The 142,716-nt window shown below is 44.6% G+C and overlaps 5 protein-coding genes across 16 annotated transcripts in view; 2 read left to right on the forward strand and 3 right to left on the reverse strand.

Annotated features, from left to right (window-relative positions):
* Positions 1-3,871: 3,871 nt before the first annotated feature.
* Positions 3,872-27,568, reverse strand: IQCE (IQ motif containing E). Of its 5 annotated transcripts, none has more exons than XM_027889466.1 (22): positions 27,377-27,480; positions 25,612-25,659; positions 25,328-25,370; positions 24,319-24,459; positions 23,894-24,025; positions 22,860-22,930; positions 22,262-22,375; positions 21,634-21,684; positions 20,987-21,057; positions 20,682-20,754; positions 20,518-20,567; positions 18,535-18,692; positions 17,980-18,035; positions 17,426-17,634; positions 16,731-16,835; positions 15,874-15,976; positions 14,464-14,559; positions 14,196-14,219; positions 13,250-13,345; positions 12,082-12,212; positions 11,498-11,616; positions 3,872-7,159 (listed from the first exon to the last, which is right to left on the reverse strand). In XM_027889466.1, exons 1-22 carry the CDS (start codon positions 27,416-27,418, stop codon positions 7,032-7,034), a joined length of 2,061 nt encoding a protein of 686 aa, XP_027745267.1. In that variant the 5' UTR covers positions 27,419-27,480; the 3' UTR covers positions 3,872-7,031. The 5 variants fall into 5 exon arrangements, with proteins under 5 accessions (XP_027745267.1, XP_027745270.1, XP_027745269.1 ...); XM_027889469.1 differs by lacking the exon at positions 27,377-27,480 and adding an exon at positions 27,259-27,364 and having other exon boundaries at positions 7,091-7,263; XM_027889468.1 differs by lacking the exon at positions 27,377-27,480 and adding an exon at positions 27,564-27,568 and having other exon boundaries at positions 7,092-7,263.
* A 305-nt stretch (positions 27,569-27,873) lies between these two features.
* On the forward strand, positions 27,874-36,498 carry BRAT1 (BRCA1 associated ATM activator 1). The gene is made up of 14 exons (XM_027889504.1): positions 27,874-27,936; positions 27,974-28,162; positions 28,557-28,711; positions 29,249-29,396; positions 30,274-30,646; positions 30,740-30,859; positions 31,789-31,880; positions 32,138-32,256; positions 32,778-32,964; positions 33,085-33,158; positions 33,734-33,836; positions 34,113-34,211; positions 35,217-35,395; positions 35,602-36,498. Exons 2-14 carry the CDS (start codon positions 27,985-27,987, stop codon positions 36,331-36,333), a joined length of 2,559 nt encoding a protein of 852 aa, XP_027745305.1. The 5' UTR covers positions 27,874-27,936; positions 27,974-27,984; the 3' UTR covers positions 36,334-36,498.
* Positions 36,499-50,335: 13,837 nt separating this feature from the next.
* AMZ1 (archaelysin family metallopeptidase 1) lies at positions 50,336-66,022 on the forward strand. The gene is made up of 7 exons (XM_027889429.1): positions 50,336-50,391; positions 57,487-57,811; positions 58,451-58,618; positions 59,477-59,605; positions 59,944-60,107; positions 61,559-61,735; positions 65,306-66,022. Exons 2-7 carry the CDS (start codon positions 57,508-57,510, stop codon positions 65,873-65,875), a joined length of 1,512 nt encoding a protein of 503 aa, XP_027745230.1. The 5' UTR covers positions 50,336-50,391; positions 57,487-57,507; the 3' UTR covers positions 65,876-66,022.
* A 6,097-nt stretch (positions 66,023-72,119) lies between these two features.
* On the reverse strand, positions 72,120-112,521 carry GNA12 (G protein subunit alpha 12). Of its 4 annotated transcripts, none has more exons than XR_003571833.1 (5): positions 112,120-112,521; positions 100,260-100,475; positions 79,369-79,419; positions 77,559-78,352; positions 72,120-73,382 (listed from the first exon to the last, which is right to left on the reverse strand). XR_003571833.1 is itself a non-coding variant. In XM_027889431.1 (4 exons), the coding sequence occupies exons 1-4, from the start codon at positions 112,438-112,440 to the stop codon at positions 77,783-77,785; spliced, it is 1,158 nt and encodes a 385-aa protein (XP_027745232.1). In that variant the 5' UTR covers positions 112,441-112,521; the 3' UTR covers positions 72,498-77,782. The 4 variants fall into 4 exon arrangements, 1 of the variants encoding a protein (XP_027745232.1); XR_003571832.1 differs by having other exon boundaries at positions 72,498-76,545; XR_003571831.1 differs by having other exon boundaries at positions 72,498-73,382; positions 73,819-78,352.
* A 19,407-nt stretch (positions 112,522-131,928) lies between these two features.
* Positions 131,929-142,716, reverse strand: part of CARD11 (caspase recruitment domain family member 11) — a 44,568-nt gene continuing 33,780 nt past the window's right edge. For 3 of the 5 annotated variants that reach the window (XM_027889507.1, XM_027889509.1, XM_027889510.1), the window contains exons 13-24: positions 142,258-142,310; positions 141,542-141,674; positions 140,834-141,035; positions 140,270-140,396; positions 138,904-139,144; positions 138,394-138,490; positions 137,151-137,246; positions 136,056-136,188; positions 135,315-135,494; positions 134,035-134,159; positions 133,086-133,201; positions 131,929-132,544 (exon numbers count right to left, since the gene is read on the reverse strand). In XM_027889507.1, coding sequence (XP_027745308.1) covers positions 132,340-132,544; positions 133,086-133,201; positions 134,035-134,159; positions 135,315-135,494; positions 136,056-136,188; positions 137,151-137,246; positions 138,394-138,490; positions 138,904-139,144; positions 140,270-140,396; positions 140,834-141,035; positions 141,542-141,674; positions 142,258-142,310 — 1,708 coding nt within the window. In that variant the 3' untranslated portion in view covers positions 131,929-132,339. The remainder of the gene's footprint in view (positions 132,545-133,085; positions 133,202-134,034; positions 134,160-135,314; positions 135,495-136,055; positions 136,189-137,150; positions 137,247-138,393; positions 138,491-138,903; positions 139,145-140,269; positions 140,397-140,833; positions 141,036-141,541; positions 141,675-142,257; positions 142,311-142,716) is intronic. The other 2 variants (XM_027889511.1, XM_027889508.1) reach the window with 2 other exon arrangements.

Genomic DNA, 142,716 nt, shown 5'->3' on the forward strand with positions numbered 1-142,716 from the left:
CAAATGATGGACACGGAATAGAAGCAGATGCAGCAAACGCTCCACACAGAGATCCTGTTGGATGGAGTTGATGTAAATCTAACCGAGCAAAATGTTTTGGAACAAGCGAAGGGAAATGCTGGATGCTGTTACAGGGGGGTGTGACACCAGCATTGTCAGCCCCAGTTTGAGGCACCATAATGGGGACAGGGGTAAGTGGGAAAGGGAGAAGCTCAGCAGTGCTGGTGTTCATGCCCCTCCCTCAGCCTTTTGCTGCAGAGACAACTGGATTAAATTATCGTAGAATGAGGATTTGGGATTATGGAGAAACAGAGGCATCAACAGTTTTCATTTCTCCACCACAATTATTTATAATGATATGGGAAAAAGAAGAGTAAAATGGATTCAGCAAACTAGGAATGAGAGACAAACCACAGGATCCAGCACTAGCCATACTTTCCATGGCAAGGCACTTCAGCCTGTTGTACCACCTCCAGAAGCAATGTTTGCAATCCTGGGATGTCTAGCATCTCTCATCTGATTCTATTCAGGTGATTCTTAATTATATGACAACAAGAGAGTTATCAAGGCTTTTATGTTTAGATTATAGCAGCCCTTTTCCCTTCCCACACAAATAGGTTGACTCTGTTTTGCCAAAGCAAAATGAACAAAACAAGACACTGCTGTGACATCCCAGGAACAAAATCTAACAGTAAATCACCCTTGGTTCCATGAACAGCATGGAAAGCTGTTCTACAGTCAACCAAAGCAAACTGCAGATGTCAGCTTGTTCACTGGTAATCCTGCTGAAAAGTAACCCAAAGAGCTGCATTAGCATTCACTAACTTGCTCTGACAGTGGCTTTGCTAAAGAATCACTGGACAAAATGGGCGAACGTGAAATGCTCCAAATTGAAGAAAACGAAGATAAAACAGACTTGTTTAAACCTCCAAAATAAGGCAGCCAGCGCTGTTCTCCATCCTCGTGGGGCCATCAGGCAGTCTGCAGAAGCACTCCTAGAAATGTAGCATTTTTCACTCTTCACAAGCGTCTCTCTGCTGCAGACATCCCTACTGCTGATGTGATGTTGGCAACGGGAGCACTTTTTGAAACAGCAATCCCATATCCCTGGCTTTTGTTATTCACTCTGAAATTAAATAATTCAGCTTTTAATATACTGGAGTGAGGAGTCTTCCCAACTGTCAGACCCAATATGTGCTACAGAAGGTTTTAGCCAAAATACGGATTTAAAAAAACCCAAAAAAGGCAAATTTGAACTCTGAGTGCCAACAGATGGATGAGTTACTCTCTTGAGACAGGAACTAAATTATGGACAGTCAGAGGGAGGTCAGTGAGACAATCGTGCCTCTGCACTGTTAGGCAACACCTCTGACTCTGCCACTCTACAAACTCTGCCCTTACCTCAAGCTGTGCCTCCTTCCCGCTGAGCTGGACTGTGCCTCCATCAAAATTACCCTTCCTCTCCTCCCAGGGCTTCCTCTGTAATTTTCTGCTCAAAGTCAAAGGAAATAACAAAGCCAGGGCTGCTCTCCAGCCTCCCCCAGTTATTGCTGCCCCCTCCACAACAGCTCAGTCCCCAGTCTTCCCTCTTCCCAGCAAAGCCACGTTGCCAGGGATCTTCCCAGCTGACTTCTCCTCCCAGCTTGAAGGATTTCCCCCGACTGGAGGCATCTGCAGGCAGGAACATTTGGGTCTTCGTTACTTCCCTCTGCCATCCTCCCAGGGATTTTCAGGTTTACACAAAGAATAGCCACTTCCAGGGCCAGCATAAAACACTTTAAGCAAACTCAAAGACGTCACAAGAAAAGGTTAATTCTCTCATTTCCAGTCCTGAGGCAATATTCTCTCTCTCTTATGTTCTACCAGCCTTTTTAAACTCTGCGAGTTCCAGGGAAATGGGTGGAAGATGTGGAAATCCTATTGCAAAAGCACCTGCCCGCTCCTTTCCCCAGAGAGCCACACACAGAACATTCTATTATTTAGTTAATTGCAAAGAAACAATTACAAAGGAACTTGGCAAACTCTCTCTAATCACAGCAAGACCTACTTGCAGTCCAGTAAGTTCAGCAAATTAGCAAATAAGTGAATATAAAAAGGAAAGAATCACACAGCTCAAATTGCACTTTGTTCGTTTGTTTTGTCACTCATAGTTTCTGTTTAATTATTTAAGGTATTTCTTCATAACATTCTGGTACATTTTGTATAATAATGAAGGTTTACTAGCATGGAAATGCAATACGTGGCTATTAAATATGTGCCGAGAGAGAGGGAAGAAAACTGCCAATTCTGTGAGTAAATTATAGAGAGCCTGCTCAGGAAAAATTTCCAGGTTAGATAAATAGAAGGTTCTGCCAAAATTTGTGCAAGATCCAAATAAGGATTACTGCTAGATAATGGCAATGCTAAGCAATGTTTGTGCACAACGTTGTACTACAGGCATTCATGCTCAATCCCATTTATTAAGAGCTATTCTAATTTTCCATGCATATACCTGGGGGCCATTCAAACACAGCCTTTTTAAAAGCAGCACTGTAACCAAGTGACAGATTTTACAGTACTTCATCCCTGAAGTCACATTGCAGCACAAACCTTCAAGCTCTGTTACATGAGTGAAGCAGAGCTGATGGGCTGAGGAAGGCAGAACAGTGAGATCCAGGTGTGGGATTATCTGGCCGATAGAGAGGGAAGTAAGACAGCCCTTGACAATGGACATGATGTCCCTCCTGGTTCTTCCCGGACCATTTTGAGCATCAAGATTTTATGACACATCTGTTCACACTACCAACAAGAGAAGCCCTGAAGGGGCTGATGTGGTACCTGGCACAGAGTGTCTGTGAGGAGAGTTGGCAAAATCCTCCCGAACAGAAGGGGAGCTGTTACAGTCTCAGCAACACCTTGGGAGAGGAAGTTTGTTCATACACAGCTCTAGAGAAGGGAACAACACAAACGCTGTCCTGGAGACCAGTGGGAACTCACACACTCTCAGATTTGAAAAAGGTGGTTGGGAAACTGGGGAGGACCGGCTGTGGGAGGGGCAAAGGGGAGCAAGTTAATCAGTGGACTACAACAGAGTGTAATTAGTCAGAACATAGCAACACTCGCCCTTCAAGGCTATTCCTTTGTGCACAGCAAGCACAGAACAAGTGCTAAAAGCCACATATAAGCAAGAGCCACATGCCTAACTCACACCTGTAAACAGGGCAAACTTTTGGAAGGTGATATCAGTGCCGCCTCTACCAGCAGAGAAGCACTTCAGCAAACATTAGAAGGAAACATCACAGGAACTGATGCAGCACCTGACCAACAACCATGCCTGAAAACCCTCCTCTAATAACCTGGAGTTTAACATGGACATTTTGCTCTTTGCAGGTCTCAATTATGCTCATCAAATTAAACCTTTTTTTCCCCCCTTAAAAGTTCATATGGGAAAGCAATTCATCAGCTGACAAACCTTCCATAAGCAGATGCTGCAAAGCTTGCCAGAGTCAAGGGCATTCTGACTTCAGATGAAGACAAATTATGATTTAATACAACTGTGAACATTTAATTGCTTTCAACTGAATTCAAGACTAGTCTGCTCCAAGAAACTGTATCAAAACTTTTCTATTCACGCCTCATGGATTATCTCCAGTGTTTAGCATTTAAAATTTGTCCCAAGAAATCCAGAGAATATGTCAGTAGAGCAGAGAAGGAAGACTGAAACAGTGAAATTAGTTAAGATATTCATCAAACACAGATTACTTCATCTTGTGCTCTTATAGCTGTTTTAGTCCTGCAACAAGGACTCTGCTTGACAGGAAGGTGCAAAGTGAAAGCAGGAACTACCAGCAGAGGCCAGAGGGGCAATGCAAATACAGCAACCACAAACACATCACCTGTTTGTATATACAAACTTTATTTCAAAATTCAACCATTAGGGGTAAACACATTGCAATTGTTTTAGCTTTTCAAGGATCCCAAAATAAGTTACATAAAATACTTGCACAGTTCTAAATATTGAAAAGGTCATAAAAATTAACGGTGCTCTCATATGCCAAGATTATTCCTTTTCCATTTTGACTACATTGAAAGTTGCCTGTGCAGGGATTATTTTATAGCTATGCAAACAACCATAGTTTTCATGTCTTGATGCCTCAGTGGAGACTTACAGGCAAAGGCACTTAAGGGCAAAAAGAGATCAAGAGAGATAACGTCCCATTAAAGTCCAATCTTTATACTCACACACATCTCTAGCTAAACACTGCAAAAGTTTTTTAAGTTGGAAACATTATTCCATACCAACAGAATGGGAAGTGTGCTTTTAGGTTACATAGGTTACAGTGGATTTTAATTTTAATTCAAAACCTTGATGCCCCCACAAGGTTTCCAGGGCTTTCTACAGAAAACTTACTTTTCAGAAACAGCACGTTTGTATTGGGTTTATCTTGACAGCCACACTGATTTTCACTGTCCTCAGCTCCCTGTTGAGGAAAAATGCCATTTATTCAAATAACTTTTTCTTCCATCATTGTTCCACACTTCTTCCCACAGGTGCTGGCATTCAGATAACCACAGAACACAACCTGGTGCCCATCACTCTTCCCTTCAACACGTTCCATTGCAGTGTCCAACACAACCACGTTAAAGGCTACTGGTTCTGTGGAGCTTTCTCTTCCTACTGTACCACACCAAACTCCGTGTGCAGTGAGCAAGTTGTCCTCCAAACCAAAATATTAGTTTGAAACCCACCTCAAGTAAAGTATCGGATTTTTGATACCCAGGAGATAGCAAACTCAAATTTAGTAAGCTCTAGACGTATTTTCACTCCTTCCAGAAAACGTTTGCTCCTTTTCACCCAGATCCTGTGCCTTTGGGTCATCCCAAGATATGAGCTCCCCTTTATGCCAGAAGTTGTCTGTTGACAGCCCTGCTGCTGGTCACAGGCTCTTGTGAAACACAAATCTTCCTGCTCTGTATCAACTTCCTAATTCTTTCATATTGGTCATTACAGCCCAGTAAAGTAAAAGAATGTCATCTTTATTATATTTGCTGTCTCAGTATTTCCCTATAGGATTACAGCTAGCTAGGTATTTGATATCAGTCTTGGTCCTGACACACTACATACTCTTCCCTTAATGTGTCAGTCCTCAACTCCAGTTACTCTCTCTGGAGAGATCCCTGACAGAGTCACAGCTACAGACCTGAAATATTATACACAGGCAACTCAGTACAGCTCTGCCTCCATTTAGCACAATGACCCTTCTTCTTAACATGACTTCCAGAAACAGAGGGAGACAGGTCTCAGCTTCTACCAAGAGGATTCTACTCCTTTTATTTTATATATATTTTTTTATCCTTCCTGCAGCTGACAGTCATGTGACCAAAGCACAGCCAGGAAGAATTTACCCACCGGGAGTGCAAATGACATTCTTCGGGCTGCTTTGGGTATGGAGAGCTCCCAGAACTGCCTTTGGAAACAGCACAGGCAGCATTTCCACCGATGGGATTAAATGAAATCAGCTGCATTGTGCTGCAGCCATCCAGTTTCCTCTTTGGCTGCAAGTACTGGCACAAACTCTGATAAGCCTCAGATAGTGCTTCACTGAAATCACAGAACTGAGACAGCCCTGACTTATTGGTATTCTGCAAAACAGTGGTGACTGATTTTTAATTTAAAAAAGGTGATAAAAATCTTATATTTAAGAGTGTGCTTTCTGTTTACAGGAGACTTTATTACTCTTTGATGACAAAGAAACCATTAGGGTTTCCAGCAAACCTTCACTGTGTGCATGTAAAATTGAATTCTCCTTTCAATAAATACCACGATTAAAAAAACCCGCACACATTTTAATGCTTTGGAAGGGTGTTGGTGTGACAGTACGAATTCTGCAGTCAAAAGAACAGTCTGCACAGAAGATCTGGAAAGACTCCTCTGATTACACTCTCCACAGCCCCTTAGGTCTTTGGTCTCTCCATGGACAATGCTCTTGTCAGTGTTATTTCTGGATGGAGTCCTAATTTCTGTTATAATCCAACCTACCACTTCTGTTGCCAAACCAAACTGCCTGGATTGCTTATTATGCTCATCCTAATCCACAACCCACAGAACAAAGTGGGCAGTGCCCACGCTCTGCAGCACCAGCCTGGCAGCTTCACCTGAAGACAGAAGATGGGTGGATATGTGATCCCTCCCCCAGATTCTGACTGGACTTACCCTACAGGTGGCAAAGGCAGGACTGGGATGAGATGTCAACCACAGCAAAGCAACATCAGACTTAAAAACCTCAGTGCTCCTCCCCTCAGTGCATGAGCACTGCAGTCAGGTGAACATTTCAGACAGTCCTATCTCCTATCTCAGATGGTTTCACATCTTAGAGATGACCCTGTACAATGAACTCAAATCTGTGATCTGTAGGCAGAAAGCAGTCACAAGGTTACCCTTCAAAGAACACTCCTGCCATTACCCACCCGCCCTGACAAATCCAAAAATCTGATTATGTGATCAGACATTTCAAATACAAAACATTCTATACACATCATCACAAGCACACGTGGAAAAAGCAATAAATAAGAAAAGCCAGCTGATACAGCAGGCCTAGAATGGCCCTGTGACAGAGGAGTGGCTTACAAGGTCTGCACAGCCTGTAAATGTTCAGTATAAAAATACACAAAAAAAGATATAAAATATGACAAGTAAAATTTTTAAACAGGGAGGCCCAGGTAACAAATACCAGCTGTACCCTTGCACATACACAGGCTGAAAATTGGAGTCACGTCATTAACCACTTTCTGATTACACAAATTATATTTTAGATCATCTGAAACAAAACTTTGTTTGACATGAAATAGCTTAAGGCTTTATTGCTTTCACTTAAATTTGTCAACTGAATTTATAATCCTCATCGTGAAACAAAACATTAAAGTCTTTCGGTTGAGTTTTTAAATCCAAACTCTCTGTGTACCAGGGTAAGGTTAACAGTCAGTCAGGGGCTTTTAGCCATAAAGTCTGCAGAGGTGACATCAAAGGATGGCTGAAATAATGTCAACTGTCATTAAAAAGGGGCTGCTATTCCTCCTTTTTCCATCTTTGAGATGCCTGATCTCGGTACAAACAGTTCCGTTTGAGAATCAAATAATTCAAGGTCACCAAAACTTAAAAGTGGGTGTAGCTTCTCTTCATCTGCAACAAAGGAGACACAATGACAACATCATCGGAGTCATCTGAGTGAGCTTCATCCCCGGGCAGGGCAGGAGTGGGATGTGACGGCCCCTCGGAGGACCTGGCTGAAATGATCCCAGAGGAAACAAGGTCATCAATAAACAACACTGACAAAAAACAAGCCCTTGTGTGATATTCCCTGAGCCACTGAGTTGCCAGACCTGCCCACAGGAATGGATAAGCCTGATCTATCCGTTTCTGCACAGAGCTATTCCTGTTCTCCTCAGTGAACCAGCCGTGCGTGGCAAGTGTTGGGCTGACAGACTGACCACACCTCATTTGTCTTATTGCCTTTAAATCTCTGCAAGTGGCCACACACCACCGACTGAAGCAATTTGATACTGAAGCCATCGCAGGCCATGAAACCAAATATTTATTACACGCCCAGAAAAGGAAAAATTGACCCAAGCTTAAGCTATGCAGGAAGGTAACAATGAGAATTTGAGTCACACACGGATGGAGCAAAGGGAAATGGATAAAAAAAGAGATGGAAGCTCTCAGCCACTGTCTTTCATCCTTATATCCGTAAAATACCAAAAGTATTATTCACCAGCTGCACTACTGTAATGACAATAAAACAGTGACCACACCATGGGGTTTGTTTTTCTTTTTTTTTTTTTTTTTTCTAATTTTCCTTCGTTGTCATTTTTCTGGATGTGTGTTTCTATGTGTCTCATCCATTCCAACGTGTGAAGAAATGTTCAGGGCATGAACAGATAGATCCCTAATGATTCCAGCAAACACTGGAAAACCAGAAGGATAAAATGAACCCATACAAAGTCCCTAACCCCTGAAGAGCAGAACCAGCAGCTTGCCCTCTACAAGACACCTATGAACTAAATGATGACTGCTATTAATACCTTCCAGCACAATATCCTCCCCTCAGCTATTAATACCTCCTAGCAAAATATTCTCCCCTCAGCTCCACTTACTTTTCAGTTTCAAATATAAATTATCTGAAAAGGCTCTCCCAGAGAAGAGAACTAATCTGTGGTGGATTAGAGAGAACAACCTGTGGTAGAAGGGGGAACAGGCAAGACGCCACACACTGAGATTTTGACCTGAAATGGAGGGCACACAGAGAATATTACCTGGGGACAACAAACAAGCCACGGGTCTTGTAGTGAAATAAGAGGTTCCTGACACCAGAAAAAAATCTCCTGGTATGGAAGAACAAGCACACACAGAAACTGGAATGTGGAATAAAGAAAGGGGACCACAACTGGCCCAAAAATAGAGTGACAGACAGAAAGCCTGTGAATGGCAAGGAGGAATGCAGGGAGGCCACTACACTGACCTCAACCTACAGAAGCACAGAAACACATGACTTTCTACTGACTGAAATTCTTCTCTGCATCAGTCAACAAATAATGTCAGAGCTTTTCAGGAAGCTTTATGAGACAGTAGCTCACAGAGGAGCAAAGGGAACTTCCAGAAGCAGGCACAATAACTAGAAGAAGCAACTCCAACAATAAACATATTATACATGAAATAGCTTAATATTATCCAAACCACTCCTGATTATATCCTGCTCTTGATGTCTGAGATTCTCGTCCTCATCTTCAATTTAATACACTTCAGAGACAACTTTATCTTTGTGCTTGTGAAGGTTAAGCACTGATTAGAATTAAGGCTTGTATGTAAATTCATTATGATTTCAAGAAAAGCCTCAAATGAAGTTAACAGTTGTAGCCAGAGTGGCCAGTAATAAGCAGAGAAACGCTGCCCTTAATCGAGATTGCTGTGCATGTACAGAACATATTCTTCCTTCCTGACACTCCCCTGACAGAATGAAACAAAACATCACATTTTGCAGACTGAGTAGTTAATATCTGTTCCATTTCATGGGAAACAGCAGACATGGCTTTATAAAATCTTCAAGTACTGTTCACATTCTGAAGACAAGCAAAGCAGCACTGAATGCTACACTAGATTTTTTTAATTAATTTTTTTTTTAAAGGAAAATACAGAGACATCTAACCTGATGCAAACCATGAATTAAAAGTCTGCAATGCTAGACCAGGACTATATCCAGTCAGTCTAGCAGATATATAAGTTTTTTTAAAACACATTTTTATCTTCCCCATTCCTCTCAAAATAGTGCCAAAAGGGTAGTGAAGTGAAACGACGTATTGCAATATATACAATGACTGGAAGCTTAAGATCATTGTAAGACCTAGAGGTCACAAAATGCAAGTTTGGACTTGGGACAAATGAAGTAAGAGCTTGTTCAGCTGTGTGATTAAAAGCCAAAAGAAGTTGATTGCTTAAAATCACTCAGCTGCTCAACCATCTCCTTGTCTGAAATAGTTTCCAAGCTGCAGGATGACCATGGAAATCCCAATTCACCACCAAAACCCAGTCAGGAGCTCAGAATGGCAGAGGTGGACTTTTGGTTAACTTTATTTTAAGCCACATAAATTCACATGGCAAACGTCAAAACAGATCACCAAGGGCTCACACTTCTTCAGAAAGGGAGAATTTACACCAGAATGCTCTCTTTCCTAATTTGTCTTTTGGGAGAGTTTGGTTAAACACTCCAATGCACCAGGACCAAGAAATTCAGAGAGCTTAGTGCCAGACAGTCTTTGGGCAGTTGTGCAGCTGCACAAGCACATATCCAGCATGCCTCTCCACAAGCCACTTGGATACACATTCTATCCTCATCCCAGATTTTGAAAAGGTCTCCCATACTCCTAAAATCAGCAGCAAATTTACCCTGCTTTGCTCCCAGTCTCTCCTTTTTGACAGTCATCAGCAAAGGACTGCAAGGAAGAAAGTCTGAAAGTTTATGATTTCCTCCCTATCTCCTTTAATATAAACAATTCCAAAACTTCTTCACTCATCAGTTTGTCATCATAATCTGCAATAAAACTTAGCTTTGGAGACTTCATAGCCAGACAGTGACTGTGCTCTCTTGGGATTCACACGACCGCATTTCCCGGACGAGCTTCATCTTACACCCTTCTTTGGGTCTCACAAGCACTGAGCATAATTGATTGACTCTTCCTCTTTGGGTAGAATTTCACAATTTTACTCTAGGTTTACACAGAGCATGCCAATAATGACTACTGCAGTAGAGTTCAGGCAGAACAGGGTGCTGCAGCATTTATTTTTTTTTCCTGGATACTGTCACTAGACATAATTCAAATCACTCAAAACTCAAACATCTTCAGAGAAGCAAGTACTACCTACTCCCTCACAAAGTGGAATGTGCCTCTGAAAATGGAACACGATAAAGTTTCTTAAACACATTTTCTTTCACTGAAGTGTGACCTCTGTTTTTCACAACCCCTGCAAATCTGGTTTATTCCCCATCTCCTATCTTAGAGAAACAGCCTCAGCTGCTTAAAGCATTCTCTGCTTCTGAGCAAGTCTGCAGGGACTGTCAGCTTTTCACTGACAAAAAAACAAGTCAGTGTTTCTCAGGTCACACTCAAAGTTGCTCTTTCCCCCCCCACAGCTGGTCCATTAAAGCCTAAAATATCTCACTCTGCATAGAACCAACCTTTTTCAATTTGTTTTTAACTCCTTTGAAGCTGCATGTCTGAAGCTGCCTTATCTGCAGCTTTGTTTTGCCTTTCCCACTCAGGACTTTCTAACATCCTCCTAAAAGCCTCCTTGGCTTTAACTCCATCTTCTCACAAACAGCTACAAAGAATTCAGGAAGAAAACCAAATGGCATAAGAACCATAAAAAAAAGACAGATTTTCTCAGTTTGTATTACAGTAGTATTAGTTGGCAAGGTTATCCTGGACTTCATTTTCCCCCCCTCACTGCAGCAACTGAAGACTGCTGAAAAAAACGTGACTGAACACACATGGCTGCCTAGGATGGTTCTTTACACCAGATGTCTGTCTGTCTTCTGCAGAAACTAAGTCAGGGTGGTGAAAATGCTCTCAGCTTGTCTATGGCTAAGGGCCCAAAAACGTAGTGGAAAGTACCATCCTACAGCTACAGGGATGGGAGGGCTGAGAAGGAACTAGAGAGGCAATACAGGGGAACACCATGTTCCACAAATAATTACCACTTGCACCAGAGAGACTTTCCAAACCACAGTTGTGACAAAAACACAAAGCACTGTGAGGAAGCTGGTAGTGGTACTCTCAGAGCTTTTATTTTTTTTATGTAAGGAACTGCACGTGCCAGGATAACCAACATGTTAAATTAAGCCACACACACACACAGAGTACAACTATGCACTTGCACATGTGTGTGCATGTGCAGATGTTGTCCATAAAACTGTGTGTGCACCCACTCAAAACACACCCCCTTTTGAACACAGGGAAATGAGATTACCAGGAAGAGACGACGGGAGGACTGAAGGAGGTTTCTGGAGTGCTGCTGACACCGGTTTCTTCTCTGTGTTGTAAACTGCAGAATCTGCTTTCTCACTCGGTGCACTGGGCACAGAAGACCTGCAAAGAGACACACTCATAGTAAGCAAATCACTGCACTCTGCCTGAGCTAAGCCATTTAGTCATTCTAGCTTGCCCCTGGTCTGCCTCCACATAACTCTTAACTTGTACATGTCGGGGCTTCAGATTCTTATATTAAGCAAGTGTGCTAGCAATCTGTTTGATAGCAACAGTAACATGGTTTTTTCCAGAGAGTGATTATTTTACTTTACTTTTACTCATTGCTATGGAAGAGAACATGCAGCAGGATATGGGAAGACTCCTGCTGCCATAAAATTCCTTTTAGTTGCATGCCCTTTGAATTTTCTCAGGAGCAAGCTCTCCCATGTCTTTGTTGTAACAACGGCCTCGTTCACCTTCTCTGCCAAGGAACCCACACCAAAATTCTATCAAACAAGTTCTCCTCTCTTGCAGTAAAACCAATTTTGCTACTGCATGTTGCAGAAATATCTACTCCTCACTTACCTCTCCTCAAGCAGAGCTGTACGTGCTAAGTGAGCCCTGAAAATGGACTGAATGAACGTCACAACCTCATCTCTCTCCTCGCAATCAGAGGACGAGCTCAAGGAGTCTGACATGGAAGACAAGCAGGAGTTCTGCAAAGCAATCAGATTAAAGAAAACTGACCTTTTACAGATTGCACAGAAGCTTGACAGAACCTTTCACAATCTTACTCCTGATTGTGAAAGTGGCAGCAGAACAAACATTCCCATCTTTTGGTCTGCAGTCTTTAAGGTTCTGTAAGACTAAATCAGCAGGAAATGCAAATCTGATCATCATGCAAGCTTTGAAGCACGAGCATTCAATTAATGAAAGAGCAGACACCTGCAAGGAAAGTTCATTTATTTTCCAGGAAGGAAACCTTTTGAAGATGAAGGAGGTAAGGCAACCTTCATAATGGATTTATCTTCTGTGTGTATCAAGCAAAGTATTCAGTCCTACTACACGGGGTCAGTTTGCCAAAATAAAAGAGCATGTAAAGTGCAACCAGGTGGACAACCTGGATGGAGAATTACAAATTAACTTTGGCCTGATAAAGGTCCAAAGAATGTTTATATAAATTGGCAAATCATTTACAGAAACTGAATGTTTAATTGGGTAAGGAAATTTTTTCATATTCAGAACTAAGTAATCTGAAGCAAGCTGACCATGACAGAGGACACCAAGTATTTGGTTGAGCATGGCACACCAAGACTCCTTTATTTTTCAATCTAATCAAAGACACTTTTCAGATTCTTATTTCTGAACTTCCGTGACAAAAGTTTATCTGTTACTACAGTGATCCAGTGGTGAACACTTGACAGCAAGTAGGGTTTTCAATATCGCTCTGAATTAAGGAGTTAAAAGGTGCATTATTAGCTGATGGGAGAACCAGAAAGAAAAAGAGACCCAGTTACAGTCACAACACTGAGAATTCATAGCTTTACTTCAGAGGAAAAGTGAGAACTACAGAAGGTGAAAGGGAGCCCATGGAATGAGCTCAGCATCCTTCTGGAATTACAGTGGTGTTGCCAACCAACACATTAAAACAACATCCCCAAGAGACTCAGAGAGTTAAGCCTGGAAGTTCAGTCCTTCACACTGCAAACTAAACACAATGGGATGTTGGGATCCCCATATGCCCTATAATTACCTTGCTGGGAGATTTTGCTTCGTGGATCCCGTTATTCAGCAACAGTTTCTGTCGAGCTAAATGTCCCCTGAGAGCCGCCTGCAGCACCACAACTGCCTAGCAGGGAGAGAAGGAAGTAGATGTTAACTCCTTGGAAAGATAACCCACAGGCACACACCTCTGGGGTCACCTCCAGGGTTTAAATTCCATCTGGGAGGTGCTCACAATCGATCCTATCAAATGCAAGGAAGTTCCAAGTGCCAACTCCAACCAACACAGCAACCTGCTCCCATTTCCATATTAGACTCTGGCTGCCCACTGGGCTCTGGGATGCTCTGGTACCATCAAAAAACCAAGCCAAGGCTGGCAGACCATTGTGGTGATAACACTGAATGTAAGTCTTTCCCCTCCACTCAGAGTTTACTGGGTTGTGATCAAGAAGAAGCATTCAGATGTAAAGACTAATTTCTGAAAGTGGGATTTTAAATGTTCTGGAAGAAACAAATGTAAGATGCCACATTGGGCTATTGGAAAAAAACAGTTTAATCAAAACCTCTCTGCCAAACATTTTTCAAGAAGTGACTTTGTTTGACAAACTTGCCAATTTCTTCATAATACTCCCAGACGTTTCTCCTTAGCAAAAACTTCAAATCTTTCTGAAGACTCATCACAGTAAAAGTTAAAGCATTATTAGAATTATCTAGTTTGGAAAAAAAAATCCTGTCTGTTGGTATCAAAATTCTCAGAAGCACATTCATCTTGCAGTAGGTACTAAGTAAGGAAAATCTGAGACCAAAAGGGAAACACTGACAAGATGTATGAAACAAAACCAGGATGTCAGAAGGAAGATTATAAGCCAGCCTGAAGAACAAACATCACTGTGGTAAAACATCTTTGAAGTTATTTGTTTGCTCTTTGATACAAATTAAACCTGTTGTACTGTTTTGTTGGGTGTAAACAGACTCACCTCATCCAGAGCAACTTCTTCTTTCTGAAATGAAAGATGCCCATGTTAATGCCACAAATATGTATGACAAATATATATATATATATATAATATTCCCCAACAATTAAAACACACAGAAAATACCTGTTCCAACCCTCCCAAAAACCTCAAACAACAAACCTAAGGAAAAAAAACAACCCTTTTTATCTTTTAAGATATGTGGACAGATGCTAAAGAGTAAAGTTCAGGGGGGGGATGTCCTCGCTGCTCCCTGTTAGGACAATCTCACCTTGGTTTTGTACATCTTCCAGTGTCTCTGGATGATTTTGGCTGCTTGTTCTTCCCTGTGATCTTCTTTGCCTTTAACTGTGCAGACTGGTGAAGGCTGCAAAGGAGAACCTTAAAGTTAGTACAGTAAAGACACAAAGCTGTGAGGGAGACAGGTTAGTAATGACTCAGGAAAATCAGCACCAGAGTTCATCCTGCCTGCAGGGCAGAAGGAAGTTCAAGAGGAAACTCTTAGTTCTGAACCCTGCTCATGCTCAAACTCATCATCCAGATGACTGTTCCAGTGAAGCACATTCCTGCCCCCCTTTCAGCCCTTAGCAGAGCATGGGAATGGAAAAGTTCTCATTTCCACATACTCCTATTTTTCTGTGCATTGCTAAGGCACGGCTAACCCACTGCTTTGTTGATCAGAAATGGTTTGTGTGTTATGAACAGACTGAGAACAAATGTCAGGTTACCTAATTTTGCAGTTCTCCAGGAAAGACAAGTATTAATTAACGAGGGAATTCTCTAATGTCTCATCCTGGCAACTGTAGCCCCATAATTATCTGCTTAAACTTACTGATTAGTTGGCCTTGTCTGACACTGAGCAAACAGAGGGCTTTGTGTAAGCTGGCATAACTCTACTCTTCTATCCTGAAGAAATTAATTAGAGGACAAAGAAAGAAACCAAGAACAAACCAAGATTTTGTTCCAGTTATTTCTTCTGAGGTGTTGTCGTATATTCCACCTGTCACCATTTGATCCTTTTGATCCCTAATTATCCCACCCTAATTGTCAGACCTCACTTGCCAAACAAAACTTAGCTGCAAGTTTAAGAGACTACTTCAATTTAATGGTGTAAAATTTTAAACAGAGGAACAAGAGATTTTATAGACTCTAAAAAAACCTCTTAGTTCCCTGAAAAGGATTTATTTATAACCTAAAAACACTGAGTTACAGGCTTAAGTTCAGCAAATGGATCATGTCATATTAAAAATGACAACCTACTATTAAAATGAGAAATTGGTAGGAACTTAGTGATAATTACAAATAATGGGAACATTTCAATAAATGGATGGTTACTGGCCAAGAATATATATAGTCCACAGAGGAAAAAAGGAGCTGTTTGTTGGCTGTTTTTAAAGACTCAAGTTATTTGGTATTCAAAACATCCTCTTGCATCCATCAACCTATAACACACAAAAAAAGAATCTAAAGAATTGCACAGCATATCAAATAACAGAACCCTCTTAAGCAAGTGGACATTTTTATTCATGTTTTTTACTACGTGTATTTCAGGGTCTATTTATTTTTGAGTGCAATCAAAATCCCCAGTAATAATTTCCCAGTAGTATTTAGTGAAATGAGCTTAACATGACTACAGAAAAAACAAACCAAACCAAACCACAAAAAACCCGTGTGTCTGTACCTTATCAAGATTTTCCCTTGTATCTCCTGCCGTTTGTCTTTTCTCTTCCTCCAGTTTTGACTCCAGTTTCTCTACTTTCTGTGTCAGGTTCTGGATTTCCTCACTAGGGTTGGAAAAGCAAAGATATTTATAGCTAGAAGTTTTCTGGTTTTGCTGCTTTGAAAATACTAAACCTATTTCATAACACTTGATTGCTTTGGGCTTTTTTTTTTTTTTAAGGCCAAAATTGGAAATTTTTCAGGATAACAATACCTGTTCTCATAGTAACAGACATGTAACATCAATCCTCAAGATGTGACAGCACAGACTTATGTTAAAATTAAGAAGTCTCAAGGTTACAGTGTTACCCTTAATACTATTAATAATGCCTCTAAATCTGTTACAGTTTCATATTTGTCAGTCAAACTCCTTTCTTACAAAACAAGTATGAAGTCACCTTTTTTTGACACCCTCGCACAGGATTATTACTCACAGTTGTACAGAATACACGGAGCAATTGGAATGACACATTGCCAGTGGTCTGGGAGCACAGGCTGAGGTAAAGATACCACAACTTTTCTTTAGAGAAAACATCTCTGAGCGCTACACAGCAGCTTTTTCCATTTATCTTATTAATTTCTATTATAATATAATTCTTATTTTTACTCTACTACTTAGTCTTCCTCTTCCTCTAAAATCACTCTAAAGAATTCTTCCACTAGTAACTTACTCCATCCTTCCAAAACAGTTCTGCCTAAAAGAATTCCCAGCTTCTTGCAGTTCAGATGAACTCCTATGGATTTTGAGCCACTTCAAAAGAGAATTTACTGCAGCAGCCTTTTGGTTCTGAAAGGATCTACAAACACAAGGTGTGCTACCTTAAAGTCTGTTCTTCTGTACTCTTTTCTTCCATCTTACTCTGCCACTTCTGCAGCTCCAGCTCCACTTCAGCCTTAGCCTGCAGTAACTGCTTGATATCTAATCTTCAAAGGAATAAGGACATCTAAGTGATACTAAAGGCATTCATGCTTCCACAAAGTAGTTATTTTTGTTTAAACTTACAAATAAAATGGGTTTTCTTGGATTTGTAAAGTAACTTCATGCTCAGTTTTTCCTTTTAAACAAAACAAAACACAAGCACACATTGTTCAGAAGCAAAGGCCTCCTCACACGCTCTCCCTGTGCATCTTTGTTCAGAAGTGACACAGGACAAACCATGTTGAAAGAAACCCACAAAGTTTTACAGCACAATACTTATAAGAAGTGCTGCATAAACAGACACAGAACCCTTTAAAGGATTTTCACTGTGGTTGGCAGAAAAATAATCCTTGAAGAACGTGTGAGAAACAAGCAGAAATTCTCATTTTCCATCCTCTGACCTTTTTTTTCTGCAATATAATTTTACAAAGCCAGTAGGATTGGAAGAACCATTTGAAATAAAAGCTGAAGGGACCCTCAAAATTAATTTTCTTGCTGAAAATGCGAAGTACTTATTACATAACTTCATAGCACGATCAGAAATAATAATTCACACCTACAAAAGAACAACATCCCAGACAAGAGTCACACTTACTCCTTAGTGAGCAGGAGATTTTGAAGTGCCTTCCTGTCACTCTTCAGTTTCTTCACTTCCTTTTGGAGACGATGACATTCCTCAACATGGTCTATATGGTGGGAGGCTGGATGATCCAGGTCTACAGAAGGTGAAGATGACACAGCAGGTAACTGTGATGAATCACTATCTGCTGGTGACACCCTGGTGCTCTCCATGGCACACACTTTCTAAGCAGGATAAATTTACATGGAAAACACAAAAGGAAAAAAAAAAAGGGAGGGGGAAAATTCAAATTTACTATAAAAAGATTTTAGTTAGGCTGTGAGAAAAGATCAAATGAAAGTTAATTCTAAAATGTGCACCTACATATGACAAATATGATCACAGAAAACAGGAAGGGCACATGCTACAGACATAAGTTTACATGGATGAGGCAGAATGCACAGAGCTGATACACTGAAGGGTGACATGCCAAAGGGACAAGCCAGTGGTTCAAGCCAGTGGTTCTACATTTTCTGCTCCAAGACAGGTAAGGCCACATAATAATGGCCAATAATGCCGTGACCACTTACTTTTTCCAGTTCCGAAATGCGCCTCACCAGCCTCTGTCTGCTCCACTCACTGTAATCTAAATACAATAACAGAGCTTTAAACGTGTGGATACATCAGGGGGTCAACATTGTTCTCACTTTTTGAAACTTCTGTGCATACAGAAAGACCACCTGAAGACCTCTGAATGCCAACTTTAAATATGTACCAATGGAAAAAGGAGAATGGGCTTAAAATATGCGACTTCTAAACCAATTGGCTCAGAAGTCGATATAAACCATTCACATTCGTGTTTTCAACAATTAAAAAACAGTTTTTCAGTGAAACACAAAATTCTCTAATGATTCCAGTTCAGAATTCTCAGGGATAATAACAGAGGAAATGCAGGTCTGACTGGAGCAACACATCCAGAAGTCAGGGAGAGACTCCTGTGAGAAAGTTCTCATTCCAACCTCTGCCACTCCCAAATCTTCACCTCTGTAATAACTCGCTTATTTCTACCACTGCAGGGCCCCCAAACTTCTTTCAGCTGGATCTAAATCCCTTGTCCCCACCTTCATCAACTTTTCAGCACATACTTTTTGTTTTGCTGGGAGGAGGAGAAGTGCTCAGAACGTGATCCAGATCTTCCTTCAGCCTCCGATTCTCAGCCTGCAACTCTTTGATGTTCCTGGACAATCTCAGGACAGCTGCATTCAGTGCCTTGAGTCGCTTCTGGGTATCCCTGCCCTCTGTACTTGGAAAAGGGGTCAAAACCAGAGAGTTAACTTTAAAGCAGAGAGCAAAGAACCAGCATTAAAAAGAGTGGAGCAGCCTCGCTATCCAAGTCAGCTGGCTAAGTTGATTGTCTCAGCTCCCCCCAGCAGCGTTTCTCAACATCTTTTACTTTGGACCTAGTTTTGGACAAATGCCACTGCCAGTGACAATCACAGAACAGTTTGTGAAGGAATCTGCATCCCATTCACTGGAATAATTACAAGGTAAAGCAGGAGAAAGCCTAAGTTGGCATATCAGAGTGAGAAGCTGAACTGGATCTCCTTTTTAGAAATTAAAAGGAAATAAAGACATAAAACAAAAAGCAAGGCTGTGCAGATGTCATGGATGACTATTCACACAGCTGTCCCAGGCAGGGGGAAAAAAAGAGTGAAAACCAAAACACAACACACCACCAAAACCAGGCAGTGACAGAAATGATAGAAATCATAACCATACCACTGAGTGACATTATTTTAGGTTCATCAAAACCTAAATTAAAGAATTGCAGACCATTTTGAGGACTTGAAAGGCTGCCTAGTTTCCAGTTACAATTGGATTCTACAGCTTCACATATAAATAATCACACTTCAGCATTTACAATGAAAAACAGGAGCCAAATGCCATTCACTTCAGCCAGAAATAATGTAGACAAGCATCATGAAAGAAACACTCTCCTACAATACTTTTTATGTGCCAGAGCCCTGACCTTCAACATCATTTATTATTTCAGTGCTCAACCTCTCAAGCAGAGACTGACAGTCACCTAATGGAGAGAGACTGCCCTGACCATTGCTTTTTGAAGCTGTGAACAAATGAGGACAAGGAAGAGACCTGATGACTCATTTTCACCTGTAAATAAATTAGGTGTGATGGCTCACAGCCTCCAGAGGCTGGTCACTGCATGCCTGAGCCAAAAGAGAGAATTATTTTTTTAAAAAACAGTGACAGAACAAATTGCAGCTTTCAAGCCACAAGCAACAGTGAATTAGGGAAACACAAGCAGTAAAAATAATGACCCTAAAGAGTTCTCATATGTTTCTATCAATCTACATAATCACACCCAACATTAAGACAGTTGCCTGTACTTAACATGAGGAGGTCAAGCATATTTTGAAGTGGTGGGGTAATGATTTTTCCTATTCCCATCTGACACTCTTACCCTCTTCTGAGCTTGGACAACACACACTTGCATCGATGCTTTTAGATCTTCTCTCTTCCTGGGGCTTTGTCTTCCGCCTTTGTGCTTTGACTTTTATTGCTTCTATAGACTGCCCACCCTCACCACCACTGACACACCCACACACCAGTGACAAGCACAAGTTTCTCTGACAGGGACTTACTAATCTGTCTGTTTGTACTAAACAAAAATAATGTTTACTCCAAAAACCCTTTCTTTGCAGCACACACTCTCAGAGCAAGATGCAGAACTGACTCAAGAGTAAAATGCCAAACATCCAGTGAGGTTTTGTTTCAATCACCAGTGATGCCAGAATACGTGTGATTATGAGGGAAGATGAATTTTATTTAACAGAGATAAATTCTCAGAGCTTTCACGTACTTCTAAAATAGCTCTAGTATTTTTCCACATCCCCAAAATGATCTATCTACAAGAAAAAAAAAAAAAAAAACGTGACTGAGACATATGCCAAGGCTGTGAAGCCAAGCAAATTAGTATCCAAAAGCAAATCCAGCAATCTAAATGATAAACTGTTCCCCTGTAGTAGTTTTCCATCAGCTAAAGTAGAACATGAGTGATGTATCAAACACATACGTGCAAACATTTGCCTCAAAAGAATTAAACATACTTTTTCCTCATAGTCTCAGACTTTGCCAGGAGGAGCTGGAGGCGATGAACCTGTGAAATACAGATTCCATTAAGGAGCATTAGCAATGTCAGCTTCCACAGCACAGATTTATTCACTAGGTGAAAATCAGAACAAGTAGTAGGAGAGGGACCTGTCAGACCTACCTCTTCATAGTAGGTTTCCATAGCTAACCTCACTTCTTCCAAATTATTGGTCTTCGTGTCTGCCTGGAATTCACTGAAAACAGAATAATACAAAAAAATAATCCAGTCAGACCAGCAAAGACACTGCAATAGCTATTGGTTCACAATTTCTGGGTGGGTGGTTTATAATTGCTAATACATTCTTGGAGTTTATTAAAATGTCTTAAGGAATTTAAGAACACAAAGGCAAAATAACATGGATTTCCAATTCTCTTTATTAGCTCATCCAATTCAAGTCTCCACCCCCTGCCTCCACAAAGTCATACTTAATAGTGTTGTCTTTCTCCTTGCACTGCTGCTCAAGCTTGAGAATCTTCTGCTTTAATCCCCTGACCACCTACAGAAAGAATGAAACACTCATGAGTCCTCGAATAATCCATCTCTTCTCATAAATTCTATTCCTCTATAACCTTGCCCTGCCTTCATAAATTGTACCTAACAAAACATACTTATTCCTACACACTTGACCACTTGGAGATCTATATGTATATCATACATATCTGCTACCTTGTGAAAAAGACAATGAAATTATCTAATGAAAAGATCTGGTGAAATCAGACCCCTAATTTGTGTTTGTTGGTAACATCACCGGCTTAAGAATATTTATACACAATCGTAAAATAAAAACAACTTTGCCCATTACCTTGCTATATTCAAAGCAGCAAATAACAGGGAGAATATTCCCTAAACAGACTCAAGACAATGACAAAGAAAGCTCCCTAAAATTATGTTAATTCTAGATCTTTGTTACTGGTTGGCAAAGCACCAGTACTTCACCTGACTACAGAGATAAAGGCTTCACAATTCCCTAACTGCTTATTTTTTCTCCACTTTGTTTTATTTTTAGTAGTGTTTCAACTTGGCAAGAGGAAAGAGGAAAAATGAAAGCAGAAAGTAATGAAGAAACCATTACCCATCCATTATCACTCTTCTTTTCTGACAAAGCTCGTGCCAGCTCAGAGCCCTGAAAAACAAGACAGAGAAAGCAAGTGACCAACCCTGCTACTTTATTCCACTGCTGGCTCTTCCCACAGAATTTTCCAACCTACTCATCTTCACAGACCAAATTTTGAAGTCCCTATGCTCATTATTCAATATTAGCACATTTATTGTAGCTCTGCACACAGAAAGTGACAGCCACGAGAAATTCAGAGGGATTCAAGTTTAAGTTTAACCACAAACTCTTCTCAGCCTTGTGGGTCTGACAATAAGGCTGCTCTTTTGCTTCCTGGTCAGGTCCCAGGACTGCATGCACTGGTCAGCCTGCAAGAGGTTAACTCCCTTCTACTCTCTGGCAAAATAATCAGAAAGGGGGTCCCTAAAGAAACAGCATTTTCCTTTTACCTTCAGAAATTAGAGGTATTTTTGCTACATGAACTTATCTGCATAATCTTCCTTGGAGCTGAGCTGAGATACACAAAACAGAAATCCCTTCACCCCAACCAGCCACCTCTGATATTCAAACTCATCATTCCCAGGAGTCAACATGGAACAGACTTGCACTCTCGTGGCCCACTTCTATCCCCCCAAGAAACAATCACCCTGGAAGGATCCAACAGTTGTTCAATCTGTTTGTCCTTCCTACTGTTCTCCTGTTCCAGCCGACGGAGCTTCGTTTTCATTCGATCTCCCTCATTTTTCTGAGCTTGTATTGTCTAAGAGAAGGGAGAAAAATTGAAAGCACATTTCAGGAATAGGAACACACATTTTGATGTCAGTAACAATCCAATGACGATGGTGACAACAAAGCAAAAGAGAAAAAAACTCAACAAACCAACAACAAAAATACCATCACTGGGTAATGGACAGGAAGGTGAGGGGAAAAAAATAGGAGGTGGGGGCAAAGAAACGAAAGGCAATGAACCTTTTCAGCATCCAAATAGAGCCATGGCTGGGGCTCAGCACTGGGTACACTTCAAGGCTTCCACATCCAGCACTCAGGAGCATCTACCACACCATGAGAACAATGAAACTGCCTCAGTCTGACACAAGTGTTAGTTAAGCCTTACATTAGGAATGCAAAAAATATGGTGGATGTCCCAGTTGTGGAAACCAAAGTATTCTGGAGCAGTAGGGCCTGGGCACCTGCAGGTGGATGAAGCAAGACTGTGATTTTTTTCTGTATAAGAGAGACTGTACCTTCTTCAGTTCTATAATTTCATCATACATATCTTCTTTTTCTTTGTAGTCAGGAGTTCCAGGAATGTAGCCTACAGAAAGGGGTATGTAAAATAAGTAGATCCAAAAGAGGTATTTTTAACTCATCAGAAACCTTACAGTTAAATATCTAGAACAGCACCAAATTGGAAGCTAGGGTGTTGGTTTTTTTTCCCAAGAAGAAGAAAAATCAGTAAGGAAATTAATGTTAGAAATGGAGGTGAAATTGAAGTGTTACTGCATGAAACTTCTGCCAGATTTTACAGCCAATTTCTCCTAATTACTTCTCCCTGGTGCTATATTAAAATATCTATCTCAAGAAAGATACGAAGTCCACAGAAGACTGAAGTCTTCTCATCCCAACAAATTTATTATTTACAAAAGTCTTCTACGAGGTGTCCAGAATCCCCTTTTCTCTTTATGCTTAACATGTGAAAATCTATTAACTTTAAAAGTTGCCAGAATTTGTGTATTACCAGTAAAAGTATAGGTGTCATTTTAAATGGAAGTGGAATTTTTAAGTTCACAGTTCTCCTTTAAGAAAAGCAGCATTAAAGTTTGCTCTTCTCATAGAACTCATTTCATTTTAATGCCACAACCACATGATAAAACACTTTCTAGAGAAGAAGTAAAAGGAGTCAATTACATAGAATTTCAGGCAAGCAGATGGTTTCTATCAATGGTTCCTAAACTATGTTTTGCAAAGTCACAATAAATTGTCTACAGCTGTCCCATTGAACCATATTATACTTGCAACATTTTCAGCTGCAAATGCATGGCAATTTGCAAAAGTTCTGAAAGCTAACAGTGATTCATTGCTCAAAAAAAAATTGGAAACCCCTGCCTTAACCAATTTAGAAATCTCAAAAAGTATCCCACGGATCTTATTTTGACACATATATTTTAATTAACTGAAACGGCTCTTGCTTTCCTAAAGCGAAGATCTTAAGCAATGTGTGTTTTTACAGAGGAAAAATATCGTTAACTTTTATCTACCACACCACTGCAGAGTTTACCATTACTGGAAGAACGAGAATGTTTTGGCTTCTTCATTCCTAGAGCTTCCTTCAAATAATCCGGAGTGCTACTGGAAATGTTGGTTCGCATATGCCCCATGTCAACATCTGATTTCAGAGGATGGCTCGTTCCTGCCAACAAAAATGGAACAAAAATGCAAAAATCAGGGCTAATTGTGAATTAAATTTGTGGATTTATTCTGAGCAAACTCAACATAGAAAGCTCCAGATGCTGTTATCTATTCCCTCTATAAATTCCAACGCTCCAGATCAGATAATTTCAACCACCCAAATAAATAATAGTGAAACGACTTCCTATGCAACCTTTAATCAAATACAACTCTATTTTCTAAGAATTTACATGCTAAGCCGTCCACAACACACAATTTTATCCACATATGCAGATCTAATTTCCACACTATTACCTTGTTTCAGCGATCCCAGCCACAGCTGCCTTGGGTTTTTTACAGCTGCACTCTCCGAACACGCACTGCCCGTTCCCTGCAGAGATCTCCAAGCTGCAGCTTTTTTGGGATACAGTTGTGTGCTAGAGCTGTAGGGAGACTCTAGAGCAAAAGAAAACATCTCATTGTTGCCTTAAGGTCACCAAAATTCTTGCTGTCTTGTGCTTCAAAGTTCTCAGACACAGTCCTATTACTTATAAATTAGAATCTAACAGTGTACTTATAGAGGGTAACGGGACACTCACCTAAAAAAAACAGTAAAAACACTATATAGAAAAATAGAAATCTAAAAAATGAAAGAGGCATAGTGACAGTAGTATGATTGAACACATGTGGAAATTTTCACATGTACATTTTGGATAGGCATCCTTAAGACACCTGCACATCGAAATTAATGTTGTTAATAACAACACTTCAAGGTAAGATCTTCTTTGAAACATTCACTGGAAGCCTAAAAGAACAGTTAAATGGAAAAGTATAGCAAGAAACAAACTCTAGGAAAGAAAAGAACAAACCCCAAATTAAAACTGTAGATCTTATAATACCATTGTACTTCTAAGGTTATGCGAAAAAAGAAAACCACCAACAAACTCAACAAATGAAACAGAGAACTGCTAAATCCACACACACTGATAACTACTGGGTGATAGGAAGCTCCAGTAATTCTAGATTGAAAATATCAGCATTTCTCCAAAACTACAACAGGAAAAAGAAAATTCAGAATATTTGCCAATAGAATGAATAACATGATAAAAAAGTATCTTATGCTGGAGAATCAATAACTACAACTATTCCATGAACCTCAGTATTTAGCCTATACAAGTCAAACTTGACACGTTACAGAACAAATCTCAAATAGGTGTCCTCTTCACACAGCAGTGAATAATTCTGAAGAGAATAACAAGATGTTGTCTCAAGTAAATACTTCAGTTCCTGTGAAGAGCAGAAGACAAAATTTTGCAACACTTACTTGGTGACTTTGGAGGCTTGTGAAAAATCTTCTTCTTTAACTTCTGAAAGAGAAACACATTTTTACGATTGAAAATATTCAACTCTTCAGATTTCTGCATATAATCTCAAAATTGGCTCCTTTTTCTATGCATATCTTTTATTCTAATAAGACAAAATCTTGTCTAGAGAAAAGAAAAATAGTAGCATTGAGTATATGCAGATTTGGCCACATCAACAGTCACCATGAAGGTGGTGCCCACTGAAGTTTGATGCCACAGATAAACAATCGACATGAAAACTCACCATTTCTGTGTCAGACTCACAGGTTATCACAGACAGGCTGTCATCTCCCTGGGAAAGACACAGGAACTGTGACATCTGCTGCTAAACAACTGGTTATAATACACATCCAGAAAACTTTATATCATTTACTATCACAGCGAAGTGGGAGCGCAATAAATTCAAACAGTAAGTGTTGTCACCAGATCCTCTATTTCTCTTCCATTTCATTGCTCAAAAGCCAGATGGGTGAGATAGGAGTTTTCAATTCCTCCTGATAAAAAAAAGCCATTTGTCAAAAGCACTTAAGTTGCACAGAGATGGTTGTTGCAAAACCCAGCATCCCTTGCTGTAACACAAATGGTCTTGTGATGTTGTCACATCAGTCATGAGCCATCACAGAACGGTTTGGGTCGGAAGGGACCTTAAAGATCATCGAATTCCAGCTCCCCTGCCATGGGCAGGGACACCTTCCACCTGAGTCACAGAGACTTGTGCACTGCAGTGCACAGCTGAACCTTCAGCTGGTTCTGCTTGAATTTCTCCACCAGTTGAGCTGCAACTCATCCATCTGTTCCCTTCCCCTCGTGTTTGTCCTACCCTTGCCATGCTGTGGGATGGTTCAGTTCCCATATTCAGCTGGAGAAGGGATCAGGATGAGGGAAAAAATCCTCAGACCAAGGAAGATGACAAGTTTCTGCTTCTCAAATGTAACCATAGCAAGGGAAATTTCCACTTTGCTCCCAAGTTACCTGGATGCATTCTGCCCTCACAAAGACCATTTCCACTTGCTCCATAGCACTCACAGCACCATTCTTTGGGCAGATGCTGATCTGTGTCTGTCAGAGGCAGGGGAGGGGGACTGAAGTGTTTTTCAGAACCCTGGCTGGTAGAACAGGAACAAGGATTGACCACAGAGCAGGTAAAACAGATTTCTGTTCTCACTGAGGGGAGACAGGTCTGTATCTGACACACCACACCACAGAGTTTTTAATTTCCTGAGGTGATGCTCCTTCCAGCACACTCATTATTTTTGTTATTTTAAGGCCACTCACTCTGAAATATCTTTCTCCCCAGCTGCAGCTATCACACTTGGAATCAGAGAACGTGGAAGGCGCTCAGCCCTGATAAATGGTAAACAACAAAACGTTCACCAGGACACAAACGTGCAACAACAAACCCACCCCTGCCCTTGGAAACCTCCACAGCCCCTTTGCTCCTGCAAAACTGGCCCAACCAGAGCCACCCACGACAGGCAACAGGAGAACGTGGGGGCTCCCAAAGGGGCTAAAAATCTCCATCTGGCTGCTGAGGGGGTGCAACGAACGCCAACACAGAACCACGGAATCAGCTGGGTTGGAAAAGATCTCTGAGATCACCCAGCCCAACCTGTGACCAAACACCACTGTGTCAACCAGACCAGGGCACCCAGTGCCACGTCCAGTCTCTCCTTAAACACCTCCAAGGACGGTGACTCCACCACCTCCCTGGGCGGCCCATTCCAACGTCTGATCACCCTTTTCTGAGAAGGAATTCTTCCTAATGGGGAACCTAAACTTGTCCCAGCGCAGTTTGAGACGACGCCACCCCCGTGCCGTGCCAGGGAGACAGAGGCAGGACCCAAGAGTCCTGCGGGCAGGACATGGGCCAAGCCATCCTCCTCCCATTCACTGGGGGGATTCCACTGCTTTGTCCCGGCCCCGTGGGAGCGCTTCGCGGGTCGGGCTCGGGCCGAGGCAGGCCTAGACCCGGGCCCTCATCCTCCTCCTCCCCGCCGCTCACTCCTTACCAGCTCCCCCTCTGCAACCGCCTCGCCGGCCCCGCGGGCCATGTCGGGAGGGCGGCGGGGAGGCCTCACGGGGCGGCGGAGCCGCGGAGACCCCCCCGGGCCGTGCCGGGGCTGGGGGCGGCCATGGCCCCGCGGCGGCACTTCCGGGTCACGGTAACCATGGCAACCGCCGCGCGCCGGGGCGAACCAGCTCCCCCTTGCGGCCCGGGGTGGCGGCGCACGCGCTCTGAACCTCGGCGCTCCTGAGGACAAGGACGCGGATCGCGAGTGACACCAAGCGGCGCCGCGGGGCGGGAACGCCGGCGGGCGGCGGGGCAGCCCCCGCCAGGGCTCGGCTCCGCTCCGCCAGCGCGCCGGGAGCTCCTGCCCGGGAGCAGCGAGACAGCTACGGGCACAGCATTACCCGGGCTGGCAACCACCGCCCGCCCGCGGGGGCCACGCCCCCCACCGGGCCTCGACCACGCCCCCCCGACCACGCCTTAGCCACGCCCCCTTTGCGACACTCGCGGTGCGGCCGCGCCGGGGTCGGTCCCGGTACCGGTCCCTGTTCCTGTCCCGATCCCTATTCCTGTCCTGGCCCTGGTTCCTGTCCCAGACGCCCCCTGGCCATGTCCGGCCCCCAGTCCTGGTTCGTGGCCCGGGCCCGCCGCCGCTTCGCCATGACCCGCGAGTGCGCCGCGCTGCTGCCCGGTGTGTGCGCCGCCCTGGCCGACCCGCGGCAGCCCGGCCTGGACGACACGTGCCTGGAGAAGCTGCTGGACTGGTTCCGCAGCCTGACCTGGTTCGGTGAGCGCCGGGGGGACGGGGAGGGCGGCGGATCGGTACCGTGGGGGAAGGTCCATCATGGAATGGTTTGGGTCGGAAGGGACCTCTGGGGATCCTCCAGTCCAGCCCCCTGCCAAGGCAGGGCCACCCAGAGTAGGTGACGCGGGGAACGCGTCCGGATGGGATTTGAATGTCTCCAGAGAGGAAGATGCCACGACCCTCTGAGGTGCTGTCCCCTCGGAGACACCTGAAAACGGTGTTTAGTAGCTGAGGCTACACCGGGGCTTGGGCCCAAGTGAGGTGATCCCAAATTCCTCAGTTCTAAAAGTTGTGAGGGATTACCTCAGCTCAGGGAATCACCTGGATGGGAGAGGACAGTCCTGGCAGTGACCTGCTGTTCTCTGGGCACCCCTAGACCCGACTGTGGAGCTGGTGCAGGACAACCCGTGTCTGACAGAGCTCATCAGCTCCGTGCTGGCCCTGCCCGAGCCCAGCCCCAGCATCCTCTCCTTCACCCTGCAGCTGGCCGGGATACTCGCAGCCTCCGAAAACCGCTTCCAGCACCTGCAGGTGAGTCATCTACCTGGGACTGTGGGATAGCTCTACCTCTGAGCAGTCACTGCGCAGCACTGTATCCCTGGGCTGGTCCTGCAGATTTGAACTGCATTAACATGTTGTTTTTGCTCTATAGTAGGTTGACAGGAAGTTTCCGATTCCCTGCAGAAACGAGGGAGCTTTATACTCTGCTTTATATCCTACTTTCTACACCAAAATATGTTTATAGTGCAAAACCCAAAAGGGAAGAGATGTGTACAAGTGCATAGAGCAGTCTAAAGGGACTGATAAGTTCCATTCCATGCAAGTTCATGTAGACCAGCTCATGATATACAGAAGTTGTCTCCACTACCCGAAAAACAAGCAGCTTTGGTATTGAACAACTCTGTTGCTTAATCTCTGAGAGAGACCTACACTGAGTTCAGGCCTGGCATTCTGAAGTTTTTCTATTTTCGTGGTACTTCAAGCAGGAGAATATTGGACAGAGCAGGCTCTCCCCTCCCCTTTAGCCCCTCTGCTCACCGTTTCCTCTGTGTTCTGCTCTGGCCTCAGCAGGAGAAGCTGCTGGGGAGGCTGTTTGGCCGGGACGGGCCGCGGGGCCGCGCGCTGTGGGAGGACGCATCGGTGCGCAGCGCTTGGGTCAGGGGAGCTCACAGCATGGTGCACCACCAGCCTGCCCTGCACTTCCTCTGCAGCGAGGGTGAGTTCTGCCAGCACTGCTGACTCGCTCCCCAGATCCTCTGTGGCCCTTCCATTCCCGTCAGGTGTTTGCTCAGATGTCAAATTCCAGTTGCTCAGATGTCAAATGAGCAAAAAGAGTCTTCATTTATGTAAGAGTTAAAATAAGCCATTTGTCAAAAGCGCCAAAGTCACTGAAAGATGGTGGGGTTTTTACTGAAGTTAGTTATGCCTTTTTTTCCCCCCAAACACTGAAGATGGTGCCCTTTTCAGAGGGCTTTTCTTGTGAAATGAAAAGCCTTCTGCATTCTTATTTGTAACTCTTACAAAAAGGTACATTTCGGTATGATTTTAGTGCAGAAAAACTAAGTAGGGGCTCGTTTATCTCTTTGTGCTTGCACACCTTTGCAGCCCCGTTGTTGTCAGGCAGGTATGTGAATTCTGCTGTGAACAGCAGCTTTAGATCCCAGGTACAGAGGAGCCTAAAAGACTGGATCGGTGTTAACATGCAGCACGTGCTGCTGTCAGTGTGATGGAAAAGTTCATGTTTTTCCTACTGGTTATGCCCAGAGATGGTACAGGCTCTTTCCCTAAATACACAGTGAGTGTGCTGTCAACTATCCTAATCATCCTGATGTTAAATAAAGTCCCCTTCAGTTCCTTAATTATTAAAACCCCAGAGGATCTGAAAACAGTTCTCTTATTTTGTTTGCTTATTGTTAAGAACTGGCTGACTTTGAATCAAGACTACAAAATAAAGGATAAGAAACCCCTCACACACCATTTAAAGCTGTGTGGTACCTGAGTTAGTCCCACGTGGTTGGAATGCAACAAGGCTCCACCTCACCATAGGAACGCCGTTGTTTTTTCCTCCAGTGACTTGTTCTGTTTTCCCACAGGAGGCATGGACGTGATCTTCGCTCTGCAAGGGGATCCCAGCCTGTTCGTGGCTTCAGCTGCCAGCCAGCTCCTGGTGCACATGCTCACCTTCTCTGTAGAGTCTGAAACATCTAAAGCTCTCAGCACAAAGGACTGTGAGTGGCCAGCGTGTGCCCAGATGATTAAAAAGCACGTGGAGGATTCCCTTCAGTCTGGCTCTGCCTCTCAAGTTGAGCAGTCACTGAAGCTGTTGACCAGTTTGTTTGGCAGTTGTTACGCTGCATGGACTGAAGTGCTTTGGTCAGACATAGCAAAGCAAATAGAATCCTTTCTGGTGGAAGAGACTGTTCAAGCACAGCACATGCTGGCAAACCTTCTGCTTAACGTGGCACGGTAAAGATCTTCTGGCACCTTGGATCCCATGGTGAGATGTATCTGTTTTCCACTGTGTAATAGGATGTATGATTTACACTTCTTTCTTCTCAGGTCCCCTGTGTTTTGTGACAACGAAGGCAGTTTTTGGGCATTAGTAACTTCTGCTCTGGAACACTTAACCCCAGTACAAGCCTGTCCTTTGGCAGTGGGACTTCTGAAGCTCTGCAAATGGTAGGACTTACTGCAATGAAATTTTTGCACTCTGCTGATGTTTCTGGACTAAGATCTCTGGCGTCTTTCCGGGAATTGTTTTTGTCGTCACTGCATTTTCTGTTACATTCTTGAATACATGAGACTGGGTGGCAAGAGTCATCCCAGTAACTAACAAACTTCAGACACTGATAGTAAGGATAATATAGTTTCAATGAACACAATTTGGCAGCCTGTCAAATCCAGTAGTCTGTTCCATTTTCCCTTTCACAAAAACCCTGGCTACTGAAAGAGCTTTCATTCTGTCTAGCAGAAGTTGGCATTTGGAGACTCTGGAGACAGTTGTAGCACAACTGAAGTTAGAAAGAACCTGTAAAAGTGATCTAGTTTAACCTCTGGCTCAGTGCAGGGCTCACTTCAAAGACAGGTCAGGTTGCTCAGGGCCTGCACCATTCAAATTTCAAATATCCCCAGGGCTGAGGATTCCACAGCTTCTCTGGGCAACCTGTTCCAGTTTCATTTCACTATTAGAAGTATTTTCTGTGTACCCAGTTGGACTCTGCCTTGTTGCAATCTAAGATTCATGTCTCATGCACCTCTGAGAAGTCTGCGTGAGTTTACAGGCCAAGTAACACTTGTGTTTTAACATAGAAGGACACCATTCTGTTGACAAGAAACACTTCTCTCTCAGCCTTCTTCTTTCACAGGACCACACTTTCTATTTGCATAGCTTGATAAAGCTCCTTCTAAATTCTAGAGCCATTTCTCCTCTGCTTTCAGTTAGCAAGGGAAGCTTGGAAGGATTGTCATTCTGCTTCTGTTGCGCTGTCATTGCTGGCTTGTTTAAAAAGCCTGCATGAAAATCATCATCCTGTTTGGAATTTGGGGGCAGACATTTGGGAAGGAATTGAAGTGTTTGTGTTTTGGTAACTGCTGTTTCCTCCTTGAAGCCCACAAGATGTGAGGATTCAGGCACTGACTGTTCTACTTCAGCCAATGGACTGTATTTTGAGAGCAGCCTCCCAGCCTCTGGAATATGCAGGTACAGTTGTGATAGAAAAGTTAGAGGCCAGTCTGCTCGCCAGTGTTTTAAGGGTCTGGTGCAGACAAAACTGGAGGTGAAGGAGTAGAACAAGTCAAGGACAGTAGCAGTGTTTGTGATAAAGTGCAGCATCCTACTGACAGTTGCATTTGAAGGGATATTGGTGCTACATCACCTGAATATCTTGATTAATTTTGAAAATCACAGTCTTTCGTACTCATTAACAACTTGAGCTCTTCCCTTCTCTGGTCCCTTAGGTTTGCTGGATGAGTCTGTTAGTGATCCTGTCACTGTTGAAAGTCTTCTGTCCTCCAAGACATCTTGTGCTGGTCTCCTGTGCCAGACCTTGGCTCACCTGGAGAAGCTGCTGTCTTTGGTAACATTGAGAGAGGGGAAAAAAGCCTGGGGATCAAATTGGTCCTTGAAAGACAGTGTTAAGATTGGCTGCAGACTTTTGCAGTAGAGCTTAATAGAACATGGAGAGGAGTTGACAGTGAGGGCTTCCATATGTTAAAGAAATTAGCAAATATTAGCAAAAACCTTTCAAATATGAAAACAGAGCAATACTGAGGCTCATAAAGAAGGACTGCACTTAAGTTCTAAATCCATCTTCACAAGCTTTGTTACCATACCTTGTACTGCAATTACTGAGGCAGCGAAAAAACACAAATTGAACTGCTTTCCCAATCAGTGTGAAGGATCTCCTTCCACCTGTGCAATAGTTCTTGGAAGAGAGCAGTATAATTTGTTTGTACTTGTTAACATTGTGCTACCTTAAGAACCCTCTAGAAATTGCAAAATTTTGCTGCTTCCTGACCAAAAACTCTGTATGCACGCTTAAGATTTTCGCAGGAAACCCTTTTCTTTTTTTTTTTTTTAATCTTTCTCACCCATTAGAAACATTTAAGAGTGGATTTACCCTACACGTCCTTGCTGCGCTCTCTCATGACAATATTACAATTCTGCAATGGCCTCCTGAGTCCTGCCTCCCCTCTGGGAAGCACAATAAGCCGAAATTTGATCAATTGCTTCAGGGTGCAAAAATCAGCTCTTGATGTCCTTGCAGCACTCTCAGAGAAAAAAGGTGAGTTAATATTTGCTTTCTTACCCAATCCTGTGTCTTTCTGTATTTCAGCAGTTGAATTGGGATTGGGATGCTCCTCCTCTCACTGTTGGTCCTTTAGTTTTGTTTTCTTGGTTTCAGGCTGTGACACACTCGTAGGAAGTCTGTTTGATGTTCTTCTGGCATACCTGGAGAGTCCAAACACCAGCCCTACTGTGAGTGCAGAACCAAGGAGAGATCCATATCTAATAGCTTGCCTCAGTGGGATATAATCCTGAAAAACTGTCTGACCATGGTTGTTTCTTGGCACAGTTTGTATCAGAATATGTAGGATACTTGTCTTGAAGATGGCTTAGGAAATAGCTAAAATTGTAATGAGAGAGTAACTGAGCAATGCACTGAGTGTTCTTGAGAAGGCAGGAGTCATCTCATCTGAGAGTAGCACTGACAAACGTAACATTTCATGGCCTTGAAGTATTCAGTTCTTTTCATAGGGGGATTTGTTTTCTTGCTTTGTTTTGTTCAAATGACTCCAATGACAACTGCAAATCAAAAGCTGGAGGTACTTCAGAATAATAAGTTGAGAACAGGCATTTTCTAACAGGTGTTTGTTAGAAATTATACATAAGCACCACCTATTTGTGGCTTACTTTGTAAGGAGGCATATGAACTTGTTTACTCTCAGAATTGCTCTGTTAAGTTTGAGGCTAAGATGAATTTTACCTGTAACAGCATAAAGGCAACACTGCCTCCTCCTGTAGTAAAGTAAATCTGCTTTACCTTGTTTCAGGTTCTAAAGAAAGCCTTTCAAGCTACATCCAAGTGGTTGGTGCGCTTGCAGGAACTGTCCTGCTCCAACAGTCAGTGCCAACAAACTGAGAAGATTTTGGAAGGTAATTAAACTATTTGAGACAAACAGCAGCTAGTATAGCATGCATGAAATCTGCTCTTGCCTACCTTTCCTGCTCAAAGCACTTAGGATTGACTTGTTCACAATTATGTTGAATTTTAAGTTTAGCTGCCCAGCTTGAAGCACTCTGGTGGAAGCACACACAGCAGCAGCAAAAGGGATTGCATCAGATGAAGGGATGTGGGGGTTGTACAGTGATGGCTTCAGAAGGGCTTGTTACCTTCTATGTCCATTCAGGTTTGTCACTTGGCTTTTACAGACGTGTTTGTGGTGCTGCAGAAGCGTTTGTGCAGTCCTTGCTGGGAAGTAAGAGATTCTTCTCTGGAGTTCCTCACTGCCGTGATTAAATGCATGAGAGGTGGGTGCAAAGATTTAACAGTTCAGATTGAAAGAGTACTTCTTTTAATGTTATGAAAGTCAGTCGGGCTGGTGAAGCATCTTCTGACCTGTAACTGGAGGGCTAAGAAAAGAAAGAAGTGTCAAGATTTTTACTCTTAGATCATGATCAAAATCTGACAAAAGTATTAATAAACTTATCCTACTTTTCTGTTGAACTCAGATTGCTGTGCCTGCCTTAATGGCAGTTTTGGTGATTTAAACTGAAGGGTGTTGAGACATGTATGTCAAGGCAGGTGACAGCGCTTAATGGCAGATAATACTCTCCCTTTTTTCAGTTTGCTCTGCAGTGGAGCCTGGTTTCTATCAGCAGGCTGGGGGCTGGGCTTTAAAAGGCAAAAAGCCTGGACCTGCTTTGCATGCTCTGGATTATTTACTGGTTTTCCACTTTACTGGCAGCTCGGGCTCTGCAGCAGGTAGCACTGAGGCAATGTTAGTTTTCCTGTGGTAGCTCAGTGATGTTGGAAGTTGTCGACTGCTGCTGTCCCCAGGTCACAAAGGAAGCATCCAGCACACTCAGCTGCGTTAGCAGTTTACCCTGCAGACCCTCTCAGTGCTGCTGCTGCTTTTGTTTTCTCTGCCATATGCCTTGACAAAAAAGCAGGACTATTTTTTCCTCCTTTAAACAAAGGCACAAGTTTGATGAGGCTCAAACCACGTCCCCGCTTGCCCGCAGAAAGTCTTTTTTCTTGCTGCTAAAACAGCCGTAAATGCAATTTTCCGAGTTCCAGTGTCTAGCAGTGCTTGACTGAAAGTCACCAAGCTGCTGGGAAATGGGGAGCCTGACACAGAGCATCTGTGCTCTTGTGAGCAGCTGCCTGGTCTCTGCAGAGGCTCGTCCCGCTGGCAGCCGTCCCTGCAGGCAGTGGGCATCCTTGTATGACGCAAAGGGCTGTTTGCTTTGGAAACAGCTTCATGCTCAGAGAGAATAATGCCCCACTTCTTTGGCTTGCTGTCTTGTTTACAGACCAGGATGGGTTCAGGCAGTGTCTGCTGTCCTCAGAGGTGCCAAGGCTCACAGAAAATCTGCTGGAGGATCCAGAGAGCTACGTGCGGGCGAGTGCCGTGACTGCTGTGGGACACCTGGCCTTTGTTACTTACTTTGCTCCAGAATCACCTGTAGCAGGGAATCAGTACAACAAAGAGGTATGATAACTTCCTGTGCACAAGCAGAACTACACATCAATTTACTGCTGTATTGCTTATATCTTTTCTCAGAAGTCATCTGCAGGCTCATGCAGGCAGATTTAACAGCCAGTAATGACAAGACAAGATTTTGTATTTCTGCTGTTCTTGTTTCTTTGCGTGTTTCTCCCCTCACTGTGCTTTCTCTTTTGTCTTTTTGCTTCTAGAACATGGTAGCAAAGCTTCAAGAAATCTTGTCAACAGACTCTGAGGGCTTCCCCAGGAGGGCTGTGATCAGCATCTTCACCAAGTGGCTGAGAGAAGGCTGTGCAGGTCAGCTGGAAGACGCAGAGCAGTTTGTCTCTAGAGTCATCCAGACTGTGGAGCGTGACTTAGACTGGGAAGTCAGGCTTGGTGGTTTGGAACTGGTTGAAGTTTTCTGTAGCCAGACCATTTGCCAGCTTGGCCTTTCTGAGTGCCCCTATGCCCCTGTGCCCCCTGCAGTCCCCAGTTCCATCCCTCAGAACCAGCTGCTCCGGGTGTTCTGCCAGGCAAAACTGTTCGGCTTTTTGTTTCGATCGCTGTGTGACTGTGACAAACCGGTGGGGCAGAGGGCCTGTGACATCCTGATTGGCCTGAGAGGGAATTTCTATCCAATGAGCACTTTGGAGAATCCACGAGAGGTTGAAGATTCACCTGCAGGCCATGGCATTGCCTGGTTGCAGAGGACACTGAGACAGGGTTCTCTGGCCCAGAACTTCCCCACAGATGGTGGTAACGGGGTGGATTTTCAAGATCCAGAGAGCATGATGGTCGCTTTGGGTGCAATAGACTTGCTAGAGCTACATGATGAGCTAAATAAAAGTAGTGACCATGTGGAAGAAAGCCCTCAGTCCCTTTTACAGGACATCCTTGCTACTATGGGGACCGTAGAGGAGAATGAAGTTGACTGTTACTGAAGACACTTCTTGCTCTGAGGGAGCAGTGCTTAAGCAGTTTTCTTCTGGAGGAGAAGGGTGGTTTTCTTAGCTGTTAAATGGGTTAGAAAATCTTTGCTTTAATATGATGATTTTTTTTTTTGTTAAAAAGTGTAGTTTCCAATAAACTGTGGTTTCTTTTTCAAATTAAAACCATGAGAATTGCATTTGTTATTCTTTTTTTTTTAAAAAAGTTGTATGCCTTTTAAGAAAGCACCTGACCATGCCTCCATAAGGAATCATTTGAAAAAAATGAAACAGTGACTCAAAACAAGTTGTAGGCTCCTTTCAGAGCCAGAGTAGCTAAAACTGATGAAGACTGGTCTTAAGACTTGTTTTGAACTTGTCCTTATCTTCTTCAAAAAACAATTCTCAGCTTCCTTGTTGCATTTTGAGGTTTAGAGCAGAAGGTGGGATTTAAGGAGTAAAATGCTGATGCGCCCTTAGCCTGACAAATTGTCTCCTATAGATCATATAATTGTTTAACTCAGCAGGGACACTAACATGCTGACTTTGGTTTTAATTGAAGCCATAAGCAAGTCCATTTTGCTGATTTTTTTCACTGCTTCTCCATTCCTGAAGCGCTGGGATAGTTTCTTATCTTTCAAGAGAAACTGACACCTGCAGCTTTTTCATGATAAATTTGATCTATGCTTAGCTTTGGTAAACAATCAGAAAACAGCAGCTATGGTGTGAATGGCAACATTTTTCTGAGAAATAATTTCCAATTTCATAAAAACTCAGGAAAGACTAGTTTGCAGCTTACTTCAGTGTCTTGCCATGTGCTAAGAAGCTTTGTTCAACCTAGAAAAAAAGAAAAGCAGTACCTTTAGCAGTAGATCAAACCATGCTGTCTCCTTTTCCATTGCTGAGGTGTTACTGAGCATCCTTCCTCCTCCTGCTGCCTGTGCAGGGGCAGGCACACAACACTCATTTTAGGCTAATGGAGGCTGTAGCATCTCAAGCAGTGAAAGGACTTCTACAATCTCCTCTTGCAATATTTTCCCTGCAGCAATACAACGGGGGGAGATGTAGTTTGGATCTCTTGCAGCTGAGGCTGAAGATTTACTCTGTGTCTTTTGATGAAGTCAGCACAGCTTTATGTGTGACAGAGCCCTTGGGTGTTGTACCAGCAGCTGTTACTAGGAGAGAGTGGCTCAACTTCTGATACACAGTTCTACTTGAGCAGGGTCTACACCTGGCAAAAGACAGAAGAGATTAAAATTCTAGTCTTTTCCTGCCACTGTGTTCATCTCAGAAATTGAAAGGGTTAGTGAGAGGGAAGGGATGTGCTTCTAAAGAAGAGTGGATTGTTTTTGGAGTTCTAGTGAAGGGATCACAGTTCCAAAACCAGCATTCTGTGTTGACAGGAGGTCAGATATGCCCCAGGAAAGGAGACAGCAGGTTGCTGTGTAAACGGCTTCTTCCTGTTCAGCACTCGGACTCTTGTGATTTCTGGGTTGTGCAGTTTGGGACACTCCAAGGAATTGTTCAGATATCAGCAAATTGAAACAGTGACTTGTTACAGAAGGGAAACTCACTGCTTATTACCGAGGTCTCGCAGCTCCCAGACCTATTAATTTTTCACAGGAGTTTTTTTATTTTATTTTATTTTTAATCAGCTAGGGTGATGGTGACATTAAGTTTATAGCATTTACCTAATTGCAGTCCAAAGTCATGTTTATGCACAGAGTGCCTGTACACTAAAAACCAAAAGCACAAAAAACTGGGAGGGCTCCTTATCTTTAGGAGGGGTAATAATGACTCGTTTCATCTTTCATTAAAAACAGGTCTCCACCTCCAGCAATTATGTGACTCAGAGCTGATTCTGTGCTTCCCTCTCTCTCTGAGCTCCTTGCCTTGCCTGACTTTGTTTTCTCTGCTGCTCCAGTTACAGTGGAGTCCTGTTAACACAGGTGTCTGCACTGACATCCTGCACCTGATAACTGGGAGAGACAGGAAGGGTCATGAACATCTGAACAGTGTGCAGAACAAATGCCAGGGACTAGAGGGATTAAGGGAGAGGAAAGCAAACTGAAAACTAAGAATTCTTTCTACAGGAAATGATGGGATGGGATTTGTGAGCATGCACCAATGTGGATCATCCATCACGCTGGGATACCCTCTCCAGGACGCCCATCTTTGCCCATTTGAGGACTCATACAAGCCCTTCCCCACTTGCTCACACTGCCAACTCATTTTAAACCCACTTCTTACCTACCAAGGCTTGTTTTGCACCTCCATAAGATCCTTATCCCAGCCACGCAGCTTCCTGCTGGGTTCGGGGTTACACCCTGTGGCGTGTCCTGCCAAGGGGTTGTGGTCATCATGGTGCCCCCTGGGGAAGGATTAGCTCCCAAGGAGACCATCCTTGGCAGATTGGTTCCTCCCAGATGCATCCTGAGCATTCACTTCTGCAAGTGCCACTGCTATTTACCATTTCACAGCACGACGAGAGGCATCCCTCCATAACCTGCCCACCAGCTCGCTCCTGTCACACACCGAGAGCTCCAGGGACTTGCAGAGGAAGCCGGGCTGCCTGACCTGCTGTTCCAGGCACGGGAGAAAGTTCAAAGCTGCCTTTTTGGGATGGATTTCTGTGGAAACTGCTGCGATCACCCCGTCAGCGCTGTAGATGTGCTCGGTTCCTGCAGGAGGCACCACCGAGAGCTTTTCCAACACACACGGACACAACCCCAGCTGGTTTGGCAGCGGCTGTGGCCGGACATGAGCCTCGTTTAACGCAGGAGGCAGCGAGAATCGAGACTGCCCTTTCCTTTAGATTGTGCTGTGAAAAGCTGGCAGTAGCAATCCAGGTGGTATCAACGCAGAACATCACAGATCAGAAAGAGATTATATCTCTGGTGGCTGGTAACTGCGAAAGGAAAAGATTACAAAGCTCATTTCAGCTCTTTATCTGCACGGGGGCAACGTTAAGTTGTGTTGTCTGATCTGTACAGAGGTAGAGTTGCTTTCAACACATTCCAACAATGATCTGAAGGAAGGATTTATCCTTTAACTGCTCAGGCTCAGACAGACACAAGAGAGAATAAGCATCTTTGGCTCATCCCCACACAAGCAATGGCTTTATGAAAGCTGCCAAGAGAATGGCTGCTAATTTTCTGGTTTAATACACTAGACATCTACAGTACAAAGAATATTCTTTGCCTAATTATACTAATTGCACAACTTAGTCAAAAATGGGCCATAAACGACTAAGGCTGTTGCTTTAGCTTAGGTGTTTGTGATCTGTGATTACAGATCAATTCATGCACATCTCTGCAATTTTCTTCTGTACATCTCTAATAAAATTTGCTCTACCTTTCAATGCATATTCATCATGGCTTCTAAAAACCACCGTGCAGTAGAGAGGAAACTCATCAACCAACTTCACTGCAGAAGGTCTCGGCAATTTACAATGGAAAAACATACCGGTGGCAGCAGCTCTGTAGTCTGTGTCATTTCCCTTCTGAGCAGCGGTTTTTGTCCTCTGCTGAGAAATAAAGCACCACTTCAAGGCAGCCAGACCTCAGCCTGCGTCAGCTGTGCTGCTCCACGGACAGGACAGGTCTTGCCTTCAGCCTTCGAGCCAGCACAGGGAGAAAGGGGGTCCAAAGGAGCAGTGTGTCCGTCTGAACGAGGAGGAACAAAGCTGCAAGGAAGAGCACACATGGTGGGTACTCTCATACCTCACCCCCTGGTGGAAGGGGAAATGAGGAGTCCTCACCAAGAGTCCCTGCAGAACCACAGGTGCAATTACACAGGGGTTTGTTTACCTCAGAGCAAAATAAAGCTGAAGAAAACAGTGCTTCTGTCTGTGATATCAATACCGAGTCTCTGCAGCTGAGAGTGTTTATTTACATTATAATAAACATATAACAGGGCTGCAAAGATGCCTTTCATACTGCTGCCTCCAAAACAAACCCATCCAAACCGAGTTATTCCCCCTTTGCCTGGTTGTTAAACTCTTGTGCCAGGGCAGGAATTCACTGTCTGGGTCAGAGGGTGCACCCACTCCTTTGAGAGATGTTGCTCAGAACAGGTGTAAAGTAAAATCACAACCTTAAACAGCTCCTGTGGAGTGTTGGGGTTTGAATTGTCACAGGTATGACCCTTTTCCCACCTCGTCAGTGCAAGATAGATGGGAATTACCCTTAAGACTTACATAACCTTCAGATGTTCAGTTTTCCCAGTTCTTTATCTCTCAGTCCTCACATTTCCAGCCTCCACTGACCCCATATTCCCCCAGCTTTCAGGCTGGGTCAGAGGAGGGGAGCAGGGAGCTCATGCTGCTGTGCCAAGGGACATCCAGCTTTGTCCTGGCTGCTCCCTCACCACCGAGCTTTGGCCTCAAACCAGCTCCTGGGCTGGGCTGTGACCAGCAAGAAGGAGCTGCAGAGCCAGGTCTGGCAGATGGTGAACCCAGGCTGTACATCTTGAAACATGACTTTTGGCCCAGCCAAACCAGCTCCAAAATAAGCCCTTATTAAGCTGCATTAGCCATTGCACTTGAAGTTCTTCTGATTTAGCTCCTATAGGCTAGGGCACAGGTGAGCCCTGGAGCCCATCACTCCCAACAACAAACACCCCTGAGAGGATTGATCTCATGATTACAACTCTTATTATGTGCCAACAGAAAAAAAGCTGCAGTTAAAACACAAATGGCAATGGTTGCTAAGTGACAGCATCCATACAGGCTTGTCACAGCCCTGAGACAAACAGCTGTGGCTGCACAGCAATCCTGTCTTGTCTGTGTCATTGAGGATAAAAATGCCGTTTTCATTACTGTCTGGTAGCCTTAACTTTGACCTTTCAGAGTATTTTGTGCTTTAGGTTCTGAAAAAGACCCCCATGAAAACAAGGCTAAAGCCTTCACTGAAAGCAGCTGAAGTGATTCTGATTCAAAATACCTTTAATATTGCATTGCTCCTTCAACATATTTCCTTCCCAGTGAAGTAGTACATAAGACAACAAGTCTTTCTTAGCCAAATGGTCCATTTCTGACAAGCAGGGAGCTAGTGACAGCATGTTCAGAGAGAGTCACGTGAAACAACAACAACAACAAAATCAACAGAAAACCCCACCTGTCGGCTTCTAAAGTGAACCTGTGGGCTTTGTTCAACCACTGAAGCTTCCTGCAATGTTTGGTAAAAAATTATAACATTTTGGAGTTGCAAACAGCACATATCCTTATAAATAAGGAGTTTAAACTCTAAATTTAAAATTACATGAAGCTATGGTTGAGCTGTTCAGGAGCCTGAGATCCAGCAAGGCACAAAGGGCTCACTTGCTCCAGTGAGAGGAGTGGTGGGACCATCTTACCTGGGTGTGGTATTGCAAACCCCTAAATTAGAGAGACCCGGATTAGCACAACTGGTGGCTCAGTGCATCCAAGACAGATGATTTGTTTAAAAAGAGGAGAAGCAGTACTGCAGCAGGCTGTGCACAGTATCTTGCTCACCCTACATACTCCTACACGCTGCAGAAAAAACCTGTTCTGGCCGTGCTGGCAGCAGAGACAAAGGGACGGATCTGTCAGCGGCCTGTGAGCAGATCAGAAGTGACCAGGAAAAGCCACCACCCGGCGGACAAACGGAGCGAGAAATGCACAAACAGGCGAGCACAGCTCAGCACACACAGCTCAGCACACACACACACACACACACACACACCACAACACACCCCTGGGAGCCGTACAGCACATCCAGGCTGGGATCAAACACCGGGATCATCTTCGGCTGCCAAGGCAGAGCATCGTGGCGTGAAATGTCCTACCAGAGCGCATGTGGCCACAGTTACCCCAAGCAGCACTTCTCAGTGACTACTGAAGCTAACGATACCCTTTCCTAATGAATTTTCCTGTGCACCATCCACAGAGGCCTGTATTTCCAGTGCCAGGAGTAACAGCCCTGATCCTGCTGACAGCTCTAACAACACACGAGTTTTCGGTGCGGTCAAAGCTCAGCCGTGTGGATAAAGCCAACTGACTGTTGCCTGTGGTCACTTATCTCCATGTCAGCATGGTAAACGCTTCTATTTTGCGCATTGTGCCAGAGTAAAATGTGATTTTTTTTTTTGTCCCTCCATATTTTATCCACAAACAGAGCGCTTTCCCTAGCTGTTCTCATCCCTCAGATTCCTTCATCGCAATCAAGAAAACGAGCGTGTCTCGTACTGGTGCTAAAACCCCGTGTCACTGCTCTCCAAATCCCGCAGCACAGGGTGAATATTGCTGTGCAGACAGAGGTCTGACTTTTCAGCAGCAGGAGATGAGGCAGCTCAAAGGTGCAGCGTGCAGTCTGGCTGGCTGGATGAAAGGCACGTCCCCCACGTGCGCCGTGGTGCTGGCGGGCAGGCAGCTCAACCCCGCCACAGGAAAACAGAGAGAGAGAAACCTCCTGTCACCCTAATCCCTGCTGAGAACTTCTGCCCCGTAGGGATCAGCCTCGCCCTCCTCCCTAGTTTGGGAGCATCTTCTCCGCCCTCTATTTATTACGACGAGATCAAAGATTCATCTCCATGGAAACGTCTGAGCTCAAAGAGTTTCTGCACTACAGCTTTACATCCTGTACGTAGGGCTTGGCACCGGTTTTTGAAGCAGAAGCTTTGAGATGATCAGCACTCAGGTCCCTACAGCAATGGTTTGATTAGTAATAATCAATAATGTGTGCAGCGTGGGTGAGTGTGTAACACACACACTGCAGAGAGGAACTGCCATTCTGTTATGGAATCTGTGGCCCATGGACCCTTCAGCTTCCAAGCTGTTTCCCTCATGTCCAGAGCTGTGGGAGACTGACACGGGTGTTCTTCAGTAGTTGGCACCTCAGCACATCTGAAGTTTGGTAGGACTTCCAGCAGGTGTAGAGACCAGAGACATGTGGGCAGAGCTGCTGGAGCTGCTTGGATTTACCCAATGGAAACACCAAGTGACCCAACACCCAGCCTAGCAAAGACTGCTGCCTCTGGACCAGTAATGCCTGGGGCACTGGAGATGGGTCATTCCAGTCACTTCCCTGCCAGTAGCACTGAGCCTCCAATTCCTTCAGCACAGTCACTCCCACAGCTAGTTCCCAGGAGAGGTGAAAATAAAAAAAAAAATTAAGTAAACCAGACATGTTTAATGCTATTTTTGTTCCCCGTTCAGTTCGCCACATGGCCGCACAAACTGTTAAACTGTCGTACTGGGAGCAGGAGCAACCAGCCAGGAGGAAAACTATTCAAACAGCCACGGCAGCTGCTGCCGACAGAACGGGGCCGGGGAGCCTCAGCCTCGCAGGGAATCCCGGATTCTGCTTAACTCTCACACGAGGGAAAGGAGGACAAAAAGGAGAGAAGTAGAACCCATTTGAGGGACTCGCATTTTCACAGGCGTGTCCCAAGAAGGGTGAGCAGGGCGTGGGAAGCACGTGAGGCTGCGTTAGCACCGGAGCAGAGCTGGTGGCATCCACCTGGAGAGCATCACCCAGCGGCTGGGGCAGGAGGAAGCCCCGTGTCCCAGCGCTGCCAGGGGCAGATCCTGCTCCCGAGGGAGTCAGACCACATCTCGCTACTGCCCCCGGCAGTGCTGAGCTCCAAGTTGCCCATATGCATGCAGGATGTGATTTTTATAATCATATTTAAAATGTTCAGAATAGCAACTGTGCAGAGAGCAATCCAGCTGCCAGCATTTAGCCTTATCCTAGGGCACAGGCAGAATACGCCAGCCATGAATTAATACTGCATAAGCTGCACCATGCTGGGTTTCATAGCTTAATTATAAAAGAGAAAGCAATAATCAAGGGATCTGTAAGGCTAATAAATGTTCTGAGAACACCAAAAGTGACACAAAAGCCGCAGCCAGTGAGACAGGACATGAATGCATTTAAAAAGCACATTAATCACACACCGTGTGTTAATTCACAGTTGGTTCCCAATGGCAGCACTTGGCCTTTTGCCTCCTTCGTAGCATCACCAGGCACAAGTGGATCATCACCCAGCCCGGAGCAAACTGGGCTGTGGTCTACCCACCCACGAGCAAAAACTCAGTCCAACAAGACACAGAGATTAGCTCTGACTTAGAGCTCTGCAGCCCTCTCTGCCTTACACCTAAGCTGGGTTTAGTGCTCCCACCTGTCCCAGCATGGGGAGGTTTCTGGGTCAGCGACGTGTCCACCCGGCTGCACAGCGCCAGGTCACCTGGCCAAGGACAGCACAAGGACAAAATGCAGCCCCCTGGCAAATCCTCCAGTCATCTCTGCAGCAAAACACTTGAAAGGGTTTCTGTTCCTCGGTGCCTCCAACTATCTCTGCCCTCCATCTCGTATTTCATCTCACTGCAGGGTTTTAATTATGCAGACAGCTCGTTTCAAGGCCTCTCATTCACAGACTTCCCTTCGTCTGTAGGGAGTGATTCTGTGGGGAGGGCACGTTTCAGATTAGTGACCATGAGAAGCTTGATGTTTCTGCATCTCTGTCTTAGGGAAAGAAATCTTAAAACAGAGATGCCAGATTCCTGGAGACCAAGATGCCAGTGCAGGACGTGACCCAGCTCTGAACTGGTGACATCAGCAAGACACTCCTTGAGCTGAAATACTGCAGGACTTGGTGCCAGACAGGTCTGCATGTATAGAAACTTGAAATGCTCCCAAACATTCACTTCTGCCCAATAATTCATTGTATCAGAAGAAGTTTCCTATCTGTAAATGTCTCATTCTCTGCTAAGGGCAGCTCTTCACAGTGCTCTGCCCAAAGATCTATTATCAAAAAAATCTATTTCAAAAGAAATAGCTACCCTTCTTCGCTCACTATTAATCCCAAATTTAACTATGCCCTACTTAACACCTCCTCTGAAACCAGGAATCGAGATGCTATTTCTGCTGGCCTCAATAAATGGACCCTACTGAATTCCAGGGAACACACACACCAGACACCAGGCTGAGTTTAAGTCCTGGGATGGAATGTTCCGGCAGCAGCCTCCTCCTTCCTCAGTGTTCCTAAAGCCTAATCATGAGCCAAGAGGAAATAACCATGAAAAAAATAAAAAAAAAAAAAAGGAAAAGAAAAAAAAGATAAATAATCACTCTGTACATTTCCCAAATCTTCTAATCCAGGCCAAATTTGTACAATGAAGTTGCGTTCTCCTTGCTGTAAAAATATGTATCTGCCCCCTCCTCTGACTCTGCGACCATCTGGGTACCTGAAATCATGACTCCTCATGGGAATGAATCATGGAGCATCCACACTGACTTCCTACAGAGAGACTTCGAACACAAAATCAGTGGTAAAAAGTGAAGAAGACCCTTAAATTACCCTTAGATTGGCACAAGACAGACTTGGGCCATGTACTGCCTAGACCTGTGGGCTGACATCTCTTCTCAAGAGTCTCCAACTCCAGGAACAAGTCTTAACTCTGAATAAAACCATAGTATTAGAAGCTGCCCAGATGCACATGGAAGCCTGATCTAGCAACTTATTTGCAAATAAATGGCTCCCTTTCATCCCCCTGCAGATCTTCTGCCCAGTGTTTTCATCTTCACTCCAGAGCTGTTCTCTTTTTCTCTCTCTTATCTTTTCCTCCAGCATCAGCTGTGGCAGCAGATTGCACTAGCTAATCAAAGAGGGGCTGGGCTCTCTCTGTTTGTTCCTTAAAGTCTGTGGCACCACAGTAGCACCAGCCAAACACTTGTTTTCATTACAGCTCCTCCCAAGCCTGCCAACAGAGCCTGGACTGTGCCAGGACACAGCAGAGAGGGACAGTTTTGCTGGTCCAGTGTGTTTCCAGATGGAGCACGAGCACTGCCTTGGGGACACTGATGTCCCCACTCCATCACCCACCAGAAGGTGCCTGCTGCTCTCTTCTCCTCTCCTGCCACTTCACACTGAGGGAAGGAAACTGTTCTTCACTGCTGCTGATCCCAGCAGCCTCACTCGGATTTCTCAAGGGAATCAGGGAAAAATGGGAGTACCACACTCGCAATTGGCTATTCATCCATGAGGTTCAGCCCTGCAGGGAAGGGTGATGGATAGGACACAAGGCAGCATCACAGGGCATGTCCTGACACACAAATGGGACAGCTTGGGTAGTGCCCAAGGCAGCAGCTGGGCAAAGGAGGGGCCTTTTCACAGCACCAGCACAATGCACTGCATTTTTATGGTATCAGTGGAGGAGACAAGGAACATTTCATCTCCCTTCCACGTCCCCTGATGGATGGCAGGGAGCCAAACCAACTGATTTCAGTCAGGAAGCACAAAGCTCCCGTAGCCTTGTCAGCTGTAGTCCCTCAGACTCCCCTGTTCAAGGTGAAATCCTGCTTTACTAATTCCTCATCTCCTCCTTCAGACTCTCTGTCTGCCAGAACCACCAGCTCTTCAGCTTGCAAAGGGAACGAACCTGTCCCCAGACAGGTCCATGCTACATCCTCCCAATAATTCCCAGGATGGGAACTCTCAATCTCCTCTGCAAACCAGTCAGTCCTGTTACTCCTTCTTCCCATCACCATTAATATGTAGAAGATCTCACCCCCTGGCTTTTATGCCTATTCCTCCTAGCAAATTTTGCAGTTGCCTTATTTCCATAGAGGCAGCAACACGAGACTAGATTCTTACTTCTTCTCTGTGTGCATTCCCTAATTCTCCTTCTTGTGCTCAGCACAGTCCAAAGGTGAAACAGCTCCTTGCCCAGCTGTGGCTGCAATTGTTTTAGGACCAACATCAAAGTAGCTGCCAGTAATTCTATGGTGCTGCCCAAATGTAGGGCAGAGCTGACCAGCAGAGAGAGAACATGAGCTGAACCCACATTGCTCTCTCTAGATTGCTGCTAATGACCAAACTTTCAGAAAGTTTGCTTGGGTTCATTTATGCTTTGCAGGGGCAGCACAAACTGAAATGAAGAGGTGCCTTGGTCCCTTTGAAACTGCCTCAAGGTTACAAACGTGCAGAAATAACACTCTGACTTTTGAATAGCCAGAACTCCAACAACAGGAGAATATTTCACTCCTGCAGCCAGCAATTTGCTTTCTGAAAAACAATTGCACTGATATTGAGAGTGCAACCCACTGGGAAAGAGCCTCTACAGCAACTGGCTGGTGCTGCCTGGAGTCACCTCCCTTCAGCCAGGCTTCCAGCAGCCTCATGTCCACCAGGGGTGACAAATAGAGACCCAACACAAGCAAACACCACCAGTCTCACATGCACAAACACCCCACCTTGGCTGGCAGGACAGGGCAAAAAAAAACCCCATCAGACCAGCTGAGTCCAAGTAATTCCCTGGCTGCCCTTGCCCAGCTGCTGTTCAGAAGGGGACAACCCAGAGCAGCACCATCCAGGAAGGATGTAGAAATACACATCGAGAGTACAGTCTTTGAGTCATTTCCTAAAATCTAGGTGGGGCCACAAAGCCACCTCTTCACAGAGATCACTGCATTTCACCCCCTCCTTGCTCTGCTGAACCCGGGAACACAGGCTTGGCTGGAGCCCGTTTGAGGAAAGGCATCTTATCTTGAATAGAAAACACTATCATATGGGAAGACTTTTCCTTTCCCCAGTAATTTATTCCAGCAGCTAATCAGCTTTATTCTTTAAAAAATTAACGCCTATTTTCTCATTTCAATTGGTCTGGCTCAGCCTGCAGCTGTGGGTTTGGGCTGTGCCTCTTCTCTTCTCTCTGGCTTACACAGCTCGTGGGGTACCTGCCTTTTCTCCTCGTGGAGCTAGTTGTGTATCTATACAGTTTTCTTCAGCTAAACAGCTACAATTGCTTAAATTCCAATCTAAGGCATCAGCCTGGGGATTTTTCCATGCTGCTTTTCCCTCGGCACTTGCTGCTCCATGAAGTTTCCTGCACTCACCTGCCCAAGGCTTTTCTACCTTACATCCTTCTGCGCAGAGCCAAAGCATCGTGGGCTCTCCAGGAAACACAACTCGGCACTAACAACTGAGTTCAGAGCAGAATAATGACTGCTGCTGATCACTGCAGATAAAGGCCACTTGTGGTGACCATCACGCCTCTGCTGTGACCAGCTTTAATTGCAGCTGAGCTAATTCTGAGCATGGCTGTCCCGGTGTCCTTCCGCTCCCTCCACAGCCCCAGATCCCCACCCCTCCAATTCACGGTGTGTCTGCTCTCTAACTCCTGGTTAATCTTCTCATCCAATTTTTGACCACTTCCTGCTCCCTTTTCCCTTCCCCTTCTGCTGATCTTCTCTTAATAAAACCAATTGCCTCCTAAAAAGTCAGAGAGTAACTGTGTGGCTGTTTTCCTCATCATTCTGTCCATCCCTGCCTTCATCTCCTTCACTGCCAGCTCTCCTGGACAAGGACTACCCACCTCTTCCTGTGCCTTCCCAAGATAAATGCATCATTATGAGAATATTTAATAACAACACCAGTCCTGTTTACCTGTGCTGGTCAGTCAGTGGGCTGGCAGCTAAGACAACTATTAATTATTAAGTTTACACAGTGGGTTTCTTAACAACAAAAAAATTGCACTTTTGGAGCATGCTCTATCAGCGTGTCTGGTTTTTTAGCTCACAGTTTCCTCGGGTAGGAGCCGGCTCTTTGAGGCTGTGTGGTTCTAAACATGTTGATGGTGTACTTGGAGCATCTCGCAAACAGATAATTGAAGTTAATTAATACAAATAAACTCTAATTACAAGGAGCAACCAATTAAAACAGCACAGAGGGCAAGCCCAAGTGGAAGAGGATGCTATTCCAAGGCCTTAGGGCTCCCTCCCGCCCTCCCCACTCGCTGGATCTCAGGAAGGTTTCCCACAAGGAGGATTCACGAGCAGCCACTGCTGCCAGGAGAAGCTGCTGCTCCGCCTCGGCCTGATTATGAGAGCAGCAAATTAGGGCAGTTTTTCACCAGTGATGCTGTCAGTGCCTTGAGAGCAATGCAGGTCCTGGGAACACAGGCTGCAGCACTCAGGGATGGTCTTATCCTGGTGCTTGCTAACCCTGCAGCACGGCAAGTGGTCATCTGTGCACTTCCATGGCCACCTTGGCTGCAGTGGGATGCTCTGCTGGCCCTTGCAAAGCCTGTGGTTGTGCCAGCTGTGCCAATGGCATTTGGGCACTACAGCTCCTAAGGCTGTAAAACCTTTTTTTTTTTTTTTTTTTTTTTTAACCCTGATTTCAGTTTATGTCACTTAGAGACACACTTACCCAGGAATACCCAGGCAGGGTATTCCTTTTCCCTTCCATCTAAGGATGGCAGAAATGAGGGATCAAAGCACTGAAGGGATCAAAACATGAAAAGCAGGATAAATGAAGCCATGAAGAAATGGGAAGAGAGATCCACTCCTTTATTGTAATTAACCTTTCCAAGAACAGATAATATTCCCAAATTAAAGGCCATCGTGGGACACAGAAATGCATCCAGGTCATGTGGGAGCGATGCTGTGAACGAGGCATCAAGGCGAACGCAAACACGGCTCCCAGGGCGGGGATGGCACCAGCCGCCGGCAAAACCGGTCTCCAGACACCCGCTCCTCGCCCAGCTCTCATTAAAGCAGAGATTAAAGGGTTTCCACCCCCCCGGCACTGCCGCGCTGCTCAGCCCCGGGCTCATTCGGGAATGCCCTTCCCAAAACGAGGGCTGACTGCGCTCCCGTTCCTTCTCCCGGGCTGCAGCAGCCGGGCGGGACCCGCCGCTCCCGGGACCCGTCCCGCCCCTCGCCCCAAGAGTCCTGCCCTCTGCACCCCGTGTCCTCCCGGCACCCCGTGTCCTTCCTTTCCCCGTGTCGCTCCTTTCCCGGTTTCCCCTCGCTCCGTGCCCGGCCCGGGCCGCCCCCCCTCTCTCCGCCGCCCCCCGGTGGTTGCCCCGCGCACCCGCAGGAGGCGGCTCTGAGCGGCCGCTCGGCGAATCCCGCGGGCTCCCGGGGCCGAGCCCCCCTTTGCTCCCCCTTTTCTTCCTCCTCCTCCTCCTCCTCCTCCTCCTCCTCTCTCTCCTCCCGCCGCTCCTCCTGCCGCCGCCGGCGGGCTCCGCTCCGCCTCGCCAGCCCCGCGCCGGGTGCCCCGGCCCTGCCGCACCTCCCGGCCTCCGCAGCCCCGGCCCGGCGGGCGGTGAGTCCTGTCCTGGGCCCCTCGGGCAGATCGGGGGGGGTCGCCTTTATGGGGGGGAGGGCACGGGAGTCCAGGCGGTCCCCTGGATGCGGCGGGACCACCCTGGAGGGGGGAGCGCGGGCTGGGGCATCTCCCGTGTGATGGGCATCGCTACCGGGGTGAGGGTGGTCGGGATCGGGGCATTTCCCGTGTGACTGGCATCGCTCCGCGGGCGATGGTGGCCGTGCTCGGGGCATCCTCCCTCGGTGACGGCGGGTCACGCTTAGGGCATCTCCTGCCGGGGGCTGGTGGCCGCGCTCGGAGCATCTCCCGCCGGGAGCTGCGCTCCGGGCATCACCCCCACGGCCTCCGGGGGTCCTGCCTGGGTTCTCTCCTCTCACCCTCTCCTGTGGGGTGCGGGGGCTGCTCTTGGTGCACCCTCCTGGGGGTTTTGGGGTGCCAGGGGCTGAGCTCGGGGCATCCTGCACCGATGCGCTCGGCACATCGTCCCAGGGTGCCAGGGGACTTATTCCTTCCCTGCACACCCACCCGTGCGATTTCTGCACCGGGGATCAGCATCAACAGCCCCTTTTCCGCATCATGGGGGGGCTCAGATGTCCCAGGAGCAGCAGCTGCTTCTGCAGCGCTTCCAGAACATGCCTCGTGCCCAGCAAACCTCCGGCTGGTGGTCAGGGTACAGCCCCTGGCTGTGAAAGGCTCAGGTTTGGGGTCTGTCATTGTCACCCTGGAGCCCCCTCCTCCTCCTTGGCTGTGCAATGCACACAAACACCCCCTATTTGGCGGCACCGCTTAAAAAGCACTCGATGCTGGGAGGAGGCACAGCCTTCCAGTGCTGTTTGTACCGTGTGATGGACCACTTTTACAACGCCTGTGCTCCAGGGAACACCTACCCTCAGCTGTACCTGGAAAATGCAGCCTCTCTCCCGGCTAACACCGGGGTTGTCTCGCAGAGACCATTTAGTCTGTCTAGACAAATATGATGAAGAGCAAAGTACCCGGAGCTGTGAGTGATCAGAGCTCGGGTATCTCTGCAGTGCTGCGTTCGTTGTACAGCTCTGGTAGACGCTGCTCGGTGTTTTGGGGTCTTTGGTTGGCAAGTGCACAGCAAACAGCCGTGGACTGGGGAGGCTTGTTTAGTGTCAGAGCAAGGGAAGGAGAGTGCAGCCCGCCCTTCATCACACATGTGCATGGGAGAAGCATCACAGGCAGTGTAACCAGACTAAAACGAGCAGGGAAAGCTCTGAAAATGATGAATAAAGGGGTGGTGAAAGGGAAGAGGGGGAAAGGCACATATACTGCCAGCTTGCTTTCTCGAGGGTAGCACGGAGAAGTTCATGAATGCTTTTATGACACTTAGAGAGCCTCAAATAGCAGAGACTGGGGAAAAAAAAAAAAAAAAAGAGTAGCACTATGTACGAGCATAGAATAAATAAAACCCTTAGAAGAGAAGACTGGAACTAAGGATAATGCATGTCCTCAATACATATTAAAATGAAGAACAGCATATTGAGAGAGCAGGCTCTCACATAAAGCAAAATCAAGGGCAAAGTGGATGTGGACGTGTTCTTAAGTAGTTAAGAACACTTAAATAAGAATTTTTAAATAAGGATGGATGGAAGCATCTGTCTCCATCTTAGGTATTTACTGAGCTTTACAAATCTAGTCTTTCATCTTGCAAATATCTTTTTTGCATATTGTTGAGTTGTCCATCTGACTTGTCCAGCAGTCCAAGTTGATTTATAAGGCAGATTCATGGGAGGACAAACTTTCAGGACTGAGCCTTGTGGCAATAACATATCAATCACAGTTCCAGTAGGACAGGTAGATTCTCCTCCTCGTAAATGCATGTGTGAATCCCTGAAGGTTTCCACAGCACCAGGAATGACTCTATTTGAGAGAGACCACACATACCATCTGTTTCCAAGTCACAAACATATTCTAGAGATATTACAAGTACATATTGTTGTGATCTGTCAGTAGGTGAGGCCAGAAGGCTTTATCTGACTTTATGGTCTGGAACACACACAGATCTGACTCGGTGTTTTGTGGCTGTTTAGTGCGAAGTGAGCAGAGGATGCTGCAGCTCTGTGTGGGTACAAGCACAGGGTTGGTCAAAGTGTATTTTCTCTGGGAGCAGAGGGGATTGATTCTGAGAAATGCTGAGCATCTCGAAATTCCCTCCATTTGAGGTCTGAGCACGGCCAAACAGATTTGGTCTGACCCCAGCAGCTGAGCGAGCTCGGCAGGCAAAGCCCGGCTCGGTGGACTGTGTTGAGCTCCTCGAGGAAGGAGCTGGACCAGTCAGGATTTTACTTGGACCAGAGCTCCTCGGTCAAGAAAACCCTCTTTCTATGTGTGTCAACAAATAAACTGAGAGAATTGCTTTCAGGCTGTCATCAGTGTGATACTGGGAAGCACAGGCAAGGAGGGGCTGATCCTCGAGCAGCAGTTGCAGACACCGACTGCAAAGCTCAGGGAAAGAGCTATTAAGCAACCAGGGCATGTGTTGATAATTAGTTATCGCTTGTTATGTTTGCTCTGGGCTTTTCATTTCTGTTGACTGGCAATGAATTTTCTGCACTATCTCTGCTTGTTTACAGTACAGCACCTAACGAAGGCAATTAATCAGTTTTAAGAGACTCCACTAATGTCCTTCTGACACCCAAAGAGCCCAGTTAAGTCAATCTGCCTCCAAATACTTCAAAAGAGCTGAGAGGGGAAGGGAACAGAGGGAATCTCCTTCTGTGCATCTGCAGCCTGGGAGAGTCAGAGTTAGAAATTACTTACATGTTGACTTATAAAATAAACAACGTTAGAATGACCAGCTTAAAAACAAACAAAACAAACAGAGAAAAATACAAATACAATCTCTACAATGTTAGGGCCAAACTCCACAGAATACCAAATAAATCCATTATGCACTGAGTGCCCTTTTTGGACCTGTACAACATAGAATTTCTGCACACAAGACCCTTTCTGTCCTGTCAGAATATCCCAAATACTTGCACTGTATGTATTGCCTTGGCCTTGGAGAATTACCCTGTTATTGTCAGCCCCAGGCATATCTATCCAAGAAAGCAATGTCAATATATTAGAGAGTAAATGACATATCTGGGAATTACAAAAAGAATAATTCATAGGTAATTTTCAATTACAGAGAATAATTTATATGTGTCTGATTTGCAAAGAGAATAATTTATGAGTAACCTGAATTGCACATGAAGCACATTAACAGGTTACTGTGGGAAAGGGAGCGTGCTGACTGCTCAGCTGTCACGTGCTGAGCCTGGATTTTGGGGCATTCTGTGTGAAAACACTCACTGTGGAAAAAAAATATGTGTCAAATTCCGTAGCAAACAGATTTGTGCAATGTGCCCAGTCTGAGCTGGAACCTCTTGGGTGGTACTGATAGCCAGACACGCAGAATGTGTTGTCCTTGGGGCTCCTGCCTCACATCCCACCCCATGAGCAGAAAGGCCACAAGTGGGATCCTACAACATAATCATGGGAAAAGGCTGTTCCCAGCAGACAATCAGCCAAGTGCACAAACCTTTGTCTCCACTGCACTGCATGGATGTGATGATGAACAATATGAAACAGAAAAAAAAAAAAGAGGAGAGTCTCCATAAACTGGATAAGGATTCCCAGCTCAGGCTGGCTCCTTCCCTGCCCTGGTGGGAGCCTGTGGGTGCCAGAACACAAACATTTTCCATACTGAACAGAAGAACATTGCTTGTTTAGGTTGGAAAAGACCTCCAAGATCAACAATCCAACCTTCATGTGATCCAACCCGGGTGCTCCTTGTTTAGAAAAAATTACAGTGTTAGTAAAGGGCTGCAGGATGACAAAATGCAGATTGGGAAGAGGATGTTTTCCTAATGGTAAAAGCAGACAATGGCATGGGAGTGGAGGTGGTGTCTCCACTTGCAGCAGGTCTTTACATTATTATCTTGCTTAAAGCATTTTCCCAAGTGCAACTCCAAATTATAGGCCTTTTAAATAAAAAGAGTGACTTTCTCCTCCCCAAGACTGGTCAGTCAGGTCCTACATCTTGTCATTGAACAAGGAGCCAAATTAGCTGCTTTTTACTTTAAAGGCATGATGTCTCCTTCCTAAGTACCTGAAGGGCAGAAGGATGCACTGGCGCTTCCATTTCTTCAGCCCCACCTTGGCATCTAAACAACTGGGGAGAGAGGGGGAAATATCCAAGCTAAAGTGCCATTCCCTCCTGAAGCACTGCATCAGGGAGTTACCCCAGGCACTCTCGACACAACAGCTAAAAACTGCAAAGCCCTGTTGAACTATTCAGTTAATGAAACACCATATCCACATTATTAGATCAAGCACAAATAACATCTACTGCACTTAATGTTGTAAAACGGCTTCTTTTTTCAACTGCTGAAGTTGCCCATAAAAATTTTCTGAAGCATTAATTTTCTCCAGTGAAGTGTTTTAGAAAAGCTTGCTGGAGAGAAGTAATTGTGTTGGATTTGGAGAGTGTAGTGGGCTGCTGCTGTTCTTTGGGAAGAAAACCCAGCCACTCCAGGAGAAGGAGGCACAAGTCACTCCAGACTGAATTCCTGCAAGTGAATTCCTGTGCTTGAGCTTTCGAATCGCTAAAGCGTCACCACGGGCGTCCTTGGGCATGGGGAACGTCACAAAACACCCGTGGGCATAGCTGGGAATGTCTGGAGCTGGGTGAATATCCCCTTTTAGGGAGCCCTGGGAAACAATGTATATCCCAGAGCTTTGGGCTCACTCTGTATTCCATGAGAGAGCCTGGGGGGAACACATGCTACAGGACTGTGCCCTCATTGTGTTTGCTGTCACATACATCCACTCTGCTGCTTCCTATTTAGCAGAGAAAAACCTATTCATTTTCTAACCAGCTCCTCCTCCCCAGACCCACACTCCAGTTGCTGCCCCAAACACTCATGAAAGAGGCTCCAGAAACCCCCTTTGACAAGATCACTCTCAACCTGGACCAAGTGCAAAGTCTTTCCCTCATTTCCCTGGGAGCACCGAGCAGGCAGTAGCCCACAGGATCACATCCTCAGAGAGCTGAATATTGCTAATAGTTTCCCAGTGAAAGTTCTGCACATGACCAGGAAAATGATGCTTGTTTTTAAAGTCTGTGCAGAACAAGTGCGATCTTGTCCCTTAGGAAAATCTTCACCTTGCCCAAGGCAAAACTCCTGATGACCTGGTGGGGTCAGACTCTCACTTCTGTCTCCCAAATCTAAAAGCAAGTCAGAAGAGTGGAGGTTTGGGTGACAAAGCACAGAACAACCTCAGACAAACTCTTGCTGCTCCCTGTAAAAACCAGCAGGAGCAATTTGTACATTTTTCTGGGCAGTAAAAAGAGGCATCTGAGAAAGCATCTCAGGTTTGATTTCTAAACTTCCACTGGATTAGGGCACTTGTACCACTTCAGATCCCCCTGTGCCATCTGCTGTCAGCCTTTAATGTGAGCGAAATACAAAGCTTGCAAAAATGAAAGAAAACTGCTTTCCTGCTCCCTCTCTGGGCTACACACCCTTAGAGACAAAAAGATCACACAGAATGAGTCCTTTTAAGGACTGCTAATACACACACTTCTCTTCCCATGGGTTAGATGTGAAGGAATTCAGAGTTAATTTTAATGGGCTGCCACCTTCCTCTCACAGTGCAAACTGCCTCTGCATAGCTGAGGAAAGACTTCGGCTCCTGTTGGTACTATTTTTTTTTTAATATTGAATTTTCTTAATTATATTGCTGTCCTCGAGGGCCACTGAATGCCACTTACCTGGCAGAGCTAAGCTGCAGACCTGCTTGAATTATAGACTTAACTAGTTCCTCCTTGAAATACTTAATCCCTTTTTTCCAGTGATTGAATGCTGGTGTTTTAGCAGTAATGGTCAGCAGCTGATGCATTTGGTATCCACCTAGAAAGCTTGTCTGGCTCCTTTTAAGTTACTATTAACCTGCCTGGAAGAAGATAACACTTATCCCTAGAAACCCTGTGCTTTTTGTGCACATACACCTGTGTGTTTTTCATTCTGCTGTGTACAGGTGGAGCACTTACCTGTGGCAGACAAATTTGCCCAAAGTTCTGCTCCAAAATACCCAAGTTCCACTTGGAATGACCTCCTTACCAAAGAATTACCGCCTTTGGAAAAAGCCAGATGTAGGTTAGTCCTAGGGGTTGTGTTGCCTCTTTTTCTTCCCTTTCCCCGAGATGTCAACGGGAATTTCCACAAGTGCACAAAGTGCAGTGGAAAATTGGTGCTTGACTCGCCGCTTTGGAGAACACCAGCCTTAGAAGGGACCCTGGAGAGGATATTTCTGGGATGCTCTGAATTAATTTCTTTGTGCTGCAGGCTTTCATTTGCTCTTTATTTACTGCTCTACATCACCCCCAGCCCTGCTGATGCTAACACGGTGTGACAGGAAGCCATTCATGAAGTGACATGATGGCAGTGGGCCCGTATGTGTCTTGTTTGGGGAGGCAGCAGCAGCACACAGGAATCTCACACACCAAGTCCCAACTGCGGGTCAGGCTGGGCAAACTTTCCCAAATCCTGCAGCCTCACAACAGCACTGTGAGCCAGAAGGTCCAGAGGTCCATATCTAAGATTAAAACCTGTTAGAGGAGGTCGTCAGCAGCGAGGAGCTGCTTTCCCTGGTGCCAGGTAAGTCAGAAGTGCAGCCTTCTGATGGACAGATAAAGGCCAATTGACCTCCTAGTTCCTGACATGGACCTGTTCCAAGGGATGTGGTTTAGCCCAAGCCAAAAGGAGCACCACCTTCCCCCCACCCTACGAGGTCCAGTGCAACCAGCTGCACAACACCCAGAGGTATTTCCCATCCGCTTGGAGCCTCAGGATAGAGCACCAAAACCCCCAAATCCCAACCAACCAACCCCAAACACCAATCAAACCATCAGATTTACTCCAGATATCCAGCAGCGACCTGGGGCTGTGCATTCCTGAGCACCGTCTGCTGGCCCAGGGTCCACGAGCTGGTGTCTGCACACGCACAGAGAACCCTGCAACAGCTGCTCCAAGCTCGGGGCTCCAGCCCGGCCACAGCTGATGGCAGTGTCCCCTCCCTCAGGCAGCGCCAGGTCCCTCCGCGATGCTGCAGTGCAAGCACGCCCAGGAGTTCAGCTTCGGGCCCCGCGCTCTGAAGGACGCGCTGATCTCCACCGACCCCGCCCTGCAGGAGCTCTATGCCAAGGCCTTCTCCAGGGCGGAGAAGCTGTTCCTGTCCGAGGCCTACAACCCCCAGAGGACGCTGTTCTGCACGCTGCTCATCCGCACGGCCTTCGACTGGATCCTCAGCCACCCCGATGCCCCCGAGGACTTCGAGACGTTCTACCACGCCATGCTGAGGAGGAAGCAGAACTTCTGCAGGAAGCACATCTACCTGCAGCCCATAGGTAACGTGGGCATCGGCACTGAGCTGCCAGGAGGGAGGTGGGTGGTGCTGAGTGATGCTAACACCCTCTTCTAAGGACTAACCTGCAAAATGCCATGGACCCAGTGAAGATAAGTGCAGTAGCAAAGGCTCTGACAATCCCCCCAGTCCAGGGTCACAGGCCATGATGACAACCATGGGTAGACCTGCCATATAAATGGTACATGTGCCCCTGGGTGAGACTTGCTATGAATTTATGCATACATATATACATATATATATATATATATATCTAACTGTGAAACAGTGCTGGAAAAAACAGCATTTCTGGAGGTCTTACCCTGATGGCTCATTAAACACAGCCCCTCATTCCCACATAAATCCTTCTGCGCAACTTAAACAAGAGACAACCTTCTTAGACATCTGCTCTGCTAATGAGAGCATACTAATGCCTCAAGTCACCTCTCAGGAAGAGCTCCCTCTTCTCCTCCATATCCATAACCACCTAGAGGTATCTGCCACATCCCAGAATAAGCAATTAACTCCAGCATGACCCAGCCTGCCTCTTCCCCAGTGGCTGTGGCCAGTCCCACAGAATCCCTTCAGACCCTGTGGTTCAACCCTGCCTTTCGGGGGCTGATAACAGAACTTCTCTTCTCAGACTTAATCGAGGGGCCTGCTGGGCTCTCGCTGCTGGATTCCCTCCAGAGCTGTGTCGAGTCTTTCTTCCTGGGTCTCCGTGTGAAGTGCCTTCCCTCCATCCCCATCTCCTCCATTCACTGCTGCTTCCGCCACAGCCGGGACTCCGACAGGGTGCAGCTCCACGCAGGTGAGGACCTGGCAGCCCAGAGAGGCACCAGCTTGGCCCATGGGCATGAGCCCTCCCTTAGGAAATGCCTGAAACAGTCCTTCATTGCCAGAGCAGGGAGGGGATGAGGAAGGGAGTGAAAAGGGAGAAATCCTGTTCCCGTGGAAAGCCCAGAGCTTTGAGGCTGCAAACAGGAATGAAAAACAAAGTGACTTTCATCATATTTTCCTCTGCTGTTTGTATTTGTCGGTGCTATTATGCTTAGGTCCAGCTCTGCAGAGCGATCGGATCAGCTCCAAGGGAAGGCACTGTTGGTTTGGGGTAGTCCGAGTTCTCCCATCTCTTGCCCAGAGCCAAAGTAAATGAGTGGCCTGGGTGGTGCAGGTGGGGAACTCGCTGGCCTTTCATGTTAGGAAGCTTGGGTTCAAGTGTCACAGCACCCTGGGGAAGCAGGTTTTCCACCTGCCAAACCCTTGCTGCACAAACATCCCCCTGGAACGAGCTGTTTGCAGGTACCACGGGCAGCACATGCTCAGCACAGCCCAGCACTGCAGCCATGTGGCTGTCCCAGCTCTGCAGGGAAATTCTGCTCCTAGGTGCTCATTTCCATGGGTTAGTACTGAATTCACCTACCTCCCTGCCACTGCCTCTGCTTTGTTTTAACTCTGTGCTCAGCAGCACTTCCAAAGTCAGCTCTGCTCCCATTTCAGGGGACGGGCTACAGAGCTGTGGCTCTCCAGCTGAGATAATGAATGGAGCAGCTCTGTCTGCCTGTGGCTTGGATTGCATCCTCCTCCCCGTGAGCAGCAGAAATTCTGGCTCTTAGGTGCCTTCCAGGGATGCTTCATTTTAATGAACGCCTCTCCTGTGTTTTTCCAGATGGGATCCTGAATTTCCTGAAGAACAACAAGCCCATGGATGCCCTGTGTGTCCTTGGACTTACTCTGCTGGATCTTTATCCATGTGAGACCTGGAGCTTCACATTCAGCAAATTCCTGCCAGGACAAGGTGGGATTGATGTCCCATGATGATCTAGCACTGCATATGATTAAGGCAGCACTGTACCAAAAAGCCTGGGGAGCTGGAACAGCCAAATCTTAACATGTTATTCAATCCCTGATAAGAGGAACTAGCTTTTCCCAATTTAAAACTAAGGGATTTGGGGCTCCTGATCCAGACAAAGGTAACCAGGGCACTACAAACCTTTTGGACCTTTTGGGAAGGGGGTCTCATCACACCCTGTGTGCTCAACTGGGCTGTGCCACAACAGCTGTATTTTCATGCTGCCTAAGGTGAGACGGTAGTATGAAAGCAGATACCTAACTTGTACTCACCTCTCTTCACAGAAGTGGGAGTCTGTAGCTTTGCCAGGTTTTCTGGGGATTTCCCCCAGGCTGGTTGCAGCAGCTTGAACCCACCCAGGCAGAAGGAAGAGCTGTGTGAAGTCCTCAGGGAGAGCAGAGACCGGACACTGCAGTTCAGTGCCCAGGAGATGGTCCAGTGCTGTAAGGTAGGACCAGCCATCTCCTGCACCCCATGGTTCTTCCTGTGGAGGGTTAAATATTTCAGGCCTGGGCGTAACCTGTGTCTCAGCCCAGAAGAGCAGGAGTGAGACTCTGCTCCCAGAAGGCACAGGCAATCCCAGCTAAGGCCACACACTTAATTCAGACATAAAGAGCTTGCATTTTACTGCACTGTGTAGACAACAATATCATCATTTATAGTGAGGCTACAGGACTTACCTTAGCACAGAATCACAGAATGGTTTGGGTTAGAAGAGACCTTAAAGACCATCTAATTCCAACCCCCTGCCATGGGCAAGGACACCTTCCACTACACCAGGTTATGTCATGGAGCAGCACTGAGATAAAACCCTGCCCATCTCCCAGGCTCATGCCTGCATAATCCTGAGTACTTTGCTTGTCAGGCAGTGCAGGGCCAGCGGGATCTGTGAGCTGATTCAGAAATTGGAGTTAATCAGAATATCTGGTGGAGTTGTAACTAATGGGCAGCTGGGAAGGGGTGACTCTTCCTCAAACATGGGCATCCATAAGGGGAGAGGTCCATGTGCCAGACCTGTTACATGGATGGATGAGAAAAATACCTGAGGCAGGTTTGCACATATAAATATATGCAGATGCCCTCAAACCCCCTTCATCTCCAACACATCCTCTTCAGAGGGCCATCCTCCCTCATCCCAGTATCTCCCCTAGGCCAGCTCTGTCTCTGGTGCTCCTCCCAAAACTGGCCCACGTGGAGCAGCCACACCAGCACCTTTGCTGCCATTTCTCTTTGCCCCCCTGGCATTTACTCAGGATTTTCAAGTCAGAGGTCTTTCCCTGTAGTAATCTCCAATGAGATTAGGTGGCAAAGGGAGGAGGAGGGGAATCCTCCATCCTCAGCCTTTCCACAGTTGCCAATTCCCAAGGCAGTCATGCTTGGCCAGCTGACTCCAAGCTTAGTTTTTTTTTGCTTTGGCACAAATGTTAATAGAGTCTGTTTTGGAAGGGCCCAGATCTGTTATTGCCAATAGCTTCTCAGATTTCTCACACGGACTGTGCTGCTCTTTTCAGACCCCAGTGGGACTAGTTCTCCTCCTTAAAAACCCCGAAACAACAAAAAAACCCTCCAAAACCCACAGTACCCTTGGGGGAAAGCGACATCAGCACGGTCCCACAGCTCCAAACACACTGCCCACAGGGGCTTCCCACAGCTGCTTCTCCCACACCCACCCTTCCTTCTCCACAACACAAACATGGATGCTGGGGGAGCTGGGAGAAGGGAGCCACGTTCTCCATTCACCCCAGAAAAGCCTGTGCTGGAGGATTGCCAGAGCTGAGCAACAAGCTGGTTTAGACCGTCAGGGCGCAGGGAAAGTGGAACAACAGAGGAGGAAGAAGAGGAAGGGGCAGTGGAAGCAGGGATGACAACGCACTGCTGTGATTTTTGCTTTCCTGAAAGGTGACCTGCCACGAGATCTGCCACCTGATGGGGCTGGGGACGTGCCGCTGGCTGCAGTGCATCATGCAGGGAGCCCTGAGCCTGGACGAGGCGCTGCTGCGGCCCCTGGAGCCGTGTCCCATCTGCCTGCGGAAGCTGCAGCACGTCGTGGGCTTCAAACTCATCGAGCGCTACAGGGTGAGACCCCCCAGCCCTTCCTGGAGCCAGGGGCAGAGCGGGGAGCAGAGCAGCTCCCCCCAAACCCCCGGGTAAATGTGCATCAGCAGCAGCGTGGGGAGGGGAGCTGCTCCCAGGGCGAGGTGCCAAGGAAGCAGCTCACACCTGAACTGCGTTGTGACTGTGTTGGTCACAAATAAAGCACCTTGCACGAGTGCTTTGCAGGGCTTTTGGCTCTTCCCATGGGACAATGCCACAGTCCAACCAAGTTTTCTTACTCCCAAACACGAGGTAGGGAGGGCAGGCAGATTCCGAGCACCGATTCCGACAGCAACACCCTTTCCTGTGCCACCCTGGATTTCTGCCTCTCTGGGGTTGCTGGGAACAGGGAGGAAATATTAAATGTGTACTTTGCCGCAGTTCCTCCGTTTAAAGACATGCAAAAAGATCCCAAATTATTACCCCCTAATAAGTGGAGGGTCCCAGACTCAGCTTTTGTCCCTTCTCTCCCAGACATGCAACTGCTAAAACCACATTTGGACAAATCAGGAATAGTGCTTAGACACCCTCAGCTCTTGTAAAGGCTTTCCACCTCTGCTTTGTAAAAAGCAGGATTTAAAAAGCAGGATTCCGTAGCCAAATGGCTGGTGGAATAGAAATAATGTCACCATTCTCACTCAGCACCCATCTTCTCCCTGGCTGTAATTCCTGTCTGACACACATCATGTTCAGAGACAGGATTTTCCACGGCTGCCTATTTTAAAGTCTGTGGGTTGTATTTGTAATGAGATAGGAGCAGAACGAGAAAGGGGATGCCTGTAGTTTCATTCAGCTTGCAATCAGACACACAGAACCATGGCAAAGGATGTGGGGAAATGCACATTGGTTTGGGTTTTTTGCTGCTTTTCTGTGGTGCTGTCAGACCCTTCTCTGACTCTGTGGGTGTTTGGTCCCCACATCTGTCCAAGAGGAGTCTAAATTGCCCAGATTAACAGAGGAATAAATTCTGTTTTATTTAAACCCCCAGCCTGTCAGCATCCAATCAGTGCTTTCTAGAAGAGAACTGCTACCTGAATTAAGCTTTTCTAGACACACTTTTGCCTCTGCACTTCCAGCAAATACTGTAATTGGCTCAGCATCCTCCAGCAACAGGGAGCACAAACCTGAAGGAAGGGTACACTTGCCAAGTGCCACATCTGCTTCCTTGACAAGGCAAAGCTCAGCTGGATATAGTACAAGCTGGTATAAGAGAGTTGTGATAATCTCTGTAAGAGGCTTTGCCATAATGTCGAGAGGAAACATAAATGCCAGAGATGAATTAAATAGTTGAGGAACCTGACAGAAGAGAGCAGAAAGCATTTGGAGACAATATCAGATAGCAAAGTTAACTTGCCAAGAATGTTAAGTGGAATTCTGAAGTCACATTTCCTTTTGGAAAACTATCATGGATCCCCACCTGCCACAAAACAGCCCCAGACACTCCTAACAACTCCAGGAAATGCCAGACTCGAGCTGTGCCTCTCCAGCAGCAGGTGAGACACTGCTGACGTCTGGAACTGAGACACTGTTATGGGCAGAACAGCACATGGGGCAGGAAACCAGTCCTTGTGCAGCAGAAGGAGCCCCTCTATTTATTTATCTGAGCTGCACTCAGGAACACACTCCTTTTTTTTCATTACAGCTGCTTATTCCAGCGTGAGTCACCTTGAAAACCGAAAACAATTCTCCTGGTGTTTCCCCACCACAACCAACATTTCTACCTGCTGCCTCTGCAGCACCCCTGGCTGTTCTGGCTGTAGCTTCTTGATGAGGTTGCAGCATCCACACACAGAGACAACAGGTCTTAGTGACATCCTTGGTTGGGGGGTCATCCACTTCAAATGCTCTTGCCTGTGGATAAGCAAAATCCATGCAGAGGTTATCCCTTCCTAGTTAAACAGGAGAACACAGAAGGAGGCTGCAGCCTTAAAAACCCACCCGAATTTCAAATCAATAAACCACCCAAAGGATGAGAAACTGAATTTTCGGGTCCTGGTAGCGATCTTGAGTCAATCATCCCCTTCTTTTGCCTTGAATAATTCATATTATTACTGAGACTGAAGGTGGGACTTAGTGCCATGGTCTAGTAACCACGGTTGTAGTGGATCAAGGGTCGGACTTGATGATCTCAGATTCTATATCTAGTGTTTGAACAACCACATCTCCACAGCTTTTTTTTCTACTTGGGAATTGGGCTGAGTAGCAGTTGTGATTCCTTCCCAGATTCTCTATTCCTGGGAATTCTAAGATACACTATAAAATGACAGGCTGGTTGCAGCTTTCCAGTAGCTTTGCTGTCCCCCAGTCCAGCTCCCATTGCAGCTTTTGGCGCCGTCTTTGTTTTATAAACCCAGAGGGAGGAAAGGGCCATTGGAGGTGGGATGAGGCAGGAGAAAAGTTGTCCCTTTACAATTTTTCTTGCCCCAGAGGGAGGGGGCAGGGTGGATTAACTAAGCTGAAAGAGTCCATTTTATTCTCGTATGAAATTCTTCCCCGAGGCTTCACGCACAGACTGAAATGAGAACCGGGGCCGATTTCTCCCACCCACTCAATTTGAGCTCTTTATCCTTTCTGTCACTTGCCTGAAGAGAGAGCAATAGAGGAGGGGAGGGGGAGGAGAGAGAGCAGCAGGGCACTGCGGGAGAAAGGAGCTCTGCAGGGTTTGGAAGCTCCTGCCTGCCCCTCCAACACTGAGCTGAGCACGGACGGACCCAGCCTGGAACACCAGGGGTGACATCCCAGGCTAACACTGTCCCTGCTGCTCCTTAGAGCAACCAAGGGCTGTGCAAAGGTATCAGCTGAGAGCTACAGAAAGTAAAGATGAACAAATAGGCCACAGGGGTGTGAAAAAAAAAATATCGAAAAACACACAACACCCCCCTGCCCCCAAACACTGTCAACAGGGAGAGATCACCTTTTATCCAGGGATGACTGGAGTACTGCAATTTACTCCCCACAGCATAAGGAATAAATGTGCCAGGAGAAATCTGTTTTATGCCTCATTGTAGCATTTAATATTTTAAAAGGAAATTGTCTCAGACATTTTCCTTTCATTAATTCTTTCCTGGAGCCCGGCCTTCCCACTTGTGCAATTCAGCTCGAGAGGGGAAGAGCTATTCTTAGGAATAAAATGCACATTACCACAGGCATTAACAACATGATGAAATAAGATTCTTTACCACTATCTCAGGAGCTTTCATAATGACACAGCTTCCCCTGGAGAGGCACTGGTTTGGCTCTCCTGGAGATTGCATCCACACAGCAGGGAGTGATTTGGTGCAGTTTTCTCCTACCGTCTTCAATAATAGGGCAGATAAAGTCCACATCTGACTGGAGGCAGCTCTGCCAAAGACACTGGCTCCAAGAAAATGAGACAAGAGAGAGCCAGGGTAGGGTCACCACAAGCTATCTGAACTCATTCTCTGGCAGAGAGGACCGTGGCAGAGGAAGCTGGGCCACCCAAGCTGAGCAGGTTTACGTGGCAAACGCCGGGAAAGGTGTAACTGGCTTCTCTCTTTCTCTACAATCAAACCTTTTTTCCCCTCACCACAGAAGCTCTACGCTTGGACACAGACTGTCCTGTCCACGTGGCCAAGGAAAGAGTCATCAGACCTGTCTGCCTCGGAGGACATCCTTCCCTTCAGCTCCGACTCGGGGATGTGCTGCGAGAACGACTCCGAGGCCGTGACCTCCCTGTCGGAGCCGCTGACCCCGGACACGTGCAGCCAGGGCCTGTCCATCGGCCCGGAGCTGGAGCAGGATGAGCAGCCGTGCTCCCTGGCAGAGGCACAGAACCAGCCCCAGCTCGCCGGGCCCGCCAGGTCCACAGACACCATCAAGGACTACGAGCTGTGGCTGGAGATGTGCATCGCCGCCCTGGAGAGGAACGTCTCTGAGGAGGAACTGGCTCAGGTGGACAAGGCCGTGGACACCCTGGCTAAGTGGGAAATGTTTACAGGACAGCTGCCTGCTATGAGGAAGGACCTGCCCTTTGCCAGGGACAACACTGGGCTACGGAAAGTTCTCGGAGACAAATTTTCCTCCTTGCGGAGGAAACTGAGTTCCAGAAAACTGTCCAAAGGGGAATCGTCCCCTCATCGTTGGCGGTGGGAGGACAACTAGGCTGGGTCTGCCTTGGGTCGGGCCAGCTTTGCTCCCACAGCTTTGGGTACGTTACAGCCCTGCTTACAGCCTTCCTAACCCCAAGGTGTTGCTGTCAGAGAGGAACAGCAACTCCCCACAGGAATAAAAGGTGGTTTGTTTTCTGAGATCGCTACTGCGGTTTTGATGTGATCGGTTCTTCTCTAAGGTTTTTTTTCCTGTGCTGGTCTAAGTGGCATGACCCCAAACCCACATCAAGCCATATGCAGGTGCTTGTATTTTCTTGCTGTGTTTCATTTGGTCTGAAGTTGGCCAGGAAGGGGTCAGCCAGGTCCACACTAAGCACTGAACACACTCACACACAAGCCTGGGCCGTCTGAACAAACAGATGCAAGTTAAACCCAAGAGCTCTCCTCTGCTTAGCACTTCAGTCCCAGCACAGAGGATATTTCTCCCCCTCCTTTCTCCCCACACCAAATGCTCACCTCTGGTCTGGCCCCATCAGCTGGAGGTTGTGCTGGAGGAGCACAACCAAGGCTGATGGACTCCTGCTATGAGTCGGGGGGAGAGATGGAGGAGGATGGGCACAGAGTCAGTGAGAAAAGCAGAGAGATCCCTGGCACTGGGATCAGCTGCCACAAAGAGCAGTGTCAGTGTGACGACTGTCTTTTGGCCGACTCTCAAGGGGATCTCCAGAGCTGCTTCACTTCAAACAAAGCCAGGCTTGGAGCGTGAGCTGGAACTACTCACATCCTCCGTGGATTGGCAGAGAAGAAGAAACCTTTGGAAACATTCACACACTCATTGACTATTAACTTAAAAGGGGGAACTGCATGCGCATTCCTCTTTTTTTTTACCTTGAGAAGTTACCCTTTGGCCTTCTCTGCTCCATAAGTCACCCCTTGAGCAGGAATGGGTGCTCTGCTGGCAGTGGGAATGCAGAGCCTGCCTTCCCATTGCCAGGGCACGCTGTTCTCTGGGGCTATTTATAGCCAGAGCTCAAGAGGCCCATGGGTTTTTTGCTTTGTAACAGCAGAACACCAGGGGAAGGCTGACCCTCTCCATGCCTAGCTCTCCCAGCACTGATAACGCTCCCACAGCTCACGGCTACGCTTCAGATTTCTCCTGTCTAAAAATACCAGCAGGTAGGACCGGGTCCAGCACAGCTGGGAGGGAGGAGAGGATGTTTCTCTCCCAGGAGTGACGACTCTGGCTTTCCTGAGCACTTGCCCTGTGCACTTCAAGGGCCTCCAACCACGCACGAACCCCGCAGTGCAGTTTCGGAGCGGGAAGGGAAGAGGGTCGGTGGGAGACATCTGAGAAACACTCGAGATTTACACAAGCAGGTGAGTGGAAGAGACGATCCCGTAATAAATTCAGCTGGATTCCGGAAACACAAGCACTTCACATCCGCATGATTCATGCAGCGAGAGACAGGGAGTTTGGCTTCGGGGCCGATGACGGCAATTCCTGGAAGCATTTTTCCAGGCTGAGCCCGGACGGGCGCAGGCGCGGGGCCGCTGCTGCCGCCCTCTCCTGGCAGCTGCAAAGGTGATGGGCTTCCCATCCAAGACATTCTTCCCAGCAGCAGAAAGAAACTTTCCAAACAAACCCCGTCTGAATTACAAACCCATGCGCTGCCCCCGCACTTGCTCGGTTGTTGCCTTGACAGATTTACTATTTTAAGCACGAGATTGCTTTCTGTTCAGCCTCGCTTGCTCTTACTTGATTCTGTACTGAACTTCAGAAACTTTCCAGAAAGAGGCCGTAAACTCATGATGACAGCCCTGCCTAAGGGAAAGGGGCAGCTTTCTATCATAAAAGTCCAAAGACAAAGAGGACAGGGGTGGCACAGAAACAAATGACCCGCTGGCAGAAGTCACAGGTGGGAAACTGCCTTGGGACACTTCACTTACAGACTCACCCGAGTGCTGCTGTGAGAGCAGCAGTTTCTGCTCAAGAGCAGTGACAGATATTTTTGACACCATCACTGACAGAATCACCACTTACCCGCTCAGCTTGTCCAGAAGGGCTCCAGGTAAGAAGCAGATGAGAATGGCAACTCAGAGCTTCACCTGGGCAGCTCAGCAGGGTCCACAGGCCAGAGTCAGCTTTGCAGTGAAAGGCAGAAAAGCAGCTGAAAACCCTTCTAAGTCTCAGGCAGCTGGAGCAGAGAAGTTCCTGCAACATAACACTCCAGGGTTTGGTCATGCAAAGACATTCCCGTGGAGGCAGCTACTGTTCACACCAGCAATGGTTTCCAGAGGTGCTGCTGTAAATTACAGCACAGGGTCTGTAAGTAGCACTTTGCACCTGGACTACACTACACCAGTATGAGCAAGGACTGGAGGCAACCTGGGTCTCAGAACAATAAAAGGACTGGCCAAGGTTACACAGAAAATAAAGGTTATAACCAGAACTAAAGCTCAAAGGTACAATTCCTACTCTTCTCTGCACGTGCCAGAGTTGTAGGGGGGCAGACAACAGCTGACAGAGGAATAAGTAGTAAAACAACTTCAAGATAAGCCCCTAAATAAGATTTCCTGCATTTTAAGCAGCAGGTTCCTGGGGAGATACTTCTACTTGGAAAGCTGTGGGAACAGCAGCATAACTTGCAGTTAATAAGCTGCTGAGTAAGCTGTGGAACCGAAATACAGATGAGATAATTAGGAGTCACTTTAGAAGGTCAAGCCATGGATCAACCATCAGCAAGGAGGAGGGTACAGGGTACTCTATATATAAATGCACACCCAGAAGTCACTTGCAGCTCAGCAGCCAGGATTGCAGTTGGCTACAAAAGGCCCAGGAACAGTTTCCCTGCATGGCAGGCAGTGGGCAGGAGACCTGGGTGTTGTTCCCTGTGCAGCCACAGTCTGGTGAGCCTTTGGCAGAAGACAGACAGGGAAGGGGCTGGGCACTCAGGTGGGAAGGGCCAGCAGGTCCCTTGGTGCCTGGAGCTGCCCGAGCAGGGGCTCGGGGCTCTGCCAGCACTCGCGTTTCTCTGCCTCGGGACCTGTGGGTGCCTCGCTGTGACAGGCAGAGGATCCTGAAATGAATTCTGCACGTGACCCACCTTCAGGAGATCCCCCAGCAGAACCAGGGACCTCCTGCCTGAAGCTTTCATGTAACAATCTCCAAGGCAATGGCACAACAAGGACTCGTGTCGGGCTCCTCTGGCTCAGAACATCTCCCAGACCACACCATCCTGTGGCTACCTAGAGCATCCTCCACCATCAAAGCAGCTCAGTCACACCCCTTCTGCCCCAAGCTCAAGGAGACTTGTTTTGAAGCAACTTCTGAAGTCTGTAATCCCGAAGAGAGCAGAAAACACAGTCTTTTAATAGCTTTACGAGCTCATAAAGACAAATATCTTCTCCCAAGAATAAACAGGCAGAACATTCCACTCCTACTCTGAAAACAAGAACTTGCTGTAACTGAAGAGCAGGAATACAACACAACTGTCCACAGGAAAAAAACCTCAGCAAGCAACCCCACATTCTTTACTAGTTGGGGGTGAAATTGCCTACAACAGCTTGCAAAGGTGGGAGAGGAGAAACCAGTGTCTTCCATAAGGATTTCATTAGCAGCATCCAGCACTCTGCTTCAACAGTGGCTGTGACCACCTCCCTCCCCTAAAAACGGTCCTTTTCACTAAAGTCTGTTTCTGCTGTGCAGAGCTGAGGCTTTAAAGGAAAGCTATTTTTTCTAAAAATCCCTGAACACTCTTCCTCCCTTAACACCATGCATTTTCCCAAGATGCCAGCCAGTCTTGGGAAAAGTGGCAAGAAATCTGATATTAATAACTGAGCAAACTTCCTCCCAGGTTTGTACAGGATAATGAGATACCAGGCTGGAGCTAGAAACCACAGGGATTTAATTTCTTTCCTCAAAGAGTTCTAAAAAATACTTAAATATTACTATAACCTCCCCAAACCTTCCACCTTGTGCACTGGAGCAAAAAATCCAAGCTATACTTTGCATTTTAGAGAAGCCTCTCCCTGGGGAAACAGACATATTTTCCCTTTTATCTTCTGAGTGCTGGATTACTGAAATTACAGAAGAGATGCTCGATTAAGAGGTAGCTGTGCTGATCTGAGAAAGAGAATTCCAAGCTAATATATGGAGTTTAGGCTCTCCCTGGGGTACAAACGTTCACTGGCACTGTGAGCAAACCTACCTGCAGAACCAACTGCTTCAGCCTCTGCACTCACGGAGCAGCATCTGTGCAAGGAACACCTCACAAGAACATTTTGGCTCTGAAAAGGTCCAATTTGCTTTCACAGAGCTGACCGAGGAGATCATGTGGAGCTGCTGCTGTTGCTGAGAGCTTTCCAGATTCCCAAGTATGTGATCACACCTGGAAACCTCCTATTAGTGCACCCTGAGTTCGCAATTCATCTGCCCTCACTGTCAGAGGTGCTGAACACTGACAATACGCGTAACCTAAAAGTGCTCATCAACTCCAGGGACAAAGAGACAATCATTCCCAAACTACATTTCCAACCATCAGTAAAGAGGACAAACAACACTCCATGAAGGATCCTGAATTGTGCCCCTGCCAGTGGAACTGATCTGGCATTAACAGTTCACACAAGAAACAACTAAGGCTTGCCACAAAAGTCTGCCAGATGTGACCTCTTCAAGCACAGGCAAGGAAAGGTGAACAGCATTCCTGACAAGTGGAGTTCTGGCAGCATTAGCTGGCACAGGATGGCACTGCCATGTAACAGGGACACTGGTGACTCTCCAAAGGTCGATGGTTCTGCAGTGCTGCACAAGGCACCAGGGCACGCAAGTGAGTCCAAAAGAGGGGACTGGCACTGGGAAGGCAGCAAGTACAGTTCCCATGGCTATTTATTACCAGATGCTGCACAGCAGAGAGGAATCTCTAACAGGTGCTGCCAACTCCACAGGCTTAATTATCTGCTCTTGCTGAGCTTCAAATACATAAGCAAACTCCAGCTGTGCCTCTCCTCCCACTTCCCATCAGTGCTAATGCCCCAGAATCAGCTCCTGGAACACTACAGAGAATGAGTTACAAGTTTTATAGAGGTTAATGTCTCACCAGCCTTAGCTCCTGGACACAGGAAGAATGACTCAGCCCAGAAGTGGAGAGGTGGGAGATACCCAGAGGTTACACAGAGATTTCACTCCATGACAGCTGTAGTTCCACGCTGTAATTTATTCAAAAAGCATTTCTCTTGCAGAAAATTTTTGAATAAGGCAAAAAAATGTCACTTCAGACTCTGGTGAAAAGATAAAACCCATAAAGAACAGTATAACAAGTCAAGTTTTAATAGATTTATAAAATTCATATATACAAAACAGTAAACTAAGTCACCAAAGCTATAAAATACACTTTTTACACATCACAATATAATTTTATCTAGTACACAGTTTTCATAAGTTGCAACTATTACAGCAAGTAGCTGCTTCTATCACAGATGCTGTTTTGGTGCTAGAAAGACACTTACGTGAGCAGTCTGGAACTGTGCTTTTACTTCATGCATTTTTCACCTTCTTTTAGTTTGTCACTGTTTTTAAAGTACTTTCCTGTGAATTGTTAAGAAAATTAAGGCTAAACTCAGGCCTTTGTTGCCCAATGCAGTGAACTGGTTTAAAAAAAAGACTGATATTGCATAGTATGTGTGTTAATGCATAGGCACCAGAGAGCAAGCACATTGCAGAATAGAAGATAACAATTACTTGGCTTCCTAAGCTACGTGGTTGTGTCTCGAGATAACCTGGTGTTTTGTCAGTTTGCTTTTGTACATATTGGCTCCACAAACAAGACAACTCATCACTAGGGCAAGAAACACTAGCCATGTTCAGCACAGTCTCCAGAAATACTTTTGAATGTGTATCAACAACTCAAGCTCATTCCACGTTCCAGGGAACACAAGCTGTTCCCTGGAGGGGCGCTCGTTATCCTACGGAGAGTTAATGGCTTTCAATGCAAACGGGAGTTTGAACACACATTTCCAAACCTTAGTCCACCAACCACCTTTCCAAGTCTTGTGAGCTCCCAACAGAGCATTTCTCTTCCACATCCCCCTTCTCCCTTCTGTCTCCTCTCAGCTTTTGTGCCCAACCACCTGCACACGAGCTCAGCACAAGAGATTGACGGGAAGCATCAGCAGAGAATCCGTGCTACTCCAAACCTGTCACTTCCCTCAAACGATGCTCTCTACTTTTGCTCTCCATCACATGTAGTTTTTATTCAAATAACAGAAACAGCCTCCTACCCAGGTCTCTTACCTTATCGTGCTCTGGTATCTTGAAGAAAGTTTAAGTAGCTGTCAGGAAGGAGTAAGTTGCACTGTCTGGCCAGAGATCTGCATAGTGTATCTTAGTAAAAATTGAGTTTTAGCACCCAGTTATGAACAGATGAAGAGAGATTTGCAATGGCATGGCCAGCCTTACCAGCCTGCTGTTCTTAATTCACAGCCAATAGCTCTCTGGAGTCACTCAAAGCTTTCGGGTCAGTGCAGATGGCATTTCACTTCAGTACAGTCAGTCTTCAAGCACCATCAGCTTTTGGGATCTGTTTAGAAACTAGCTCCCCTCTCCTGCTCCCTTCCAACATACTTTGGCTTTTTTTACCAGAATGCCCACCTTGGAAGTCAGTGCTGCTCTTTATTTCCCCCCTCTGACTATTTTCACACCAGACAGAAGATACGACCATCAGACAAATGCCAAGAGCTGGGCTGTGATACAGTTCAAGCCAGGCACAGAACCACTAGCACTGACAATCTAGTACCTCCACACTCCCCACCCCGTAAGAAAACAAGCATAGACACACAGACAAACTTCAACACCGCTTTCCAAATGCCATTAGAAAGATAAAAACATCAAGAATCGAGCTGAACTGCCCAACCACCAAGATGAGCACAGGGCCAGCATCACCTGGTGGCACAGCAGCAGTTTCAGCTTCAAATGTCCTGGCTTTACTCATTTCCATCTATGTAAAAAAAGGTTAGTGTTAAAACAAAGAAGTGCCCACTTCACAGCACAAAGCAGAGATCACTCCAGCTAATTACAAAACAGGTATTATTAAAAAGCACTAGGTTTTGTATTGTCTTACCAATTATTCCTCACTAGGCTAGACAGTCCTTGTCTAGAACTGAGTGGAGTCAGTATTAGCTCAGGCCAAGTCTGGCCCAGACCATGCCAGTCTTCCTGATCCATAATGGATGCTCCCTAAAAAACTCTTAAAAGCTCATTTACAAAAGTAGGCACAGATGTTTTATAGTTGCTACTGAAACACCCCACCCACCACTTTGTGTAACAGACTTGGAGTATGAGGTAAAGAGTTGGCAGTGCTATATTAAACCCCTGACTACACCACGTGATTTTATACTAGAAAAAGGATAGAGAAAAGAGGCTACAACTAAACTTACAGTTCTCGTCATGAGAGATCAGGGTTTGGCTGACAAGATAAACTGCACTGTGTGGAGGTGTTGCTGCATATCATGTTTGTCTCTCAAGCTGGTGTGCATCAAATCATCCATCAATCCAGCAGATACTCCTGAAAATTTGATGACACGAACCAAGCTAAGTCAGGTGTCAAAACCCACTGCTTGAAAATCAGAGGGGCCTTTTACAGAAATCCTGTAGGTCCATGCAGCAGAACTACTTTTTCTTTTTTTTTCCCCAGAAGTAAAGAGGTACATGCAGAGGAAAGACTCCAAAATGTAAGTTAATGTAAGTTAAAACACAGTTAATACAAAGACATCCATCTAAAGGCAGCAGAGGACTTGTTCTCTAAGATGCTGTTCTATGGCAGCTGTGGCTCACTAAAGAAAGCTGCTGGTTTCTTCAGTGGTTCTGTGTCTATTCCTTTAATTTCTTCAATTCCATAATTCTTTGCAGGTCACAGTAACCAGGATGGGTGAATACCTGGGGGGGTGGTGGGACACATGGACAGGATGGGGCACACTTTCCAAACGCACTGTTTTCCACACCATATTTTAGCTCTCCCGGTGGAATTCCATTTGTGTCTGCAGTGCCATGTACAAGTGAGCTCTTCCTACTCCATCTCCCTCCAGTTCCTTTGCTATTAGATTCTCCACTCTGCCTGCCTGGCTGAGGTTCAGGCTTCAGCTGCCTCAGAAAGCCTGGAAATGGTCATCTGCAGGAGCTCCTTCATGCTTGTAACATGCCTAGTTCTAGGTTACACAGCAATAATTGAAAAAATCAAATATATTACCAAGTTAATAAGTCAAATAATCCATGCTGCCATATTTAATCAGATCAATTCTTTGTATCAAACTGAAAGAACCTCTGAGTTGTAAAACTGAGTGGCCAGTAACTTCAATTCCATAACCAATATTAATTAATTTTAACCATTAAGAACCACTTAATTCTTTCGAAGTGACAAGTGCCTATTAAATATGTCACTTGCAGAAAACCATTCTTCCTTTTTAATTCCAATTCCCCGTGTCACCTTGCAGTGCATCCAAGAACTGTTCAGAGAATGACAGCACTGCAATCTGAAGGAATGGGACTGACTGACACATCTGTTAGCTTCAAGCCTGTTTTGAGGACGACAAACACAAAGTAGTGTTTGATAAATGACTCCCACTGAGTTAGTTTTTCTACTTAAACTGCAAGATTATGTAAGTCTCTCCCACAGGCACACGCTGGAAGCACTTCCTCTCTTTGTGCTTAGGAGAGACAACCCGTCTGCAACACTCCATCACTGGCCACTGACCCCGGGGTGGCAGAGGAGGGACAGCAAAAAGCTGCTTTTTTCTTAAAAAAAAAAAAAAGGAGTTGTTCAAGGTCTCCATTTGATTATCATCCTGCCTGTGACCCATTTCCTGAGCAGCCAAACGAACAATAAGCCTATAAAGTTAACAAAAAGAGATGTTCTCTCCAGCTGTGTTTACCTGCGAAGTTCTCCAGGATGTCACTTAAAAAGTTTTCTATTTGTTTCTGGTGAAAGGACTAAGGCAACCAAACAAGCCTGTCCCGAGATGTTTGAACAACCTCACCTACCTAAGCTCTGCTTTAGTAATTAACTGATTTACCATAACACGATTATCTGGCTTTACTGTACTACAACTTACCTTGAAAAAACCCAAAACACAAACCCCCTCAGTTGTGGCAAGAAGTGGAGTGTATTTTGCAGAGAAAGCTGACACTTAAAACCACCCCCCACGTCCTTTTTCACTCTCGGGCCACCAACTTGGCAAACTTGAGAAGTGCTTGACTTTTGCAAAAAGAGTTTCCTGATCTTGGGTTCCTGCTGTGATCCATCAACTACCCAAATCTGACAGAACACTGAGCCCACAGAGCCAAACTGCTGATTAGCCCCTCACTTAGGCCCATTTAATTAATAAAAAGAAGAAAGGCAACAATGGGCCTAAGGTGAGCAAACTGGCTCCCTAAAACTGACTTTGTGTGCAAAACTGCCATATGGTAACAAAAAAAAAAAAAGCTTGAGAGCTCAATATGAGATATCTCATGCTGTTTCTTTTCCAGGTGCAGATTTTAAGTTACTTAAAATAAAAGTTGCATTATTAGCTCTGCTGAGAGTTTTAAATCCATAAGGTGACTAAGGATACAAAACCATGGATGAGTATCAAGAGAAAAACAGAACAGGAAATTCCATGCTATGCCTCCAGGTAAAACTACAGTAGATTCAGACAAAAAAACTGAGGTAATTCTTGAGAAAAAAAACACAGTTGAAAGGGAATGTTTAACTCATTTGAGAAAACAAGCATAATATTAACCCATCTGGAAAATTTAGTGAAAGAATAAAGCTCACAGCAAACTAAGAACTGAAGTCAAGTCAACCTAGAAGTCAGGTCAGCCCACAACTGCCTTCTCTTTCCCAGTGTCTTGTGTGAAGTGAAAACCACTACCAAGAACTCAGAAAACATCTGAAAGCTTTGAAAGCAGCCTTAGCCTTCAGCCAAACAAGTGGGCTTAGAGAAACCAACCTTATGTGATGAGTAAACTTGTCTGCATCACACCGTGTTGGAACATTTACCTTTTCAAATGTAATAATCTAAAGGTTTTCCTCCCATCTGAATATTAAGAGTCACAAGATTTTCCTCCTTCAAGGTTAGAAATGAATAAATATTTAAAAAGACAAGTTGGTCCTGGCAAAATAAGACTTGTTGCAAGGAAACTAATTCCTCTTTTAAGTTTGCTCAAATTTAAGTTAGGATTTTCCCATCTGCAACTTTTCAGTTGCTTCTTACCTCGATACTGTGCCCGTTAACAAGCACTGACACAGCCACAGCTTTTCCACTCTGGAGCCTGCACAAAGGAAGCCAAGGGGCTGCTACATCAGGCAACTACACAAAAATACTGATATGAACATCTGCAAGCTTCAGAGGGGAAGAGAGATTCCAGATTTTATCCAAATTAACATGAAAGGACAACGGAACGGGACTTTTCTTTGACCGCATTTCCCATGGGATTACCAGCTGAAGTAAAACATTGCTTGTTTTGACATGCCATTACAGGCTCAAAGGGGATAAGAACTCCAGGGAATCTGCTGACTTTTTATGGGTACAAACAGCCCTTCAGGTTTTATTCTGGGATAAAAACTATGACAAAAATTGCACAGTAAACTATGTGTGAGAGTTACCTAAAGGATAGCACTACAATATCTTCGGTTTGTCCATGTACCCCACTGTAGTAGAAAAGATTCAATGTCTGTACACAGAAAAAGGCACCTGACAGAGATTGAGAGCACAAGGAAATTCGGAGTTCAGATCAACATTATTCACAGCCTCTTACCATTTTACACACAAACCACTGCCCAAAACCGGCAACTCCAAACTCAGCTGTGCTCAGAGTTACATGTGCATTACTATAGGCTAAAGATCCCATTAAGACACAGATTAAAGGCTAATTTCACAGCAAGGTCTTGCTGTCCAAACACATCAGTGCAGCTGGAAAAGCTGGGATCTCTGGGGTGTTCAGTCTTCCTATAAGATCAGCTGTTGGGACTAATCAAGCAGCTGCTGTGCTACCAAAACCTTTGCTCAAGAGTTTGATCAGCTTTCAAACCTCTGAGTGTAGATGAAGCCCTGTCACACGAGATACTGAACCTTCACACACACTGCCCACGGTGAGAACAGTGCTGGGTTTCCATGGAGTACATCCCACTCGAGCACCCACTGTGCAGATACGTGGTTGGGTGCTCCAGCACAGGCTGCTTCACCAAGGAAATCAGTATTCCCATGATGGAACAACCTTCACCTATAGTGCAAAATAAACCCTTCTCCACATCAGCGAGGATGTCAACTTCCCATCCCATTCACTCCAACATGAGTTTCCTCACACAGCTTTAGACTTCTGCCCCAGGAGACTCAGGCAAAACCTTCAGACAAGAGCTGTGCATCCACCTCGGTGAGTGGACTGTAGACCCTTGGCAAAGCTGAACACGCACACAAGATCTGGTTATATTCCTAAGGGTTAACAACAGAACTTCCATTAACATTCTCCAATACAGCTGCCAATCTCATTATGTTTAGATTAGTTTGATTGATTCAGCACCTCCAAACTACAAAAAAAAAAAAAAAAAAAAAAAAGGCAGTTTGTACGACTAGTGTCTCTGAAAAATGAGCGTATTCACTTAAAACAATGTGTCTTCCATACATGGTTTGTCAGAGATTTCTTTTTTTTCTAAGAAGGCAGAAGGTGGTTGTGTTGTTCAGCGTCCCAAAACTGGTACAGAACCTACCATGGCCAGGGTTCAGTAGTGTTTCTAGTCCAAATGATTCAGTAGCTAACATCAACGTGTGACTCCTCCGGCCTATAGCTCCTGTTTGGACTGGCTAGTTTACAGCATTCCTGAGCCAAGGAATTCGCATGGGTCCTACACCGCATGCAGGGGCCGTAAAGAAAGGATAAAAACTTTGATCTAACCCTCCAGCAAAATTGTAACAGAACACCCGCTGCTCTCCTTCACTGCAACATGATATCCTTCAGGTTCTCCTGCAGGATCGTGTCCTTCACCGCGTGGAACACGAAGCGGATGTTCTCCGTGTCTATGGCCGTGGTGAAGTGGTGGAAGAGCGGCTTGGAGCGGTTCCTCCTCTTCCTGTCGAAGCACTGCACCAGGTAACGCTGCACGTCCTCCAGCCTGTGAGGGTCGCCCTTGAAGTCCGAGAAATACTTCTTAATGCTGACAGTCTTTACCTTCTCGACAAGAAGATCCATCTTGTTGAGGAATAGGATAATAGAAACGTTAAAGAAAAGCTTGTTGTTGACTATTGTCTCAAAGATATTCATGGACTCCACGAGTCTGTTTGTGCGCCTGTCTTCCATGAGAACCTGATCGTATTCGCTGGAGGAGACCATGAACAGAATGGAAGTTATTCCATCAAAGCACTGGAACCATTTCTGACGCTGAGATCTCTGTCCACCTACGTCCACCATCTTGAAAGGAATTTTTTTAATGATGAAATCATGCTCTACGATCCCCTTCGTGGCTTTTCTGGCCAGCAAAATATCTTGTTTGCTGGGGAAGTAATTCTGGAAAAGGAAGGAGAGAACTGTCAAAAAAAAAAGTCCTTCAAAAATGCTGTTTAAGGCCAGAACACTGAAGTGATGGGTAAAATCACCAGGAGCTATGCTTTTTAAATTATCAGGAGAACAATGAATACTCAGCTTTAACATACTGGACTGCTGACCATTTAGCTCAACACTGGTGAATATCTAGAAGACCCTGAGACATACAAGAATAAAAATATAGGACTAATCCACTTGTTCACATATTTATCCTTTAAGCCTCTTGTTTTCAGGCTGAAATCTATTTTTTCATGATCAAATTCTTAGCTAGTGTTATTTGTCATTTCCACTCAGTGTTCAGTAAAGCAGATCACCAAGTCATCACTGAAAAGATTTTCTGTTTTTAAAATCTAGTTTTCACAGTTCATTACCCTTAAAAAGACCATCTCGAAAGCTGTAGTGGAAATACTCCTTCCAGGTTCACAATCCCATGGCCAGTGAGTACAGCAACACATTCTGTCTTAAGTTGTGGCCCAACCTACCACTGTAGAGAGATTTGTTCTTCAGCAGCTTCTCACTGTTGCTATTTAGGAAAATCATCTCTGTTCTTTCCCCTCCCAAGTCTCCTGACAGATGTTTCCACTAAGGATTTTGCATCCTAGAAGTGCTAGTAATGTGGTTTTTTTCATTTTTTTAAGGCTCCATTCTGCTACCTTAAGTAGCACCAGCCATCAGAGCATCATGAAAAGTGAATGAGAGCCAGAGACTGTGCAGAAGGGCTGATAAAAGAAAATATGTGCATAAATACAACTTCCATGATCTGCTGTTTGTCAAAAAAGATTAAGCAAATACTAAGCTTCAGTTTCAAAAGGCTGGAGTTTAATATTTCTAGAGAAAGAACACTGGGATTATTTAATGCATTATTATTAAAAAAAACAAAAAACAAAAACTCCCAAACAAAAATCAACAATCATTGCACACCCAGGCTTCCTTCCATTGTCCCTTTGAGCTCTCTGGTTCAGAAAGGGAAGGTGTCTTACCAGCTGTCCGATGCGATCCAGGTTATCCAGGAAGTATTTCACCGATTCACCCTGTGGAAAAGGAGAGAGATGGGAACTAAGCTTGTTTCTGGGACAGCAAATCCAATTGAACTAAGGCCTTTTCACTTTCCAACATGCACAGAGGGCTAACAGAGCAAACATCACAAGTGCAAGCTTGGGCACCATCCTTGATACACTTCAGGGGCTGCAACAATACAAGCATTACAGAACCTGATTCACAAACTGTTGATAAGCAAGTGGAGCTGCCATAATATAGTACTAACGTGCAGGAAAGGTAGTATTTCTTCTACATGCAGTTCTTTGTTAGGTCTAGAGAAATCAAAGTTGAGTAGAGATTTGAATAAATGCTCAAATCTATCCAGTACATCTTCACAATGAAAAGGAAGTGCTATTAAAGTCAGTTCTTTGACTTAAAAGAAATAGGGTTTTTATCCCTTGTAAGATGAATGCAGTTAACTGACACTGAGTGGGAGTAAAACGAAACACATTTCTAAGAAACCAATGTATTTTGTTTAAAATTAACAAAGGAATATCCTAGACTGGGTGGCATATCTTCAGAAAAGCGAAAGGTTTAAAAGTCACCCACAATTTGCGATGATTTAAGCTAGACTGGCTTGTCACAAACAAATGAAATAAAGGAACATTCTGAAGGACTCGCTCTTCTACAGACAGCTTCCCTTTTAGGCTCGAGAGTTTAGCAATGGATTTGCTCCTCTTGTACAAAGTTTAGCAGTTACATTGAGAAGAAATAGGGAGCATTTACAGGGAAAATTTATTTTTGTGTGAAAGTTTCTTCCTCTTGCATAAGAGGTTTATGACGACTGCTCTGGGGTGAAATTCTCCTTCAAACACTTGCCCTGCATTTCTTCAGATGAAGATCTGTTCAGTGAGAAAGGAGTCTTCATTGTTCAGGACATGTGTCTTGCAGTTGTAGCCATGTCATGAGAACGATAAAATGGGAAAATCCCGCTGCCTTTTAATAATTTTAGGCAGCAAAACAAATTCTTCATCACAGCTGTGTCAGCAGTGACCAAACTGACCGTAGGTGCCCTCACCAAGTCACTAATTCAGAATGGAACTTTCTCCAAGTACCAGCTCAGACTCCAAGAGCAATATAAATTCTTAAATTACACCTTCTCCTCGACACCATGGCCTTGAGGCAGCAGAACAGAATTATTCCCCTGCAGTACAACTGTAAACAGATGCCAAGACAACAGTTCATCGTGAGGAATCAGACTGGAGATCAGAGGATTCAGGGTATCACACAAGTACACACTCCCAGCATAAGGCACAGACAAAAAGAAGCTGGAGCTTATTATTTCCTAACATTTAAAACTGGAAGTGTCTTTTCATAAAGGAGAGAGAACAGAGTATTTGCAAAAGACTACCATGTATCAACAAAAGATTTACAGTGGATTGCTAGCAGAACAAATTACCTTTTTTTTGAGGGAGTTGGAAGGGGGGGGGAAGTTTCCAAAGAACAATTGCTCTAAGAGCTTCCTTACAATCATGAATTTTCATAAGGTGAAAGTAATTTCCTGTATTTTTTGGCACTCTGTGGATCAGAAGAGATATCACAGACTGCATGAATAAGAGAAAAGGGCTTCCTGTACAGCATTAGTCATGTTTGGGAGACAGGAGAGCCCAAAAAGAAAAGATCACTGAAGCCACAAAAAACCCCCTTCTCTCTCTATTGTGCTCTGTCCCACACAATGCCTTTAGACGTGCAAAAATACTGCAAAGGGGCCATCTCTGATACGGCTTCTTCCTATTTTCTAGCAGGAACCCAGTTGCTTTAAGAGGCCTTGCTGTCCATCCACCCTCCCACGCGGAGCAGGAAACAGCTGGATGCCTTAAACTGCTGGGACACACAGGCAGGATCACCTGATTTACAGCTTCTGCCTCCCCTGTTTCCCACCCCACACATCAATCACTTGGACATTTTGCACATTTATAGGAAGGTAAGAAAATAAACTGATGAATGAAAAAAAAAAAAGCACATTGATTTTTGCAGGGATTTAGGGAAAGCAGACTTCTCTAATTTCTTACACAGCTCTTCCTAGTGCTGCAATTAAGCCAAGTTAATTCACTCTGGGAAATTTTAAGCAGTAATTGCAAAGCACTTGGAGAGCTGGGTAACCAAGTCAGGTTGCTGGAACAGGTGTGAGCACCATATGCATGGTCTGACAGATCTGAAGGTGTCTGAATATTCTCTTCCAGCACAATTCAAAGACATCCAGTACTTAAGTCAAAATATCTGTTTCCAGTCAAAACAACAAACCCCCAACAAGCTCCAGAGGGTCTGAAGTTAAAAAAAGCTCAAAACATTAAAGCACACAAACATGAAGGGAGGAAAAACACCCGCCAAGAAGCTCCCAAAACAATAACAACCCCAAGCCCACTGCATACACTGAAAACCTGCTTTAATGATTCCCTGATTAAGTCCTGAGTTGTGTCCTACGGAAGTGTGGATTCAGTTCCTGCTCCAAAGGCTTCTGGAATAACCTTGTCCTACATCTTAGTCAGATTCACAGAAAACAGGGACGTTCTGGGAAGTGTGTGGGGCATTTCAGTTCATCCACAGGCAGCACACACAACTGATTCAGCATTAATTGACTTGATGAGTAACTTGTAACATATTTAAATGAGGAAAATATGGAAACTCCAGGTTTTATGACTGTTCTGTGTTAGTATTTTTAATCGGAACCATTATACTAATTGAACATTCGTTTCTATTCAAATTTTTCCTTGTCATCCAGGGAAAACAGACAGCAGTATTAATCAGATCTAGAAGGCAAGTTTATTTAGCTTTATATCAAGGTGCACTTGAAAGCAGTTTTGAATTCCACTGACAAATTATTATTTATGCAAAGCTGTCTCATGCTTTGGGTATTACAAACCCATACAATTGTCTGTGGATATTTATATATAAAATACACACCCACAAAGAGTTTATATATCAAAGCAGATTTTCCATTCAAGGCACATTATTATCAAAGTATCAGCTGCCCATCCCATGTTCAATTATTCTTTTCTCTTGAAGACACTGACCACAAAGAAGCTTGTTTGGCTCTTTTGGGGTGAATTCTTAGCGCTCCTCCAATATCTGTCTGACCATTCAGCTGCATTCAAAGCTGGCTTAGCACTTCAAATGCTCTCCTTCTCCAGATCTTAGCCAGTTATTTCTGGTTCACCAGCATGACTTCCTATAAAAGTGGCAGCAAATATTTGCAATAGATTCATCAGATACTAAAAATATCTTCAGGCAGATTGATGACTTCAATTTCAGTATTTTAACGGTTCTAGTGAAAAAAGAAGAGATTTTTAAACTCGCCATCTATTTTAAGCCACGTTTGCAAGTAGCAAAATAGAAAGGAAAGCCAAAGTTATTTATACTATATGTATATTTATACACTATATGTGTATTTATACTGCATGTAAATACCTAAATATAATCACTTTGTGGTGTTTTCACTCAAAAAAAAAAGCCACAAACAAAAAAGGTCCAGGTCAGATCTTTTCAGGGCTGGTGTTGGGAGAAAAACTGTGGCAGCTCAAGAAACTTCCTTAGATCAATGATGTTCATAGAAGGTTGTTGAGCTTTTCAGAAATTGATAAAACCCAAATCTTTTTGTATTTCCCTGTTAGTATACTATTTCCTTTAAAAAATATTCCAGCAATATTCATAAATAATGTTAAAATCTTAAAGACTATTAATTTCAACCATCCCAGCACTCAGACAGGAAGCCCCATCACGTCCCAGTCCCAGCAGAGTCTGCCAGTGAAGCACACGTGCACTAACATGTCTTACTTAATTCATTTGGAACTAACAGTCCATTAGTATTTTCACATCTGAAAGTTTTAACAGCAAAACCCGAAATGACCATCACGCATGTGGCTGTTGACACAAACCAGCTACCTGGGTTGGGTTTTTTTTAATCCTCCTTGATTATCAATCAAGATGTCCAAGTGTTGCCCTGCATGGGACAATGGTGGGGAAGGGAAGAGTGAACCCCTGAGTTATGAATTTTCCATAATTCAGACAGTCCTTCTGAGTGCACCAGAGCACAGACCATTAGCCCTCAACTTCTTCTCCCCACACAAGAGTTACCACAAAGGCCTGGCTGACTCATCCTCTCAGTGCTAATCTCCCCCTCTGCAGTCCATATCCTCTGAGTAACAGTTTTGCCAGCCGGGACCCAGAGAAGGAATAAGAGATGCTGTTCCCATTGTTCAGTAGGATGAGTCACTGCACATCTGGGAACTGGGGGAATCAAGAAACACAAACAGAAAGCCTGAAATGAGCCCACAAGTTCCACGATGCAGCATCACTACTGGATATTTTTTTTTCAATTATTATTTTTTTAACTGCCCTATCTGCAGTATGAAGTTTGGTGAAGTCAGAGAAAATAGCACAATTTGTTTCAAAACTGACTGGTGGAGGAGAAAGGGAGGTTAAACGTAAACACATATTCCTGCTTCCTGAAATAGTCCTCTGAAACTCTTTTTATATGCTAGATTATTTTGACCACGGCATTCTCAAGGGGCAAAAGCCATGAAATTAAGGGATTTTTAATCTATATATTTTGTACTATGTGAATGCCATCTTAACATTAGGTCCAAACAAGTCACCATGAAAATAACTAATTGAATTCAACATCCCTGTCCCTTCAGGCTACGTTGGGAGCACATAGGAAGTCTCCACACAGAAATATTATAACTAATCTGGCATCACTTCCTTTGCCATCGATAGCCTCATTTTGGGCAGGGTTCCCAAGCAGTATTCATTTCATGAAAATAAATGCACAACAGATCATATGCAGATTACTTTAAAATACCCACAGAAACTCAGCAATAAGAAATGTTCTGCAAGGCCAGAATTTATCAACTTCTCACTCAGCCAGTTATTCAAAGTGACTCTTGGTCAGACCATAAAGGGCAGTGAAACATCCCAGTGTTCAGTTCCCTGAAATACTGGCTCATTTCAAACTTCTCCTTCTGAAAAGCAGTTCCTCTGAATTCTGCTCTGAACTAGAAGACTTGAAAGGGGACCCTGTGTTCCAAATTGGCTTTTTTCCTTTCCTTGTCCCAAGGCCTTTTTGACATAATATTAATTTAGCCCTTCCTGATCATTCTGTCTCTGGCTGCTAAATTTAGAGTGCACAATTTAAGGTAGACCTGTCAGTCTTAGCTTGTTTCAGATGATGAATTAAACCACACACAGGAAGGAAATGTTACACTTCAAGGAAGCATAAGATACAGATCCAACAGGATTCCCACAAATACCGCAAAACACCCAGAAAAGGAGATATTTTAAGTAATTGCCACCAACTGCAGCTGAATCTGCCAGGTGAAAGAACAGTGATCTTTCACTGTTGGTAACCCACCCTCTGCTCAGGAGCTCTAAAACATTCAGCAGCAGGGCTGAGAAACACAGAGGAAATCCAGAAGGACACTTGGGAATCTCCCAGCCTGTAAGCTCTGAGATCTCAGATACACAAATAGGATGGACTTAAAGCACTGACAGGTAATTTCACCCAGAGCTGGCCTTTATATAAGGTTCCATTCCATTAGGGCTGCCAGAGACTCAGATAGACAGAATGCAAACTTGCAACCAAAATCTTTGTTTTTCAAACACCAAGACCTCATTTTTTCCAGGTTTCCTGGGATGTCAATCATCTGTTGATTGTAAGAAGTCTGAGTGTTGCTATTTCAGATGTTTTATAAAAGCAAGAGGCCCAAGGGAAAAGCAAGGTTATGAGCACAAGCAGGATAAAATAACCAGGAGACAAGCATTTGAAAATGTTGGAGATGTTACATCAGCCAAGTTTTTGGGGACTGAAATTAGAACCCAAAACCTCACCAGAAAAGAGGAAGCCCTTTCCTTAGTGAGCCCTACTGGACACAAGAAGCAGGTTTAACATCCTGCCTCCAGAACACACCCATCCTTTGGAAGTGAGCACAGGGACACGGCTCCAGGTTCCACACCCTGGTTCTGTCCAAGGGCTAAAATTCACATGAATTTTAGATTTTTTTGCAACAACATACAAACAACTCCCCCTTCCCAAACCAGCAGGCTCCTTCAACAGATTACTTCTAATCCTGCACTTCTTTTCTGCCTCACTGTCAGCAGGGCATGGATTTCCTACAGCCAAAGGCTGTTCTCTTCTCTGACAGCTGATGAATTAAGTATTATCTTCCAAGGAGGTGAGCAAGTCTGGGCTTGTTCAGAATTCCCTCCAAGGATGTTGAAGTAACCTAAATTGCCCCAAAAAGCTGATGCCCATTACACCATAGTTCTGTTCTACATCCTGTCTGGGCACTGAAATTTATTGACACAACACAAACATTAATTTTTCATTCAATCACCAGCTCCAAGGCAGACACCAACCACTTCTCCATATTTAGGCTGTACAGAATTTTAACTATCAAATCTCTCCAGTGTTATTTAACTTCCTCCTTAACAACAGACTGAGCTCCTGGCTCTTATCCAGCAACTCCAGGGCTTATCCAAGTTGCTGCTATCTGTACCCTACCAACACACCAACTACAAAAAAGTACCATATGGTTCCAAACTTCTAAAAATTACCTCTTTTTTCTACTGCCTAGTTGTGCAGTGGAGGTATCAGATGTCAAAGTCCGAAAACATTTTAAAATTTCATTATTTGTCAGCTCAGTACAAATGGACAATGGAAGAATGGGCTTGTACATGTAAAAATGGGTTTTAATAAACTCATTCTACATGACACATGGCCAATCTGTCTGATTTAAAGCATATGGATTAAAAAAAAGGCTGATAAATATCTATTTGATTTTCCCTACAAAGTTGAGGCTAATCTGAGCTCCCACATCAGTGCTAAGATTTGTGGATCCCCTTGACTGCAATTCTAGCCACAGCTAAGAAACACTCCTAAAACAGGAGCAGAGTTCTTGTGCTGAAGGGCAACTCTTAACATGTGTTAGCTTTTTCCAGCAATCAGGCACAGCAATTCTTTCTCAAAGTGCTACAAGGGAAAAATGAAGTTACATTTCTTTCCTGAAATTCTACGCGTTTCTACATCAACAGGATGCAGATGAGATAAATTACTTTTGGTGCTATGTTAACAATTCTGTCCATTTGTCTCAAATATGCACACCAGCAGCAGTGCTTCCAGCAGGAAAGGGATTTTCTGCTCACAGACTAAGGCAGGCTCATCCTTCACTCTAAGCTTCAAGAAACATTAACAAAAAAAATTCCTATTATTTTGACTTTTTATTTTGATTTTACTCCTACTTGCTGTCTTCAGCACTGCTGTTCCTGCTTCCCAGATTTGCAATGAGTGGAAGAAAAAACAGGTGCAAACAGCAGGCAAAACAGTACTGGCCACAAAGAAAACACAAAGATGCAGAGTGCAATGCTAACACCGAGATTTTAGCTTTGAAACAATAAATCTAGAAAAAATCCTTAACCAGACCTGCAGCCAAGAGTGAAGGAGCAGATGCAACAGGATATGTACCAAATTCACGAGGAAGAATAGTGTTTAGACAACAAAGAGTTTGATTTCTGTATCCAACATCAGCAGCGGGCCCAGCTCACACACGCTCCTCCTGGCACGAACGGTCGACAGACCTACTCGTAAGCATCCCATGAAAGGATTCCTTCCTGTTTCCCTGCCAACTGTCTGAGGGAATACATTGTCTGAGGCTGCTGCCAGAGCCCTTTCATCTCACACACCGGAGGTTCTCCGTGAAGCTGAACAAGCACACGCCAGCCCAGCTTCTCATTCCGGCTCCTGGAAGACGCACTGCTGCCACAGCTCCAACAGAGTCCTGAGCTGAAAAATGCTCCAAGATTCTGGCCAATCACTAGGAAATTATCCCATTTATTCACAGTGGGCAGCTGCCATGCGAAAACGGGCATTTTCAACTAACACATCAGAATTTAGAAGTGACTGGATGTTGTTATGTCACCGGGAATGATGCACAATCCCGTTATTCTGTGTCCCAGCCCATGCTTTGTTCCCAGCAGTTCAGCATGCAAACCTGAAACTTGCTTTGTTTACAGAAGACATCTGCAGAACTAGAACAGACACTGACAATAAAAAAGTACCTTCTGAATTAATCCAGTCAGCAGTACTGACTATCTGATCAAGACTAAATCACAAGTTTACCAGCGAGCTTCCCTTCCAGATCTTATCAGATCAAGGGATGGGAAATAAGTATCTTAGATCTTGTGGGCTGAAAAAGCAGCTAACACCAGCCATCAGAGAATGTTGAGCTTGGACTTTTCCATGGCAGGTGGCCAGCTGGAAAACCAAGCAACTTGGATGCACTTACAAAAGGCATAACCTTGAATATCTCGCAGAACGATGCTTCCTGCTCCACTTACACACCAAAGGTCTGCTGCGGTGTCCTAATGCTCCACTTTCTGTGGAAATACCAGCTCAGACATGTTTTACTGCAATTGGTCCATGGCTGGTGTTAAAAGGTGACTGTGAGGATTGGAAAATGTCATTTAAGCCTTAGATTGCTTTAAAAATTTGTTTTGATCAAGATTTTCTCCTTGGGTCTGTATGTATTCAACCAAGAGATTTTTAGATGCAATGCAGATGAAAATTACAGTCCTGCAAGATTCAGAAAGCTGATCAGTACGTGAAAATTAGGTTTTAATTTTCTCAGAACTAAGACTGACCTAAAATGCAAGCTAAGTCTTAGTTGCACTCAGGTGTGCTATTTAACTATAAAATAAAGTGTGTAGAGAATAGAGTGCAGAAAAAAAATTAAATTCCACCTTGCTGACATTACTCTGAATTTGTTCCCCATGCCCATTACCTCAGCACTTGGCAGCTTCCACCACAGAGAACACAAGGCTTGCAAGTCTGAGGGACTCCCCAAGCCAGTTTCCACGTATGATTTTCAAGATTCATTTGGCCCAGAAACAAAAAAAACTCCTTTTTCCAATAATAGTTTGGTATTTGTTAATTCTCAGAGACTGACCAACTCTGAAGTTTATCAGCTGTTACTGTGCTCGCTTCCCCAGTGACTTTCAAATCAGTGGAAATTCACAGCATGCACTACCTCGCTCTCAGCAACAAGTTACTCAACATCTTGTGTTCAAGACTTGTATTGCCTTCTACCAACCCTGCCCTTTACACACACCTGTGAATCCCCCAGATCACGAGTGATCAAGTTGTCTCATGTCACAGGTCAAGAACAGGGATTTCATTAGTTGCCAGCCATACTGTGGGTGCACCATGTATCAGGTCCAGCAGATGAATGAACCTCAAAGGAACTCTGGTGACCTGAAGTAAACCTCACATTCACAATCAAGTGAAGTGTTCACTGTGCTCAGATTTATAGTCATTATCTCAAAACATTTTTTATTTATTCATATGTAATCACATCGTATCAACTATTCTAAATATTGTCTCCTCTTCTAAAGATTGTTTTGGCATGAGGAGGGGAAATTCTTCCAAATTTGCACTTAAACCTTACCAACACTGATACTTCAGTATGAAGGTTTCATCCACACTGAACTGCTTTTTATTTATTTTCAGAACTGGTTCTCTTTCAGACCTGAAAACAAATCTAAAGATGAAATAAGTGATTTGAAATAAGTGACAGGTTCCATCCTTAAGGCCTCATCCACACACAGAAACTAATCAAGCCCCAAGTGGAAAATGAAGTGGGTTTAACAAACTTTTCCAAGCTGTTGAGCAGACTAGCCTATTAAAAAAAAATCCTAATTAAAGCCTCAGTCACATCCTACTGAACTGCAGAGAGGGCAACAGTCCAGCCACGTGCACGGCCAGCTGAACTCCCTGCAACCAGGAACGCTTGTGCTGGAACAGGGGAAAGGGGACAGAAAAAGAGGATAGAGTAGGTGGCTCTTTTGTCTCCCGCCCACATCTGACATCATTACTGATTCAGTGCTGTGCTCTCACCAGACTGAAACTCCACAGATCAAAGTCTTGAATTCAGAGATGGAATTCAATGGGAAAGGGTTCCGTCAATAAACCACCGCTTTTTCAGTTTGAGATTTTACTGAGTTTTCCAAAGTAGAATTAAGCGAATATCAAGGAAAGCAAGTCAAATTAAGAGGCTTTGGGGGTGGGGTAGAGAGCAGACCTTCTAAGGACAAACACCAGCAGTTTGTTCAGGAGTAAAGCCAAGTGAAGCACAAGTCTGCCACAGTCTGACTGCAGGAATCTGTGTTGTATACAGAGGAGACATTTGAAAGGTGTCAGTAAATTACTTCTCAGAGCAACATGTTTTCCACTTTCTCAAACAGAAAATCTTGCATGATGTTTCCAAGAGGTTTTCCTGCCCTCCCCCAAATACTAAGCCAATACTAGAGCAAAACAGGTTTACTCCACAGAGTTGCTTTAGGTATAGCTGCAAAATAACGAGAAGGTGGAGACCACGCTGCCTTCTGCTTTCGGGACAGAAGCCTTCCAAGCTAGTGCAGGTCTAGAGAAAGGAGAAAGTGAAGTACTGATGCTCTTCTTTGAGAAGAGACCTCAACAACTCTGCTCCTTCCATCAGTGTTCAATCATTAGCTGGTCAGTTTGTGGAAGTACAGAGCAGGGAGGCATCTTCTGGAACAGTATCACGTTCAGATGCATCTTAAGTCATTCAGTCTATGTTGCACGGCTATCATTGCACATAAACTCAGAAGTCAAAAGCCAAACACTGTGTTTCTTCCCTTCCTCTGCTCACCATGTCCTCCTCCATACTTGATACCTGTAAAACAGAGCCACTTGCTCGTTCCTTCACCAACACCACAGCACATCACTGTCTCACCTGTGCTTACAGTCAGTCACAGGGTTGTACTCTGCCTCAGATGAGCTTCCCAATTTACAGCAGGGCTTCCAAGAGAACCAGCTGTGCCAACAAAAACAAGAGCACAATGCAAAGCAGAACTCCCCAAACCACCATTTCCGACTGCTCACCGTGATCACTCTGTCCCAGAGCTACAGCCCAAGGGGAGCTGTAAAACATTCCATGTTTAGGGCAAAGCTGGCTTGTCTGGGAGACAGCAGGAGCAGGGGAAGAAACAGAAGCAAAGTAGGTTAAAAGCCAATTACAATCTTTTCAAGAAGTCATTGCAAAAAGATCAGGAGAGCCAGCAAGAATGAAACATCACCAAGAGCAAGTCACTGCTGCCTAATTATCCCACCTGCATCTTCCTTTTCAGCTTTCTGCCAGGTCCTGTCTTCTAAAGAACATGGGCTCATTGAACAGAATGCACTGTCACAGCGACAAGAACTACTTCAAATCTCTGTTAAGTATAAAAATACAGAAGATATGCCAATAAGACTTCCTCGTAAAAACAGACCTAGTTTTGTTCATCTGTTCTTGTTACTTGTTCTTGATCCTACGTAGCTTCCTGTAAACCAGGATATTCAGGAAAGCCTGAAAGCATTCATTACCCATTATCCTATTAAATTCAGTGGCCCCTTTGAAAAATCCAAGCCTTAACCTCTTACTGCTTTTTCTCAAGGGAACCTTTTAGAGAATTTTTAAAGACACTGAAATCACCCTTGCTCGCTGTCCCAGTTCTAGGTGGAGAGAGAGCACAAGGTTTGGCACCAATAAAAAGCTGAACTGGTACCAAAAGAAAGCTGAATTACTACAAAGAACATATAAATGAGGTGCAAAAGGCTGACTTGTAAAAGTGGAACTTTCTGAAGTGCATTGTCAGCACTGCTGTTCTAAGCACAGAGCAAGCCACGTCAGGGACACAGACTGAACAAAACCAGCCACCTCTTCTTGTGCAGAGCCTTTTTTTTTGGCCTAATTTCCTGAAACCAGCCACAGGCTCAGAAAACTGCTCATACAGCACACAGCAAGCATCAGGAGCTCTCCCTTTTATTTCACACATCTAAGCCAGTCCTTGCTGGATCCTCAAGTAGTGGATGCAGGTTTCACACACCAAAAACTCTGAACGCCCCTATCATGGGAACACAAACATTAAAGTCTCCTTTTCAGCTGTATCTTTGAGACTGAAGGGTTGAAACCAGTCTGACCAGTGGAGCCCCTTCCACTAGAAACCATATTCTTTGATTGTTTTTCAACAGATAAATATTAATACATGTGTCTCTGCATAATGCAGGTACTTTTATTCCAACTAAAAAGTTGTCCTTGTGCTACCAAGGCTTTAACCTACACATATGCTCATTACCTAATATTTGAGCTCCCTCCTGCTTCCACCAAATTTCAGTAGGAACTCTTCATTGGTCTCCCCAAGTCATACAAAGGGGGCACCTTTAAATGAGTCTGACTTTTCAGGCTTCTGGAATACATTTTCAATACTGGGAATCTCTAGGGACATACCGATTGCCAATTTTAAGGTCTCTTGAATCATTGAGATCCATTAGAAAATTTCTGAATATGAAATTAGATAGCATAATCAAAAGCTGCTCACTGGGTTGGATTTGCCTCTGCCCAGACCTTTCCTGCACACTAGAAAGGGATAAAGAGATTACTCCAGTGGTTTGTAGCTGCAGTTGGGTACTGGCTCAGACAGCCTGAACTGAAAGTTTCCTTCCTTGTTTCTCACAGCATGTGCCAGCATTTCTTGATGGGAATGCAAAGATTAATTACAGCTGTACTTGCTCTGAACAAATCCTCATATTCAATACAGTCCTGCAAGATTTAGAGTAGCACTAATTAGGGCTTAGAACAACAATTCTGCAAAGACAGACACACCAAGTATTTTTTCTAATTATTTTAAGCATAATAAAATTAAAGCTCCTTTCCAGAAGTAGGGTGGCATTTATTCTCAAGAGCTGGGAGCCAGTCTAAGAACATTAGATTTAGTGTTTCAGTGCTATTGCTGAAGGTTAAGACATCAAACTATAACTGCTTTCACACACATACAGAGAGATAAGGATGAGCACAAAATCTTTTGGGACACACAGACAGTTCTCTAATGAGCTCAATTACCAAGAGGCACAGACAAAAAAAAAAAAAAAGTTTGTACTTAGCAAAATACATGTAAGTAAAAGGAGACCTTTAAACCAGAAAAATGGCAATCATTGGGCAAGATGCAAACTCTTCTAATGAATTTTCAACATGGGAGCTGTAAATATGAAGTTGTTTCTCTCATTCAGCTTAACCACACCAAAAGTACAGTCAAGATGTATTGGCATCCAAGGGCCAAAAGCAAAAAACTCCTGCAGGAAGCCTTACCCAGTACCACAAAAATACCAGGTTTTTTAATCTACCTCCAAGATTAAATAAGTTCAAAGGTAGGGCCACACAAAGTCTGAATTTCAGCCTCTGGGTACCCACAGACAGCAGGGCATTAATGAAGTGCATTAACTGTACATCTTACAGACTTTAGAGGTGATTTTGCACAAAGTTTTGATCTTTAAGTAAAATAAAAATTAAAAAAAATGTAGAGTGCTGGGAATTCACTATACAGAGTACTAGGACAGCCAGTAGCACAGCTCTTTTTACTCAGCATCCATCCCAGTTCCCATATGGTAGGCATATCAATTTCTTGTTATCCACTTATTTATTATGTATGATCTGCTCATTACTTTCCAACTTATCCTCCCAATTCCATGCAGGCTACATTTCATCCAGCTGTTGCACTTTGTCATAATCTAAGGCCAGGAGAAATTCATGGCAGGAATCCTTTTTTTTTTTCTTTTCCACAGAGAATTTAACACAGAGGGCTTTAGTGCTTGGTTAAGAATTCAGGTAGGTACAGTAACAAATTGCTGTTCTCTAACACTTTTCCATTTGCACCATTTTAAAAAAAGTCATAACTCATGACCTTTCTGGTTCTTATTATTTCTCTCCAATAGCTGAAAGTATTTAAGAATGGCTAATAGCTGTTTTACCCATCACAGCTTTCTGCTTGAGAAAACAGCTCCTGTCCCTGAGAAAAGATGCTGCATGAGTGGATTTTGCTGGAATTCAAAATGATCTGCAGCGCAAAACAATCTGCAGCCTCTGATTCTCTGGATGGTTGTGAATCCAGCCGACTTTAAATGCAGTTCTTCTCACCTCTCGCTCAGCGGTACTTTGAGCAGAACTGAGACTCCCAAGTGCAGAATCCCTTCCTGTGGGTGACAGACAAGGTGACATCCCCAGCTCTGCCTCCTGCTCCAGCCCAGCCCTCAGCCTGAATGTCTGACTGTCAAGACGCGCTGGCACAGCCCAACCCCACACAAACTCTGCTCCAGGAGTGCTCTGGTGGCAGCAGGCCCATTAACCTATCTCATTTAAGCATTTATTTTTAGAATAGTGCAAATACATAAGGAGATTGAGGATATAACTCCTGTAGATGCAAACTGACAGACTCTGCAGCGTCAGCCAACACCCACAGAACTGTGTGTAAAGGTTTCAGCAGCATTTTATGTTACCCCTCAATTTTTAATAAAACCCAAACTATAACTCACTAACTCTGGCCTCCTTTAACAAAATGCCACTTTTGTTACAGACTTCTTACTTGAGACCCTGATCTGAAAAAAACTTTCCTATTTGGTCATAGAGACAGGATTAGAAGCCAGGGACTCCAGCTGCTAATCCTTCCTGCTGCAGACCTGCCACGATGCTCTGCCGTGTTATACTTAAACAAGCAATTAACTTCTGCTGCTGGAGGAAGATGAGTCAGACTCCAGAACTTGACCATAAACTTAGGAGGTCTTGGGATTAGAGAACAGAACTAAAACTAAGAATTGAAATCTGTAGACAATACTTGTCTAAAACTCTGCTTAGATATTTAACTAACTCTCTCTGCTCTATGTGTCCAGAGCAGGGTATTTTTTATGCTGTACTGATAAAATCTGCAAGACAGTGACCTTTTAAATTAATCTTACATTCTATGTCAGATTAAGCCACTGTTTCAAAATTTTAACATAAGAAAATCAGATTATACAGAACTGTTACTATTATTTTTATAACGACAAGCAAGTGGCAAATTTAAGGGAAGGCTTAGGTTTTATATATATATATATAAAATACACCATTATCATTCCTTACATGTCATAGCTATTATTCAGACAAGCCTATTTCCCACCCACTTGTTCACAATTAGCTCTAAAAAAACCCAAACCTTTTAACATTGTTAGATATAGACTTGTACTTGACTTTCAGCACTAATGGTGTGCAATTATAAAGTATCAAGGCAACAGCAAATGTGAGTTTCTGCTTTGCAGCACTGCTGTCAATCCCTTGGTTTTTAAAGAATTTAGTGGCTTGGACTGGTATGGCCCATCCAGATCTAGAAAATTAAAAAACCCACACAACTTCCCCAGCAATAATTTAGTTTCACAGGAGTTCTGCACATTAGGAATACCCATGCAAAGCTCAAAAAGTAATTTGGCAAAGAGTTGCTGCCTAGTCCCGATGACATGCATTAAATGGTGACAAGATTTCCCATGCTGGTGCTTTGAACAGCGTGGTTATTCCCTTTGTACATATCCCCAGCACTGGTCAAGCCCCACTGGATTTCACTGATGAAATATGAGAGTTTCATGGCTCTGGAAAAAAAAAAAAAATCATCCTTGCAGAATAAGCAACATTCACAGTCTCTTGTGTAAGCTCATGTTCAAACAGTAGTTTGCAAAAAAGAAGAGCTCATTTTTGTGTTACAGCCAATGGGATAAGCTGGGCTTGAGTTGACACTTGGTATTTCCTCAACAGAAAGTGCATTAGGAGTGTTGTCGATGCCAGGCACAAGCACTCCTGCATTTCAGGGCTGTGCCATATGTGCTCAAAGAGTAAATTGCTCAGAAACATGCTTTTAAGGCCACCTCTACTCTGCCATTATTGCACCTTAAAGAGAAATGATCAGTTGGAAACTTTACGCTTCGGGATTCAAGAAATCTCTGTTAAAGTGCACTGAGTAATCCTGACAAAACACAGCCCAGTCCTGGAGATTTCTTTGAACGTGCCACTTCAGAAGTCACCTATTTCTGCTGCTCCACCTGTCCATTCACTCGGCTTCTAGAGGCAGTCAAATGCTGCCACCAAACCTCCCTGAGCCTCGGCAGCTGCTGTACAGCCCACTCCTGATCACATCACTGCTGTGCCCAGCACTTCCACACCAAAACAAAGATATTTCAGCCACAGTTTGTCCACTCTGAATCAAGAACCAGAGCAAAGGACTAGTGCCTCACCTCCACACTGCTCAAAACACACAGCTGGCTGCCTGGGAGGCTTTGAAGCCATCAGCAACTTGTGCAGGGAGGGTGCAGCAACAAAGCTCTACTAACCCCAGGCTGTTCCCTGTGCAGTATTTCCAGCACACTGTCTGTTCTGGCAGGGACAATTTAACCACTTCCATTTAGTTCAAGTGTCTGCTTAAAGAAAAAAAAATCCATAGTAATTTATAGGGGAGTGCCCCATGTCCTATTACAAATATCCTCCAATTTCCCCCCAGCTCAAAACACCCAGAGAATGGTGAATTGATAGAAAAAAAAAAGGGTCTTTAAAACATTTTCCAGAGTCTTCCCACATCCAAGGCTTCAGAGGCTCTTAGTATTTGAAGTATTAATGGAAATGTTCCATACAATTCCCTGTGCACAGATCTAAAAATAGCTATGGACACAGTAGTAAGTTTTTGTCTATATTTGCAAGACTCTTACTTCCCTCTCAGGAACCACGACTTCCCATTAACGTTGACATTTATTATTTTTAAAAAGGGAACCATTAAAACACCAGAAATTCTTTCAACAATTCAGTGACCACCAGTAATAATAATACATCAAGAGCAACCATTAAATATCAATTGATACTCTGGTGATGGATCACAAACACATTCTGAATACTAAGAATGTCAATTTTTCTTTAAGAATTGCTGAAGCTAGTTGATGGCCTTTGCAGATCTGCTCATCGTTAGCTTAAGCTCTCCAGCAGAGCAAGCACACAAAATACATCTGTTCTGACTGGGACAAAAATACCCTTTTTTTTGTGTGTGCCAAGCCCTGTTTGTCCCATCTTTACCCACAATGACATCAAGCATGCCAAGCCTGCAAGAAGTCAAAAAAGTATCTAACCTTGCTTCAGATTTTTTGTTCTGCACACATTAAAACTGAAGTGAATGAATCTCACATTCTCCCACTAAAGACCTGAGAGGATGAAAAAAAACCCACAAAAAACAAAACACCCAACAAAAGAGAAACCACCTGACCAAAGCAATTCCTACCCTGGCCTTGGTGTCAATGGTTTGCGACTATGAGTGAAAAAAGACTGCACCTGAACTCCTAAATACTTGTCACTGGGCTCAAACTGAAGGCACTTCCACCTCCCAGCTGAATCCTACTGGAAATCCCAAGGCCCTTTCTCCAGAAACCATTCCAAGTGGGATTTGTCTCCCCCTGGTGGCACTGGAGGATTTACAGCCAGTGGCCCAAACTACCACAGGCAAAGAACAAACGTTACGAGATGTCTGGAGACACGTGGTCAGTGTATTCCCCTCTAACATACAGACAGAAAATGGGGTGGGATAATGAGGGGAAAGGAGAAGGGGGAAGAATCACATCCTGATTACAAAGGAATTCCTATTCTAGTGGTTAAAAAATGAGGACAGGGACGTGACAATGTAACCAAACATACAATGAGGCTTTTGTCCCCAAACCACTTTGGCTTGTGTACAAGGAACAGAGGAACTTGGGTCGGTGGGGACTGGCTGGGGCAGGGGAAAAGGGAGAGGTTGATGTTTGTGAAAAGAAAGAGAAATTGGTTAGTCTGCTTTAAGAAAGGCTGTAAAGAAAAAAAAAAAACAACCAAAAGAAGCAGCCTGCTATTGTAGAATCCACCCACTCACTTCTGAAATGCTCAAAGACCCAGACAGGGATTTACAACCAGCACTTCTAGGCACTGAGTGTGAAGCAGAAAACACTCAAATGCCCAGAGGCAGCTTGTGTGGTGCCAGAGAAGAGGCTTTTAGATTGCACAGGGTTATGGTCAGAGCCGTTTTCTTTCAACAAGTTTGTTACTGCTGAGTCAGTCACTGAGCTTGGCAGTACAGACCAGAGGAAGGCACCTGCACACGGCAATTTTCGGCTCTAGTTAACCAACTATCATGCTTTACTTTTTAACAGTCACACAACTTCCTGGAGAAATAAGAGAATTCAAAACCAGGCCAATAACCTTACAGTTTAGAAGCCAAAATAATAACAATAATAACAATAACAATAATAATAAATAATAAAAAAGAGCTGGTGTTCAGTTGACTGCAACACCAGTGTGAAGGAAATGCAAGTGCTGAGTGAGGTTGTTTTTTCAAACAGTGTCAAGACACATTCAGAAAGATCACAGTAAAGTAAAGCTTAAAAATTTTGGTGATGATTTAAAAACTATTTTTAAAGATAATAAATTCAGTTAAACCAAGCATATTCCATTTAATACCTTGCTTATACTATGGAAGAAAGAGAGTGCTGATGCAGAGGTTTTCTTCAGCCTGAGTTAAAATCAGTTCAGAAAAGATTTATTTTCTCAGAGTCCACTATATCTGGCTTCTATTTATTTACACGAGTCTATATCCAGCAAGGGTTTAAACTAAATGAAGGTATGGGTTTATACATATCATATGCAATTACAAATAAGGCATCTCCTTAAACCACCTCTTTCTTAAAAAAGTTATGCAGCTTTAAACTAACTTTCTTTTTAAAGGAATTGGACTGTTGCTGATTCCCATGTATTCAGGGAATCAGACTCCTGCTGAAGCCAGTAGCAGGGCATGGAAACTTGTTCAAGTGGTTAATTTGTTTAGTGATCAATCCAGAAGCAGCATTTGTATCCTTGAGACCAATCTACTACATTTAAAAAGCTTTTATGCAGCAAGTGCCTTTTTTTTTTTTTTTTTTTTTTTTTTTTTTTTTTTTTTTTTTAGTTACAGCTGAGTTACTTTCTAATCCCCTGGTATTACCGCCTGCACAATAAAATAACAGCACCCAGGATTTTAAGTGGTCAGTGCCACAGTTGCTGACACTGGGACTGAGTTACACACTATTCCTGGACTATCCACAAGGGAACAGGGCTGGGGCCTGTAGCAGTTCCAGCTGCCCCAGTAACATCACACAGGTTATGTGAATGCCATCCAAAAAGATGCACCACAGAACTAAACCATGATGCTGAAGACGACAGACTATTAAATGTTCACTTCCATGTCTGCTTGATTTTTGTGGGGCTTTTTAAATTTTTTTTTTGCGTTTCCTGTTTAACCCTCAAAGCCAGAGAATGCAGAGGTAGAGGCCTTCCAGTCTTGGAACACTATTTATCCAACAATCTGGGCTCCTTTTCCAGTTTGATGCAGTTTTATTGCAGGAATGAACCTCCCACATGATCCTAATCTGAATCTCCCTCTACAAACAAAATCCATGCTTGATCGCAGCATTTCCCAGGGAAATGAAAAAAGAACAAACAACAATCTTAGCAGGCTGCTGATGCAACTATTGCTTACTATACTGTATTCTCATGGCAGTTATATCATGATAATTTCAAACTCCCTGTGGCACGAACCATCCTTTTATTCCACATTTGAACAGTGCTTAGAACAGCAAAGTCTGTGTCTACAGATGCAAGGAATAATGGAACAATTAATCCATCCTCTCTCCCCCCCCGCACATCCTTCCCTCCCCACCCCCCCCGTGCTGTAACATGGAAATTGTTTCATTTTTAGCCTAAGGAAGTGAGGTTTATACAATCATCCTGTGACAGCTTTACCTCAGCATTTCATTTATTCTGGAGCCATTTGGCAGTCACACGATGCTTCAGAGACAGATTTCAAAGACGTGCAACAAGACTCAAGCAGGCACCTTATTAGTGGAGACAGATGAGCCCCTCAGGGCTGCAGCACGAGTTTAACTGCAGTATTAGACACCTGAGAGCCCACACAGAGAAGCAGCGTGAGGAGACAATCAGAATTACACCAGTGAGTTTCTCTAGTTCTCCTTTACCTATATTTGTAAAAGAATCTAAGGGAAACTGTGCAAAGCCACGTTTATATCCCTTAGCACAACATATGCAGACGTGAAAAATTTCACCTTGAACTGTTTGGGGGTTTTTTTTCCCCAAAAACCCTGAATATATTTGGGGACAGAACATCCCAAGAAATGAATTCTACCTGCAGACTGAAGCTTAAATAATATGCTAAAATCAGAAAAATACATTTATTAGAAGAATTAGGAAACAATCCCATATAATTTTCCAAGAACTAGTAACCAGTAACTAGCAGCTTGTTTCACTGAACAGGGGAAAAAAAGAGAAAGAAAAAAAATATCTCCATCTTGTACACGGGAAGAAAAAAGGAGAAGATTATGAACAGCTGTCAGAAACATATTCCATACCAGAAGTGCAGCTATTTTGGCACAGGAGCATGAAAACCTCACAAGAAAGCAGGGAAGACAGCACATTTTTATGCTCACTGTCATCTCTCAGCTGCTTATCCAAGTTTCACTTGCAGACGTCAGGATGAAAAGAAGCAGCCAAAAGAGCAGCAGTGGGATGGGTGCTGCATTCACTTCAAAAGAGCTGCATGCAGGAGGAGTTTCCAGTATCAATACACTGCAGGCTGGCAGGGCTGGAAAGTTACAAATTAAGTGTGCCTTCATCAGGGACCTGCCATGCACAGACCTACTGAGCTGCTAAAATATTTTTAGTTCACCCAATTCCTGCCTTTTTTGGTTCCTCCTGCTCTTCCAGTTTATCCAGTCATGTGCACTTTTCCACTCCCTCTTACTGCCATGCAGTTTTTCGAGTTTGGCTCCAGTTACCACTTGTTTCTGCTGCTGAAACGCTCAGATTCACAGCACGGCGGCAAACAGCTCGGGGGGTGGCTGAACGGTGCACACAGCGAGCAGCCTGTCAGCTGAGCAGGGATTTGTCCAGCAGGGAACTCTCCCTGCCCCTGGGGAGATGGATGTACTCACCAGCTGGTACTCGCTCCGCCGGCTGAAGGCTTCCTTGATTCCCGAATCCCTCCAGAGCGCGCCCAGGGCAGGGACGTAGAGCTGGAAGGTGGCAGGCTCGATGGGCATTCCAGCTTTGTTTTCGAAGGCCATCAGGAACATTCCATGCTTCTCATTCTCTGTGTATTGCCAAGGGATCCCCAGCTTGTCCCGGGCATCCACCAGTACCCTGCAGCCCTAAAGGATGATTCAGACAAGAAAGTGTCAGTGATCAAAAGATTAAAGTGCAAAAGAACAAGGACTTGAAGGTACTGGAAGATTATTTTTTTGACACTGTTCTGGTGAGACTGAACTCGGGAGAGAATCACGTTGTTTATTGCAACATCTCCAACAGAAATAAGATAGAGCTTGCTTCTGTAAGCAACTTAGCCACAAAATATTTCTCCAGGTGGAAGAAGTATTAGCAGCAACAGCTAATGGCAACAAGCAATGCTGCCAACATACAATGAAAGTAAACATCAAATGAGCAAGAGAAGTGTCTGGGAACTGACGTGTCGTTTTATAAGTAACATCATGCCTGAAACCATGTGCTTCCACCTTTTTTTTTTTTTTTTTAATTTACATTGGGGTTTTTTGGTTTCTCAAACATTAGGAGGTCAGAAAAGCACTAGAGAACTCAAGACACTGCATAGATTTCAAGCTCCCATGCTCAGAAAAGCAGGTGCAGTTTTCCCTCAGAATCAGCTTTCTTCTTGAACTTGCCATACACTTGCTAAGCAATGTGTGACAGGTAGGCTCTGGTACTCTAACTCTGGAAAAGAGATCTGGAAGCAAAGTGATCTAGTTCTCATACTTAACTCAGGATTACTGAGCTGCTCATTTTAACATTTTGCAGTTTTTATGGAAACTTAATTTCATATTCATGGCAGCAAGCCAAACACACAAGGTTAAGTAAATCTGAAACTTTCAGTCTTGACTCTGACTTCACCTGTACTAAAAAGCTTCAGATGGCCAGTAGTTATTTCTCAATTGTGAGCACCATTTTAATAATGGACAGATCTGTAAATGGTGGCTTAGCATCTCAAGTGCCATCAAATTCACAAGTAAAATCTGTGGGTTATAGTGAACTACTTTTCTCATTGAGTTGATCTTGGTTTTATAGATAGGAAAATAAAATAAAAAACCTCCAAAATTGAAGCTCTGTTTCCACAGCCATTTACATGAACCTCCACATTACTGCACTGATATTTTTTTTGCATACTTTAAGCTGTCAAGACTGCACCTATGTTTTCTTCACAGTCATACCTTTCTGCTCTCCAGTCCTTTAACAGCACTACACAACAACAACTTTTCCAACAGAAACTAAGATTGGAGAGGGAAGTGAGAAACAACTTAGTGGGGTGTCACAAAATAGGAACTCAAAGCAAAGTGTCACAGTTGTCACTATGCAACAGTGTTCCTGAAGTGCAGCTTCCCAAAAATGTAAACATTTATGCTTCTCTAGTGATTGTTATTTTCTGTCATAAAGTAGAGAATATATCTCCACAATACCAGGAAAAGACAAAAATTGAATGTATTTACAAACTGCTGCTTTAAATTCCAGACATAACTATTTAGTAACTCTGTCATACAGACCAAAAGCCAACTCTCATTCCTAGTTACAGAGTTTATCCCTTTAGTCACACAAGTCTTTGGATCATTATTGGAACGGCACTAACAAACATCAGCATGAAAACCCCACTTATAAGGCTCTGTCTCTGAACTGCAGATGCCTCCTTGACATGTCACAGCTTCAGACACTTCTGCAAACCATCCCCTGCTCACAGAACACCATCCTGGCTGCAACTGAAAGCCAGGGGCAGCTCCCTACTGTGCCCAGAACTTGGAGATTTTCCAAAGTGTTGTGGCAACTGAGACCAATATGACACAGCTATTTCTAGGTATTGAATGCCAGGTTTGTCTCTGCTCAGTGAGAAGTGAACAGATCACCATCTCTCCCCACGCTGCCTGGGCCCTGTGTGGAGCTCCCAGCCCACGCAGGCCAGCCCTGACCTTTCGCCTGCCTGGGCCCCAGCTCTGCAGCTCAGCTCCAGCTTTTCTGTCTCACAGCTTTGGGGCTGATTTAACCCTTATCCCTCTCACAGACCCTTCGGAGCGTCCCTAAGGAGTGATGGCAAAACTGCCCGATTCCTGGTCTGATTTCCCGACGTCACTCTGACTTTCCCTGCTCCCACTGGAGACACAGAGGCCCTTGAGAGACTGTTGTTAAGGAAAGTTTCATTATTTGTTTGGAGAAAACCACAGAAGAGTCTCAATCAAGGATGTAGAGACTGCTCCACTCCCAGAATAGTCACTTATCTGCTGGCTGCTGCTCCTTGGAAATGAAGGTTTGAACCTCCCTGAGGCAAGAGAGGGAACTAAACTTAGACCTCACCGACCCTCTGTGAGTGCACTAACTACTGCAGGGTCACCCATGGGGAGTGTGACTGTTCTAGAGACACAACACCCGTGCAGAGCCCAATCCGAGACAAAGAGGTAGATCCAGAGGCAGGGACATCAGCACTGACAGACCCATACAGGCACCCACTGAATGAAGGAAAAAATATAAATAGGATAGGGGTTAGCAGGAATGCTGTCCTATGCACACCCAGAGGAACAGCACCTCTCAAAATCTGAATTTTCAGAACAAAGCTGCTTCAAGATGTGTATCTCCAGTGCACCGGGAGTCAAAGCTTTACAGAACAACCAACCAACCGATGTTTCACCCTCCCAACTATGAGCAGTTAAAAGTGTAAGTGACTCAGCAAAATCCCCAGTAAAGTGAATCCAAACATTTCTCCATCACTGCAAAACAGCTCCATAAACGCTGCAAACAGATGTCAGAAAGATGAGGAGAAACAGAGAAATTGCTAAATTTAGAGCCCATGTACTGTTATTCTCGCATCTCTGAGTTACTGGTAACACTATATTTTGCAGCCTCACTGAGCAGTTGATAATCCTTGCCTCATTAATCTGCAGAACAAGTTATGAGAAGAAAGGTTTCTTTCTTACTGAAAGCCCATGCAAAACACTTCTCCTGCCTCTTTCCTCCAAAAAGACTATCATGGGATGCAGCCAGAGAGTCCCTTTCATCTGTTGTTAAAGCTGCTTAAAGGTTTGTATGCACTGTTGATGCCTAGAGGTGAAGATTTCATTTAGAAGATTAGATGTAATTAAAATATCTGGAATTTCCATTTATTATAGGATGAACAGAAAAGTTACATATATTTGTAAATTTTACCAAAACTGAACTTAGACTCAAACACTCTTGGTAAAAATAAGGAAAATAACCAACCACAAAACAAGTCTTGTTACATAGACAACCCTCCCTCCCAAGTTCTGACAACGAAGGTAACACCAGACTTAGTTCATTGCAGTGCTCGTTTCACAATAAATCTTCCCAACATTGCTGTTACAGTTTTTCTGATCTTCTGCTACTACAGAAAACATGAATTCACTCTTTCATTTAGAAGACTGAACACAGTCAATTGCCATTCTGTTTTCATATTTGGAATATAGAAAAAAAATGTAGGGGCAACTTTTGATGTGAAAGAAACTACTGAACAGTTCAACTGATCTAAAGCTTTTGTGTTGCAATCAAGGCAGGACCCAGAATAAGCTCAGATGCAAAGAATTAAAATTCACAGGTAAGGACAGTGTCAGGCATTAGAAATGGCAAGCAAGCAGCATAATGGAAGAACCAGCTATGGGGGAAAAAATAGGAAATTCTCCATTCCATTCCTTTCCTAATAATTTCTAATATATTCAAGTAACTGCACAAATCCCTGACATGCACAAAACTTGAAAGGAGACAGGGTAGAAAAGGTGTAACAAGAATGTGATGTGATCTAACTCATGAAGTATCATATCTCACACAGAAGAAAACACTAAATAAGTCTAGAAATCCACAGATTCTGAAAAAAGATAACCAAGGCATGATATACAAGAAATCTACAGAAATTACAAACCACCTGCAGAAAGGGAGTAGACACAGACTGTTCTTCTCTCTGCCCTTGTTACACAAGCACAAGTTACCAAACAGCAGGTTAAACTAAAAGAAGGGGTTTTCCTGTACACCCCCAGTGAGACAAACTCATTTACACAGGATGCTGGCCAAAAGCATAAATGGACTTAAAAAGCAACGAAGACAAATAGATGGAAGAAAAGCCCAAAGAGGACTATTCGATTACATTCCAGATGCAAATCCTGGCTCAAGAAGTTTCCGAACCCAAAGGCTGCCAATAAGTGGGAGAGCACACCAAAGGATCACATTGCCTCGTGCTCGTACCCGTTTTTGGTTGTGGGTTGTTTTTTCGTGTCACAGACAAAGCTGGAGCTGCTCTCCCTGACACAGCACAGCTGTTGGCCCTCAGTGTGTTTGCTGCTCACCAGCACTATGAAGGTTTTACGAGCATATCCACAAATGCTCTTTACTAGGACTGGCTCAAACGGATTTTTTTTCTCCTTTACTTTTGAAAGCAGCCTAGCTTTGAAAAAAATTTGGGTTGTCTTGTACTTTTAAATAATAATTAAATGATTTTGTGGGAGTAATTAGAAAGGTTATCACCAGCTAATGTCACCTGAAGCCAGCGATGTTTGCCAATACATGAAGCGTTGCAGTATTTAAAGAGCTGCATGATTTAAAGTTATCTTACATCAGTAATTACGGCCACACAAAACACAACATTCACGTTTTAAATTATTCACATACTCCAGTACTTGAAGGATTCATTTTCCTTAAAACCTCACACCTTTCACCAGATGGACCAACTCAGAGGCTGAGTGAACTCACCTCAGTTAAGCACCAAACACACTGTGGGAACAACAGGTTTGGGGGACACTCACTCATAGGCAAGGGCAGGTTCTTCCATGCCCACACCAACAACTAAGGGATCAAAAAATTTGATTGTTCAAGTCAAGTGTCTAGAGGGAACTTGCAAACCTCCTTAAGAGTTTGTACACAAATACAGGAGTCTCCTACAGTGCATTTTCTCGAAATAATTTTAAGGATCTACTATGGGGTATGAGATCACAGACAACAGAGTAACTGTTACACAGGACATACTACAGCAGCTTCTTTTGAAGCTTTTACCATTAATTCACTGTTCCATCTCCTACCAAAGCTCTGGATGGGCAGTATCCACATATCACCTATGGAAACATTGTCCTGAGAGAAGTGCTGGTCACTGCTGAATACTCACTGGGGAACTCCAAGGCACAGCTGTCAGGCAATACTGTTCTCCTGTGGCTCTAATCCAACAGGAACATGGCAGGCACAGCGAGACTCAAAACGGGTTTCCTACTGTGTGTTTTCCCGCACTGTTGTTGACAAGAGACTGGCAAAGTCTGGGGATCACATCTCACAGAGAGCAACACAAATCTGAACTCCTGCCAAAAGGAGGGCTCCCACCTTGACAAGATATTTCTTCGAGCCAGAGGAACAGTACAAGGTGATGCAGCTGCAGGAACACAGGTCCAGCTGCACCAAAAATCTGCAACAGCTCCATATTCACTGGTGTCAATACACGAGAGAGCTGAATCCCTCAGCCATGGATGGAGCTGGACTTCTCAGCAGCTTTCTGGCAAGCTGAGAAAGATGATAAAATGTAACCTACATGTATTTTTAGAAAACATCTCTCAACCTTTTAAAAAGGGCATTTTCAACGCAACTCTTAAAAATAAAGTTGTCAGTGTTTGCAAATATAATCACATGCACTTTATTAAAACTGCTGTCTGGAACACTGGAGAGAAGGTGACCTACTGCTAACAAAGTCACAGCAAGACAATCAGATTTTTACACCACACTATCATAAAAGCATTAGCAGTGTTTTTCTTTGATCTGTGTCCTTGGACCATTCCAGCCAAGCAGTAGCCAAGCAGCCAATGTCATTAAAGGATAAGTTTTCACATTACAGAACAGTCAGTCTAACGACCAGGTACCATCAAAAGAGGCATCTTTCCTGGCAGCAAAGTTCCACCCTCCCCTGTTTGATACATCTGTCATTTGTCTAAGCCCACAAGCCAATCCAGTGAGCAAACATCACCCAAACCCTGGCCATTTATATAAAAAGTGGTTTCCACTGCCTATGTTAGTTTGCTGCAAGGCAAGACAGACACAGGGGTAGGGGTGGGAGCAGCATGTTAGCCCAGTTAGACAAAAAGGCTCACTAGTTTTCACCATTCACATATTCCAGTACCACCCAGGTGAGAGCAGGGTAAACAGCAAAGATGACCTACCTTCCAGCCAAACTTACAAATAAAAAATGGGAACAAAGGGGAAGTGTCATTTACTTAGTCCACAGGAACACAAACATTAAAAAACATTTGGATTAGCCACCGACTCTCTGGATTGGGAGCAGCAGTGATGTCTGCTTGTCTGGAAACTCTGAAAAGAGTCCTTGTCTTTGACTGAATGCAGCAACATGACGACAAATGCAGCAGAATACTCTCACTGCAAACTTTGCTTGTAACTGGGCCCAAGGTACAGAGACGATGACCTCAGAGGTGGTGACTGGTGCAGGACCTGACACAAAGCTAATGCTTTCAGAGTTGTATTACCAGCTCTCTCCTTGTCTCAAGATCATCAGGCCAACATCTAGTACGTAGTTAGCTCATGCTGCCAATAGAGCAGAAGCAGAATCTGCAGCTCCAAAAATATCCCCATCAGGTTTGGCAAGACCCTGCCATGCTGCCCTCAGGAACACAGCGCCCAGCACGAGCTCAACACACAGGAAGGGTACACAGGGAGGGTCCTTCAACCCCAGTTCCTGACCCTCACTGGAGTGAAAAAGCCCAGGCAAGTTGAGGGGACTCATTTGGAAACTCCGCAGCCTCCGATCCCTTCCAGTTTTTCCTCTTGTTTCTCAGACAATGTGTATGGGCTTGCTCCAAAGTTTTCCTGTAAACACTGTTAGTAGCAGAATTTGCTTTCTTTTTTTTACCAATGCTGTTTCCAAGTTAATTATAAAAATATATGTATAGTCAACCAACTGAATATAATATAAGCTCCCAAATTTAGTCACTCAAGTGACTAAACTTATGTCTGCAAAATATCAAAGTATGTGTCTCCAGCCTCCAGGGACAAAGTCATGTTCTACAATACTAATGACTACATCACAAGAGCATTGGGAGCTCCATTTTGGAATAAATATGAATTTTATCACTTACTACTGACCAGACCTCCTCTTCCACTATCTGCCATGATGAAGACAGATTGCTGTCTCCTAGACCAACCAAGAGACACCTCAAATGCAAAGGGACCACCAGAGTTGATGGAATTCACATTGAAGACACAGAAAAGACATCAACTGGAAGTTAGTAAGAGTTTCAGTGATTAAAAGAACCTGGAACAGGAAGAGCAACAAGAATCATCAGGGTTTTTTTTCTTTTCTACTTAATTGGGTGAATATTATTCTTTCATATTAGATTAAGCTCAGAGCGAAGATAATCAGAATTAAGAAGTGGTTCTAGCACAGAACATTAGCACTGGTATATTAAATGTAATGGAGAAGGTGCTGATTAACCATAGTTCCTATATGCTCCTTGTCATTCCCCTCAAAAGAACCTGTCCCAGCAGAAGGGAGATTGACATTGTCCTGAGACCAACTACTCAAACAGCTGGATCCCAGCTCTGAAGTAACAGCTGGAGTGTCACCAGCATCACCTCCTAATGGGTTTCTGAATTCATTTGCATGTGAACCCAAGGAAGTGTGGAGTCAAGTCAAAGAGTAACAAGTTCACACAATGAAAAGATGTATACCCACCTTTGTTTGTAGGTTATTGTGAATGAGTAGGTAACTTGGTCACTTAAACTGTAGCTCCCAACTAAACTGAGGAATATGCTTTTTGCCCTTCCCACAATCTGTATCTGTACCTGACTTAAACCCGCAAGCTGCAAGCGAGTTTTCTTGGCTGGTTTGTCAATGACAGAAGGTACAACCACCTCACAGGCAGCCACCATAAACCCAACACTGGTACATTCAGGGTACACAGAGTCCCTGGGCAGCAACAGTCCACGTTTTGTAATGGCTGCAGAAGTCTAAAGTTCTTCTTAAAACTGCCTTCAGCACAGACCACTTATTTTGCCTGCTTTCCTGCCACTCATATTCCTGCTATCAAGGAGAAATGCTCTCAGGTATGCCCATGTGTATTGCACTCAGAAGTCCCAAAGGATTGTTCCTCAGACAGCTTTCATGTTTAAAATCTTTCCTTGTTTTCCCACACTCAGAGCCCACAGCTGAAGTTCCACATCATTTCCTGCGTAGTCCTTCCCTCTGCAACTCCAGGTTTTCCAATTCCTTAGTCAATCATTACAATTCAAGCCACAGATAACAAGAAAACACTCACAGATTTACTGAAACCTTGACCTGGCCTTCTCATTCTCAACACAAAAACTAACATTACCAAAAGAGCTCAACAGATTATACTTCAGGCTTTTAAAAGTTGAATGTTTTCTCTCTTCAGATTGAGATCTCCCCAACAAGCCAGTGCAAGTACCACTCTGGTGCTTGTAGATTGCTTTAATTATTTTCTTACACAGCTAAACCAGGTTTTTTCAAGCAGCATGATATTCTCATACTTGAAACAAAAAACATTTAGACAAGGAACATCAGAGCTGTGATTCATCGAGTATCTGAGCTCTTTAACTGTTATCAAAGGAAGCAAGTAGAGTAGCAAGGCCAACCCATCTGTTTTGGAAGGTATCAAAAGATTCCTTCAGCTACAGTCAGAAAGCATCAAAATGCTCATGTAACACCACCAGACTTCTCTTATATTTTAAACTTAAGGTACATCAAAGTTTTCCAAGTTTCTCTGTGTAACCAAGAGTCACCTTAAAATTCACGTTGCCAGCGTCAGCCAGCTCTGTCCTATCCACTTTCCTTTTCCAGGTGGGTGTGCTGAAGTCCTGGAGCCTGTGTACTCATAACAGAACATTAACACTGCTGCTTTTCACTTCAATCATCAGAAAGTTCCAAAAAGTTACTTTGAAACTTAGCCTCGATTAACAAGCAAAACCCGAGTTAACCGATGACTATTTACCTTAAACCAAAGCAAAACTAATGTATTTGAATACCACCCCACAAATGCCAGAAAAAGCCAGCAAGGCCCTGGACCATCACCTGTACTAAATGGAAAAGCAAATTCTGTATCACAGATTTATTCTGTTTCAGCATTTTGTTTCTAACTAGGGTTTCCCCAAAATGAGGGATGAGAAGCAGAGAGAACAGGGTAAGCAAAGAACTCAGCATTAAGAAGATATCAGAGAAGTGAGAAGCTGAAAAGTCAAAGTGGAGACTGATCCTAATGTCAGTTCATACTTAGCACTGTTATTTTCAGAGGTTTCACGTTCTGTTCCCTGAATCAGTTCCCTCATTTTCAGTAAGTTGCACAGAGTGCCTAAACACTACTGCAATGATGATTTTAGCAATACCCAGCACTGCTAAGAGAGTAGGAATGCTCCTCCTTCAGAGAGCAGTTTAGTCATGGCTGGAAAATGAAAATTGACCATTTAATCCCAGAGATTTACACTGCATTTCTAACTCAGATCTCAGTGCTGCAGAAGCTTAACAGAACCATTGTTTGACCATGCTGAGAACTGCGTGGAAAAAGGGGTTAAGGTTGCTGCAGCTGAACTTCACAGTGTCACACAGATTTATATGCTATTTCATAGGATAGTTTTCGCTTCACATTGTCCACACAGAGTACTATACAAAATCATCTTATATCTTTTCCTGTAAGTTAAACATATGGTGATCTCCCCTTCATTAAGTCTTAATCGGTGATCATTCTGAACTTCCTGAAAAAGAGAAAAGAACCTGTAGTCTAAAACAATTTAGAGCAGCAATTCGGTCACTTGGCAATTTGTGTTGTCAAAGAAGTAAAGTAAGTTTACTTTAAACACTGCAAGTTTATCCATGAACAAAGTTTAACACAAGAGCCATCTCTGTCACCTGTAGAAGTAAGAGAAGGAAGAGTCTAACACGTCCCTAAGGGAGAGCCCAACCTTAACCCTCCCAAATCATGACCTGCAAGGCCCAAAGGGCGACGGATCTGCTGAACTCACTTAAAAATAATCCAAAATTTATTTTGACAATTAGAATACTTAAACAGATGTTCAGCTGACACAGCCCAAGCGGTGTTGTTAACTATCAGAACACCTGACTGCTACCTTGAGGACCTGGATTCTACTTTAAATTCTGCACATCTGCCCAAAGCCACCCAGTAGACAAGTGTTTCAAGTGTGTAACTCAGCCTCCCCTACTGCAAGTTGGAGACACTTATTTTCCTTTTCAAAGCACACCAAGTTCTACTGCTGAAAGCTCTACACTTTTTGCATACATAAAATATTACATCATTTTACCATAACTGGTATTGCTTAGACAACTCTGAAGAGGAAGGAGTCTCAGATTTTTCCGTTTTTACAAACTGCTTCCTTAAAAGCCTCTGCTACCACTTGAAATCAGTAGCAGTAAAAAAATAAATCACTGGCAAGACCAAAATAAGCATTAACACCTAAAATAAGAGTCTTTATTTCTAGGTGTTTAGCTAAAAGAAATCATAATGCTCTCTTTGCCTACATAACCACAATAAGAGAGAAGCTTCTGAGCTTCGACTTTCTTGCAGTTAATGGGCTCCAGCCTGAAAATGGATGAAAAAAAAAGGAAAAGAAAATTAGACAACAATTTTCCTGTTCACTAACAGAAGTGAAAGCCCTTCATGGAATAGTGGCATTCTTAAAAAACAAGAGTCATTGTATGCTTGCACTTATTAAGTGCACATAAAGCTTCCATTTAAACACAAGTCCGAAAATTCGAAAGTAACTCGTTATCTTTAACTTGCACAGTTCCCTTTCCGTTAAGTTTCTATGAAATCTCATGAAGTCTCACAAATCCATGCCCACATAAGAATGAAGGCAGCCCTACAGAAAAATCTAGGCAGGAAAACAGCATTTCTTTTAGGGAAAGATCATGAAGATGAGGAGAGATATACTCTTAAGTGAGCTTTTTATGCACTTCAGGTATTTTCTGAAATAGGATCCCTTCTACCTGCATAGGGCATAAAAGTTTGTATCCCTGAAAGAAACAATATTTGTCAAGGCTGATTTTCCTTAATTAGGGAAACAGTGGTGTGCAGAGCAAAGGCTCTACCAGTAGCCTTGATATTCTCCAGTCACTACAGAAATGTACTGCCAGCACTCTAAAGCCTGCACACGCACTGAACAGAAACTTTTTGCCAAAGGTACCAAACCAAAAGTTATTTCCATTCCAGCACTGGCTTTGATAACAGCCCCCATGCCCAACTCCAGGGGCCTGCACTCCCCCATTTCTGAGGATGGACCAACTAACAACCACTTGCAGCCACAACATCTATACAAGGACCCATTTCTCATCCCATGTCGAGCACAGACTGGGGGGCACTCCGCACAGGCAGGGAAATCTCCTTATTTCTTCAAACCTTGAAGTTTCTCCCGTTCTGACTCGGAGGATGCTCTCGTAATGCCTTTTCCAGAAGGCAGGCCACACCTATATCCTCTTTCCTCTGCGCTCCCACAAAGCTTTCCTCAATCCCCCTTTGCGGGGGAAGCTTCCTTTGAGGCTTTTTCACGGTCTGGCAGCGCCGGAACCCCCGTCCCGCAGCACAAAGGTACCCGAACACCTGCACCGAGCCCCTTCCCCCGGGGGGAGCGCCGGGAGCGGGGCCGGGGCGTTCGGGGGGGCTCCGCCCGGGCTCACATCCCTTCCCGACGGCGACCCCGGGCACGGCCCCACCAGCTCCCGGCGCTGAGCGATGTCCCGGCTCCGGCCTCCATCCCCACCCCGGCTTCCATCCCGCCCTCCCTCACCTTGAGGATGTTCTCGTAGATGGTGGCTCGGAACTCCAGCAGCGCCTTCTGGTCGAACTCGCGGCCGTGGATGATCCGCATCTGCTTGAGGAAGGTGGACTTGCCGCTCTCGCCGGCGCCCAGCAGCAGGATCTTGACGAGGCGGCGGACGGCGCGGCGCTCCCGGGCCAGCATCGCGTCGATCTCCCGGCTGCGCCGCCGCGCCTCCCGCTCCGCGTCGCGGCTCCGCTCCTTGGCGTCCCGGCGGGGCCCGTCCCCGGCGCGGCCCGCGGCCTCGGCCGGCAGCAGGCAGCGGCTCAGGGTGCGCACCACGCCGGACATGGCGGCGGCGGCGGCGGGCCCGCAGCGCTCACAACGCCGCCGCCGACACCCCGGGCTCCGCCAGCATCGGGCGGAGGCCGCCGAGACGCTGCGACCCAGCGGGTGGAGGAGGAGGAGCAGCAGCCGCAGCCCCGGGGGCTACGGGCCGGGACCGCCCATTCCGGCCGGGGGGGGGAGGGAGGGCTGGGGGGCGGCGGGCGCTGCCCGGGGAGGGGGCACGGCCGGCCCGTGGGGCGCGGCGGGGCCGGGGGCGGTGAGGGCGCCCGGGCGGGGTCACGGCGGTGCCGCGGGGCGGGGGGCGCGCGGCCCCGGCCCCTCTCGCAGCGAGCGCCGCCGCCCGCCGGGGGAGGGGCCAGAACGGCCAGCGCCGCACATTATTGGGCGGAGGTGCTGTCGGTCAACGGTCTCTCCCGCCTTCGATTGGAGGAGTCGTGGTGCGGGGCGGGGCTAAGCCGGAGACACGGCTCGGGGCGAGGCGGGGCGGGGAGCGGAGGGGGAGAACCAATCAACGATCAGGGGGCGGGGCTTGACAGTCTGAGGGAGGGTTGAGCGTGACGTCACGGCGCGTCCAGTGCTAATTGCATGACATCACAGCCCGTTCCTTGTTGGCGTGACGTCACGGCCCGGCCTGGGATGAGTTGGGGGGTATGAAATGAAATCTCCCCCTCCTGGTCTCCTGATTAGGGACTAGAGGGAAAAAACATTTTGGGAAGCAGCTGGTGTGTGATCACGGAGCAGTGGCTGAGATTCCCAGGCCTTCTGGCTGCTGAATGAAATCATAACAGGCAGGCACATATCCTCAGTTGTACAAAATTATTTGTCCTTTCTGCATTACTTCTGTCTGTACATCCAGTTATTTACATGGTAAACATTTATTCCAGTTTGTTTCAGATAACTGATCCTCCCCAGGTCTCTACCAAACACTGGGACAAGTGACACAAATGCAGATTGCTGAGGGAAACTACTAAAAGATTTTCATTGAAAGTTAAAGATGTTAAGAATCAAAAAATGGTTTGGGCTGGAAGGGACCTTTAAGCTCATCTTCTTCCACCCCCTGCCATCGGCAGGGACACCTTCCACTAGCCCAGGTTGCTCCAAGCCCTGTCCAGCCTGACCTTGAATACATCCAGGATTGGGACAGCCACAACTTCTCTGGACAACCTGTGCCAGGGCCTCCCCACCCTCACAGGGAAGAATTCCTTCCTAATATCCCAATTTAAATCTACTTCTCTTCAGCTTAAAGCCATTCTCCCTTGTCTTATCACTGCATGTCCTTGTACAAAGTCCCTCTCCAGCCTTCTTGTAGGCTCCCAAAAAATCAGGGAGTCACATATTTAAAGCAAAAACAATTAGAGAAAACCTTTCCTGAAACTGAGAATCGTGCGTGAATATTAATCCCACTGAGATGCTGTTGTCAGCACTTCCCCAAAGAACAAATCTTTTTCTCCCTGGGAAGAAGAGACACTCCAAAACACCTTTAGGTATTGCAGATTTCAGGAGAAGAACAGCAGAGGAGAATAACAACACAGGACTCTTAGCCATGAGCCATTCACTTCAGAACCTTTCTTGAACAGTTATTTCCCCATCCAGAATCTTACCCTTTGACTGTAGTTGGAGATTTAGGTGCTGCTGAGTCTCATTCCACGTATAAAATGCTGCTGTAGTTCAGGAGTTTCCCACTGGATGTCATCCTTGCCCCGCCAGAACCCAGTCACACCGGTGGGATGGAGACAAACCAGCCATCCCTGAGCCCCCCGTGCTCTGTAGGTCTGATTTTCCCAACAGCTGAGCACTCGGGACTCCTGCTGGAATCCACAAATGCTAAACTGCTTGGAAATCAGGCCCTATGGATCAGTGGAGTGCCCAGATTGGTGTGCTCTGATTAGCTCAGTTTCTCCTGCCCCACCAGCTTTGTCTGTGCCCTGCTTGACGTCCTTTTCAGACTTCTGAGGTTCTGAGGGCTTTTGGCAGAGATTTCAAACGACCACGAAGCCCAGCTCCAGCGACAGGCCTGCTTCATCTGGGAGAGTGAAATTATGGCATACAATAAACTAATCAAATAAATCAGTTGCCAGACGTCCTTAGTTCCCCATGCATTCATCCATGAAAGCAGCTTTCAACAGCTCCCATCTAATTGTCAAAAGGAAAAAAGGTCCACCCCTCCCTCCAACCCCCACAGCACTGTTGTTCCTCATCTAATCATTCAGAAGCTGCTCTAAAAGCAGGACAAAGCAGAATTCTGTTTACTCCTGCAGCTCTGCAGCAGCCACTGGCTGGTTCTGTGCCAAGGGACGGGGCAGAGCCCACAGCCACACGTGATCATCCCTATTGATGTTTCTGCAGAGGTTTTGTTGTGAGCAGGAGGTGTGAGAGACAGGCTTGGACTCAGTGCCTTTTCTCTCCCCATTTCATCTCCCTTCTTTGGGCTTAGACTGAAATTAAAACTACACAATAAACCAAAACAATATTAATTACTTACTTTTTCTACTCTTTTACTTTCTCGGTTTTCCATTTTTTCAAGTTTTTTTTTCCTATTCCCACTCAGTTTTCCTCTTCTTAATCTCTGTTTCTTCCTGTAACCCCTGTACTCTTTCTGCTTAGATTAAGAAATGCTTGTACAGCTCCTTCTGTTTCTCCTTCCTTCATCTCCCATAAAGATTGCAGTGCCTTGAACTGTGCAGTTGACTCACTCAAAAGTCTTCCCAAGTCCCCACCTGGATGATGATTCTTTATCTAGTGTGTCCCACAGCTTAAAGACTCTTTTTCCCCTGAAAGCATATTCCCATCCTCAGCAGAAGAGGCTCAGTTTAAAGGAGCTGCTACCACTTCAGCTGAGAGTGCTGCTGATGGGCCCTGTAAGTATTGAAAATGGACTGTTTGTCCATACCTGGGACATTGCTGTTCTTTCTTCCTGAGCACCACCAGACCCCAGCAGTGCCAGGAAGAATATTTTGCTCAGTGAAACTGGGAAGCAAATAAACCACCAGGAGGATATTCCCACGCTGCAGTACAGCACCATGCAGCAACACCAGAGCTACTGCCAATGTAATCAGAACTTCAGAGTTTAGGCAAGAACCTGGTGATCTTAAGACAACAGCAAGAAAAAGCGTGCACTGCTGGAGCCACCCGAGGTGATAAATCACCTACCTCGTCCTGTCTGATCACTGTGCTGGGTGAGCAAACTGAGCCAGAATATTGAGCTGTTGCTACCACAGGGCAGATGCACTCCTGGCTCAGCCTGGTTTATTTGAAGATGGCTGGGCCCTTGAGTTGCTCATTGTGCATTCAGGTAGCAGAGCTTGTAGATCTGAAGAACATTTATGATCTGAACTCCTTTCGCTGCTTCTCTGTTGAGATTGTGACTCTCTTTGCCTGAGGAGGTGCTGGAGTTTATGTGCACTTCAAGCCTTACCTAAGCTGGCAGTTTTGTCGTGTTAAAAGTGCCATGTTCTGCTTATTGCATTCTCGAGGTTTTATATGGCTTTTTCAATGGCCTTCTCCCTGCACACTCCCCGTGGCAGAATGAAAAAAGTGGAGAGAGGCAAAGGGAATAATATTCTCCTGTGGAGGAATGAAAGAAGAACAGTTCAAATGGATCAACCATTTTCTAGTAACATCATTAAGTAGATGGGAACCTTCTGGTATGAATATATTAGTTTTTTGCTGTAGGTATTGAGCCCTTGGCTGGTTGTTATCTGCAAGACTCTGTGATCCCTATTGTAACATGCTCTTTCTGAGAGGTCCCAATTTTTTGAAGTGATTGCAGTCTTAACTCCCATGAAGCCAAAGAAAACTAAAGTAGTTAGGCATCTCTCAAGAAAAAAAAATCCGCTTACTAGTGAATTTGTATCTCAGTATTTGCCTTGTCCCTTTTAACATCTCTGGAAAAGCTGAGAGAACTGGGTTTGTTCAGCCTTGAGAAAAAAAGGCTGAGGGGAGACCTTACTACCCCACGTTCCAGTATTTAAAAGGTGGCTACAAAGAAGATGGAGACTCCCTTTTTTACAAGGATCACATGGGAAAGACAGGGGTAACAGGTACAAGTTGTTCCTGGGGAGATTCTGATTGGACACAAGAGGAATAGTTTTCACAATCAGCTGTTGGAATACTCTCCCCAGGGAAGTGGGGGATTCCCCAGCACTGGACCCTTTTAAGGTTCAGCTGGACAGGGTGCTGGGACTTCTTGTCTAGACTAGGCTTTTGCCAAGAAAGGTTGGACCAGATGATCCTTGAGGTCCTTTCCAGCCTGGGGAGGGATTTTATGATTTCAGTATATTATATTTTTTTAATTGTGTTTTCTTTCTCCTTTGCCAGCTGTGCATACAGAGGCTGCAGAACCTTTGGTTCATACTGTTTGTGGGTTCACAAGTGTGCATTTTCTTGCAGTGGCCCAGCTCAGCTGCCACTGAGCAGTAAAAGTGCCAGATTACACCAAAGCAATGTATCCTTCCTTCTTTTATTAAATTGGTAGGCACTATTTTTTATTTTCCGTGTGATATTTTCATCTTCTGTCCCACAGAAGACACATTACTCATGTACATAAAATATGGGAGTTGTGACACTTCATGGAGTTAATTTTCACTATTTTCAGACTGCTTGACAGCAGCCTGTTCTCCTTCATTACACACCAGCCAGCGAATGGATTAGTTTACTTTCAAAACACAAAACCTCATATTAATCCCCAAACAATTAATTATTGAGAGAAGACAAGCATATTTTGAACCCAGCCTGTGACTTTTCTACTTATTTAATGCAACAAGGCATGATCTGTGTAATTCCAAGCATGTCCTGCCAAGCGTCCTGCAGTCTGTAGTGTGAAGATTAGATATTAGTAAGAAATTCTTCCCTGCAAAGGTGGTGAGGCTCTGGAATAGGTTGCCCAGAGAAGCTGCAGATTCCCTATCCCTGGAAATGTTCCAGGCCAGGTAGGATAGGGCTTGGGGCCAACTGGTCTAGTGGAAGGTGTCCCTGCCCACGGCAGGGCATTGGAACAAGATGATCTTCAAGGTCCCTTCCAGCCCACTCCATTCTGTGATTCTCTGAAGTTACTGTGATTACACATGGGGATGATGTACCTCAGTTCTGAGAGTACAGAAAGATCACAAATTAAGGTTCCGCTCCGAGGTATTTCCTCAGAGGGCGCACAATCCGGGCTTGTGGTACCAGGGCTGTGCTGCCTCAACAGCTCTGGTTTCCGAGCTCTGAATCTGGTGACACATTCCTAAGGCACAAAGGGACAGAACAGGCTCGTGCTGCCTCAGGGATGTGTTCCTGGTGTACACAAAAAGCAGAAACAATTTAAAATCATACATAAGTCCTGAAAGCATTTGGACCTCTGATTCTGAATACAAAAGGCTCAAGCACTAAGTAGCTCTGTCAATTTAGATGCGTTTTGTTTGGTCTTTGAGGTCATAAAAAGCCATCAGAAAATAGGATTAGTGATATTAAGGGGGGAGGGAGGAAGGCACAGATCTATAAAGTGCACCAAAAAAGCCAAAGCCCTGAGAACAGAACCGAATACATTTGCTGCCAAGCTATGTCCATTCTTTCTGCATTGTTTTTCAAATGACTTTTCAACTGGTGATGCAGAGCCAAGTATCTCCATGGGTAACGTGTGTATCTCAAAATTCGTCGGAAATTAGCAAGCCTTAATAAAATTTATGCATGGTTTGCTATTGCATTTCCACATCTAAAGGGAAAACAGATGTTCTCTTTAGTTATTCTCTTCGTGTCCGAAGGAAAGCTGTTGGTTACAGTTTGTTTTTCAAAAGGCTGGTGCTGAAAAGGTTACAAATGATGCAATTTTTGCAATCCTGCTCTAAGGCTCTCTGTTGAACCTGAACTGCTGAGGTGACGCTTGCAGATGCCTGTCACCCACTTACCAGCCTCATATTTCTTAACACCTACACTTTAGGATGAATAAATGGAACAGAGTCCCCAGGATTTGCTGAGATCACCGACAGGCTGGCGGGCCGGGCTCCAGCCCCTCGCTGAATCCACTGTGCAGTTCCTCGGCCCCGGTGAGTTCCAAGGGTGAGGCAGAATGGATGTGCATCTGAGAAGTGTTATTAGAGGTGTCACTAAATGGGACTCTCAAGGCTTCAACATGGAGAAGAAAAGCCTTGATTCTTCACCTCCCTCACCTGGCTCCCTTCACTGAGCATATGTGCATCCTGCCCACAGCATTTTCCACTCCCACTGCAGATGGGCAATCTTTCCTCTTCCTGTTTTTTACACAAATATTTTCAAGAGGTGCAAAAACCTTGGCACTCACAGTGAGTGTTTGCCATCTGAAAGAGTTTGCCCCTGCAAACATGGATGCATGCATGCACATATATCTGGGATTCATCCTTTGCTTTGGGGATGGGAATCAAACACAGAGGCTTTCAAAATGCTAATATTTGTTTGTTTCGACAACATATTTATTCATTGCTCCCTGAATGGGGGATCCCAAGCTTTCTTTATTCCTCTGCAGCTACCAAGTGGACATTAATGCAAAAAGCTGCTCCTTATCCACACACACACACACACACACAAAATGCTCCAAAACAACACCATGTTCAATAAATTGTAGACATTGGCTTATAATAACCTTTATAAGTGCTTATCCAAACAATCCTTTTTTAGCCTGTGAATATTCATGGCCTTACAGGCAATATGAAGGGATAAACACTCACACCACACCAGTTAATTTAGGAATTATTACTCTCCAAAAAATGGAGAAGGAAGAGACTCTGTCATTTAAAGAAACGATAGCAAATGATGCAAAACCCAGGTGGCAGGAATGCAGAGAAGAGCTGGCAGGAGCTAACCAGATGAGTGATCAGCATTTTATTCAGACAGTGTTTCAGCGTCCACCCAGAGGAGATTAAGTATCCTGTCCTCTCAGTGCAGAAAAGGAGAAATAAATCAGGTTTTACCACAAGTAGGGTGGCAGGGAGTTAATTAGGAATGGAAAAAATATATTTCAGTTTGAAAAGGAATAAAAAATGGACAAATGAAGGAGCTAAAATACACTGAAAACATATTGGAACACACCTGGGAGGCTGGCTGAGAATCTTGCAGGGGGATCTGCAGCCCCAGGGGACTGACACAACAGGTGATGCAGACAGCTCAGCTGAAAGCTGCAGTCCAGCAGCCAAATGCTGTTGCTCTGAGTTGTTATATGAAAGCAGACATTTCCCATAGCCTGTCTCCTGTCAGAGTCTTTCCAACCACAAAGCATATAAAAGAGGCAAGGTTGCACAGAGAAATAAAAGAAGCTTAGTTTTCTTCTTAACGTAGTTTTTAAAAACCACAACTCTCATTAAAGTCCGCAGGAATTGCTCCGCATCTCTTCTAATTTGCCTCCCAGGATTTGTGCAAAACTAGAAGATGACAGATTTTGCTATTAAAACAAGCAAAACTACACCAGAAAATTAGCAGAAACCACAAGCAGCAGAACAGTGGTGAAACCACCTTATTGCCCCGTGCTCAGTGATTTCCATTAATGATTTAACAGTAAAGGTCAATTAAGTGAGTAGCAGACACTGATCCACGCTGGCTGTGGCTCTGCTCCGTGTTGGTGGAGCACATGCATATGGATGTGTTAAAGCAGGAGAAGCTTCCAAAGGCAGTACACCATTTCTCCCGGGTCTGACCTGAGGTAGATGTGCCTGGGGCATGTTCCTCTAGTCCTAAGGAAGAGCAGTTCCAACCTGAGAGCTGCCAGTCCCTGCCTCACTCAGCTGGAGGACGGTGTTTTTAGGAGGGGTGAAGGCTTCGGTATCCCACTGGGTTTAAACCTTGGGCACCAGTGGGTTTGGGGGCACGTTGCCTTGCAGGAGGCAAAGTCCTGTCTGTCAGCTGATGGTGACACATCACCTCTGTGGAAAGTGGCACAGGTCCTGCTGCATGCCATTCCAGATCCCTTTTTGCCAAGAATGCCGTAGGCTGCAGATCACTGCTCAAGAGGAAAGGCTTGGATGCGAATGAATGCATGAACATGGCTTCTGGCTGAAATATTTAATCAGGGTGTAAGTGACTTTCTGCCACCAGTGAATATCAACACTCCTCATTTTGGGTAAAAGCTGGGAGTCGCATTTCTACAATATATTCAGAAAGCACCAATATATTCAGATGGCTCCCACTGATGCAGGAGCACAGGCTGTGGTCAATCACCATTCCAGTAATTTAGGAGAGTGCAGAGGAAGGAGTGATGGCTTTTGACTGTCTCCATGTTTGTTATTTATACACCATGTCATCCGGAGCTTGTTGTTTGCTTGTAGCTTTGGGCTGACAGTTCCCTGATTCCAAAGGCAATTCAGCCCCCGACATAAAGCAGAGGAACAATGCACAGTTCCTGTAAAACAACAGCGCTCCCCCCGCCACTGTCAGAATGCAGGGATTAGATGCAGAATAATGCAGTCCCTGATCAAACCTGCAGCTGTAATTCAACCTCTGGACAGTGCTGATGCCATAAATTTGGGAAGAAAGTGCAGCTCAAGCGATTTGTGAACAAGAGCTGGTGAGTCCAATTGAATTACAGTTGTGGGAGCAGCCGGGATCCCCCTGCACCGAATCATTACTAATGAGAGCCAGAGAGTGATTACTTACAACTTTAATGAAATTGAATTTTAATTTATAACCTTGGCTAGAAGAAGGAAGAAACATACAATGAATATTTGTGGGTGACAGGGCAAAACTACAACCAGAAACCCAAAATAAAGGGACGGAGAATGCGTTCTCCTGGAAGAGACAAGGTAACATTTTATCTTCAAAAATAAATTAATATTTTGGGAAACAGTTGGGATACAGTGAGAACTGAAGAAAGCTACTCTATAACACAGTTCTGATGATGAAAGACCTCAGGAAGAAAATGTTCCACTGTGTTTTCTCTAACCCATTTATGGTGCTTGGAAGAAGAGGATCTGTTTAGCTGAATCTCAAGCCATCACTGCCCATTGTTTTGGCATGAAATCAGCAGGATGGTAACTACAAGCACCACTGACATATTATGATCAGATAATACCATGGAACCCTTTCTGAGCAATTCTTCCAACTTCATCACTGAGTTATTCACTACTGGAAGGAAAAGCATAATTAATACTAAATACTGGTTGAAATAGAATAATGTTTGTTGCTGGATCCCATGTTGGGGACATCACTCTGCTCTTTTAATATCCTTTTTGGTATTTCACTGTTTCTACTGGGTTACAGTAAGGAGGTAAAAAAAAAAAGTGGTATGTGAAGTTCATCCCAGATATGGAAATGTGAGGAGGGAGAAGGGAAAAACAGAGAACTTGAGTAAGGAACACAAAATAGGTGAACAAGGGAGCACTTGTGGTTCACATCACAGACCACACAAGTTTTGCCACTGAAATTGTGAATCTGCAGTTTGGGGATGATTGGAAAGGTTTGGGATGTGTAGGGGAAGGTCTGAGACATGGGGCTTGCAGCCAGGGTCACACCAATCAGGCAGAGTGCTGCAGAGGTGCTGGAAAACACTCAGACTTTTGACTTTACATTTATTTTACAGAAGGTAAATCAATATCTCCTCACCCCAGTGCACTTGTGTCATATGGCTTTCTGTTACAAGGTGACCAGGGCTCGGACATGTCTCTTCTGAACTGAAAACAGCTTAATCCAAGGGGATTTTTTTTCTGAAGAATGTCTAAAGCACTGTATTACCTCATGCCACGGAGTGATGGGACCCAACCCAGTGTTTTATTGTACAACTTGGGATTCAGCAAATAGAAACTATTACTACTCAAAGAGTAAAACATGCAAATTGAGTGGGAATTCAGTGGTATTTGCATATATTAAACTATTTTGTTAAAACAAGCAGTACTAAATTGAGATTTGTTATAAAAGAGAGGATTTTCAAAGAGACTGGGTTCTACTGGGAGAAATGTTACAATAGGAGTGACTAATAGTGAAAGGTCATTCCCTTCTTCCAAGAATTATTTTACATGAAAGTGTGTTGTCATGCTCACTCACCCACACTCACATGCCCCAGCTGATTTTGAGAGCCGAAACTGTTTCCCATCACCACTGGAGGGAGACATCATTCCTTTAAAAAGCTGTAAAACTTCTGCTGCCATCACTGCACTTCGGTAAGAAAGAGTGAAAAAATAATCTGGAGAAATACAGCTGCTGAATTTGATCCAGGCTGGACACGGTAAATCACAGGTTCTAATAACAATAATAATGCAGCACGAATGAAACAGTGCCAGATTAACAGTGATACTTAACAGTTCCACTCTGATCAATACTGAGTTTGCTCCAGGTGTCTGAACTTAGTCCTGGTTAAATCCACTGACAATGTCTGACATATTCCCCTCCCTTCTTCCTCTCCCCCTCCCATCACTCACAATCTTTGCTTGCAGAAACCATTTGTGATGTTAAACTCTCAGGCTGATATTTCCTAACCCTTTATCTCACCGTTACCTTAAGTGCGACCAAAAAATGTTCCTGTCAATGGCGTTATTTTCATTTTCACTTAACACCTAGGGGCCTATTTTACAATCACCCAAGTACCCCCACTGCTGCTGAAAAAAGAACACAGGGAGAAATAATTATTTGGTGCAGCTCAAGGTCGTCAGCTGCAGGAGGATGGGGAGCAGTGAGCTCAGCTCCGAGTCACTCAGGCACTGTTGGCCCACTGACAACTGCATGGATGTACTTCAGAGGGGAACCAAGGCACTACAACTCAGCTCTAAAACACAAAAGCTTCTGCTGGTAGGACAAAAGAGGCAGTTCTGCTAAAAACAAACAATCAAAAAGGAGCAAAACTCCCCAGTGTCACGTGGCACACACCCAAAGAGGATGATGTTGGTTGTATCTGTATGGACTCTGCAGTGTGGTGCACACAGATGTGTGCTTACACATGCACACACAGTCACCCATTCTGCCTGTTACAAACCAGCATCTCAGCAAGATAAAACTTGTGAGAACGAAGAAATTCCTGTGTGAGGGACTCTCACATTCCCAGTAAGAGTGAGGAGCCGATGGAAACTTTCAGCTCAGCTGACTGTCTGTGGTTTGTGTTTTGAGCTCCACAGATGACATGTGCTGCCACCTGCGAGCTGCCTCCTCTTCACTCCTCAGCCAAGCTAATTCTAAAATTAGTGTAGAAAATAAAGCTTTTGTTAAACAGATATTCTCATCACCTCCCCACGCAACTGCATCTCACACCTCCAGCTGCAGCCAGCCATGAGTTTCCTGCTGTACTTGCTGAATGGGGCAATTTCAGAGTAAATATAGTTCAAACACTTATAAATCTCTAGAGTGAAATCCCTACTGTGCTGAAAATAGGAGCTTCACCACAGATTTTGATAGTTTTTTCAGGCAGTTTTTAAGTTGCTTTTGGCTCCCCAGTGAGCCTTGTTAATGGCAAGGAGATGATTAATGCAGCCTTACAGCTTGTGCCATCCTGTGTCTTTCTGTTGACCTGCACGTCAGCTTCCATAAAGCACCACGTGCCTCCTGACAGTAATCATCTGCTCTTCCCTGATGGCTTAGATGTGCTGGCTCAAGTCTGCAAGATCCTGCTTGTGATCTAAGACGTTAGAGACGAGCTAGGAAGGAGCAGGAAGAAACATCATCACCATCAGCCCCATTAATTTTACTGCAAATTAAATGTCACCCTGACAGAAGATCATCCCAGCCTAAGCACGGGCGTGGGGCTGTTCTCTCTGCTTGTACCTTCCAGCTGCTTCAGTGGTTCTGGTCAGTGCTGAGGATTTGTAAGGTGTCATCTTGGAGAGCTAATTTGTGCTCAGTGTCCATGATTCTCATGGATTTCCCTTGGACTCCACCTGCAGGACTTCACACACTGGTGGATTCTCATTATCACAAAATCTCCATATGCTGTTTTAGAGCAGAGAAGGTCATGGCTTAGTTGCTGGAAGAACCCACTGTTCTATCACCACAGAAATAGCAAGGGCTAAAGAGAAGAGAAATTCAAATACATACCCCTACTGCACAGTGCAGTTCAATCTTCCCAAGGCATACAAAGTAAATAGTAGTAATAAAATGTGATAGGAAAATCAATTGGAACAAATGAAGCACTGTCTGTGCCGTATTCCAGCTCCTCCGTCCCATTGTTACTGCTTTGATTAATAAACAGCAATCTGATAATGAGCAAATCAGCTCAGCACCAGGATATGGCGAAGGAAACGCTGCAGAGCTGCTACAGGGACAAAGCTGAACCTCCCCAGCACCAGGTTGTGTTTGGAAGGTGCTGGACTGATCCAGGAGCCTGGTCAGAGACACCACGACCACCACAGGGCTCTGAGGGCTGAGCTCCTTAGGAGAGAAGCTCCTGTAAATCACTGTATTTGATATTTATAAATGTGCGCTCAGAACCAGGCGTTAATTTTTCACATTCACTTAGTAGAAGTTTACCCCACTGGCTTTTTCTAGGGTGCAAAGGCAACAGCCCAAAATTGGCTCTTAAAGCAGTATTTTAACAGTACAGTGATGTTGGTATAAAGAACTCCAACTAGGTCAGAGTCGATATCCAGCTTAGTTCCTTCTGGTGCATATTTAGACAGAACTGAAGGCTAATGGAATTGTGCCCTTTTATGCCAGGAATAAATCAGATTGATTATGAAATATTCTTTACTTCTAAGTGGTTTTTTGTTTTGTTTTGTTTTTTCTTCTTTCCTGAACCTTCTGAATGTCCCCATGACTGCAGCTAGAGATGGGCCTTGAGTAGCCCTTCCTGAGCACTGTCCTGCTGTGTCCTGGTGCCTTCCTGAGCACTGTCAGGAGTTACCCTCTGAATACCAGTGTTTGAGCAGGGGGTTGAACTTCAGCAATTGTCAGTGCCTGCTTCTGTTTCCTTGCTGTTTTGCTAATGCCTTGGTAGATGCAATCACTGCAGTCTGTGCCAGAGATCCTTGTTAGTTCCCCACCTCTGTGAGCAAAAATTATCAGATTCACTGACATTTCAGACACAAGGAGCAGCGTACATAATTGATGTGAGACCACTGGCTGCAGTGAATTTAAATCAGAAGTAGGGAGATGTTGTCCAAAGAACTGGATATACCAAGAAATGGTTCCAAGAGCCAACTGCTGACCACCAGGAGGCTTTTCTACCAGTTTGTGAAAAAGAAGTTAATGGGACAGGAAATAAAGAAAGAAATCTTAGCCCTCAAGTGGAATTTTTCCAGATTGCCGAGGTGAGTTTGTTGGCGGTGCCTTGAAAAGTCAGGATGGTTGCTGTACCTGAGAGAGGGACAGGTGGAGTGGTAGCTATTACTGTTCAGATTGCTTTGCAGCAAGGGATGCAAGCTGCATCCCAGGGCTCTTCCACACTCCATCCCAGCTCCACTACTTTGCACTACTTCCCATTTTCCCTGGTGGGAGCAGCCTGGTCCTGGTGCTGGTCCCAGTTCTTCATCCCTGGGATGGTAACTCTTCATTCTGCACAGACTCCTGACAAGCCTGGAGCGGATCTACCCCACATATCCCTCCATAACCTCTAACCTGCAGCCTGCTCGTACCACCCTGATGGAACTGGGAGATGCAGGTACTTTACTGCCTCATCTTTGCCCAGGCATGATGGCTCTGAAAGAGCCATCTCTCCATCTTTGTCTTCCTGCATCTGCGCTTTGGAAGAAAATCAATATTGCTGTTTGTTGCTAAATTGTCAGACAGCTTTTGATGCTAATATCTGATGAAGCAGACATGCTGTTGTAGATAGTTACTCTCAAACAGGTTTTCTATCATCTACCATCTGCTTTTAAAAGGTCTGTTTTTTCCCTTTTTTTTTCTAGTGACTAATGGTGCATTTAACCTCGGAGAGCCTCTGATCTGAACATCAGACAGTTTCCACAGCAGAGGAAGAGAAAAAAAGGAGGTGGAGGAGGGAGGGTAGATGAGCTTCCTGTTGTTCTAACTTGGCTTACTGGTAAGGTTCTCAAATCAAACTAGAGATCTCGCCACTTGGGGCAGGTACCACTCAAACCCTTGATGCAGCTGCCAGATGGAATTACACCTTCGTTCAGAGTCCTGAGATAGAGCAGTGTAGCCTGAGGGGAGCCAGGTGGTGTCACTGGCCCCTGTGGACAAGCTCCCTCAGCTCTCTGTCCACGTGCTCCATCTGTACTAGGACATCAACAGCACCTTTTTCATAAAGCAGCATTACTTCTACAGGTGAATATTGCAGGGATGGGAGGCCACCTGTTTGCTTTGGCAGCCTCAGAGATGAAAATTTACAAGGAACAGAGGAAAAGTCCTGTGAAAATGGCACAGGTTCTTCAGTGTTTGGGTACAAGATTGTCCCTGAGGGACAAAGAGTTTTACAGAGATACCAAGTGTGATTTCTGGGAACACGGCAGAACTCTGCAGCACCTGAAAGATGGGGGAGGAAATGTCATGCCATAGTTTTTCGACCCTGGGTTGGCTGAATTGGGATTTCTGCTCAGGAAAATGTTGGACAGAATGGTTCCCCCAGTTCCTGCAGGTCCTGTGTGGGCAGGAGTCCAGCACAGCACTGACAGTGTAACTCCTGCTATGCCAGTGACTGTACAGCCATCCAAGCTACCAGTGCTAAAGAGCCCTAGTCACTGTGCTTGAACCAAAAAGCACACTGGATTTGGTCTCCAAAGCCAAAAGGCCCATTGCCTCGATCCTTGGGAGAGCCTCCTTTTCCTTCTGTGGGTGAGTTTGGAAAAGCAAAAGGTTTTCCTGCAATTTTAATTCACAGACTTTCCTGAATCTTTTGGTGCACTACACCACTGCATAGAGCAGAGCTCTGGTGAAGGATCTTGGGGCTGCACACCTCGAATTAGCCCTTGTTTTACCCTTTTTGGAGGGCAAACAACTCTGGGAACTGAGCAAGGAGGAGAAATGGAGAAAACAAAGTAACTTATAAGAACTGAAGCACAATCAACTGAAGCAAAACCTGGTTGAAATCATGTACCTCTTTGTGAGGTACTATTCAATTCTCAGAACTGAATGAAAGCAAGGGAGGTGGAAAGTGCACCAAAGGGGAAGACATTTTCACGGTATAAGCTGATTAAGGCAGAATTACTTGGAGTACACTATACAAATAATTGCAAAATCCTGGGATGTTGCTCTTCCAGAAGCCCCAAACTTCTATGTCTTGCTTTTCCAGTCTCCAGGGAACAGCATAATAATAAATGCTGTTTAGACAGCTCAGCCTGTGTGCCCATGCAGTGCTGAGACCCTCATGGCAGCTCCAGGGCTCAGCCCAAGCGGTGCCTCTGACTCCATCCTTGCTGCTGAGTTTTCCAACCCTAGGCCACAAAAATAGCTTGGCACGAAAGAAAACAGAAACCTCTAACAGGTTTATAGGCACTTTTCCAGCTTTGGCATCTATCTCCACTTAAAGTTTGTAGGCTCAAGTCTGCTTTGTGTGTGTTCCTACCCCCTTGCAAATTGTGCTGCCAGAGCTGTCTGAGCTGCAGCAGGACCGATTGACAGCTTTGCCTCCAGCCAGATTTCTGATTCAAAGGAATATCCAATTCTGTGTAATAAAGTTTGCATGAAATTTTTACCTGCAACAATTCCCCAATGTGCTGAACTGCATGATACAGACTTATATAATACATCATTTTTGCAGCAGAGTTAAACAAAACGCAAAGCCAGACACAGTTGGATTTTCCTCTCGTGATCACAGACATTATACCACATCTGAGAGCTATAAGCCATTGCCTCCATCATTTTGTAGTATATATAAACATCAAATACAACAAGTGTTTCAATCAAATCAAGTGTTTAAATGTCGTCCTTTTAAAAATATTTCAACTACAAAAATTAAAAATTAAAAAAAAAAAACTGCTTTCAGGTAAAAGATTGAAAGTATGTGAAATATTGAAAAGGACTGGCTCAGTATTATTGAAATACTTTGGATTTTTAGAAAATGAAATGTTAGAATGGAGACATTTCCATAGACAATTGATTTAGATGAAAACATGTTTTCTAACAGAACAATATTCCACTGAAAAAATTTCCAATTGCATTTTCTAGTGGGCAATTTTTCAATGACATTTTCAAAAGAGCAATCTACATCTGAAAAATTTTCCAACAAGCTCTTGTGAGCTCTTAAAGGCAAGAAGAAGTAGTTTTCAAATAATCCATTTTGAAAGGCAGTTATTATTCTATGTTTTACGCCTTTTACAGCAAAAGCAGCAGAGCAAGCACAAGGCAATTTCCGGACTTTCTGTTACCTCCTTTCTAACTTAAAATTCAAATTACTGAGAAATGTTCCCAGACTTCAATTAAGAACCAGGAGTAATTTTGAGATGGGCTGTGCTGTAAATGTTGCTTACCTTTGGTAGGGATATACCCCTGGGATCCAGGCACGGGTCTGCCAGAGCTGGGCCTGAGCTCTGCTATCCAAGCATGGCCTCCAGTTCAAACTCGGGTGTGCAGCTTGATTTTCTTCTTTATTAGACTGATTTAGATAATAATCTGAACTTTGGTGGTACCTGCAAGTCCAGTTATTGGTCCCAAATCTCATAGCATGTGCTGTCTAACAATACAAAACCACCCAACGTAAAACTTGTCCCATCCTTACCCTTCGATGTTTGTTTTCTTAATTATCGCTTCCAGTTTTTCAGCCACACAATCCCTCCTGAAGCTGGCTATGCCTGGCTGGGCATTTGTGCATTTGAGCCCAGGTTTGTGTAAATGGGATGTGTATGTGAGGAGGGAAGTGGCTGGTGGCTTCAAGTGACACCTCACAACTGTGATTTAGCAGAATGGAAAACATCACAACGATCTACAGCCCAAGTTCCAAGTCTGCGCTTTCAAATCTGCCAGTGCAGGACTTGGAATCCATCCTGATTCCAGTACTCTGACATTTAGGGAAAATCATGGCCTCTTTTCAAGATTTGGATATATTTCAAAAGATGCAGAGCTTGATTTCCTCCAATTCAGAGGGACAGCACTTAGATCTAGACCACAACCACCTCCCAGCCAGCGTAAATGACGGTGGCCTCTTTCCCTTTGTGGCTGTTCTGCAGCTCAACTCGAGGTACAGATCTGCTCTTTGAGTTCACACAGAGAAGTCAAGAGGGAATAGAGTTTTCAGTTCTTCTCCACTGTCACAGAGAGATGAGGGTTGTGCAGGCTACAGCACACAGCTGTGTCATGAACTTCACTTGGCAGGGTCTGGTTGTTTTGCACCACGTGAGTTGACAACCACAATGCCTTACAGCACCTGCAGAGCTGGGAATTTACAGATGTACTCGGATACGGAGAAGAAAAGACTGTTCCACGTATTCATTCCTCTCTTGTTTCACAGAAATAATTAGATCTCTTGTTCTCTGCCACAATCTCTAGTTCCACTTTTCCCATAAGGTGGTTTAGCTGTCCTAAATTGCAGATCAAAAAGCTAAATGCTAAAGGCCAGGCTAATTCTCTTGTTTCTTTCTGTAGTCTATGAAAACCCCAGACAGTTCAGAGGGCAATTCATCTCACCCTTAGGTAGCCATCTCCAGTAAGTCAGACAAACAGCTCTTTGGAGGTGTATCTCTGTTCAGTGCAGAAGGAACCTCCTCCAGAGTTTGACATATGCCTTTCCTGTGCCGAAAGTGAAGTGGGATAAATCACATCCACAGCTGTTGTCCGTGTACAGAGGGCTCAGACATAAAGCTGCGGTGAGATCAGTTCACTGCAGAAACAACCATGGCAGCCTGAGATGCTCCATCCCCTCTGCCCCACCAGCCATCTGTTCCAGCCATTCCAGCAGATGGTACTGATCCCTGTGGCACAGCCAGCGGGACACGGACATCCTCCGTGTTCTGTCCGGTGAGCAGTCAGCTGGTTGCTCCTGGAGGCATCTGACGCTGACCTGGCTGAACTTTTTGCTGAAGCAGCTGAGAAATGTTCCTACAGTCCCTCCCAGCACTCAGCTGTGGACTCAAAAGCTTTCACAAGAGGGGCAGGAACAAACCACAGGCAGCTGTTCCGCAAGGTTGCATTATCAGGACATTAGGAATGAATGCAAAGCGCTCCTGGAAGGCTCAGTTCTTCCGACTGATACTTTCTTATTTCTGCTTGAGCTACGGAGGATCTCTGAAGAATCATCCAATTTGTTCTATATATACCCCAAATGGTTGCTGTTCTTTGCCCTGGAGGGAGTTGCAAATCATGTGTGCAGCCTGTACTTTCTGTAAGGAGATTGCACACAGAAGTAGCCCCGTGCTTGCACAGTCCAAGCAGATGGCACTGGGCAGGTAAAGAGCTATTCTCTGAGAAGTGGCAGCTAAGAACAGTCTTTCAAACATTAATAACTTGAGAAACACAGTCACAGAAATTAGATGTAAAGTGACATAAATTACTTCTAGAAGGTTCCATTAGTTAAAAAATGACGTGCATAAAAAGAGAGGAGCAGAAAAGCACAATCCCACAAGCCAACAAGAACTGATCCAGTCTACCTGAGAGACACCCACAGCACCAAGAGCTCATTGCAAAGACAAGGGAGCAGCTAATCTAGCGAGGGCAGCCAGGCCAGATGTTTCGTTTGGATTCTGATCGTATTTTCTTGCCAGCTGCTGCACACCAGCCTGCAGCCCCAAGATGGGGGCCTTGGGATGAACACAGAAGCAGAGGTAAATTTGTAATTGAATGAATGCATCTTAAAAGGGAGGGATATGGCAAGGAGTGAAGGATCTGAGGACAATTCATCTGTAGGTCAATTTTTATTGCATTTCAGATCAGCAGTTGCGCGGGTCGTTATCATCGGGTCAGTTTTATTGAACCAATTTGGCAATCTCAACACAGCAATCTGATGTATAGGGGAAAGATGTTAAAAGACTGAGAAGAGATTTAGGAGTCTGAGCCCCACTCCTGATCAGTAGAACTTAAACTCTCCCAGGATTTAAGTGCTTTTGAAGATGGGACGTGGTGTCCTTCGCCACGTGAAAGAATTCTCCTCCTTGGCCCCAGCACAGTGTGGTGCTCGTGGGTCTCCTCGCTGTCAATCACAGCACAGAGGTCAAGGACTGAGGGGTTCACAGCAATTACTGGCTTATGAAATTCTCTTTTTCTTCCTCTCAGGACAGTCCCCTCCTGTTGAGAGCAGGCATGTTGGCAGGCAGTGAAGTAGAGAAAAGTTTCAGTGGAGAAACAGAGAAACCCGTCGTCTGGAGGAAGCACCATGGTATTTTCCACAAGTAAAAAAAAAATGTTAAAAATTGAGAGATGCACAAATGAACATGATGCAGAGGCAGGGATAAACTAAATGAAACATTGGCAGATCTGGAAAGATCTGATGTGCCACTGGGACAGTGGAATCTATTTTCCTATAAGTGCCAGGACTACAAAGGAAACCCTCAAGACTGTTAAATAAAACTGGAGCTTTCATTTTAATTAATGCCAGGAAGAATAGCTGTTTTCTTCTCTTCTGATTAAAATGGTTATGGAAAAACAAGACTACAGAGCTACTCCAGCCATCAGTGGTTGTGTTGCTGCTGCTACCAACCAACCTTCAAGCTTCCTCAACTGGGTATGATCAGAATCTCAGCTCAGTTCCACATCCTGTAGCCCAATCCCCACGTATTATTCCTCTCAGATTCCACTTACTTGGTCTCATCAGATGTTTTCATCGAGCCAAATGAGAACCATATTTTTTTAACGTAATAAATTACCCCCAACTCCCTCTCACAGCATCTTTGTCCTCATGAGTTAAACATCTGCTGTCCCTTAGGAGGTGCTGGTGGATCAGGAGTTGTGACAGTGGCTGTGGTCTGACCCACAACCTGGATCCCAGCACCCAGGCTCTTCAACACAGCTCCAGTTCCATTCCATACATGCATCCTCAGCCAGCAAGGGTGAAACAGCAGTGAGCTCTGGGCACCTAACAGAGAATTCTGGGAGCCCCTGCTCCACCCGAGTGTGTCCTTTGGTCGCCAAAGAGTTCCATTTCACCCACTGGTTTTTTCACAGCTGATCTTCATCCACCCAGATGGTTTTACGCTGCTCCTCCATGATCCTGTCTTTTATTGTTCGGATGAGATCCTCAATGCTGCTCCAAGCATCTGCCTCCACAGAGGCATAAAGGCAGGGCAGCGCCTCCAGCTCTTTCTCCTTCAGACGGCACAAACGTAAAAACTCATCCTCAGCCTCCGGTTTTGGCAACAGTTTCCTGTATCAAATGAGCAGACCAAAAATAAATGTCTTGCAGTTTGAGTTAATCCCGTAGTCCCAGCTGTCCCATCAAGAATTTACTGTCTACTAACTACATACAAGCAATAAAAGCAGTGGAGAACACAGCTACTCCAGGCCTACCCTCCCCTTACCCTTCATGCTACCCCAAGGAAACATTTTTGCTACGGGGAAACAATTTAAGAGGATTGAGTGGAGGAGAGTGCAAGTGTTTACGACCTCCCCTCTTCCAGCCAGCATTACCTTAAGAAATGTTGTGGGAGGGCTGAGCACAGAGAAAAACACATATTCTCATCCTCCCACAATGCTCACTGCTGCCAGTGACAGTGAAAGAGTGCTAGATTTGGGGAATTCCTGCTTTCTCTGGTTGTAAGATTTCAGGGAGGAGTCATGGGAGGAAACTGCACATACATTAGGAGAGATGAGGTCCTTTATTTCTCTCAGTGAGAGCATTATTGGACTCAAGAGTTATTCACTGAATAAGACAGAACATCAAATATGCAAAAGGTTTGATATGTTACCTGAATCTCTTGATGTTTTTCTCTGAGACTCTGATAAAGAGAACAATAGGATATATCTTGGCTTTGATTAAATCCTTTGTGCAGCTTATTCCAGCCTCCAGGAGACAATGCTTGTTCTAAAAACAAAGTCATAACATTGTCACAAAGGAACATTCATTGCTGTGGAATCTCATGATAAAGGTATCCATCCCTTAAGGGGTCAGCTGGAAAGCTCTCTATTTACCATTGTACTGATTTAAAACCTTTTAATCAAATATACATTTAAAGTCTAGCTCCTCCTACTAGTTTAAACCAGTCAGACAAATAACAGCTGAGCTTAACAGCTTTTTAAAAAAGGTTTAAATAGAAATGATTTGCTCTAAAGATGAAAAGGATGATAAAATACCAGTTTTACATATAGACACAATCACACAGACTTGCTCTTTGTTCAGAAAGAACATCTACTGCAACTACTTATGAGAGAAAAAAAACATCCCTTTAATTCTCCTTTTTTTCCATGCTGTGCATCAAATCTACTCTACTTGACATCAGATCTCTGTCTTTGGCATTGTTATCTTTGTTCTGAACACCCCTGTGTCTGGGTTTCAGGCTTTCCTTTCCTTTGTCTAGGTCTTTGTATCTCTTACTCTCTCGTGTATTCATATGTGCTTATGATATGAAAAGGAAATGAATAAGGGATGGAGCATAGAAAATGAAAGGATATTTTGCTGCATCAATGTGGGTCATCACAGGGAATGAGGGAGAATATAAAAGGATATGGCTGAGGATGGAAAGGAAAAGGAGAAGCAAGAGCACAAATAAAAGCCATTGGGGGGCATAAATACAAATCCGAGGTTGAAGATGGGCAAGAGAGAGAACATGCAGCTGTAAATTGGTCAGTCTCTCATTCAAGGCATTGCAAAGGGGATCACAGCCAGCCTAGTGAAGGGACACTGAGGACTCTGCACACCTTGGCAGTGACAGCCTCGACATTGGCAGGTACAATACATTCGTAAGTGTTCAGATTCTTTTCTCTGCTGAAGATGACAGTCTCTGTCCTTTGCTTCCTTAAGAACTCTTCCTTTGTTACAATATCTAGAAAGAGATGTGGATGGGGACAAAATCAAGTTTACAACAGCAGAACACGTAGAAAACCATCCAATAATACTTCACCCTGGATGCAAGGATGGTTCAGGGAAGGAAGACGAGCAATGAATTGTCTTAACAGCTGCCTCATTTCTTCCATTGAATTCAATTAAAGCCTAATCTGATCACAGCTGAGCATCTCAGCTATATCCTGCACCAATGAGTCCTTGGGCAATTACTACAGCACTATGAAGGCATTAAATTAAAACAGTAAATACAATTCCAGCACCTAATGTTATATAGTAACAGTTCAGGGACGGAGGATGCTGAGAAGCGCTAAAAAAAGAAGGTCTCTTCAGCACAGGCTCCTAAAGCAAGGGTTTAGGGTTCCAACATTTGAGTTTAAAGTTTAAAAAAAATTTGGCTTATGTTGCAATGTGTGATACCGGCCCCCTTGCGAATTGCAGCTCTACATCAAAGCTTTTGTTTTATGTTACAAGACAGGGGATATTTATTATAATACTTAACTTCTCAGTTTCTGTGTCTGGATGACTGTAAGGCTGCATTCTGTGCGGTGGGTATTCAATATTAGTGTAAAAATGAAACGTCAGCTCTGTTTAATGCTGCGTTGTGTACAATCCTGCCCTCCAGCCATCACGGTACTGCTATTGCTTTAATAGTAAATACTTAGCATGGAAGAAAATCAGTCTTTCGAGTAGATCAAATGCACAATCTTCACAGCTTGGATGAGACAGAAACCTAAAGTCGCTCTAGGGAAGATATGCCTCATAATAGCAAATACTAGAAACAAATTAATCAAAATTTCACATTGCCTAGATATGCAGGATGCAAACAGTATGCAAACAGAAAGAGCACTCACAGCATTTCAGTCTCTGAGGGGCAGCCTAGCAACCACACAGCATACACATGGATAATATTTATAGACACAGAATCTCATAACCATGTGCACTGGCTGTCTCAGAAACATTCAAATATCTCAGATAGTCTCAAAAAAGCAGGATTTACAGCTACACATCACTCTGATGTGACTTGAAGTACCTCAAGCAACTCTCCCATGTTCATGGCCCTACGTGTCTGAGCATATAGATGTTCATATTTCCAGCACTGAGGGGTGGAAGTCGTGGCCCTCTTTCATCCCATTACCTGGCTTGCATATGTTGAATTCCAGGGCACCTCCAGAGTTGAGGAGCTTCTGTACCAAGGGCTTGGCGAGCATGGTGGGGGTGAAAAGCACGGGGCGCCTGCGCTCACAGTGGATGGGTCTCACCAGGCTGTAGGGGATCAGACTGAGCTTCTTATTGATTTCACTTTCAGAATCCAAATCTGAGTAAAGAACAAGAGACACTCATCCTCTGGTTTCCTCTCCATCAATGTTTGGAAAAAAAGAAGGAGAAACATGTGGACCAGAAATAACATGGTCAGTCGTGCTGGTCCTCTTTTCCTTTTTGCCAGGGTTGTCTTTCCTATGGATGCAGCAGCATGATGTCCCACCTAATGCTAAGTAATTCAAGTGCCTTTCGCTTTCAAGAGATAATTCCATAATCTCTTCAGCACGACACTTGCTTGGGGACTCTTTCTGCGTCTTAGCTTGGTTCTCTTTGAGTTCAGTGTTTTTGAAGAAAAAGCAGGAAAGCATCCAGGAAGAACTTCCAGCCAAACAGGAAGTTTCAGCGTCCTAAACTTGCTCATGAGGCCTTAGTGCCCCAAGCACTTTTAGCAGAATCAGTTTTGGTGGCAAACACTGTCGAATTTTTGCAGAGTGGACCACAAATGCCAGCGACAGGCAGGGCCTAGGACACTTTTCACAGCCATGCTGTTATGTTGGGTGTTTATGTAGGCCCTTGTATCAGTGCCACGTGTGGAAAAGCTATTTTATATCCATACCTTCTAGTTTCTCAGGCAACTGCCTCTTTGCTTCCGAGGAGGTGCGTGCCAGACCGGAGGGCCAGCCGGTGACGATGCGGACGCGCTCGTTGCTGTTCATGCGCTTGTATTTGTTTTCAGACCTACTGACAAACTGAAAAGGTGAACAAAAAAAAAAAAAAAAAAAAGGGATTTGACTCTCATTTCTTGAATTATTTATTCTCCCGTGTATTCATCAGCCAACACATGTTACCTATGGGGTCTGAATTACCAGTGTCTGTCAAAGACAGGACTCCATGGATCTGTTGACTGAATTGTAAGGCTCTATAAATATCACAGATCTGATTCAGAGCCTTTGCTAATCCCCTTTGGGATTTCTTGTTTTGTTCTCTGCTCTTAGGAGGCAGTTTCCCTTCTCAGAGCTCCCTGCCATTACCAGTACAAGCACTGCTGTGCCCTCAGCAGAGCAACATACCCAAAGCATGTGCACAAATGTATCACAGGTTATACCCAAACTGCCTCTTCTTTGCTCTACCAGAGAGACTTAAAACCTCCCAAATGGCATCTTCTTACAGTCATTTTACACATGAGAAACAGGTTTCATGCTTTCCTTCCTCGCCCACCTCGCTATTCCTCTATCCAAATATTAATTCCTCCTCCTGTGTATTTGCTAACCTTCACAACCACCTTCCTTCACAAGACTTTATCTTTCACCCACACAGTCTCTGTCACGCTCAGAGTCACTGACCCAAAAATAAAGGACTATTTTCTGATGGAGCCTTATCTCACAGACTTGGAGATTTGGTCTAGCCCAATGGATTTGTCCTTATGGTTCAAGCAAAACACATTTCAGCCTCTGATGGCAAACGTGTGGGATTCCTCAAGATACATCAGTAATGGCAGGCATGCTCTTAAAAATGAACACCCCACATCACCAGAGAAAACACAATCCATCCTTCTCTTTCATGTATTAAATCTCTTTTTGATAGGAATAAATTCCTAGATACAACCTCTGTACCTGAGCTAGGATTTCTGAGGGAATTAGGATAGCCTGAGAATATCTGCTGTTCAGATCCACTATTTCAGACACTGCATTGAGGATTTGAACTTTATTACCTGTAAAATCTGGCCCAAAAGAAAGCTGGCTCTGGACAGGCGAGGGCTGGTTTTTGGGTCGTTGGGCTGGGCAGGCTCCTCCGGCTGCAATGTATTCTATCAAAAAACAACACAGGAATTTTTCTTCCCCACCCTCTTTTTTTTTTTTGTTTGTTTGTTTGGTTTATTTTTCTTTTTGTGTGTGTTTTTTTCTTGTTGTTGTTTTTTGTGGGTTTTTTGTGTTTTGTTTTTTTTTTAAATCAAAACAATTGAGAAACAAAACAAGCAAAAGCAGATACTTTATATTCAAATTAAAGGGCTAGTGATTGACATCTATACCAAATACAATGTTCTAAACAAACTGCAGACATAGCACGGCCTTAGCTGAGAAACCCTGCTCATTCACTGCTCTTCCACATTCCCTTTTTCACAGGAGACTGCTCTCCACACCTTAAGAAAGAGGTAATTTCTGCACCAAGAAAGAGCATGCAAAGCTCTTGCTTTCACCAGCACCTCTGCCAGTGATCTCTGTCCCTTTGGTCAGTGGGGACACGAGTACAGAAGGAATGTGTGACACTTAACCTTGACTGAAATCAAGTACAAGCACTGTCTACCTGCCTCTGCAAATGTCAGAAGCACATGTGTCTCCCAGACTCTAAAAAATAACTTGTGGTAACTAATACACCCAAAAGGTAGTTTTAATTATGTAAAGATGGAATTTTTGGGTCTAAAGAAAGAAAAATCAAATTACTTTCACTGGTGGAAAAAGAGAAATTAGAAGAGCTATCATGTGTGAAGACTTGATAATCCCAATTCTCTCCACAGAATGTAAGTTGGAAGAGACAGGTCTTTCTAAATGTGGGACAACTGGCTCTGTGGGTTAGAGGTTTGTTCACAGTAGGAGAGGCATAATTCTGGTTATTAACTCCAAGGACACAACTTCTTCCTCATGTGCATATGAAAGTGCATTAGAGGTTTACAGGCTGAGAAGAACAGAGAGAATTAACTTAAAAACAGAACACAGACTTGACTTTCAAAGTGTGCTCCCTCAGAGCTGGAAGGGTTAATTGTGAGTCAGAGCTACCTTCACTGCCAGGGACAATATTATTTAAAGTCAACATAAGGGGCCTTTTTCTTGGCCCAACCAAAACCTACACAAAGTGTAAACAGGACTTTCTGTAAACTGATGATGAAAAGAGAAAAATGAAAAGCAAGTATCAGAGAAGTAGCAGGTGTTAGAAAGACCTTGTTTGTACATACTTACCCGGAGTGCCCGAAGGGTGTTGTAGGAGTTTTCTGTCTCATCTTTGCTTCCTCTTTGCATCAACCGCTGCAGCTTCACCAAAAGGAGTTGCTGGGCTCTGAAAGAAAGAATGGAATCACATTGATCAAGACATTTTTGAAACCACTCACAAGAAGGCTGGATTGTAATGGCTTTGTGCCTACAGAAAGGATTGAATAGAAATAGCAGTGAGGACTGACTGAACCACGCAGTAAATGCAGGAACAAAATAATGAACAGGACTGCAGTGCAGTTAAGGATTAAAGAATCTCCATGGCATATTTTCATATGATACATTTTGAGTAAGCTGCATTATTCTTTCAAGTAACATCTGGAGTGTCTTTTCTACAGCTTTATAGCTTGTATTACAGTTTAACATCACCAGCCCTTATGTCAAAAATTAAGACATATATCTCTTTCCTTACAGCAGTTATTCATGTCCCTGTTCACAGAGCCACTGCTCTCAGTCGTGGTCACTCAGCATCACACTCACCTGCTGTAGCTGGGGATGGTCCCCATTTCCAGGTCCCTGTCCGTGAACGGATCCACCCTGGCACAGAGCCACTCACACCTGCCCTGGTACATGGTGTCCAGGATGTGAACGATCTCATCACACCTCACGGACAGCGAGCAGCAGTCCAGCTGGCTGGAGATGTTCAGGTTCAGGCGGATGTGGAACGAGTCCCCCGATGTGATCAGCCCTTCCTCCAGCTCCGACAGCAGCTTCCTGTACCCTGCAGCAGTGAGGGAAGGGGTGAGGCAGGATCTCACACCTCAGTATTGCTGCATTCCCAGGAATCCTCTCCAAGAAGCCACAGCACAAACTTCTGTGGCTCCTCTGAGAGAGGGTTTGTTCTCACAGAGTGCTGGTTGCACCGGCTGCAGCGAGGTCATGGGCCTGCCCCTTAGAGACACCAGTGGGGCTCAGGGACAGCCCACGCTGCTGGTGTCAGATCTGTGAGAATATTCTCATTATAATGCTACTTTTAGGGATCTCCATTCTCAGTACTCCACCCATGACCTGTGAAACACAGCTCTGCAAAGACACAGACACACCTCCATCCTCTAAGTACAATTTGAGTTCTGCCACCGATTTAGTGACAAGTTGTTCTCCTTATTATTAGTTCTAATTAGCACTCCCAGAATCTATAACATTCTTTATCTGCAGTTAAGTGGCGCTCAAAAAAAAATTGCAATAGTCTTTGCTACCTCTGAAAACATCAGAGAAAATCAAAGACATGGCTTTGTGCGTGATCTATGCAGCTGAAATTCTCTAACCAGCACACACACATAAAAAAAAAAAAAAAACAACAACAAAAAAAAAACCCAAAAGAAAAGTCAATTTCTACATACAAGTAAAAAATGGATTTTGGAATGTAATTTTTGATCCATAACCTGAAATTATCATTATAGGCCATGAACACTAAAATCAAATTCTGTTCGCCAAACATGAACTCCAGCTGTTAAAGATAAGATAAAGCCACAATGGTAATAAACAGGGCAACTCCGTCAGGTAAATGCTAAATCGACCAGCTGGATAAAGATCACTAAGCTCACCACGTTGTATTGCAGAAAACTGCACATAAAAATAAGCTTGAATGTGTTTTGTGAGTCATGTCATTATTAGCCCACCACGTAAATTCTTCAGAATCCTGTAGTGACAAGCATATGGGGTTTTTTTTGTTCTCAGTCACAGGGCTAAAAGCTGGAGCAGTTCCAAAGAGGAGCTGTAATTAACACCAGTGGCATTCTCCAGATTTATCCCAATACAAAGGGTGTTCTGTTTTGTCACCCTCTTCCAGACAGGTTGCTGTAACAGACCTGGGACTATCTGAGATAAGAAATACTTCTGGTCTTACCTTCATGATTTGATTTATACTGGAGCGTTACTGGACCACTGCACCTCTGAATTGTCCAGTGAACTTCTTCCTTTGTGCAAGTATCCAAGGGAACACTCTGATTTTCCCCTTTAATGCAGCCCTCCAACTAGATATGAAAGAAATGTTACTTTCCAGTGCAGGTTCAATCTCTAAGTCAATTATACAATTTTTTTTTTTTTTAAAGTGCCATGATATTTTTCTGATTAAATAATGCAGACACTTTGCTATCAGGATGTAGATTATGTTGTGATTATTTAATTTCTTTTCTCTCATATTAGGAATGCCAGCAGGCAACAGAGCTGCAGCACTTTGGCAATTTCAGGCTTCCTAGGAGTAAATAGTCCAGGAATATAAATTGTGGGGTGGGGTTTTTTTCCCCTTGGAGATATTTTAAGAGGAAAATATTTTGGGAGCATTGGCAATAGAGAGAAAAACTGGCAAAGAGAAACTTAGCAGGAGCACTGCTGAACTTATGCAAGACCAGGGACAGCACATGTAGGTGGCCAGGCAACCAGTACTGATTGGTGATTATTTCCAGCTCACCAGAAGGATTTGGTGGCCCTCCCGAAGCCCAGCTTTCTCTGCAGGTGATCCTGTCTTGACAGAGCTGATGAAGCTGCCTCTGTCGTTGCCCCCCACCAGGGTGATCTCGGAGTAGAGGCTGTCCCCGTTCAGCGTCACGCGCTGGATGGCGTGGCACGAGTTCCTGAGGCGGCCCACGGAGGTGACAGAGGGACGAAAGGGCCTGTGGTCACGAGAGGAAGCGACAGTTATGTCAGTCTGAGTTAAATGCATGACAGATGAGAGATATATAAATAAATAAATAAGTATTATCAAGTACTAAAGTCTAAGGACTCTGGAAGAAATCCTTCTTGATGCTGCACAAGAAGTTCTGGAGAAGAGCGTCTGGACAGCTTCAAGTGCTCTGGTATGACTGAGTAACTCAGTGTATGACAGTGCTACACTCAGCAACCTCTTGCAGCAAGACAGCAAGGTCACAAGGGTTAATTCAAGTCTTTGGAAAATTTTGTCTGCCTCAAAGTTTTTGAAATTTTAGGATGACCTTTGTGGGTTTAGAGGACATGAGAGGCCTCTAAGATATTATACTGCCACCATAACGAAGTAAAGACTTAACACAGTATCATATTTGTGTCAAATAATAACTTGTGACATCACTCCTGCCATATCTTCAGCAACTAGAGGACCTCCACCATAGCAGACTGTTCCCTTAGTTTCTGTCATCTCAAATACCTTTCCAGAGAGAACTTCCTAAACAGGGAGTTGACATGCTCAAGGTCATAGGCATCCAGGCCTTCTGACTGATGAGAAGAAGAGGAAGAGTGCACTGAAGGAGCTCCGTGTGACTGCCTGTCATGACTGTCATCTGGAAAGAGAAATAAGAATGAAAACGAGTCCTGGATAGAGTGACACAAATGGAAAAGGGGAAAGTGAATGTTTGATTGGTCCCAGCCAAAGCTGAAGGAGGAAATTCCTGATGAAGAGGTATTATTCATATCTACAGGACATGGCATAAGGAATGCCAGCCTTGTTTATTGGACCTTCCTGATCACTGTCACACAGCAGCAAGCGGGAAGGGGCCTCTGGAGACTGTCTAGTCTAAGTCCCTGCTCAGTACAGGGTCAGCTCAAGGAGCTTGCTCAGGACTTGCCCAGCTGGGTTTTGAATATCTCCAAGGATGGAGACTAGTCAACATCTCTGGACAACCCTGTTCCAGAGTTTGAGCAGCCTCACAGTAAAAAAACTAACCCTCTTCTCACCCAGTTCTTCAGGAATAACTGCTTTGTCATTCTCACCACTAGATGACCTTTTGTTTTCTTGATTTATTCTCAGACTATGTGTCCCATTATTTAGAGCAGGAGTTGGTTATTTGCCAGTCTCTGATTAGCTGGGGAGCTAATCACACAGATCTCATAGTTCCACTGTACACGTGATATCCCCTTGCTTACCATCCAGCTCCAAAGCATCACATCCAAAGCTGTCATTGTCCTCTTCAGCCAGGCTGGAATTAAAAACAAAGCATGAGATAATGGGGGAGAGAGAGAGAGAGACAGAGAAAGCCTTTCACTTGCCAGCTTTCAGCAGATTTCACTAAGTGCTGAAGGAGGAACTCCTTGTGTGAAAAAGGAAGATGTTGGAGGTGTTGCATCAGGCAATGGCACAGCTGCAAAGAAAGGAAGCCAGCAAAGTGGGTGCAGGGAAAATGTAGGGAAATGGCAGGAAGACAATATGTGTCAGCCAACATGGGAAGCATGTGAAGCAGCAAGAAGGTTCAGAGGGAAGAACTGCTGACAGCAGTGAGGGAATGAAGACCTTGCTGAAGCCAAAGGGAAGCTGCTGACTGATGGTCTCATGTGTGTGACTCACACCACATCTGCTTCAGCATCGAGATAAATGACTGCATAATG

Source organism: Empidonax traillii, unplaced genomic scaffold (genome assembly GCF_003031625.1).
Source record: "Empidonax traillii isolate 1590-97213 ecotype Southwest subspecies unplaced genomic scaffold, ASM303162v1 scaffold263:size1499331, whole genome shotgun sequence".
NCBI lineage: Eukaryota > Metazoa > Chordata > Aves > Passeriformes > Tyrannidae > Empidonax > Empidonax traillii.

Bases quoted from the DNA above. Each gene is read 5' to 3' on its own strand.
- IQCE (XM_027889465.1), bottom strand. From the start codon at position 27,418: ATGGCCCGCGGGGCCGGCGAGGCGGTTGCAGAGGGGGAGCTG. The intron at 25,660-27,376 runs GTAAGGAGTGAG...TGTCTTTCCCAG, and splicing joins CGGTTGCAGAGGGGGAGCTG to GGAGATGACAGCCTGTCTGT. The intron at 14,560-15,873 runs GTACAGACACAC...TCTCCTTTGCAG, and splicing joins CAAGGGAAAATCTTGATAAG to CCTTCACCAGTCTGCACAGT.
- BRAT1 (XM_027889504.1), top strand. From the start codon at position 27,985: ATGTCCGGCCCCCAGTCCTGGTTCGTGGCCCGGGCCCGCCGCCGCTTC. The intron at 29,397-30,273 runs GTGAGTTCTGCC...GTTTTCCCACAG, and splicing joins GCACTTCCTCTGCAGCGAGG to GAGGCATGGACGTGATCTTC. The intron at 33,837-34,112 runs GTAATTAAACTA...TGGCTTTTACAG, and splicing joins AACTGAGAAGATTTTGGAAG to ACGTGTTTGTGGTGCTGCAG.
- AMZ1 (XM_027889429.1), top strand. From the start codon at position 57,508: ATGCTGCAGTGCAAGCACGCCCAGGAGTTCAGCTTCGGGCCCCGCGCT. The intron at 57,812-58,450 runs GTAACGTGGGCA...TTCTCTTCTCAG, and splicing joins CATCTACCTGCAGCCCATAG to ACTTAATCGAGGGGCCTGCT. The intron at 61,736-65,305 runs GTGAGACCCCCC...CCCTCACCACAG, and splicing joins AACTCATCGAGCGCTACAGG to AAGCTCTACGCTTGGACACA.
- GNA12 (XM_027889431.1), bottom strand. From the start codon at position 112,440: ATGTCCGGCGTGGTGCGCACCCTGAGCCGCTGCCTGCTGCCGGCCGAG. The intron at 100,476-112,119 runs GTGAGGGAGGGC...ATCATCCTTTAG, and splicing joins TCTACGAGAACATCCTCAAG to GGCTGCAGGGTACTGGTGGA. The intron at 78,353-79,368 runs GTAAGACACCTT...TTCCTTTTCCAG, and splicing joins TGGATCGCATCGGACAGCTG to AATTACTTCCCCAGCAAACA.